At 38.6% G+C, this 144,179-nt stretch overlaps 3 protein-coding genes across 45 annotated transcripts in view; 1 reads left to right on the plus strand and 2 right to left on the minus strand.

Annotated features, from left to right (window-relative positions):
* Positions 1 to 6,896: 6,896 nt before the first annotated feature.
* On the minus strand, positions 6,897 to 71,265 carry Ppip5k2 (diphosphoinositol pentakisphosphate kinase 2). Of its 20 annotated transcripts, none has more exons than XM_006529489.2 (31): positions 70,709 to 70,967; positions 62,279 to 62,675; positions 60,023 to 60,218; positions 57,698 to 57,788; positions 56,740 to 56,825; positions 55,909 to 56,063; positions 53,558 to 53,659; positions 51,421 to 51,582; positions 50,396 to 50,517; positions 48,401 to 48,502; positions 47,272 to 47,358; positions 46,249 to 46,324; positions 46,017 to 46,126; positions 44,911 to 44,996; positions 41,924 to 42,049; positions 41,678 to 41,799; positions 41,316 to 41,498; positions 35,821 to 35,962; positions 34,740 to 34,963; positions 30,765 to 30,892; positions 29,772 to 29,886; positions 28,249 to 28,356; positions 28,043 to 28,159; positions 24,524 to 24,688; positions 21,960 to 22,133; positions 20,688 to 20,760; positions 18,296 to 18,415; positions 17,396 to 17,458; positions 13,858 to 13,998; positions 12,577 to 12,702; positions 7,009 to 8,684 (listed from the first exon to the last, which is right to left on the minus strand). In XM_006529489.2, the coding sequence occupies exons 2-31, from the start codon at positions 62,408 to 62,410 to the stop codon at positions 8,572 to 8,574; spliced, it is 3,747 nt and encodes a 1,248-aa protein (XP_006529552.1). In that variant the 5' UTR covers positions 62,411 to 62,675; positions 70,709 to 70,967; the 3' UTR covers positions 7,009 to 8,571. The 20 variants fall into 20 exon arrangements, with proteins under 20 accessions (NP_776121.4, XP_030109645.1, XP_006529562.1 ...); XM_030253807.1 differs by having other exon boundaries at positions 56,778 to 56,825; positions 70,709 to 70,797; XM_006529491.2 differs by having other exon boundaries at positions 41,678 to 41,796; positions 70,709 to 70,797.
* On the plus strand, positions 71,026 to 94,564 carry Gin1 (gypsy retrotransposon integrase 1). Of its 5 annotated transcripts, none has more exons than NM_026250.3 (8): positions 71,026 to 71,109; positions 76,301 to 76,446; positions 78,180 to 78,373; positions 83,781 to 84,086; positions 85,607 to 85,798; positions 85,909 to 86,076; positions 86,830 to 87,112; positions 93,151 to 94,562. In NM_026250.3, the coding sequence occupies exons 2-8, from the start codon at positions 76,308 to 76,310 to the stop codon at positions 93,423 to 93,425; spliced, it is 1,557 nt and encodes a 518-aa protein (NP_080526.2). In that variant the 5' UTR covers positions 71,026 to 71,109; positions 76,301 to 76,307; the 3' UTR covers positions 93,426 to 94,562. The 5 variants fall into 5 exon arrangements, with proteins under 5 accessions (NP_080526.2, NP_001297702.1, XP_006529677.1 ...); NM_001310773.1 differs by having other exon boundaries at positions 84,048 to 84,086; XM_006529614.4 differs by having other exon boundaries at positions 71,030 to 71,109; positions 78,180 to 78,471; positions 93,151 to 94,564.
* Positions 94,565 to 121,944: 27,380 nt separating this feature from the next.
* The window catches only part of Pam (peptidylglycine alpha-amidating monooxygenase), a 274,763-nt gene continuing 252,528 nt past the window's right edge, over positions 121,945 to 144,179 (minus strand). For 7 of the 20 annotated variants that reach the window (XM_011247939.3, XM_006529243.4, XM_030252162.1 and 4 more), the window contains 9 exons: positions 143,086 to 143,158; positions 141,553 to 141,763; positions 141,134 to 141,334; positions 138,817 to 138,932; positions 135,262 to 135,370; positions 132,309 to 132,362; positions 126,691 to 126,894; positions 123,790 to 123,846; positions 121,945 to 122,842 (listed from right to left, as the gene is read on the minus strand). In XM_011247939.3, the coding sequence (XP_011246241.1) occupies positions 122,664 to 122,842; positions 123,790 to 123,846; positions 126,691 to 126,894; positions 132,309 to 132,362; positions 135,262 to 135,370; positions 138,817 to 138,932; positions 141,134 to 141,334; positions 141,553 to 141,763; positions 143,086 to 143,158 (1,204 nt within the window). In that variant the 3' untranslated portion in view covers positions 121,945 to 122,663. The remainder of the gene's footprint in view (positions 122,843 to 123,789; positions 123,847 to 126,690; positions 126,895 to 132,308; positions 132,363 to 135,261; positions 135,371 to 138,816; positions 138,933 to 141,133; positions 141,335 to 141,552; positions 141,764 to 143,085; positions 143,159 to 144,179) is intronic. The other 13 variants (XM_030252185.1, XM_011247937.3, XM_030252190.1 and 10 more) reach the window with 10 other exon arrangements.

The raw sequence follows: 144,179 nt of genomic DNA on the forward strand, positions 1-144,179 counted from the left end.
CCACGGACCAGACAAAGGACTCTCACCTGTGTGGGAACCTCTCTCCCTCTGCCCTCTTCTTGTATCTCTGGGGCTGAGTATCATCCCAGAGCCCCTGGTAACGGGGGCTGCCCCTTGTCCACCCCCCTGCCGTGTGGGTTCAGTGGCTTCACTCAGCCAGATGCCCACCTGGGGCCGTGTGGAAAGCGTCTGGCAGTCCTCCCGGGTCTGTCTGCCCAGAGCACAGGAACTCTAGCCAGACCCGGGCTCTCTCCCTCCCTCCTCTTCCCCTACACCTGACAGCCCCACATCCATCAACACCTCCACTCAGGATAACACACTGGGTACAGTACGAAGTTCATGCATGGTGGCCTCACTTTGTTAAACAGTAAACATGGAGATTTGTGAGGATTGTTCTTCTTTCCTTCAATACCGCTCTGAGATGCTCTGTTTCATTTTAAAGATTTTTTTAAAAATAACCTTGATCTTTTTTGGGGGGTAGGGTATCTATTAGATTGTTACTACACAGGCTGTTCCCTTGGCAACACATACATTCCTAATAAGAGTTTCAGAAGTGAGCAGAGCATCCTTGGCTCTAAGAAATGTTGAAATGCAATCAAAACCAGAGGCCTGGCTGACATTTGTACAAGATATAAAACCCCAATAGAGCAGAAGACTCAGTGTCTCAGATCTTCTAGTGTACTAAAGGCCATTTTGTTTGATTCTGCCAGTAGACTACTCTAGGTGGGACGCTATCATTCATCAAAATTTGTTATGGGGGAGGGGGGGGAAAGGATGCCTAGTTGAAAAATGGACAAAAAAAAATCAGCTTTCAACAATAAACAAACATCAGATACAAAAACAGAAACAAAAACTATCCTCAAAAACAATTAAAAGGAGTTTTAGCCTCAGTCCTGAGGAGCCGGGGTTGCTAAGTGAAGTTCAAATAGGAAGGTGCATGGAAATGATGCTGAGCCCTTGATCCAGCAAGGGATAAGTTTCCAATGCTGATGGCTAACATGAGGGGGGAAGACCAGCTCCTTGTCTAAATAACATAGGCGGGATAAGTGTGTGCACAGAGCATTTCCATTCACCATGCGGTACCAGAAGCAAGCCTGCGGAGGAAACACCAGGAGCCACTCAAACGCAGGGACACAACTGAGAAACACATCCTTGGGAAGACTTATCACTGTGTGGATATTATAGAAGAGACTTCCATTAATCCGAATGTGGAGACTGTTAGAAGAATGTGCAAAATACCATAGTTTTGAAAACTCACAGAATAACTGGGCATGATGAATTTCAGAGAGTAACCTTCCAGGAATTTGAAGACACCGAGAAATTTTGTATAAGTTTGTTTTTGTTTTCTTCCTTGCTGTATATTGTAATTCTAAAAATTACAGGAACATATTTTTATTTATTTATTTATTTGTTTGTTTGTTTGTTTATTTATTTATTGGTTTTTTGGTGCAGTGATGCACCCCTTTAGCCCTGGCATTCAGAGGTTGAAATGGGAGGGTCATGAGTTCCAACGCCACACTGGTCTACACAGCGACACCCTGTGTATAAAGAAATGAACAACAAACATCTCGAGAAGAAATAAATCTGAGAAACATGGGATCGCCACCTGAGTAACACAGCCTGTTTAGTGTTAAGGACTGATAATAAGTAGCTCTTCTGTAAAATAGCAAAAACATACATTAATAAGAGCTGTATCACTATTATCATGTATTATCTCTATTAAGTCATATGTGCTATTTACAGTTGTGTGTGCAGTGTTTTTATACAACTGGCACCTCAGTAGGTTTGTTTACATCAGCATCACAAAAAAAAAAATGTGTGTACTGGATCACAAAGTGTACGGATGTTTCAGGTCCTTTACAGTTTTATGGCTCTACCATCATACATGTGTCAGGTTGCAGAGCAAAACACTATTATGTGGTAGATGCCTTACAGCCATGCCAAATAGGAGGCAGCGGCCTGCATGTAGCTGAGGGAGAGAGGAGGGAAGGGGCTCTAAAGCTGAATATTCCTGCAGCTCTGATTCCTTGCTGCCTGAAAGAAAATAAAAGCTGTCAGATCCTTCAGGCTCACAATCCTTTTGTAAGGAGAGGATTGTGTTAGCTCCAAGTGGTACCCCACAAACTGTACAGAATAGATGAAAACACACTTACTACCTAAGGATAAGTAGTAATTAAGAATGAAGATGCAGTACTTATGCAAAATCATCCAAGAAAAGGGGGAGACAAACAGAAGAAACGGTAGCATTTATTCTGTAGGGGAAAGCCAACTCGGCAGAGAAAACTGATCCACTGAAGGCATGGAAACTGTGACCACATATGCAATCATCCGCCACAGTATGTATGAAAATGAAGGGCACACGCAGGCCGAGGTAAGCAGGAACACCGTGGCGAAGCCACAAAAAGAACTGCAGCATCAGCCGAGTTCCTAAAAGAAATGGAGAGAAGAAAATAAAGCCAGGCTGACTACCCGTCTGGGAAAGAAACAGAGTGGGTGAAGGAAAGGGGCGCAGGGCGCCCAGGTAGAATCATTTCATCAGTTTGTTTATCCAGGAGCTCTGGTGTAACACGTCAAATGATAAACTTATGTGTGGGCACAGAGGTCAGTAACGGAAGCTGCGAGTGAAGAAGACAACATAACTAACACAGCGGTTGAATAGAAGCGCAGGCATTCCAGTTGGATGCCAGTTACAGCAGTGAGCCCACAGACAGTGCACGGATGAAATGTGTAGCTTTGTTTGTAGTTAAGGTGACAGCCATCACTGGGATAAGCCAACAGCAGCAAACACAGTGCATACAGACATGGCTGGCATTCACCCATTACCTGTCCCCTTCCCATTTCTATCAGAATAGTATTCGGGTTATGTTCTTCTCTCTCCCAAGTAGGGTTGTATGGATAACAGCAGTTGTTTCTAACTAGGGTGTATTTGATAACATGGATAGGCTTTTGACTGACATTCTTGGTGGGTGGGAGGGGTTACTGGCATGTAGGGTACAGAGCAGGGCGAGTCAGCTCCAGCTCCAAGTCCTATGTGATCTTACAGGCTTACTCGCTGGAAATTAGTCCTGGTATAGTACACTTCAAGAGGGAACACTTAAGATCAGAGCACAAATCTCTGCAGAGAACTATAGTCGGCCGGGACCCTCTGAGATGGGCCCACACCCAGCTTTATCCCAGGCAGGCACTCATTTATTTCAAGGCCTTGACTGGGGTTTTCTCCACACAAGTTGTTTTCTCCTACTTCAGGGCACAACGTGGTAAGGCATTGTTCATTGCACGTCAGTGAATTTCTCCTGCCTGGATAGCAACAGATCACCACCCCTCATCCCTGTCCACTGGAGGGAGATGGGACAGGAGCCTAGGGTACTCTGTTTTGTAACCCCATCTTGGGTCCTTATCTTAAATGACTACTGTGGCACCTCAGTTTCTCACAGACGTTGCTCAGTATCTTTAAACACAGATCAATTATCTGGTTCAAAGTGTCAACGCTGAGTGGTCATCAGCTCCAGTTCATGGAATTTTCCATGAATGCTATTAACATGGGAGTGGACAGAGAGGTGGTCAACCAAGTTGTTCTGACTATACTAAATGAACAGCTATTTCATCACTGTGGTAGAATTGCCATGAATTTTTGCTAGGCTAGCTATGAATAAGGAAGGATGTAGCCCTAATTGCCATTGAAAGCCATCTGATGAGCATGAGGTGAAACACTGTTGAGATAAAGTTTGCGTTATGTCAATGGAGAGAGCAAGACAAATGAGGTCACTGATGACATAATTGCAGATAGCAAGATGGCTGGGGCCAACTCTGCTTTTAGACCTTAAGAAATATATAATGACTGTCATAGCAGTTTAAGCCAGTTTTAATTGGTATTTTCTTCTCCACAATGAAAAGTATGGTTACAGAAAGATGAAAAGTGTAAAGACAACAGTAGCAGAAAGTATTGCCTCCAAAGGTACATTACAGATCAATGAACTATACAAACCTTTTGCAAGAGATCTTGATATTAGTTTTAAAGCAAAGCCCATTGTAAATAATATGCCAACTCCTACAAAAGATTCCAACTAATAGAACATATGAATACAAAGTAATAGGCCATAAACTCAACTACATAACTACTTAGTGTCCAAAACATGCAATAGGGTAAAGTGATATTTTAGGATAAAAGTCAAATGTAAAGTGGCCATAAATAATTTATATGTGCTAGGAAACAGCCACAAAGAAAGAGTAAGGAAAAACCAGAGATTAAAACGATGGAGAGAAATTCCTAAGTGGAGATTTTAATTTTGCTATTTCTATCTGTAACATAGTGCAAAGGTCAAAGGGGAAGTAACTAGTGCATCTCACTGATATATATACGAACAGTGATTCATTAAAAATATATAGCATACATTAAGGAATGTATTTTATAATCTTATATTCTAAAGAGAGAAATTGGATCTTCCATAAACATGAATAGAAATATGATGGAGCTTTGAGTGATAACATTTTGGTACCCAGCTTTCTAGAAAAAGGGAAACCAGAGGCATACATTTCAGTAGGTATGGCAGCATGAGAGAGGGGCTAGAGCTGGGGCTACTGCAGTGGGGGTCCCACCACCCGTACAATAACAGGGTACTCCATGCTGTTCAAACAATGAAAGGAGAATGGTGTTAATAAAGCAGCTTGACCAGTTCCCCGGAGAGACAGAGAGCCTTCTAGGGAAGCTTGAACAGCAAACAAGTGAAATCTTGGCTCTACTCTAGCATGAAACTACATTAACAGTAGGCAGTAAAAACTATAGAGAAACCTGGAGAGTCCTGGTCAAAACACTTTCTCATTAGCTAATGAGGTTGGTTTTTTAAATTAAAAAGGTGAGAATTTCATAGCTGATTATTGTATTTACATTTCTTCCACTCTCAATTCCCCCCACGTCCTTAAAATCCCCATTCCCTCAAATCCATGACCTCTCATGATTGTCCCATGCTTCTGTCCATCTATCCATCGATTGAACTTGCTAAGTCCAGTTAGTATCGCTTGCGTATACATGTGTTTTGGGCCTGGATCAGGAGGCTCATCCATTTATTCTGGAGAACATGTATTCTCTATGTACCCAATGATTGCCTGTAGCCCTTCGAGAGGTGAGGCCTTGTGAAACTTTCCCCACGCATGTCACCATGTCAACGGATGTAGTCATTATTCAAGTCTTGTTTAGGCCACAGTATTGCTGAATCTTCATGTTCCCTGGTCAGGCTTCCTGCTCTTCCAGTCTTTCTGCCCTCTCTTCTGCAATGTCCCCTCAACCTCAGGCGTGTAGGGGGTTGCATTGTTAACTTAATGCTTATTAATTGGCATCTGGCACTCCACAGTCAGTTGTTCTCTGCATTAGGACCCGATGTAGATTTCCGTAACAATCTCCATATACTACAATAAGAATCTGCTGATGAGGTAAGAGAGCTGTACTTATCTGTTGGGAAAATGATAAATATTTAGACTGTATTTATAAAGGGGCCCATGACATCTGCAGTCACAGGTAGGTAACTTGGTTCCTAGTACTAGGCAGGACTTCCCTTCAGTGAGTGGAGCCTCAAGTCCAACTACACAGCTATTGGTTTCTCCCAAGATAGAAGTACTACTGTTGTACTTGCTGGGGTAGTCACTGTTGTGATTCATGAGTTTATAGCTGGTGAGGACTAACATCTTACCTACCTTGGCAGCTTTTGTAGAACCTTTGGATACTGTTATCTCTAGTCCCCAGGGTGATTCCCTCAAGTCCTATGTCCAACATGTGTGCTATCTTCAGCAATAGATCCTTCAGGTTCTGGGAGGCAACCTAGGGCAATAGTAATGCTTTGGCAATCTCTTGGTCTACTCGGACCAACAACTTGAGAATAAGCTTTCCATTCCTGGAACTGTTTGTTTGTTTGTTTGTTTTGTTGTTGTTGTAGTTAGACAGGCTATGGCTTTTGGAGGAAGTATTATTACCCCAGGTGGCATAAGGCATAATTCAATTTAAGTTTTTTATACATATTTATACTTAAACAGAAAATAATGGCTTCCTATGGCCTTTTCAAACATCCTTACTGCTATTTACGCTCCCCTCTCCTTCTCCCTCTGTACAAGTCCGGCCTCCAGTTAAGGGCTCCCAACAGTCCTGAGTTTTACATCAGATTCCTCTTGAAACTTTAAACTTTCTTCATTGCTGTCACCTATCGTGTTTTTTGAGCTGTACAAATATCGAGCACAGGGCCACGTGCTCTGCCACATCACAGTTTCCTTTCTGTCTCAATTTTCTGTTTGTCTTAAAATGTCCAGTATACTTCTTTTTAATACATGATAGCTGTGTATTAACAAATTCCCTCTTGAGTTTATTAGTCATACAGAATGGACTATGTACCTCATTAAAAGCAGGCCAGCAGGGCCTGCCAACAGGCTATTAGGCCTGAGATATAGGATTCCTGAGGGTTAAGGAATGAATGATAAATTATCAAGACTAACAAACAGCTCAGGGTGACTTGACAATTCCTCAAGCTTGACTTCCTCATTTCTTTGCTGGCTGGAAAAGTGGGCAGCAAAAAATAAAACCAAACAAACCCAACCCCAAAATAAATAAACAAATAAAAAATAAACATGTTTTAGCACTTAAAAAACTCTCAAACCCCACATCTCCTGAGTACTGGTAGAAACAGCTATTTCAGACAAACTTCCATAAATGGTGGTGATGTTATTTTGCTGTTATGAAATTGACTCTCTGATAGTGTGTTTTAAAAAACAATTCTATGATTCTTGCAAAGAGATGAGCATACAAAGCAACAGTATTGATTGGGGTGAATAAGGTAAAGCCGAAATTACTGATTAATACTGAGGAAAGCGAGTGCTAACATACTTCATAAGGCAGAGGACAATACACTGCTATGTGTATGCTCACTCATGAGTTTTATTGAATAGTACTTAATGTAAAATGCTGCTGGGGATTTTCTATTTCAAAACATAAAAGAAAGAACACAAATAAAATGCTTTAAATTCAAGTCACTCTTATTCTAAAAAGAATTTTAATTCATTCCACTTAAAAAATAAAAGTAGTCTCCTCACCCCCCATGAGTACATTAATCACATATTCACACACAGAGAACATACATACATTCGATTGTTTACAAGATTTACCACCATATAATCCATTTACATTCAAGTGAAGTATATATGTACTTATTTATTTGTATATATTTGGAGCTTCTGTATCTCATCCCTTTTTAAACAACCAAGATAATATAATACGCCTATTCTCTAGAAGTCAGTTCATGTAAGATTATTTAAGGTTAGAAGTCTCTTTTGAAGAATTACACTAACTATACAATAAGGGTCCAGTACTTCTAAACATAAGCTTGAAGCTACAGCTTACTACCTTAAGTTGCATTATAGCCAATGTTTGAGATTTTTATTTAGCAGGTTGTTTAGTTTGTGAGTAATTTAAAATATTTCAAACAATTACTTGTGCATCAGGGAGAAAGAGCACCAAGGAGAATGATGTCCTTTTATTTAAATATTAGACGAAATTACAATAGTCATCTCCATCTTTCTTCCAAATCTCATCATTTGTAAACACCATTTACTTACTACAAATGTTCAATCTTTTGAGTTTTCTTGGTGAAATCATCAAATACACTGGACATAAGAATGGAAACACAAGAACTATACCCTGGATGACACTTATGAACAGCAGAACTCGCATCATAGACCTGAGTCCATAGGTCTCAAGAAAAACTCAGAAAATCACGTGTAAGATTTACAAATTTAGCAGTTACAGTTCATAAAAAGAAACTCTAAAAAATTGCCTCTCTTGCTAATACAAAAAAAAAAAAAAACCTTTTCTTGGTGAACCAAGAAATTTTTCTTGATGGTAAAGATATGTATAAAGAAAATATTTTCTACAGATTAACTTGTAAATTTATGTGTATAAAGGTATAGTTCTCCCACCTGCATTTGTAATATTTTAAATAATTCACAATAAAAAATTCAAAGCACAAATTGAAAAAATAATTCATGGTCTATATAATCCAGTCAATAAATATTGCAGCATATGTTACTGTAGCAATGACAAAAACATTGTAATGTAAATGGTCAACGAGATCTCTTTGGAAATGTACTTTTTAAAAAAAGTCATCAACACATGATCTTTGCCTGTCCAATCCCACTCGCTAAGTGTAATTCTGTAGAAATGCATGTGTGTAGAGGCACCTGAAGAGAGTGCACTTTGGTACCAGTCAGCCGGGTTCCTGTGTCCTTTGTCTCTGCCACAGGCACATGGGAATCATCACAGTGACAGCAATAGCAGTTGTCATGAATTTCCTTACACAAAGCGGACAGACATTCTTTTGAACATTTCTAGATCCTGCCAGAGCTCCTTGTTTGAATAAAAACAGGAGGTCCTCTAGCTTTCGAGGTGTTTAAAGAAATACACAGATGTATAAAGTAAAGCATGATAACACATGAATCACTGGCTCTGACCAGCTTCAGTCAAGGTTTCTTAGACATTCTTTTTGCTAAGCAACAAGTCCCTTTATAAGCATGGAAACTTTCGGTTCTGGTGTGTGCTCATCTTTTCTTCCCAGTGCTTTTCTTGGGTTCATGCCCCTCGGTTTTGCTATTTATGCTCTTCTTCCGAGATGAGGTATGGGGAGCCATTGCCTGAGATGGTCCGCCGGCTGCTATACAAACAGAAGAAAGAACCAGTGCCGTTGGGATTTGCACCAATCAACAGGGTTAAGAGAACGCTGGTGGGCGATGTGGCTGTATGCGCTACAGTTATGATAAAACATTGCAGGCTTTCAATATGACACTAATGTTTTACAAGTCAACACAAATACAGAAAAGTAACGACAAACAGGCTGTGTTCCTAAAACCAGCTTTTTATAGTTCACTCTATATTCTTCATAGCAAATATTCATTTCCATCATAAGTACAATCCATTCTATTAATCTCATTCATCCTTGTTGCCAGGTCTTTCCCCTTAGCTCCAGATATAGAAATACAACTGCCAATTAGAACTGTCTCTGCTTATATTTGAAAGGAAATTTAAATGAAACTTGCTTAAAACTGGATGTAATTCCCTCTCTAGGAACCATATCCTCTTATGCCTTCCATCTCATTCCTATGCCAAGATGGAAGGCTGGAAGGCCAGAAGCCCTCCCTCTCAACTCAGAACCAACATCAGAGTCAGGCCTAGTCAGAGAGCTAATCTCAGTGTAGTTACAGCTCTACTTTACTGTACAGGCACATGTCTGTCAGGCTGACATTTCTTCATATGACCCACAATTGCTTGGCCACAGACAGAAAGAACAACCTTAACGATGGTGTTATCAGGATAGCAGAAAGTGACAGAATCGGACAGTTACTGGAGCAGAATCAACTTGTGTGAGGAGAAAGCAGCACAGCGTGGTCCTCCATCACTCCTTCCTAACACCTTTTATCTGAGAATCGTTCTCAAGGTCCATCACAGAACTTGGCTAAATCTCCAGCATAACAGTGAGTCTTACTAGTATAAAGAAACAGATGACAACTACATCTGACAGGAAGGGTGAGACTAACTCACCCTTGAACTGTGATTAATCTATTGCATGCACAGAAAGCCTCAGGTAGCACAGACAACAAGAAAAGAATTTAATACATGAGCTGTCAGCCACTTCAGGGACATCATCTTAAAATCTGAGTTTGGCAAATTTACCTCTTTACTTTTAAAATAAAACAATATGCTTTGGAGACATATTATTGAAATAGCAGAGTCCAAAGCTTCTATAACATAACATTTATAATGTCTAGGATTTAAAAGTTACTTAACACACAAGATTAATGTACAGTATTATAAATATTTAATGTAGAAAGGAATAGAAAAACATCTTTCTTGTAAAGGATAAAACTGACAGACTATCAGAAAATGAATAATTTAAAAACAATTTTTAAAGCAGTAATTTCATGATCTATGTTGAAATAAATCATTATGTTTAATAAATAAAAACTGAGAAAGAAAAATTAAGAAGAATCAAATAGAATGCTTTAAATTTAAGAGTAAAAAAGAAAATAACCGAAATAAAAGCTGGTTGGATTTAAAAGCAACTTGAGGGCATCAGAAGAATAAAGAGCAGTGAGAATCACCACGCAAACACAATGGAGAAGGAAAGCGGGCAGAGGAAGAGGCAGCCACAGTCACTGCTGAAAGTCAGTCACAGGCACAGACGGGCATGGCACAGGCAGAGCAGGCTGAATGTGTGCTGTGCGCAGGGCACACTTCAAATTAGCCAGAGCTCACAGAAACAGTGGGAACCAAAGAGACGGAGCCATCGGTATGACTGCCAAATGCTTCCTCCTATGCACTGTTTTGGATGATATACAGTTAGACCATGAAATGCTAAGAACATGTATTTAAAGAAATCAATAAAATCCTGAGGAAAAAAATCAAAAAGGCAACACACATATCTAAGTGAAATTCTGTAGATTATTGAATTAGTTCAAAATAAAGCATAAAAGAATAAGCATGAGATAGAATGAAAAAACAAAACCAAAAAACCAACAACAAATAAGGAAAGTTTGTGAATAATTACACTGAGGGTCAATGGAAACCAAGAGAAGAAAGCATTCAATAAAGCAAGCAGAGTAACAAGTGGAAGAAAGTCTTTTATAAAGTCCAAAAACTGGAAACAAAAAGGCAGAAGACAACTGCTAGTACCTGAGCTACTAAGACAGTTATGAAGAACGAGCAAAGCAGACATCTTAAGACAAAGGGAATAATTTCCTGACAAATGCGAGGTATCAAATCTGCCATAAAAATAAAACATAAAATTCATTCTACCAAGGATATCAGGTAGAAATTAAAATCTTTTAGAACATATTTAGACACAAAAGGAGAAACATTTTTCAGGTGCTCATGAAAAAGGACACCCTAACCAAACTCCAGAGTAAAGCCTCCTTCCTGTACGTAACACAGACACGCACACACTTGGGTGCTGCCCACTGTGTTCCTGTGGCTGTGTGTATCACACATCATGAACAAGTAGCATTCGCCTGGAATGCAAGAGGGCCACAAAACATGTTCAACTCCATTTTAAGTTTGTTACTTAAAAATGTTCACACCCTGCATTTATGGGACAATTAACTCGGAAAGATCAGCCACAGGTCCTGCAATCCCGAGAGCATCCAAACCTCTGGTCACCTGATTCATTCGTGGCTATGCTGACTGAAACAAGCTACACCCCTTCTGCTGTTTTCTTTATTGCCATGGACATAAACAGTATTAATATCGTAGGAAAAGGAACTGTACAAATGTCAGTTTTGTATTGTATAAAAGACTGCATCAAAACTTTATTTAAGAAAACTGCAGTTTTGAACCCTGTATCTTTATAGCCTTATTGGACTGTACAACGTTCAAATCTACTTAAAATACTGACTGATTCATAAGGTAAGAACTCCAGGAGGATTTATCTGGCAGAAATGGAGGTTATTTAGCTATGGCAAAAGAGCAGCAAAGGAAGCTACCGCCCACCGAATGTTTACAATGTAGCCAAGTACTTTACACAGCCAGCTTTGCCTCTGCCAACTCTGTAGGAGAATCATTACCCAGATTGATTTTCCTGGAGACTGAGGATTTGTGTGAGGCAGGTCACATGATTAACAAGTAGCAGAGCTGAGATCTTAATAAGTATGTCCTTCTGATGTCCAACTTTAAATTCATAATAAAAAGAATATCTAAAAACATTAAAACCTTGAAAAAAACCAAGACCCCTCTACCATGAGTTTTTATAGTGAAAGCCTGGAGCACTGAGGTAAGCTCCGAGGCGTCTAGGAGCAATAGGGAACAGGCAGAAACTGCATCAGAGCCGGGCATGGTGGCGCACGCCTTTAATCCCAGCACTTGGAAGGCAGAGGCAGGCGGATTTCTGAGTTCGAGGCCAGCCTGGTCTGCAGAGTGAGTTCCATGACAGCCAGGGCTATACAGAGAAACCCTGTCTCAAAAATAAAAAAAAAAGAAAAAAGAAAAGAAAAGAAGAGAAGAGAAGAGAAGAGAAGAGAAGAGAAGAGAAGAGAAGAGAAGAGAAGAGAAGAGAAGAGAAAAGAAAAGAAACCACATCAGACCAGACAGCAGAGGTAGACAACAGGGAAACCACAGACATAAAGTAACCCGTCAGCAGCCAGGGATGGAGTATCGATACACAATCACCCTGGCTAGAAGAACAAAGATGCTGGCAAAAGAGATGAATTTGGCAGTCACATCGCCAGACTACAAATGGAAGATAAAAAAAACTCTGGGCAACAGAATTGTTTTATTTAAATATGAAATGATTCCTTAGGCCCAACAGAGCAAAACAGAGGAGTTCAGAAAAAAAGAATTGGAAACCTATCTTATTAAGAGATTTAGGAGAGACCATGAAGGCAAGAGAGGCAAGCAAGAGGACATAGATAAAGATGTGTATAAGTGAGTCAGGACAATAGATTTTGAATTCAGCAACACTACGGGAAAGCAGGGTTACGACTTTACATCACTGGACAAGCGGCTGCCCCTGCTATCATTGTTGTATGGCATTCACAAACTCAGACAACATCTCTAACCTGCTTTGCTGCTTGCTTTGCTGCTCTTTAAAGCAGCAGGTGGTGTTGGGAGGATCTTTGTAGGTGTATACGTATTTAAGGAAATTTTTCTTCTCATTCCTGGACTGGAACGTGTGGCCATAGAGGCTGAAAAGAAATAAATAAAATTGAATAACTTCGTACCAAGTCTCTTCTCTTAGTAGGACAAAACCTTGTTTTTACTATCATTTTACAATACTGGAAGTTGAACCTATAACTCTAAGCCATATCCCTTGTCCTCTTTCTACTTTGTATTTGAAGACAATCCTAAGATGTTCAGGCTGGCCCTACATTAACTCTGTTGCCCAGGCTAGCCTTGAACTTGTAATTCTTCAGCTTCAGTCTCCTTAGAGAATAAAATCTAAAATGATCACCTACTTCCCAAGGGATCTCCAGAGGGAAATAGTTTAGAGGCATCCTCATTACCAAACACTATTGGCTGACAGCTGCCTCTGGTACCAGAAGCAGAAGAAATGGCAAAGGGTAGCTAGTATAGCTACTGTGTCCAACCTGGAAACTCCAATATGCTGAGGGATACCAGGGAGCTAAAAACAAGCGCTACAAAAAGAAAAATCTTTTTTTTTTTTAACCCTAACAACAAAAAATATTGCAGAAAATCTGGATTATTTATAGAGCTTTCCGCTTTTACACACTAATGTAACTCTTACTTATCCATGGACTCTCTTCTTAACACACATGGATAGCTTCAGAATGGTTTTTCTAGGAAATATAGTTTCAAAGCCTGTGGTTCTAATTTGGTATCTTTTAGAAAAGATCTTTCTAAAGCTAGATGTGGTGGCAGATAGTTGTAATCTCAGCTCCTGGGGAGTCAAGAAAGGAGGATTACTGTGAGTTTCAGGAGAGCTGGGGTTACACAGAAAAGCCCCATGCCAATAAACGAAACAAAACAACAGTGACAACCAAGTATCTCTAATCTGTTAGCAAAAATGTGTTAAGTCCATGTGAACCATTCTGTAATTATAAAAGATGAATGTGAGCTTTCAGACGAGTATAGCTTTTAAAGAAAGTGATACTAACTCTACATAATACTGTTTACTTTTACTGTTAGAAAAACAATGTTTAGATAAAATGAAGAAAAATGGTATATCACACAAAGGAGTTACTAATATTATTCCCTTACATCTGACTCTCTTAAAAATTCTATTCACAAATATCACTGCGTTTACATCTTTAAAATTGAGGTTATAATTGAAAAGAATTTATTGTCCAATAATTAAGTAACAATGAAGGTGAATTCCATACACATTTCGGGGACCTTGCGCAGAACCTCCGTTGATGGAGAAGCAATGGAAGCCAGAAAGTCATCCACTTGCTTTAAAAACAGGGCATTGTGAAGTGTTTCTAGAGGACAGATGGATGGTACCATGGAATACAGCTCGAAGCCTACAAGAGAAGAAATAAAGGACAGAGAGTAAGATTGGCTGTTTCGCAACTCAGTCATTACAAAGGGAGGCGACTTACTTAGGGCTGGAACGTTCAGGTTTTACATGCATTCACACATCTTTCAAGTCATGACACCAGATGCTATGCGACATGGAACCAAAACAAGGTATGACCCATGATCACGTTAAATGTAATCAGACAGCACAGCATGCACACAGTCCTTCAAGGCTGCTAAAGCCTAAGAATAACAAAGAAGAAAACCTGGGGAAGGGAGAGATACACTTTCAGATTTAAATCTTTTAATGTTAGAGTTATTTAACAGATGAACAAGCTGATGCCATATTTTCCTGATACCAGAATCTTACAGTATCAAGATAATATCAACTTCAACAATTAAATAATAATGAAGATAAATGCTGACACAAACTTCTTCAGGAGTTAATTACATAGTTAATTGTGGAGCACAGATTGCTATTTTTCTCTAAGGCCCAGAACACCCTACCATGGTCCTTGAGCAACACTTCCTCAATCAGGCAGAATTGAACCTTCTGAAACATTACTTTCCTGAACACCAGTGAGTCCTTGCTTGGCAATCCCTGGCTGAGCAGTTAGATGGAACATTCAGCATTATGAAGGGCAAGGAGCTCCATGTTTAACAACTGCACAGGCACACAAAACTTCATGGTGAGTCATGCAGCAATGTGCTAACAGAATCAGTGACACAAAAGCACATATACATACAAATTATGTTTCTAAGACAAAAATATTAGTTTTTCATTTATTAAGAATAAAATGACCCATTCATTTAAGCTTTATTTAACTGAATGGCTTTAAAAATTGTTTTCATTTCTTTTAAAATCACAAAGTTTCCCAGAATTCAAACTAAGTCTTCTGTGGAAAATACCTCCAACACTCAAATTCAGGTAGAAACAGAGTATTACAGGTAAAAAAGAAAAATTATCTAAACTCAGACTGCAAAACAGACACTTTTCAACATACATATGCTCATTATGAGATTACACGCTGTCAGATTTATTCAAAATTTGGGAGGAACTCTAGAATTGCTGGAATTCTCAGTTGGAACAGGGGAACTTTTAAAAAGGGAACTGAATGTTGTTATGAAAATAATTAAGGATTAATAAAATTAATGCTGGATTTCCAGGTGCAAACCAAAGCATGACAGACCGTTTGTTTCATGTAATGTAAAACAAAACCAAACAGAAGGAACAATCCAATATCCCAGCAGCAGTTAAAGCCACCTCACTCGGTTCACACTGAGGAACAAAACTTTGCAATTCCCTCTCTTCTTAAACACAAGCGGCTCGTGCACATAAGCACACTCTGCACAATATGCCTCTCTCCTTTCTCGGGGTGCTCACCCTCATTTGTGACGGCTCCTTTCATTTGCCTGCTGGATTTCAAAGCAGCAAATGAGGTCTGATGGAACTGTTCCAGAATCTACAGACCCTTGCCATTTATCTCATCAGCTCACAGCGGACAATGAAGGGTTAGTGCGGCCATCTCACAAGCCACCCTGCCAGCACGTTGGAAGCCATGAAAACATACCACTGGAGCCTAGAAACTCCCAGAGGACACGGACCAGCACCTAGAGGGGACAGGTGTTCTGCACAGAGGCCCAGAGAATAAGGGAAGGTGCTGTCAGAAGACATTTTTCACCACGATCCTCCCAACTAAAGACGAAGGGAGGGAAGTCCATGACACCATGGGTTAAGGTGGAAACAACATGGGAAGTCATTGGAAATAGAAAGTGAAAGGGTCACATGACAGTTCACAGGACAGATTAGAAAGAACAGCAGTAAAGAAAAGGAAGTATGGAATCCCTCCAAAAAAATGTTCCTAGAATTGAAGGAAACATGCTTCAATGTATCAGGCTGTTTAGTGTAGAAAAGCCTCATGTAAAAGAAAAAGCCTAAACCAAAGGAATATAAAATTACTCTTAGTTTCTATTAAATTGAAGTACCTACTACTACTACTACTACTACCACCACCACCACCACCACCACCACCACCACCACCACCACCACCACCACCACAACTAATCCTAACACCTCAGTTAAACATAGAACTTTTCAGTAAACCCACAGTGCTCCTGAGAAAGCATTACACAAAGGTGACCCCTCCTTCCTTATGGGTTTCTGTGAGCCTGGCGTCCTGAGGACTCCTGGTTGTCTTCTAGGAGGTTACTAAGCATGTGTTACCTTTAGAAGTTGCAGCTGAATCAAATCAGAATGAGCTTTTTCCAAAAAAGTAACATTTAAACAGCCCTGGGGTGGGGAGGGAATGTAGGTTGAATTCTTAAGCTTCATAAAAGTGAGTTTTTGAAAGACCTATTTGCCGTTAAAAATTTAAAAATTAAAAACAAACCACTCTTTCTAGGAATAAAAGTATGTTCATTATAAGTGAAAGCAAAAGCCTATGTGGGATTTGAAAATGGTTAGTAAGCCAAGCACGGTGGCTTACGTCTACTGCAAGCAGTGGGGAAGTCTAAAGCTGGATGACTCCAAGTCTGAAGGCAACCTGCTCTGCACAGGAAGCTAAGCTAGCCGCACTACAATATCACACCCTATCTCAAGCAAAACAAAAGCATCCCTAACACATACACAAAAACCAGTAAATACTCCCAAAACGCTCTAATACTGCCACGACTTCATCTGTAACAAACACTCCTATCCAGCCTCACTCTGACGGAACCTGGGTATAAACAAATCGAGTCTCTGCACCTTAACTTCAGTTTTCTTTCTATCAGAATTCTCCGATTTTTAAGGAAAAACAAAGGCAACAGAAGGAAATGACTGCTGGGCCAGCAGTAAACCAGCCAGCCCCCGAGGAGGAGCTGATCCTGGAAGTCTCTTAAGCCGTCCACGCCACATCCAGTTGTGTTTCAGCCAGAGGGCCAGACTGCTGCTGTACAGTGTGACCCTGGCTCCCAAGACCTTTAAAAGTCTCAGTGGGGTCTTTGTTGTGGATTGCTTTGTATTGTCATCGACTATCTCAATAAAATAATGTGGTCAGAAAAATTAGAAAAAAATTGTTAAGAATTAAGAACCAATTAAGAAACTAATTGTATTTTTAAAAAAAATAATTGTATAAACTGATCACTTAAGGAATCAGAATTTTCAGCTGTTAATTTAGAATTAAACTAATCATTACTGTGGTCATTAGACGATCTGACAAGTAATGTTCAATTATTGTGGAAATTACGGCAGAAAAGGGATCAAGACAGTATCAGTGGTTTGGTACATTAGTTGGAATTGTATGCCAACTAAAATTAAAGATTGGTAAGTTAGGTGATACTGTGTACCCCACATTTTGAAATAAAAAAAAATTAAAAAGGGATGAAGCAGGGAGTATCTTTTAAAATAAAAAGCAAACGTACCATTGGTTGGGTGTCGAGCAAATGAGATAGAAAACCTTTTAACAGCAGACCCGCGTGTGGCGTCTGAGAAAGAGAAAAACAGGTTCCTGAAGTTCACAGCTGCCAAAAGAGGAACACTTAAAACAGAGTGGGAACCAAATACGTGAGGACGGCAGGACTAGGTGACATGCAGAGGGGACAATGGAAGGAAGCCAAGGACTGGTTAAAAGCAGTAAACTGGCTTGATGGTACAGGCAAAACGTTTAATGAAATACACAACAGAAAGGAAAGCAAGATGGCCTGGCAATTCCAGTAAATCTGTGTTTTCCTGCCTACGGTCAATTTGTCCACCTAAGAGCAAACAGTGCTGACTGTGAAAGGGCTGAAAGCGCCCTCTGTCACGAGGGGCACATTTTCAGGACTCTCAAGCATTCTCAGCACCAGAATATTAACCCTGACGTCAGTCACATCAAGAGGAATCTTAAGAATGGTCACATTGCACTCTACGTTTATAAAATGTCTACCGATATATTTTCTCTTACTAGCAAACCTTCCACTCATTTCTATGCTAAATAGTTTTTCAATATTAATAAATAAAATAAGTGTTAACTGTGGACAAGAGTTTAAAAGAAATTTATTCTTCATAATCTAGAGTCTCCATCAGCTGAAATAATAATGAAGTTTTACATTCTCTTTTTTGACAAGCCACTTACTGTACATGTACTCTCTAGTTAACTGCTCTGGACTGACAGAACCTGAACCTGAATCCCAGGACGCACTGACAGGCGTCTGGGAAGGCGATAGGACTCCACGATGGGACTCCACGGCAGTCTGTGGCCTTAGACTTGCTTTTGAGAAACACCACTCGTGAGCATATGCATGTGTGCAGGTATGAATCTGTGTGTGCGTGTGAGCACATACCATCTATGCAGCCAGAAGAAGTCAGCTTTTTACGATGAGTACGGGCATAATCCTGTAGGTTAGGTGCACTTGAAGAACCCCCGAGCACTGAGGTGCTAAACAGGCCCGCACAGTGAGACCCTGATGGGAGTTAGAGAAGACACATACAGCAGGTGTTCTTCCATTCACATTGGGAATGCATGCAGCATGCAATCGACTTGGCTCTTACCAATGCACAGGCAACCTTGGCAGTGCCTTGGAGAGAGTCACAATAGGCTTGTAACAGTCTAGTGACACCTATTTGAGTACAGAGCTTCTAATAGCCAGCACTATTCACCACAGGTACAAATGGAATAATTCAGTACTGAAGAAAATGCCTTCTATGAAAAATAATATGCCAATATACTAATCATCAACATGTACATGCTAAAATTATTGAAAATATCACCATAAAAGTTAATTAGGAACAGAATAGAGTCATAGCAAATCATAATGAGTTTATATGTATATTTATCATATGTATTTTATCACATACATATGATCATATGTTGTATTATATATCATGTACATATGATTATATGTATGATATATATACCTTTTAGCAAAAATTAAGTCATATTAGACATTTTTAATATACACTTAAGAAATGAATGGTTTTTCCTGATGCCCCTGAACTAAGAGTTGTACTCTAATGAAAAAAGCATTTTTATTAATGAAAATAGACAAAAATCATTCCTTTTCAGTCACTTAACAAGGGACTTAAAACAGGAAACTTTTAATGTAGGCCTCCAAGGAAATACATCATTGACACATAAAACACAGCCAGTATACATCAATGTCTTATTTGTAGTAAAAGTTCAGACTTAAAAATGTTCACCAAAGAGGAAAGTATAAATAATTCCTGTCAAATAAATATATAATTGTGATCATTCAGTGAAAAGGAGTCATGTATGTTCACATAAAGATATCATAGGACGATCAAAAGCTCTCAAGACAAAGCGGGAAGTTAACTACAGAGAGTCATTTACCCAGACAGGTACCAACACAGTTAGGACACTGCAGACCGTAGCACACAGTGACACCGAATCATCCTTTGTGTCAAGCCCACTTAGATAACCAATTAGAGGAAAGACTATGCCACTGAGCCGCAGCTTAGCATCAAGGAGCGTAAGGTCAGCGGGTGGAGAGGGGGACCCATCTGACAACGCTGTTCTCAATGTGCCCAAGGCGTATTGAGCAAGACTGCACTGACTTCACTTTCATTTCCCAAAGAGCTGCTCCTTGGGAAATCTAGCTCACCCCAAGAGGGCCCTCAAACGCTTCACTTTATTTCCTCATTTGTCTTCTCATTTTCTTTTTTATCTGCATTTGAAGGTATCACCTTTTGCTAAATTCGTTGGTCATCATCAGCTGATATTTTTGCACTTTCTGTGGAATGTGTGATCAATTCATTTTAAGTGGATATTATTACTTGTCCTAAGTAAGGAGTTTCATGTCAGCACTCCACATACAGAACTGGATCCTGTGACAGCGCTCTGGGTGAAGCCTCACTAGAAAGTCAGACTGCTAAGCAGTGTCGCCTCCCAATGTTTCTTTTGCCACTACTTAAAACTGCTAAATTAGCTTTGACCTTTCTGGCTGAGCATGGTGGTATCTTTAATACCAGCTCCAGAGGCAGGTAGATTTCTTTAAGTTTGAGGCAAGGCCTGAACTACATAGCAAGTCCCAGGACAGCCAGGAATGTATCAAGAGACTGACCTCAACAACAACAACAACAACAACAAGGATTAAAATTTTTAAAAATAAAATGGCATATTTTTATCCTTACCCGACTAACAGATTTACAGTGTCAAATATGGGACAAGGAAATACACACATACATGGTAGACAAGTGCTCTGCTACTGACCGTAAGCCCAGCCCTCTTATGACTACTAATCTCTAAAGTAAAGTTTTAAAAAATACATTTAGAGTAGCATTGGAAAGTCTTGTGTCTGTAACCCCAACACTAGAGAAGCTGAAATGAAGGGTTTCCATAAATTCAAGGACAAGCGAGACTATAGAATTCACACTACAACAGGACCCCTCCCTCAGAAGAAAGGATGGAAGAAGCAAACGAGCAAACAAACAAAAGCCAACACTGGCAGTTAGTCACCACAGAGTAGTCATTCAAATGATTAAACAAAAATACTAAACACCACTTGTTTTGAAAATTATAGTATGAAATTTATATCTTGTAGTATGAAAATTATATCTTATATTTTGAATTTATGGTTCAACAATTCTGAACTAATGCACACTAAATACAAAGTAAAGCATAGCATTTGGTCATGATTTCACCACTGTAGAGTTTTACCTGTGCCTAACAGGGAGTTTCTGGAGGGTATAAAATACAATTTCCTTTACATCACATACCTACTGTAGGGTTCTGCTTCTGTTCCACAAGATTTCTTGGTGTTCGGAGATAGTTGGCATTCTCAGACACAACCTGCATAGAGAAAGTGGAGACTGAAATATACTAACAAAATGAATTCAAAAATGCATATTTCATATGCACCCTGTTCCAGACAGACAAAGGTTAATAAGCTGTATGATAAATATTAGTAGAAATACTTAAAACATGAAAGTTCATGCAAGATCCCCTCTGAAGGGAGTCCATTTCATATGAGGTCCTCGCAATGAAGGGGTGCAAAGCAGGCATTCATGATGAAACATGGCAGATGAGAAGAAACAATTCACAGATTGATGTAATTTCACTTTCTCTTAAAGGAAGCCCATTGCCCACTGTTAAACAGCGCCTGTATTTAGAGGAAAAACAACCACAAACAAAAGAAATGACTGACAGACAGACAGTGTTGAAGTCACCATACAGTTTCTGATCCATGCATGGGCTTTATCAGAGTAACCTTTAAGTATTCAGCCTTAGTGGATACCATAATCCCTTTTCCTACAATCAAATGCATTAAATTTCCAAGAGGAAATAGCTGAAGTTATCAGAGAAGTCATGTGGTGGTAGGCCTTCCATTAGACAACCAGAGAGTTTTAGTTTCGAATGTCATCAAAGAAAGTCCTTCTGAAGTTACTTTAGTGAAAAACATTTTACAACTTTGCACATGCCTATTGTTGTGTTTGGAGAACAAGTTGCATATTTCCCTTATGGTAATATTTCCAAATAAAGGGATCACAGAGAGACCAATCAATGTTTAGATATCTGTCACTAATTAAGACCAGGCCACATTAATTTTTGGTATTTTCAAAAATTTCATATTCACAGCAAATTCTAAATAGAATGAAGCTTTTCAAATAATGAGGGGATAGCAAATATTCTTAACCATCAAAGTGTGTTAAGTATGTTTCTTGAAGTTTATAGGACAACTAAGGTCTAAGAAAGATTTTTTTCCTTTCTAATTTATTTTTGTTAGCATGGCTACAAACCCAGGAGAGTTAGGATTTTTAAAATCTCCTGTATATTTAAAAGCTCCCCAGTGAAAAATCGAAATGCATGCCACATAGATGGTTTCTTTCCATGAAATATTGAACAATATCAGAAGTATCTTGAGGTACTAAATTTAAGACAGAAGGATTTCCTCTGATGTAAACGACAAGGGATTAGATGTCCTCAAAAATAGCTGTTTGTTGCTCTGAATGCAAGAATGGAAAATATTTAATGAAATAAAGTTTAAAAACCTGTTGCCATGAGCCAAAAATACTGGATGTGAAAGCCAATGATTTGGGGGAGACAGGGGAAGAGGTGATTTGTTCCCCTGATCTGCGTCTTCGACGCCCAGTACCCACACCACTGGTATAATGCAGCCAGGTGCCAGTGCCCTCTGGGCTAGACACACTCAGGGGGGTCTCTTCCTGGAAGTAAAAAAAAAAAAAAAAAGGCAAAAAAAAAAAAAAAGCAGAGCATGCAAAGTTAGATACATTAGAGCCAAATGATCAGGAAGAAAAAAAAATACAGTTTATTTGCATTTGCTTATCCCTCAAAGGCAAATTATTAGATATTCATTTGTGAGCCAAATAGGTAAATCCCTAAGAAATTAAATAATTGGCATATAGCATTAACAATCATAGAAAGACCTTATTATCTTTAAAGACATAAGCTATATTTTCTACTAGTTGTCCCATCTTCCTTAAAATTAGAAAATTATAGTCTTTCTCTTAAATGAAAATATTTAAGAATAAAAGGAATTTGAGTTTATTTTATATTAGATATTAAAAAGATTTTGTGCAAATTTTTGGTTGGAAATTTTAGTCTAAAGCATAAGCAGGTAAAACAAATTCAGTGTGTAACCTAGAAAGGGAACTGGGTTGACCACAGCTGCAAAATTCAGAGGCAATCAAATGGACAGATTTGCTCTAAGTGTTTGTGCTTGCCCTGCATGAGAGAGCCAATAGGTGCAGGAGACCAAGCCTGCAGCAAACATTCTCATTGTGCACACTGTGCAGGTTCAGACAGTGAGTTCAGACTGAGATCTCCTTGTAGATAATGAAGGGAATGCCTTTCTCTGTGTGTCTCTTCAAAGTATAAACTGACACCTATGGATTTGGAGGATGCTGGAAAAAGTCTTCAACTTTTACTTGAATAATTTATCTTACAAAGTAAAAGCTTGGCACATCACAATGGAATAATCTCTTGGAAGCAACTACTTAAACATCCACAAGAAAAAGATTTGAAAATGTGTACTCTGTTTTAGTAGTTACCCACGGCAGTGGTTCTATTTGCCATGCTAGCAACACACACACACACACACACGCACACGCACACGCACACGCACACGCACACGCACACACACACACACACACACACACACACACACACAGACAGATCCTGTAGAGGGCACAGGAAAGGGTTTAACTGAGAAATTCTGAAAAACTTAATAGAAAATTATTTGTTTCTCACTATATCAAAAACACTGCTTTCACACAAATGGCGGATTAGACTATATTAGTTTAAATAATTTCTGTCTTGTTTGTTTGTTTTCCTGAAGTTAGGATATCTGGACAAAGTTTCAGATTTCTCAATTTCTGTTTACGTTTTAATAGAACAAATGATCACAAGTAGCTAGAGTCTCTCTTCTTTTTAAATTAACCTTCTATAACTAAGTAGAAATAGCATATGAGAGGAACATTAACATATAATTTCTTTTATAAAGTTATGGTGATCTACTTTATGATTAGTTTTCCCCCAATATGTAATTCAGAACTTGTATTATTGTTATAAGTGGGGTAGTGGTAATTCTTTTTGTTTTTTACGTTATTATCAAATAATGTTAAACATAATTCTATATACTTTTTATATTTAAACATCAATTAAAAGTAGACGATCTAAGAGTTTTCTCTTGGGAGCTTAACTTCTTACTTCATATGAAATATTTAGAAAAGACTTAGAAGCACTGGTCTCAAGCAATGCAAGGAACAGAAAGAAGGTAACTCCAAGTATTAAAAATACTTAGACACTAAAAACAATTCTAAGCTACCTTCTAAACAGTCGACTTGTATATTATTTAAATCTTATTCCTTAACTGAGAATAACTGGTTTAACTTAATTATAGATCTTAATATGCCATTATAAATTTCAATTATATCATCAAGCTTTCAAATTCCTATGTAGGTTTCTGCAATCTGGCTAAGAAAACCTGCAGTGTTACTAGTATCAGGCATCATTTAAGTATCTCAGGCAATTTTTATCTACTTTTATACAAAAATAATTGCTGATATATTAGGCTTTTAATTGAGGTACTTACTGAAGAATAGTTAAAGTGAGAAGACAAAAGAAAAGTGGGTAAGTTCAGCAAGTTCTTAGACAAGCCTCTCTCTCTTCCCGAGCCACCACAGCCCATGCCAGGCTGAGAGCTGCACACAGAGCTCTGGTCTCAACACTCATCGCTGTATCTCTGGGCATGCTGTTTGTTCCTTTGTTCTGCAGTCTCATGTAATCCAAGCTGGCCTCATATTCCCTAAGTAGCCAAGGGTGACACTGGATGTCTGAATCCCTATGCTTCCTGTCTACTTCCAAAGTGCTGGGCTTACAGGTAGATGATGCTAGGCCTGGTTTATCTGCTGTGTTGATTTTAACAGCATCTATGTTTTGTTTTTGTTTTTAAATATTTGTTTGAAAAATAAAAAGTGTTGATAACTAAAACTGTTCCTATTCCTAGCCGTACAATTTAAGCTGTATTTTCTTTTCCTTTGAATGACTATGGTTAGCTTGCCCTGTACAGGACACACTCTCCATAGATACTCACCTCATTTGCAGTAATCTTCCTGGACCTCGGAAGCGGTGATTTCCTGTGTATATGAATTGGCTCAGACACCAATGGTTTAAACAACATCACGGCCCGGTCAACTTCATCTCGTTTAGAAGTGTGAGGCTCATCATCGTCAGTTTTAAGAGACCTTCTGCCTTCATTCTGTGAGGAAAGAATATGATGCACTTAAAACTAAGATTAAAACGCCTCTCCTGAGCTGGGTGACAGGACATGCCAGGATTCCCAGCAGCGCCCCAAAATCAAGTTTGTAAAGCCACAGAGAAAGAACTTGTCAACTCTCACAAGCAAACAAACTCTAAACGTCAATAAAATGCTTCTGATAACTAACAGCCAGCTGCTATAGCTATTATATAAAAGTTTTTCCTCAAGTGAATTAATATTAATTTAATTCCTTATTAATCTTATACCTTCTTAGTATACCAGGTATTGTGAGAGACAAACTGCTTCAAGAAATATACATATTCTGGGGAAAAGTTAGGGCTAAAATGGCAATTATAATCATATAAAGCAAGTCTTTAGCCAAAGTTCATCAAACAGATGAACAATTCTAACAAATAACTGTTGAATTAAAAATCTTTAGAATAGTTAAACGCTACAGTAAATATTTCCAATAAGTATGAGAATATATGAAAAATAATCACTTTATGACCCCTTTGATATTTTACTGTGTGACATATGCCAAGAACTTAGATGAACTGAATATAGCCAGGTTATAGACAAGCTACAATACATTATACCAACATTACATCATTATATATTAGAATATAAAATTATTAAACAAACTTAAAACCAAATGAGCCATTGTCGAGTTGACAATAATGTTATTAGTTACAAACAATAATAAAGGTTATTAAAACTGAGGCTCAGCTGAGAATTAGAACTTATAAAAAGAAACAAAGGAAAAGGGTTGTGTTGAAAACAACTAAAGCCTATTGTCAATTTGTAATAATACTACTAAGTAGAGTTCAACAGAAAATTGAAAAATACTACTGATCAAATTAGTGAGCTGGAAGAGAAGGGCAGAGAAATGTTGCATCTTAAATTGAGAGAAAAGTAATTAAAATATACAGAAGAGTATTATTCAAAATGCTATTCTAAATATTTATTTATTCTAGTTATCATTTAATTAATTTGTTGATTTTTAACTAATTAAAAATTATTTAAAATTTATTTTGACATTTATTAAGTGCCTCAAGCAAGTGTTAAAAAGCAAACAAACAAACAAACTAAACCACAGTGTCAGTCATAAACAACACATAAAAATCAATTAACTGCTTACAAAGATAATGTAAGAATCCTGTCAACATGGTGAAAGAATTAAAAGGCAGGAAGAGAAGGCAGTAAAGAGATAAAAGGCTACAAATACCATTTAAGAATATTTATCCTAAATATGTCAATAATCACAGTAATTGTTCATGACAAATCAAAGAATAAGATTAACCATACAGATCTCTCTCTCTCTCACACACACACACAAAACATTAAACAGACTCTAAGTTTTATTTATATATTTATGTATTCATACATGTTTGTAACAATAAAAAAGGACAGAATTTGAGAGAAGGTGGGGAACATGGGAGGGGCTGGGGAGATGGGAGGGGCTGGAGAGATGGGACATGAGAGGGGTTAAAGTAGAGAAAGGGAGGTGGAAATGATGCAACTATATTTTTAATTAAAAACAAACAAAAAACAAACCAGAAAATGGATACAGTGTAGTGGCACAGGCTTTTAATCCTAGCACTGGGAAGCAAAAGCAGAGACAGGCAGATTTCTGTGAGCTTGAGACTAGCTTGATCTACATGGGGAAGTTCAGGCCAGGTAGGGCAACATAATGAAGACTCTGTCTCAAACTGTTTAAAAGATATATACACTAAAAACAACAATAACAACAACAAAAAATCAAAATCCTTACTGCTTAGAAGTCTGACAGAACTAATGAAAACTGTCAGAATACTTCATAATCTTGGTGAGATACTTTTGCACATTAAGTAGCAGAAAAAACAATCAGACCAAAAAGACTCTTTGAGGGATATAAACCATCCAAGCAACACTGCTAATAAGTTTTACCTGACTTATACTTAAGACTTGTATTGAACAGAGACCAAGAGAATGAATGAAACACACGCACACATGCGCGCGCACACACACACACACACACACACACACACACACACACACAGGACAATAAGGCAGATCCTTATACACTGAAGATAAAGCACACTCAATACATTCTCTGACAATGCCATTAAGGCAGTGGCTACTAGGAAAAGCCCAGTGTATTTTCTGTGAGGTTGGAATTAGACCATATGCCTCAAATATAGAAACCAAAGAAAAAAAGTGAACCGACTAATAAAATATTTCCACGTAATGCAGCTCCATGTGCAAACACCAGCAAAGGCAAACTTCAAAACAGATGGTCTAGGAGTGGATTGGACAGAAACGGAGCACGAGAGCAGGTTGAATAAAAACATGTATACAGACGAAGCCAAAGGAGAACCTGCTGCTTCCTGAAAACAGGAGGATGCCAAAACTTCCTTCTAGGGCTCATTAAATAGCAAATACAGATAAGAAAAGGTACTGGTAAAATCCATAAAAGCAGCACCACTCACTTTATAAAAAATAAAAAGATAATCCAAGAATATTGACAACTATAGATCCTCAATTTTAAAATTTAAATAAAGCCAAAATACAAATTACCTAAAAAAATATAAAAGACATGTAAACACGAAATTATATACTCAATAAGTTGATCATATGATTAGAATATTACTAAATAAGTTTTAAAAATTATACATGCAGCTTCCCAAACAACAAAATTTAATAATAGAAAAATCAGAAATGAATAATGCTAGTTTTCTAAAACATGTTCCAGAAAGCACTTAGTCCTAAATACAGTACCGGTGAGAACTGAAGAAGCCATGCTGGGCACAATGCTCAGTATAAAGTAAGTACTCAACAGACAAAAGAACCGAAAACTACAACTATACTTACATGTTCTAAACACAGCTTAGAACCCAAACTATCTAAAGAGATCAAACTCTCAATGGTGTAATAGACATCAACTTGTTATTTGCTCTGGTATAATATATATTTAAAATTTTAATATATATTGAAAATAAGATTCATTTATTCTTATTTAATGTGTAATTTGTTATGTGTTTTGCCTGCATGCATGTCTGGGTACCATGTTATGTGCCAGGTGCTCACGGTGGCCAGCAGAGGGCCTGAAACGAGCTCTAGACTGTTGTGAGCATCAGGGCACTGGGAGTTGTACCTGCATTCTCAACAGGTCACTTGTAACACTGGGGCTGCCTGACAGAACAGTCAATGCTTGAGTGCTGAGCCAGCCCCAGGTCCATCAGATTATACTGTTAAATGGTAAAGCCTTTTTTCCTACTAGCTGCCATGGAAATGATTTATAGAGTAATGGAAAAGCTTGTGGATACATCATGAAAATCTGAAGCGGAGTAGCTATGCACTGAACGTCTGCATTACCTCCCTGGATGCTGGCCTATACCCATAGCCAGATGGCAAATTCTTATCTTCTTCACAGCCTTTGGCTCCAGGACTAAAATGTAACTCAACATGAAAGCGTTCCTCTGAGGAAAGGTCCTGAAATACACAAAAGAACACGTCTCCAGTGAGGAATTTCAAGTATTTGCTTACCTCCGGTCACATGTGCAAAGCAAGAGCTCCGTTACCTTGTTGGGATCCTCATAGAGCATGATAACAATCTGCGTCATGTAGTTGAGCTCATTGACGACGTTTAGATAATCCATAGCTCGTTTCCACTGCTCATCCTTTGAGTCCTGAACAAAGGGTCTCTGGTAAGTATTCTTCATACCATTGCACATGGAAGTCACTTTCTTACCATCATGACAGCTTACTTAATGTGTTATCACATACATCCGGTGAATAGAAAAAATATTTGCAATGTTTACCACATATGACAATACTTCTAAGTTTTGTCAAGACAATTTACAAGATGTAGAAAAAAAATCTCTTGAAATATAACACATGCTATTGAATTCTAAGGGTAAGAATAGCTTTTGAATCTTATAAATCTGAAAGTGCCTAGCAGAGTCCTATGCCTCATGGCACAGAACGTTATCTTCAAAGATGACTGCTTCTCTCTGTAGCATAAGTCTATCAAAAATGCCACTACTTAACACTACAGTGACTGTAAAATAATCAGTATAACGAGACATACAAAAATCCAACTGATCTTATCATATCCCTCATCATTAGATATGACTTTAGAAAAAGTCAGTCATCTTCACATGTGTAATCAGTGCACCAGAGATGAAAGGAATTATAAGAGAATGAGGACATCTAAGACAGAAAGCTCTACTTGTAAAAACAAAAACAAAAACAAAAACAAAAACAAAAAAGAACCCAGAAACTACTGTAAGCACGAGGTAAAGTCAGCAAGGTCTATAGTAACTGGAACATCACAGGAACGGTTTCTTCATTGTCCATGTATAACAAAGCATTACAAATATGTAAAAATCCACCAGTGTTACAGTATATAATGAGGGTAAATAATAGAATGAACTTTAGCTTAGCATGACTCCTATTCTACAAGAACACAATTATGAAACTACATGCTGACTGGTCTATTTTAAAATTCAGTATATATTTCCTTTTTACTTCAGAAAAGATTTATCTCAAACTTAAGGCGATGGAAGTTGCAGAGTAAGAAAGCACATTTACATGTGTGCACACTGAGGAAGTAAGATTGGCAAAGGTCGCCAGGCGTGGTGGCGCACACCTTTAATCCCAGCACTTGGGAGGCAGGTGAATTTCTGAGTTCGAGGCCAGCCTGGTCTACAGAGTGAGTTCCAGGACAGCCAGGGCTACACAGAGAAACCCTGTCTCAAAAAACTAAAACCAAAACAAAACAAAACAATTAGAAATCTTTCCAAGTCTGCTCCCACGAACACATAAAATAAAAAAATACCTAGAATATCTTCTGAAACATAATTTAGTGTTGTTAAGGCCCCGAGATGATTATAATAATTTTATTTCCATAACAAATCTTTTTAAATGTCCATGTTGGCCTTAGTCACCCGTAGCCACCCCGTCGTCCCTCTGAGCTTGGGACAGAGTTCAGGTGCATTGCTTCCCAACGTTGCCTGACAGTCAGGCCTAAGGTTTGGATGGTGAATTACCCAACAAGCCCCATGCCCACTGCTGTCAGTTACATGGAGTAACCCGAACTTACATCGCATAAGGCGCCATACCGAAGAATGGATAGTAAAGAATGCACATGACTCTCACTGGTAAAATATAATCTGGTGCGGACGTGCCGCTCAGGAGACAGAACACCTCTAGAATACCTGAAGTTAGAAGCAGAGGGTGTGAAAATATAACCACATAATCAAAAGCATATCAAACATGGAAACAATTTTATAAAATGGAATTCAATCTTATTAGAAGAAAAGCCCCATAAATCAATCTATCATTCTGCAACTGAGAGTCTCTGATAGATACTCTTCTAACTAAAACAAACTAAGCCCTCTGAGAATAGTAAAAACAAAACAAAACGAAACAAAACAAAACAACAACAACAAAAAAAAAAACCCAGCAAAAACCCAAACCAAACCAAACAAACAAAAAACCCAGAAATAAAAAACCAAACATACAAATAAACAAAATGCACACAAAACCCTCCCCAAAACACAAAGAAAACATAAAACAGCATTACTTAACTTCACTGGAAAAAGATGAACTTAGTTCCTCTAGTAGCAATAACAGAGGAACTCAGAGGAAATAATGCTGCCCAATGGGGTTCACAGTGGTTAGGACAGATAACTGATAAAAAATATCTTCCTACCCCTTTCTCATACAGGCACCAAACAAAACCTTGCTTGAGCCTGGCACAGGGAATGTGACATAAAGCCAAAACGTGGGTAAAGGCTAGATTGTGATATGACATCAGCCAGCACAACAGACAGAAAGAAGCACTGTCTCTCTCAGGGATGTATGTCATCTCAGGGATGTAGGTCCTGACAGGGTGTGCCTATGGCATGCTTAAGTCTCAACCTCCCTCGAACCCCCGCCACACCCTAAGAGGACAAGTTAATAGGAATATCTAGATTACATAATTTATCAAGTGACACACTCTTGATTTCTACATAAAACCAGGAAGTTCTTTAGATGTGAAATGCACAAAACTAGGTGCATATAAATGTGAACAGCTGCGACAGTCTCTTACACAGGATGGAGTTTATTGACAGTATCATCATCTTGTGTCCTCTGAAGATCTGATCGGATTTTTCTAACTAGTGGAGTACAGTAGCCTTTGGCAATCTCCAGTTTTTCAGCTTTAGTTATACCATATTCCTGAGCAGAAAAAAAGTTAAGTTAGGAAACAAAGCTATAATAAGTAGTGTTAGCAAATGCACTCCTGAAGTGAAGAACTATTGTGAGGCGCAAATATTACATAAAGGCTTTTAAAGCAGGCAACTTTTAGTTTTCATTTTTGGCAACTCCAAGTATATTTCTTTTCAAGCCTGTGTGTGTGATTGGAAGAATGGAAGGGAGGGACTGAAAGTCTGCTGACTACTGAAAGGGGTATGTTGAATGTATTAACGCACGTTCTATGACCAGTCCTCCTTTTTATCAAAAGAATTAAAATATGAAAGACACAAACCTGAGCTCTGAAACTTTTAAACCAAGCACACAGGTAATTACCATTAAAAGAAGTACAACCAAAATCATTCTAACATCAATGTTCAAAAAGCCTAACAGATTTTTCGAAAAGGCTTTTGTCTAGTTAGTTGTAGTAGTGAATTGTTTATAATCCCAGCACTTGGGAGGCAGAGGCAGGTGGCAGATCTCTGTTGAATATGAGGCTAGGCTGGACCAACTAAGATCACAACGCAATGAGACCCAGTCTCAGAAAAGAAAGAAAGAAAGAAAGGAGAGAGGGAGGGAGGGAGGGAGGGAGGGAGGGAGGGAGGGAGGGAGGGAAAGGAAGAAAGCCTTTGTCTAACATTCTTAAAGTTTTTAACTAGCTATAAGCATAATAATAATAAAAAATTGACAACTATAATAACTGTGAGTTAATTAGATTTATAAAGAATTAGAACAATGTAAAATGTAAGAAAACAAGGTCATTGCAATATGGCTCCCTTCAATGGACCAGACAAATCCTTTCCTCCCCAAGTTGTTTTTAGTCAGGGTTTCATGCTATCATATCTGCACACTAAGACAAGACTTAAAGTTTCCTAAATTCAGTCACTAAATCTTGTTAATCTAGATTAAGTGTAAACTAGTTACAGAAAGGTATGTATACAAAAATGAATAAGCAAATAAAAGAAAAATGTTGAAATAAAAAATAATAAGAGAAAGTTGTTCTGAAATTTGATTTAGCAAGTAATAAGTAAATAGAAAATTTCATACAATGTTAAACACGTAAAAAGATAGTAAAAGAAATAAAAAGAAATTAGTTTTTCTTCTTTTTTCTTTTTTTGTTTTGTTTTGAAGACAGGGTTTCTCTGTAGCCCTGGCTGTCCTGGAACTCACTCTGTAGACCAAGCTGGCCTTGAACTCAGAAATCCGCCTCCCTCTGCCTCCCACGTGCTGGGATTAAAGGCGTGCGCGACCACTGCCCAGCTAGAAATTAGTTTTTCAAATAAATTACCAATAATCTAATCAGAATAACTAATAATGTCAATGGTGATTATTGATAGTTAGACAGCTTCATTGATGTGGAAAGAAGTTCCTGATGCTAAATAAAAAAGAAAAACAGTATGCTTTTCTTGACTCCATATTTGTAATGAAATTATAAATAAATGCAAATATACATGTGTAAATATACATATGTACATGCACTTGTCAGAAAAATACATGCATGTGAATTTAAGGAAAGAAGACTGAAAATTCCAAACACTAACATTCTTTTCTATTAGTTGCAAAGTTAGAGCAACTATTCTGTCTCTATGTTTTCTAGATTTACAACTATGATATAGATGTCTACCTCTCTACGTGCATGCTATTTATTATTATACATTCTTTTTCAAGACAGCTAAATTTCTGTTCAGTTGCCATCCTTTTGTTGAAATTAAGTAAAATAATCATTAGCTTTCTGCTACAAAGAGAGCCAATTAAGACACCACATGAGCCTACTTAAAGCTGTCCTGTGGCAATCTCCACAAGATTGCCACTAGAATCTCAATGGCAAGATCTTAGGAACCCCATTCATAATCCATAGTTAACAACACCAACACCAGAACTTACTATAATTTAAACTACTAGACTCTGATGAGAAGTTTCTTCAGCTGCATATGGAAGATACTGAAGTATATACACAGTGCAGGATCACACCATTGAGCATGAAGAGCTGGCTTAGTGGTGAAGCACTACTGCCTGTTCTTCCAGAGGACCTGCATTCAATTCCCAGCACCCACACAGTAGATAACAACTGTATGAAACTCTAGTTCCAAAGAATCTGATGCCCTCTTCTGGGACAGTGCATGCACAGATATACACAGAGGCAAGACACTATACAAGTGAAATAAGAAACAACTAAATACATTTCAGATTATCTTTAGATTCCATTAACACATGAGCATTCTTTTTTGGTCCAAACTCTTAGAAAATAACTGTAATCCTCAACCTTAAAATATATTGTATATGTAACAGAAAGAGGTAAAATTTAAGTTAAACAATGATGCAGACTGTACTTCCATATAAAGCATTTACATGTACATGAGACCATTAAGTGATACATGTATATGAATTGCAAGCCTATTCTAAAAAATGCACATAAGCCACTATCTAGAATAGAGTGTTCTATCTTACATTTATAAGGTTCAAAAACTTTAAATAATCTTCATCTTTAGCATATATTTCTGATCAAACAAGCACACAGCTATTCCTCTGTGATGAAGAGCACCGTCAAATGTGCACAGCATCTACAGAGGGTGTACCTGGCTGAGGTTCACTTTACAAAGTCTCAGTCATTTAGACTTTGACTATCAGGAAAGAAATACTGGTATTCTTTGAATAATTCTTTATACGTGCATTTACAAACAAGGCAAACTAAATTATTCCTCATAACCTTTATCCTATTCACGTATTTCAAGGCAACTGGAATCTCATATCCACTCTAGCTTCTACTTCAAACAGCCAAGTCATTTAAAAGTAGCTACATTAGAGAAAAAGATCCTAAAATGGCAACTGGAACTTAATTCTTCTATCATAGTCATAACTTCTGCATCAATGGGGTTCATCCTTTAATCCTTCATTAATTTAGTCTCTATAAAATTACATTCAGTTATGCAAAATCTGGTTATAACTTTACTCTTATTCTCCTATAATAAGAAAATCAATATCTCTTGAAAGAATTACTTATCCTGATCTCTAAGTACTTTCAAAATATTTATACATAAAGTAAAAAGACTATTTGGTTTGTCTGCTTTTTTGCTGAATGAGACTTTCAGAGATGGACCCAAAAGTCTATGTAACTTAGGGAAGCTGTTACCCCTGAGCCCTATGCCAGCCTGTGAAAATACTTACATAGGGCCACAATTAATGTTTTCTTTCCCTTCCCACACACTACCCCAGCACAGTGTGGCAGGTACACAAGTTGTGTGCAACAAAAAGTTGCTAATTCATTTATTCCACACTGCTTTGCTTTGTTTGTCAGAGTATTATTATTCAACTAAAAAAAATCACATCCTTATGTCACCAAAACTAGTCTGTAACACACATATTATAATAAACTTGGCTTAAAAAAAAAAAAAGAAAATCACAGAATATACGGCACTAGCATAAATCCTAACATACACTGTGAACTCTGGGTGACCATGATATGTCAGCATGGCTTTAGTAAATATGCTACTTCAGTGGGTAACTTCATGGAGGAAGAAGAAAGCAAGCTCCATTTGTGAACGGACAGATGTCAACGGGAACTCTTTAGATCTGCTACTTAATTTTCCAGTAAAACTAAAAATGCTTTAGTAAGTAAAGCCTACTTTTAAAAAGTCAATATCATCAGATGGCTAGCTAATCAGACAATGAGACTAATATTACCAATAATACGCTTATAATACCTCAAATTTACCTAATATAAAAGTTAAGGGGTATTTCTAGGATCTTGCAAACTATCTTTATCCAACAGTGAGTACATGAAAGTGCTTTTTACATAATAGTATAAGGAAATTAACTCCCAAGGGTAACTTACCTGAGGGATAACAATATCTGCTAATGCCTTTGAAAGCCTATATAGTTCCATTGTGTTTTCTAACTTCAAGGAACCGTTATGCTGAACGTCATATTTGATGCAGTCATATATGTCAGGGATCTTGCTAATATCATATCTTCCATTCTTTGTTTTAAAATCCTTCTCCAACTTGGACCATCTACGCAGCATAAGTTCCAGGGTCTCACTGTGGTAAAGCTGAATATCTAAAACAATAGACACTTGTTAGTATATACAGCTTAAAAATCTGAATAGGAATAGATCTGAAATTTACTTGTATTCTATTGTAGCTCTCCCTGGCCTGGAAATCCCTATTTTTCTGGCTCACCCTCTGTTGCTGTCATTACAGCCACGTGATTCCATAACTGGCTTCCTATGAGTAAAAAACTTTAAAGAGAAAAAAGTAAAGCCCTAAGAAGCTAGGAAGTACTACTATCTACATGAATCATTAGTAATTAGATGGCTTTAGGCTTGGATAAGTACTTAGCACAAGTACTTGGATTAGAAGTCTGATATTTATGAGACCTTTTCCATATATTGCAGATTTTGATAACAATTATTTTGATAACAATATATTACAGATTTTGATAACAATGAAAACACCAAGAAATACGGCAAAACTCTCAATTAAAATGCTTTCTATGCAAAAATTTAAATACTTTACTTTCCTAAATTCCTGTAACCAAACAGAAGAAGCAGACTATATTTTGCAGAAAGTAACTCTTAATATTAAAGAGTTCAAATGACTCATTTTTATCACAAAGAAATCTAAGATGTCAACCATCGATTTCAAACTAAACTTGGAACCAGCGCTTTCTGCTTCTTTGTACGATGCCTATCTCCTGCTTATCTATTTGGAAATGCTACATACTCAATGATGAAGTAAGATGCTGCTGTCTTTTTCTTACAGTCATAGATAAATGGCTATAACCTAGCTCATACTATTTATACTCATATTTCAAAGCAAGGCTTGATATCATAAGATTCATATACTTTATTTAACATGTTTAACAAAAAGGACAGAAACTTCTATTCTAAATTCTAAAAAAATATATATATTTACCAGCTGATTTGGGATCTTCCATCCGATATCTAATTTGGGAAGTCAAACTTTGAATCAAGGAATACACTTTGTCACAGGTTTTCACTGGATTTTTAATCAAATGCATTGATTTGATAACAGAAATGCTTCCAGATGGAGTAAGCTACAAATGAACAGGATAAGTGTTTTATTTTGGGTTATGTCCCATTATCCAAGAGGAAAAACACAAAATTTTCCATAGCAGGGAAAATAATTATATTCTATGTATTAAGATATTTAACATACATAATACCATCAACAGGGATGTGAAAGTCTCCGGCGTTCATTCTAAAACAACATTAAACTTTAACTACAATTAGATTACCTAAAGAAGGTGAAGAACCAAGCCTTTGAAGGAAGAGGACTCAATCACAGGAACGATGGTTGCAGAACTCAAACTGTCAACCACTATCTATTATACTTTGTTAATGAGTTTTTTCCTATTTAACAAGAGCTATTAACGTTTCAGATTATACACTGAACTTTTAAAACTTACATTGGCAAGATATGTAGCAAGATGAAATAGGTTTCTACAAATACAACAAAATGCAAAGAGGAATTGTACTTCCAGTTATAGTGAACTTGGTATTTTGGACCAATGTTACTGCTGGAGGTAGTGGAACTTCAGGGAGAATAGCATTTTATTCTTTAAAGCATCTAAGAGACATCAAGGTCACAAAGAATTATAAAAGAAAAACAAAATGGTCAGGGATCAAGAACATGAACCTGATGTTAAAAGACAGCTTTGTTTGTTTTAGAGAAGTTTGTTGATTCTACAGAAATGTTGGGAAGAAATCTAATATTGTTGAACTAAGAGCACCAAGTTCAAAATGAAATCTGGGATTCACCAAGGTAAAAAATGGTAAATAGCTTGTATATAGGATTCAAACAGAAAGGGTGCATCAAAAGGAACCAAGCCAAGCAACAAACTACCGACCATCAATTAATCAGCTTGTTGGCCAAGAAAGATGTATTGGTGAAGCTGATCTAAGACAATACCAGAATGACCTGCCCACAGGTATGGTAGACACAATTAAAAATCTGAGCTAACAGTAATGTGTATGGCCATCACACAGAGAAGGACTGTGCACGATACCTCTGCAACAGTCATGCAGGTATGCAGAACACATGCTGGGCTAGTGGGACTCACTGTATGTGCCATTCCATAAGCGAGAAAGAGAACATTGTACTAGAGATTCCTGATGCTTGATCACATCATTAAAATGTTTCATAGAAAATATAGGACAGACCTCAAATGAGTAGCTCGTATGGTTAATGCAGACCAGATGTGAAAACCTTACCAAATCTATTAATTTTTGGTTGTAAAAAAAGAAAAAAAAAAGATTCATATAGAAACAAGTCTCCCAACTACACAATCATCATTAGAAAGTGTCACTGCTCAATTCTATCTAAACTTAAAAACTAACGCCAATTTATCTCCAACTATCCCGCAAAAAATGAAAAGGAAGGAAACACTGCAAATTCATCCCACAAGATCAGCATTTACCTGGGATGAAGAGCAGACACAGAAGGAAAGGCCCGAGGAAAGGAAGGCAGCGCAGGAAGAGGGAGATTATAGATCTGTGCTGCCATAAATAAATGTAAAATACTGGCAAGCCAAGCACAACAGAACATCAAAAAATGATATACCATTAGTACCTTCTCAGGTTTACGATGGGTCACTATATGTAAAAAGTAAACAGCAGAGTGCACTAGCCTCAGGAGCTCACTCCTGTAGAGGAAGAAAAAGCATCCAAGCAAGGAGGAGGGTTTGGGGAGAAGAGAGAGGAAAATGATATAATTATAAGATAATCTCAAAAAAGAAAAAAGGGAAACAATACAAACTATATAGCCCTTAACAGTAAAATCTCCCTGACTTTGGTACTGGAGGCACTTATTTTAATATACCAAAGGCTGTGCAGAGTAACTCAGCCAGCACCACACTGGCCAGGGGAAGCTCAGTTTTTTCTGAGACCAGAAGAGGGAAATAACTACCATTTTTACCACGGTCAGCACAGTTCTACTAGACTTACTTAGCCAGAACAATCAGGTAAGAGAAAAAAACAAAGCATGAGCTCCAAATAGGTAAGGGAAGAGGGAACGTTATCCTTCTTGTGGACTGCATAATTCTAGAAGCAGAAAAGCCCAAGACACCATCCACTAAGCCAGCTAATGACTTATGACAGCAAGCGCAGCTACTCTTCCAGCTGGAGGAGGAGATTCCCAAGTGAAAGGAGAGCTGGAGCGATGAAGTAAATCCTCCTCTTAAAAACAGAAAGGAGGGAGGCCACCACGCCACAGAGACTGAAAAGAACGCTGGACCTGATAAACCCAGCAAAGCGCAGGACAAGCTCACAGTACACTTGTCACTAGTGTTGTGTGCTATAATTAATGATGTGGCTAAGACTCAAACTAAGAAGGCAATCACATTCAGAGAAACAGACATGTAAATAATAACTCAGAGGGCTGATGATGTACAACAGTGACAACTCCACAGAATCCACATACAGCACAAAAAACTCAGATGGAGTCAGAAAACCTCCTGTAAGTACAGAACAATAGAGACGCAGACCTAACAGACACGTGCTGAACCATTCTTAGTTTTGCTAATTACACAGGGCCCCCAATGGAGGAACTAGAGAAAGCACCCAAGGAACTAAAGGGAGCTGCAACCCTATAGGTGGAACAACAATATGAACTAAGCAGTACCCTGGAGCTCTTGTCTCTAGCTGCATATGTATCAAAAGATGGCCTAGTCGGCCATCACTGGAAAGAGAGGTCCATTGGACTTGCAAACTTTATATGCCCCAGTACAGGGGAACGCCAGGGCCAAAAAGGAGGAGTGGGTGGGTAGGGGAGTGGGGGTGGGGTGGGTATGGGGGACTTTTGGTATAGCATTGGGAATGTAAATGAGCTAAATACCTAATAAAAAATGGAAAAAAAAAAAAAAAACAAAGTTCACACAAGAAGTTTCCACGGGGCTTAGTAGTACTCATTATTTAATAGTATTTCTTATTTAGTAGTAACTCCACAGTGTTTAGAGCAGAAATGAAGTAGCTGTTTATGAATCCTTCTCCCCAAGTAGGGAAGGATTTCCTTGCTATTTTTTTCCTTCAGCATATTACTGACAAGGAAATGAAGACAGAAAGGCTGGCGAATCCATGACTATAGATGCCAAACTCCAAACCATATCATTTGTAAGCTCAAATTAATACCGTATAAAAAAAGTTGACGTTATTCTAGGAGCAAAGCATTTTCATGACATTAACTTAGTAAAAAAATTTTTAAAAGACCATATATAATTGCATAGTTTGTTAAAAGGTGATTTCAAAAATAGAACAACAACAAAAACAGAGAAAAAGTCAAGTCTAACAGACAAGTATTAAATCTTCCTCTGGGAAAATGTGACCAGAAAAACAAGTGCTATTTTAAGGAAGGGGTGGTGCTGTAACCCTCCAGTCCCAGAATCAGGGGGCTCAGGCAGGAAGACTGCATGCTCTTTAAGACCACCAATAACAAACTATAAAGACTGGAAAATAGCTCAGATTAACTTTACATTAATATTAAAGACTATACTTCTACATCAAAACAATCAAAGAACAGCAAACATTTTCAAGGAGTGCCAAAACCAACTGCATTAAAAATACCATTTACTTCACCTCAAGTCTAACAGGAATAGGATATACTGACTATCACTGAAAATGTTATTCAAAATTTTAAGGAATCTAAATAAATGTGCTATCAAATTTTTACATGTTGAAAGGCTGAATGTAAACTGGTACAAGACATGGAAACAGGATTTCATGCAAGCTTAATAAAAATCCCAATAATATTTTTAATAAGCTTATTGTAAAGCTTACATGGCAATTTGAGACATGCCAAAAAACGAAGAGAAAGAGTTTGTGTAGAAAGCATAAGATTTTATTCATTATTACTACACAATGATCAGCAAACAGTGCAGAGGAAGAAACATAAACAATGTTCCAGGAGAGTGGAAGAGACGCTTCAGCTAGTGCTAAATGTACATAGAGTTAAAGATAAAAACTGATTTTCACATATTAATCTCATAACCTACAGAAAAAAATCAACTTTTGTATCAAGATTGATAAAATTTTATCTGTAACAGAGCATAAATAACACAGAGAGTAAGAAAAAAAGCAGGCACCAAGCAGAAAAAAAAGGATAAGATATTTAAAAACTCATGACAAAGGACATCTGAGCAGTAAACTGGAAAGAAATGAAAAGGTATATCATAGGCTTATGTTCCAAAATGAGCATCAGAGATAACCTGAGAAATGCCCAAGTGAAGAATGTACGGAGCAATGGCAGCTTTCAGACTTTGAGTCTTAACTGGCCCACACTTTGAAAAACAGTCAGACTTTACCCAGTAACACTAAATATAAGCATACCCAATTTACATCTTCACTCTTAGAATACATTGAAGAGAAACAGGGTCTCCTAGGAACCAAGAGATATGCAAGGATGTTCATGTCAGCAATAATCTTTTTTTTTAATTAGATATTTTCTTCATTTACATTTCCAATGCTATCCCAAAAGTTCCCTATCCCCCCCTCCACACACACACACACACACCCACCCACTCCCACTCCTTGGCCCTGGCATTACCCTGTACTGAGGCATATAAAGTTTGCAAGACCAAGGGGCCTCTTGTCCCAATGATGGCTGACTAGGCCATCTTCTGCTACATATGCAGCTAGAGACACGAGCTCTAATCTTAACAGCCTTATACTGCAACCAGTTGATCACATCATAAACAACAGAATCTTCATAAAATAAAATAAGGTACAGCAAAGTAAGTTCTGCAGGCCAAGCAGGGTTGGTAACATAAGCCTGTAAGGTATGTGTGGTTTTAACATTTTTCAAAGGGCACCAAACCAACCAACCAACCAACCAAAGGAAAAAGAACCCCAAACACCACCACCAAAAGCACATGCACACACACAGACACACATACATACACATGAGAGAGAAGAGAGAGAGAGAGAGAGAGAGAGAGAGAGAACAGGGCTACAGAGGCTACAGAGACCATAGTTCCTGTCAACTTGATGAGACCAATATCCCTTGTGTTCATGTGTTTCCGAGCAGGTCTGTAGGCAATTATCTTAGTTGAGTTACCTGAGGTAAGACAACCATTATAGAAGTGGGCTTTACCATTCCTGGCCTATATAAAAAGGAAAGAAGTTGCGGACTGTGCCCAGCTACCTCAAACTCGGCTACGGTGTCATCTTTGAGACAAGGGGCTGGAACCAAGTCAAACCTTTCCTTCCTTATTTTTGTTGTATTTGATCACAGCAACAGGAAAAGTAACCTCAACAGGCCCACAAAACACAATATTTATTACGTGATTCTTTTAACAACATAGCAAAGATTATTAATGACCTGGGTGAAAATGGAAATACCAAGAGTCCAGCTGACCTTGGCAGGCACAAGCTGAGGGAAGAAGTGCTCAGGCCTACCTTCTCGTAGTCCTCAGCTGTGAAATCCCTGTCTTTCTGAAGTATTTCATGAAGCCTCGCTTTCACACGCTGCTGACAGCTACTCAAAGAGTCACTATCACTATCCAAAAGGCCGTTCATGTTTGCACTTTTCACCATCTGAACAAGAATGGGGGTAAGCTCTCCTTCTAGAGCCAAGAGACCCTAAGTACAAAGATAAGCGTCAGTGTTTTACACATATGCAAAATCACAGGCCATTTTACAAGATGCTAAACGTTACAATGCATAAGCTACTCATCATAGATCCACTTTACTACTACTATGACATCTTTGTCAGCAATGGCTTGATTTGGGATTCATAGCAATTATAAAGCTGCACGTACCTTTGCGAAAGCAGCCGCCGTCATCTGGACCCGCCCTTCATCAGAGGCATATATTTTGAGGTCATGCCTGTAGGTGCTATGTAGTCGGAGTAAACCACAACCAGGAAATCCTGCATAATCTCCTGAAAACAAATGCTCACATCACTTAAGCTATATTTCTGCTTTGTGGTGCCTCTACAAATGCTTAAGAATATCACAAGGTAAAGTAAAGTGTACAGATACGGTCAAGTGATACATAGCACTTACCTTGACCTCCAGGGTACATACACCGAAAAGCTCTTCCCAGCTCTTCAGCCTGAACCCTGCCCGCAGGGGTCAGTTCTCCTCCCCATTTTAGAACCAAAAGTAAGGACGGCTCCTCTCTTCGGTTATCTAAGACAGATGTGAGTGATAAAACAAATGTTATATCATGCATAATAACATTTAAACTAGTGTCTAAACACATCTCAGTATTAATCTTTAACCTAAAGATTGGCTTGTTAGCCTAAATCCTGATTTTTATTATTACATCTCTCACAGATCATTTTTGATCATAAGCACCAATAGATATAAGAAATAAACCCCTATTGTTCTTCATCACGGAGCGATGACTGGAAATGTTAAACACGTAAAGTGAAACATTCAAACTTGTATTTCTATTTAAGATGGGCAGAGCTTCAACACAGGCTGGTATAATGAAGTACCATGATAGCTCAGTCTTGCTTACCTGAGGGGAAAGACTCTTGAACTCAGAACTAAGGTCAGAGCACAAGGCAGGCACTGAAGTTTTCAATATGCATTGTGAACTACTCTTAACAGGTGTGTCTATTTACAACTTCCAGCAGACCAAGAAGCTAACACTGTATGTGCTCACTCTTGATTACCAGTTTAAAAAGGCAACTCCGAAGAAAGCATTGTGCCAGTATGATGGCAAGAGAAACCAGAACATACCTGATCCAAACACAAGGCTCTAGCGAGTTTGAAAAACTAACATGATGCAGCAAGTTCAAATTCCTCACAAGGAAACTTTTCCCATGTACATGTATGTACAGTCACATGTAAGGTACATATGAGCCCTACCTAACACACACACATGCACACATGCAGGCACAAACACAAAAGTTCTATACTAAAAATACAAAGTTGTACCAATGAGTCTAGAGCTTTAAGATACTCAGCATGTATTATTAATATCATGCATGAAAGAGCTGCTCTAAAACCTGCCTGGTTTTCTTTCAGGACTTTATGCTATTAGGAGACCAACCTTATTTAGGTAAATACTGGACTTAAATTTAAATTTTAGAAAAATAATATCAAGATATTTCAGAAATGCATTGGCTATGTGTACTTTCAAAGGTTTTTTTTTTTCATACGTTTCGAGTTTTTCCCTGTCTGTGCTGTCATCTCCTACCTAAAATGGACAAAATGGGATCTACTAGGTTATCAGTAAAAGGCTTTCTGAAATAACTCTGGAGAAAAAAGAAGTCCTGCTGAGTTTAAAAAAATAACAAAATTCATTTTTTACTTAAAATTGAAAAAAAAAAAAACCTATTTTTCTCAGATTACTTGTAGGGAAATGTGAGATGGTGGGTCTCATAGGGAGGGAAGGAAGGTAGATACAGAATGAGGTTGGAGGACAGTGAGGGAACAGCAGGGTACAAGAGACCTGATGGGAAATGGGGCTCCTTAATGAGGGAGGTGGGCAAAATAACACAGGGTATCTGAAAATGCCACTCATTCCATTAACTATTTATACATACTGCTCCTCCTCAAAAACCTATCATGCATGTAACTCCATGTAAATTCCATGTAAACAAACATATATATCTTTATGGAAATTTTCTCATCTGGGCTGATGGTGCTCCCTCCAAGCGCCAAAGACCACCTAACGAAAGTCTCTATTAGACATGAGAAGCCCTCTTTTGATCAGTTGGCCAAGGCTGTCTGACAGATTCCCAAAACACAGTCTATTGTTGTTGCCTGTGGTTACCGCCCCCCCCCTCAGGGGGGTTGCGGGGGGGGGGGGGGGGGTACTGTTGAAAACAGCAAGACACAGGGCCTAGAGACTACTAGGCTGGAACCAACCTGAAAGATCCATCCTTAGGAACTAGCTTTCATAATATAAGAAGGTCATGAAAGCTTCCAAAGGAGTGAGGCAACCAACAGTCCAACCAGGCATGACACCTATGAACCACACTGGTAAGTGGCAATAGCCCTATGGGTACAGTAACGGTCGCAATAACCCTATGGATGCAGGGTGCAGTAGTGGCATGCTACCCTGGCAGGAACCAACAGCTCTCTAACTGTACCTAAGGCTTCCTCAACTTGAGGGATAACAAGCCTACTACTAGAAATAAGCTAACTATTCTGTGCTAGTGAAGTCCGGGCTATTAAAGGAGAATCTACAACCACTAATCTATTAACCAGCATAAACCCCAACAACAATCTATAAACATCTGTCCTTCTATCCACAGATAAGTGGAGTCCTCACCCCCAATCAAGTAATCTCTTCTTTGCAGAAGATGGTGACCACTACAGAAAACCACAACCAATCAAAATGCAGTTATGGAGCCCAGTCTTCAAAATAAGTTCTCAAAACACTCCCACATCTAAGAGAACACTGTAGAAGAAGAAGCAAACAGATTGTAAGAGCTAGAGGCTCCAGGAGTCTGCTGTGAAATTGTGTCTCCTAGTAACTGCAGAAACTAACCTTCAAAGTCTCACTAACATGATTGTCCACATCTAAGCTGAACATATATGTGCTATGACACACACACAGCAAGCTGGACATGAAAAAGCCGAGGAGGCTTCAACCCTACACAAAGCACTCCAGGCAACTGAGCGGACCTGGGAGTGGAGAGGGGGTCCTCTCCAGGGAAGAACACACCAATTGGCTGTCCAGCGCCAAATGGTCAGCCCTGAAAACATACACGTAACATTATATGGGCCGAATAGTTTATATTTAGTGAAAAAAAAAGAGGCCATGAATTTGAAGGAGAGTGGGGAGAGGTATTTTGGAAGATTTGGAGGGAGGGAAGGGAGAAATGTAACTAAATCATAATCTCAAAAGTAAACAAAACAAAGAGTCTCTTTATTAAAAGGATAGAAGCATAGTTAACAAAATACTGATTTTAGTTGTTTTGTTTTGTTTTGTTTTTAAGCAGCACACCAATCCCAAAACCTACTGAACAGGAAATGATAAAGTTACTACTATAGTATACACATAATTGCAATAGGAATTAAAAATGATATACCTTCCTCCTCACTGGATGTTTTCGGACAGCCATGAGGAAGATAGGTTAATTGGACCTTACGGTTTATTCCTGAAAAATGACCATACCTGAAAAATAAAATGCCAATTAGATCGTAAAATATGAATGAAGTATAGACTGAATTCCTAGAGAAAAACTAAGCTATATGGATAAAAACCAGTTCTCTTCTACTGCCTTGGTGGGTTCTTCAAAAGTAACCTAGCAAAACCAAATCAGTACTAATAGGCGATCATTTGTGAACTGTTTGATAAAAGTTAGACAAGTCTGAAAACACTGTACAGATAGGCACAGACACACATGCGAGCTGGGGTATGGGAAGGAGTTCCGGGAGAAGTTGTCATTTGAGCAGAGCTTGGTGACTGCATTCATGAACTCACAAAAGCCATGGCTGCTGGCACAAGATGAAGCCAGAGAAAATTCTGGTCTGTGTGTGTGTGTGTGTGTGTGTGTGTGTGTATGGGGTTGGGGGTTGGGGGGTACTCTGCAGGACCCACCATTACTGAGGCTATTGGTAGATGAGAGCTTCTGGGGACAATCACTCTTTCTGCAGAATACAACCATGGATAGGTCTCCCAATCGCCTGTGGATGCCCCATACCCACACATGATAATCAGTACGAGTTGGCTTTCACGAAGAATCCCAGTTAGGAAGAAGATGTGTTGGGGGAGGAGGAGGAAGTTAGAGGGGGATGAGAAGCAGCTATGATAACACTTATTGTATGCATATAGGAAATCCTTAAAAATGAAAGAAAAATGTTTTAAAACAAAGAACAATTTAAGTATTGTTACAAGATATAAGAACAGAAGTGGTAATCCATGTAAACCTCACAACAGAAATACTAACAGGTATTAATTTTTGAATGGACACTTCAAAATTGTTTAGCTAAGCAGGGCTGAATGTCAGATTCAGTTAGCTATGTGATCTTCATCCTAAGTATTCAAGAAGGTCCAAGTGAAAGGCTGCTTTCTTTCTCCTCATTGAAATTAATAGTGGAAACTAAAGCAGTAATTCAGTATAATAGTATATTTTGTCATATAAACCAAACAGAAGAATTGTATTGTAAGGAAGAGGTCCAAAGAGGTACTCACATCTCTAACACAGTCTTAAGTTGTTCAAGTTTTGACTTGTTTTCTTCAATTTCAGAGTCATTATTTTGCCCCAGCTCCATAAGAAGCTGCCTTGCAATATCCAGGACTTCCTATGCAAGTTAATATAAAAAGAGTTTAAATTTTTATATAGTTTCACCATTAAAAATTAAGCTCAGCATTCATTTAAAAAATATCACTAAACAAACAACGACAAAAACCCCAACAAACTTGCCTGTAATTGTTTTGGCTTCTTGAGCTTTAACTTCCCTGATTTATATCCATCACACTTTTCAAAAAGGTCAAAAAACCTTATAAAAGGATAGAAGACAGTTAGTCATTTGCAATCACTAGTGTTACAACTATGAAGCTGGGCATGCTGTGCACACTGATAATCATAGCGTTCAGAAAGCTGAACCAGGAGCACCATGAGTTCAAGGTCAGCCCGGGCAACATAGTAAGATTTTACTAAAGAACAAAAACAGCAAACAAAGCCCTCACCAAATAGTCAACCAAATAAAATAAGAGGTATGGGAATAAAATCTATGAACACAAATGTGTTTCTTCATTTAATTCAACTTTGCGTTTCCTCCACCTTGTCTCCCTGGCAAAGAATCTTGTTACATATTTCCCAGTTGGTATCTTATCTCCTTGGCTCAAGTGATCCTCCTGCTTCCACTTCTGAGACTCGAGTGCATGTGCTTTGTGGTACCCACTGCACTTAGCATCTGCTCCTCTTTTCCTGATATCACTCAACGTAGGTCTAAAGCACAGCAAACCAATACCTACTATAGTACTTTCAAAATGTGTGCACAACGCAAGCAGCATCCCATTAAGAAAAAAATAGTTTCTGTTGTCAATGCATCAGATGTCAATACATATTTAATGGCTCAGGTTTCCATATCAAACATATCAAACACTGAACAGAAATAATGAGACCTTTCTACAGATTTACTTCTGGAATGCTGAGATGTTGTTTCTTATAGTACAATGTAAAAAAACAATAAACTAAGAATAAGTAGAATATATTTATGATGATGAATGAAGGGCAAATAGACTGACAGTTACAGATAAACCCACAATAAAATTTAGATGCTTACACACCTTTAATGAGTTTGTACACATTCAGTGGATTAAATATTTTCATGATCAAAAAAATAGTTAAGTAAGTAAAACTACTGTGATCTATCACTCAGAAGAGCTAAGGCTAGCAGATGTCTCAAACCCCACACAAACAGAGCGTTCGCCTCAGACTCACTTCTGATGCCTCACTTCCATTTTCATTTTCTGTTTCGGTGTTCGATCCCCATGTCGTATCACAGCGATGACACATCGAAGTTCCATCCTGAAGTGACAAAAAAACAGAAAAACCAAAAAACCCCTCTGGTCTCAATTCCCTAACATCAAAGGTTTCTTTTGACCTAATTTTAGAAGACCAAATCCTAGAGCAGGTTAAGAAGCCAGAGAAGAGTGGTGGTCATTTTTACACAGTAGTCCTTCTTCTTCAGGTGATGACCATAACCTGGGAGAAAGTACATGGACTCCTAACCTGAGCTTTATTGTTCACTAAACATCCGCCCTGAAGAATTATCAGGAGAGACGCCATTAAATCAAAGCAAAAATGAACTGTTCTATGATGGCTGTGGTATCTGTATGATTATATCTTGCTTTCTAAGAAAAGCATTATTATAATTCAACTTAAAAACTTGTTTAGCAGCATGCTAGAGTTAAAAGGTAATATTTCAATTTTCAAAGTACAAACCATTGAACACATGCCTGAAAGACATTAACAGTCCAAAATAGTCTATGTTGAATTAATTTGAAAATGCTGCCTCAAAAATATACTTAAGTACTTTCCATCTATCTATCTATCTATCTATCTATCTATCTATCTATCCATCCATCCATCTATCTCATACACTTTCCTCCCAAATAGGACTTTTCAAAATACTGAAACATGGTAATATATATCTGTAAACTTGTGACTATGAAGTATTCAGTCACATCGTCTGACATTAAAGTGAGTGACTTTCCCTAGCAGAATGCTATCAAACCCTATGGCAGTCTTGTTCTAATTTACTTACCTAAGATATACCTAGACAGAGACAAAGCTGACTGATGCTACAACCTACGTAATGCTCCCAGGGCATCACCATGGTCAGAGGTTTCATTACATGGTTCTATACTTGTGCAAGATCATAATGTAATAGTCTAAGCTTTAGCATACCCTTGTAAAAACATATCCCTTCCCCCAACTTCAAACTGAATCATATGAAAATATATATAGTAACTAAGTCATTCAGAAATAAATTTTTACCAATAAGAAGACAGACTAATGTGGAAAGCCTAAGGAATTTCTGAATGAAAACTGAATAATTGAAACTTACATAGTTCCAGAGGTAGTTGGTACAATTGGAATATCTTCAGCTTCTAATGGTATTGACCACGGGATATGAAACTGTGGTGCAAGCTCCCGCATTACGATATTGCTTTAAGACAAAAAAGAATTATTAAAAGTTAATCCAAAGATAGATGTGGTTATTTAATTATGCCATGATAAAGAAACATAAGGGGGCTGGTGAGATGGCTCAGTGGGTAAGAGCACCCGACTGTTCTTCCGAAGGTCCAGAGTTCAAATCCCAGCAACCACATGGTGGCTCACAGCCATCTGTAACAAGATCTGACTCCCTCTTCTGGAGTGTCTGAAGACAGCTACAGTGTACTTACATATAATAAATAAATAATAAAAAAAAAAAAGAAAGAAACATAAGAATTTAAGTCGAACTATCAAATGGTAATATTACCCTGATTATGTATATTATGATTATGTTATGATCAAGTACTGATCATGAAAACTTAGATACGTCTAAATTGAACACATTAACAAAATGACATATTTGCGATTAATTTATATAGTTTGAAAATAAAACATGTTGCTCTAACTACATTTCCAGTTAGATGTTTTTTGAATCATTCATTAATTGTCTGTTAAACACCTATTATGCTATTTGTCTGTGTGAGGTACTGTTCATAGTAACCAGAGCCGTGTGCACAGAGCACTCCTTCACTGACTTCGATCTCTGACAAACTTAATCTAAATATGATAATTTCTAACAAGCCATTACTATATTTTACTAATAGGAGAAACAGTGAAAGATGCTTAAATAACTGATTTGAGGGCTGAGAGATTTCTTAGTTGGTAAAGTGCTTACCTTGCAAATATGAGAACCTGAGTTTGAACCAAACAATGCTCAGTTTAAAAGATAAGCCATGTGTGGGGAATCCCAGTGTTGGGAAGGCAGAGAGTTCCAGGCCAGAGAGAGGGCAAGAGACCCTATCTCAAGAACAAGTGGATTGTAGCTGAGAATGACACGTCAGGATGGGCTTCCATCACCACAAGCTCCTGCACACACACGAATACCTCGTAGATACATCCACCTCTGCATAGTGCACACAAACCCACTCTCTCTTTTCCTTCCTTCCCTCCTCTCCTCGTATTTCTCTTCTCTTTCCTCTTCTCATTCTCTCTCATTCATACATACATACATACATACTATTTTTTTATACCTTAGTATATATTTATGCTAAAATAAGACACCCATGCCTTCAATTTCCTCTCTCTCTCTCTCTCTCTCTCTCTCTCTCTCTCTCTCTCTGGTTTTTGAGACAGGGTTTCTTTGTGTAGCCCTGGCTGTCCTGGAACTCACTCTGTAGACACCCAGGCTGGCCTCGATCTCAGAAATCTGCCTGCCTCTGCCTCCCAAGTGCTGGGATTAAAGGCGTGCAACACCACTGCCCGGCTCAATTTCTCTTTATTAAAAAGCTTGTGCCTTTGAAGTGCAGTACAAAAGCTGACTCTAATGACTTTACGCATTTTTGTCATAGCTGCTTAGAAAGATACACTTCTTGCTTTATTAATCTTCTAAATCAAATGATATATAAAAAATGGTATTTCTACACATACTTTCTTTTCTACTCGTTTGATTATCTTATTAGAACAGCAGATAATGAACATTCAGAAAGACGTAAAGGAAAACAACCCTACACTTCAAAGTCTTCTCTGTGGCTCAAGTATCTTATCTTATGAATGCTTATTTATCTCATTAAGTAGGTTAACAAAACACTTCAAATATAACTACATAGGAAAAATGAAGGAATGGTGCATCTAATAATCCAATGTTACAGCATAATCCCTGATGTGAAATTGTTAGGAATATGTTATTAATTAAGCTGTCCCCATAAACTAAAGCACAGCTCAGAATCTGGCATAGTTTAGAGGTATCTTATCAACATGGAACATTACCCTCAAGTGATCAAAAAGTTCCCATGGCTAACACATGCTCAAAGGCACACAGGAGGAAGGTTCAGTAGTAAATGCTTACCCAAGAATTTTTGCACAGTCATCATAGTACTTCATGGAATTTTTCACAAAACTGAAGCCATTGACATCGCATACATAGGATTGTCCATTGGCACGTAACAAATCAAAGCCACAAACCGTTTGCTATTTAAAACAAGGTAGAAATTTTAGGGTATCATTGGAACTACTATGAATCCATATTCTAATTTATTAATTATATGTAAGTGTTTGTAACATTTTAAAAAATGAAGGTTATAAATAACCATAACCTTGAGTACTCTGAACACACATTATGTATTCCATGTGATTATTCCCTTAACATGAATAATATTAGTCTTTGGAAACCAAGTACAATAAAACAGTTTATAAGAATGCATTACAACTTATTCACAGGTTATTATTCTTCACACAAAATTACTGTATAGAAGTAGTTCTTTTATTAATAACCAGTAATATAATTAGCTTATGTTATGAACCTAGAATAGGCCTTCTCTAAAAAGATAAGATGCATCCTTCATTAAATGCAGGTTGCATTACTTCCATTTGATTATTTACTATATACTATTAATTGGATAAATTAGTAGCATAAGAAAGGTTAGTCAAACACAAGAAACAAAGGTTTCTTTAAAACATGTATATTGTTTACAGGAACAAATTTTACTATATATTAAGCCAAAGAATAAAACAATGAGGATCATTTTTATTCAAATAGTATTTTTAATCTATTTTATGAGAGTAAAAAGTACTTATAACCAATTAAAAAAAAGAATGTTAGGCACTATCACTTAGTATACTAGTTAGTGGTATTATTCTGTAACTTTAATTTTTGAATAAATAAGGTTTATTACTTCTCTATAATACAGAAAGAATATGCTGAAAATGAGGAAAGTGATGCTAGCCCCATAAGAACACCTACATACATACATATGAGCTCACACATACTAACTACCGCCTCAGCTTTCTTCTCTAATTTACGTCCAATAACGTCTAGCACCCAAAAGGAAAGCTTAGAGTACGTGGGCTTGCATGACTTGCATGGCATCTTACCTTAAAAGCAAGGCAGACTTTCCACGCAATCAGCTTCTCCCGTGCATTGAGGATGACGGGGTATCTTACTTCCTTCCCTTCGCTGTCTCGCTCTACCTTGCCATCGAGAGCTGGAGATTTTCGAGCTTCAGCATGTGCATAGTCTGGACCCACGGTATAAACCTTTCATAAAATTTATATATATATATATATATATATATACACACACACATATATATATATATACACATATATATAGTATATATGCCAGAAAACAATAAAGTCAAAAAAATTTCTATTTAAAACAGTTCAAATGCCAGACTATTAATAAACATTTCTTTCTATTTTACATGCCTGCATTTTCAATATACCAGAAAAGGTTATACATAATTACTTATACAGGAAAATAAAAGTCTCTGCACAAAAGTATAAAACTGAGCATTATGCACTAAAACTGTAAAGATATAATTCTTAGACATAGAAAAAATGTCTATATGATTTTTCAAAGGGTGGGGAATTCATCGTTTGGGAGAACAAGGAAAGGCATTTTTACTGAGGTGATAAATAGAAAGGACAGAGCAAAGAAGCAACACAAGGCATTCTGGGACAGGAAAGGAATCCAACACTACAGGATGTACTGCATGGAATGGCTTGTATTGGAAGAAATAGCTTGTATGGCAGTCTTACGAAAGTGGATGTCATCCTGTGGCCAATGAGAATCTACCAACAAGTTTTAAAGGGTAAGTTCAAGATGAGATTTGTAAGTTTAGAAAGAGCAGCCTCATCAAGAAAGGCTGGCTGGGAGAAGGTAAGCTTTGTTGGTTACCAAGCGCAATGGTATTTTTATATCATATTACCATTAGCAGAGCCTCATATCACTGACATTAATCACTGTCTGCAAACTGGTAGCTACTAGAATGCTCAATCTGATACTGTACTACTCATTAGCATTTAAATAAATAGCCTATGTTTTTAAAACTTGACCTAAACATTTTTACAACATTCACTAAAATCTGTCATCTTTGTAATACTGGGTATTCTACTTTTAAGCATTTAAGAATACTGGGCTTGCCAGGCAGTGGTGGCGCACACCTTTAATCTCAGCACTTAGGAGGCAGAGGCAAGTGGATTTCTGAGTTTGAGGCCAAACAGGTCTACAGAGTGAGTTCCAGGATAGCCAGGGCTACACAGAGAAACCCTGTCTAGAAAAAAACAAAAAACAAACAAACAAAAGGAATAGTGTTCAGTGATGTCTACCATACAAAAGAAGTCTGGACTAGGGGCTGGAGAGATGGCTCAGTGGTTAAGAACACTGACTGCTCTTCATAGAAGTCCTGAGTTTAATTCCCAGCAACCATATGGTGACTCACAACCATCTGCAATGGGATCTGATGCCCTCTTCTGGTGTGTCTGAAGAGAGTGACAGTGTACTCATGTCCATAAAATAAATAAATAAATCTTTAAAAAAATTAAAAAAAAGAAGTCTGGACTAATGAGAACTTAGTGTTAGAATGCTTGCCTACCTCACATAAGGGCCTACGTTCTATCCCTAGTACCAATAATAACAGCACTGAGAAAGGCAGAAGCTAAATAGTTACCTTTCTCTAAAATAAAGGGTAACCTCAAAATATCAATTAAAACTATGTGGTCTCTATGACTGATATGGCCTTATGACAGTTAAACGTTTGAGTTTGCAATCTGCAGATGATACCTCAATGGTTTACTTCCAGTTAAAATTATCCTTTCTTTCTTCTTCTTTCTGCTTCTTCTGGTTCAGTGAAAATACAGTATCATCTTCTCTCATGAGCTGGACAGCAGCAGTGAGATGTAGCTTTTGCCAGTTGGGTAATTACAAGTGAGAGGTAACCATGTTCTGCATGTAGTGCACCATGCATCTAAGTTATGACGGTCATGAGGTTACATTTATTCAGTGTATTCTTAACCTAGAGTAAGCTTTTCCTTCCTTCCTTCCTGAAACTGGATATGTAGCAAAGGCTTGCCTCAAACTCAAGATCCTCCTGCCTCACACCTGAGTGCTGAGATTGTAGGATACACTACTGTACCGAGCTAGCACGACATTTATCAGGACATGACTCAGTATTGGTCAAGGAGCATCTGTACTTTATCCCACCATGCCATAACCCTAAATACACCCTACCTTAACATCAGTACCATCTGTAGGCATAAACTCTTCATATATATATGACCCCGTTTTTCGAACGTTGCTCTCTGGGGAATACACACTACTTCTACTGCCAATCTAGAGAAGAAAAGATATATCCATTAACATAAGATCAGGGTGGTGCCCTCATTTTTATAATACATCTGAAATGTAACCTTTATTTACTATCTACTGTAGACATTCTTAACTATTAAATAACTAATTCATGAATAATTAACAGTACTTAAATTTGGCAGTATATAGTCTCTGCTGTAGTTATTTAAACATAACATAAAAACCATAAAATATAATGAAAAAAAAATCATGTTTCTAAGAGACTGAAGAGAATTTTCAGTGCTTAAGAGCACTGGCTGTTTTTCCAGATAATACAAGCTTCCAGCACCCATATCAGGCAACTAGCAATTACCTATAACAATTACTTCAGTTCCAGGGGACCTCCCTCAAATATATATAACACACGCACACACATACACCCATCCCCACACGCATAGACACACACACACAAATAAAAACAGTTGAGTCTGTTTATTTCTGCTACAGAGCTTCCACTATATAAACAACATTTCACTTTATAGTTATATGTCTAAGTTGTTTGCCAAGTTTCTTGCATAATGCAATGCTACTGTTTTAAACATTCTTAAGATGGAAACAGGCCACATTTATAGTTATGTTTCTAAGAAAGTTCTAGGAAGCTCATGGTTATATCTGTACTTAGACAGATACTGCCAAATCTTCTAGAAACTATGTTATCTGAGTCTCACAAAAAATATATATAAGAGACTTCTAGATGGCTTAAATTTCCTAGTCTTATCTATACTTGATATTTTTATTTTCTAATATTTGCCACTATAATGAGTATTTAAAGGGCATCTTTATTCTGTTTTAAGCTATACTTCCATTTTAAATGTATTAGTGTTTTGCCTGCATGTATGTAAATGCACGACATGTATACAGTGCCTGTGGATGCCAGACGGCACCAAACCCCACAGACTGAAGTCACAGATGCTCGTGGGCTCCCTTATGAGTATCATACTCTTTTATGCTGCTGGACAGCAGCAGTTACATGTAGGGTTTTGTTTGTTTTTTTTTTTAACCAATCAAGTAACTATAGGTGAAAATAAACATATTCTGCTTATCATACAACTAAGCTATGATGTTCATGATAAAATGTATTCAACTTTTTCTTCCTTTTTTTCCTTTTGAGATAAAACCTACTGGGGTCCTTTGAAAGAGCAAATGCTTTTAACTACTGAGCCATTTTTCTAGCTCTTTGCTTATCATTGACATACAAAACCATGACTATTTATGAGTGCATCTCTGTCTTGATATATTACTAAGAGACGACATTGCTACTAACACATTTTGGATTAGGCTTATTTTCCAACTACCCAATTTAATAGAAAATCCTTTTTATTCCAAAAAGGAATATAATATCATTATATTTCAGATCTGATTTATACTAATTTCATTATGGGAACAATTAAGTATGTACTTACATGTGTAAAAATTACCAATATTACTTTTGTGTGAACTGGCACTTTCTCCATTTAATTTCTACAAAAAGGAGCTTATCTTTAAGTCCATTTCTAGTCTGAGAGAAACACAAGTGAAAGACTGAAGACACATCCTGCACCTTTCTTTACATTCTGAAGGCAGGAATTTTATGTAACTACACTTTCGGTGGTGGTAGGGTGGGAAACGTCCCTCAGGACTCAGGTATTGAACACTTGCTGCCCACTGGTGTCGCTGCTTTGTAATGTAAGTGGTTCAGGCAGGCAGGTGGACATGGTTCCCTGGGGTGGGCTCTGAGAGGATAAAGCCTCCCTCTGGCAGGCCATTCCCGTCAGACTTGTGGTTAAAAGATAAGAGCTCTCAGCTGTTTCTGTCCCCTCAGCCATGCCCTCAGCTTGGCTTCTCCTACCACAATGGACTGTTACTGCTCTGGAACCCTGAGTTTGCTTGAACCATAGTTCAAAGAAAGCCTGCCTGCCTGCCTGCCTGCCTGCCTGCCTGCCTGCCTTCCTTCCTTCCTTCCTTCCTTCCTTCCTTCCTTCCTTCTTCCCTTCCTCCCTCCCTCCCTCCCTCCCTCCCTCCCTCCCTCCCCCATCCCTTCTTCTTTCTAGTAGTAGCTCTTGCCATGGTGTTTTATCACAGTAAAAGAAAAGTATACTTTTTAATGGAATTACCACAGTTTCATCTTCCTCTAGATGATGAGAGTTCAGTATCTCACCTTAGTTTATTAAGAGCCTGATAACCTTTAACACACTTTAATAAAATGTATAGAAGAATGAAGACTACTCACAGGAAGATTTCAAAGGCTTCCTTACCTTCCGGAAAAGTCTCTGACTCCCACCTCCGGCGGATGTTGGATAATAAATGTAAACATTGTGGTCCTCTGCACTGACCGGCTTCTCCACAAAGGGCTTTTGGAAAACTTCCCCATTCACTTCTACATGATCTTCTCCTTCAATCAGGTTGCATTCTAAACACAAAGCATAATCGCCAGAAAAGTCATATCACCCACATAATAGCATTACAAGAGCAAAAATAAAATTTACTTTTCAAGTTTCTAGTAAAACTATGCCTCAGCAGACTACATTAATCAGAGCTGAGGCAGCACAGCAGCAGAGTAATACCCTGAAAAGTATGTGCAAGACCCTGAGTTCAGTCCTCAGTACCTCAAGGGAAAAAAGCTTGGCCCGAGGGAGGCCACTGATGACGGCAGAGAGAGTAAGAATTAGCCTTCTCCAGGAATGAGCTTCCTAAGTGACTATCTAGTACCAAATGGCCAGCCCTCAGATCATACATATTCAATTATACATACAAAATACAGGAAGATAGCTCCTGGAATACTACTTAGCCAGTTAGCTCACAGTGTTTTGTTTTGCTTTGTTTTCTGAGATGGGGGTCTCACAGTATGAAGCCCAGCCTGGCCCAGAACTAAATACATACTGACTTTGACGTTGAATTCCCTATCATTCTGCCTCAGCCTTCTGAGTACTGGCATCACAGGCATGCACCACCACAACTGTTTAATTCATTAAGAAAAACTATTAAGTAGACTCTCAGGAATTCTTAAAAGTTTTCCTACTTATTGTAGGGATGTCACAGAGTACGTCAAGAACCAAAAGGAAGGCTGCAGAGCTGAGTTCTCTGACCTTTCGGGTTATTTGGATCACGGTTCAGGATTGCATACCGAGGAAGTAGGATGCCTTCAGCTTGAAGAATGCTATACACGTCTCTTCTAAAGAAACAGAGAAACATCCTTAGTGCTTGGCTTTCTATTTCTCAATATATTATATCCCCACACAAGTAATTATCACTCTTAACTACCCTTTTTGTTTTTCTAAATATTTCAAATATCAAACTGCTCCTATCAAAATATTCACCAAAATGCATATAAAATATCTTTGGTAGCAGATTGAAAGACTACACTTTAAAACATGAATGTACATGCATGAAGAAAAATAGTCAAGTAAGACGAATATCAAAGACAAAATATAGCCTAACTACTAAAACCCTTACCACAAAATAATATTTAATGTCATAGAAAAACACTCATAATCCTATGAAAAATGATTTTACCTTCATGCAAAATTAGTATATATGTATTTCCATGTAAGTAATATAAGTAATGTCATGTTATAACACAAAAGTAGAATGCTCATGGAAAATAGAACTGCATGTAGCTACCAAAACCAAATACCAATTAAATAAACAGACACACACACACCCTTTTATAACTTCATTTAGAACATATGCTCCATGAACATTAAGATGTATAGTAACAAACTGCTGTAATGGTACACTTCACCATAAATATCATCGGTTACAATGAATGAATTCTATGGAATCATCAGCCATATGACAAGAAACTGCAAGTTTGATGGGTTTAGAAGGCTTTGGAAGTTAAGCGACCGCCGTCCAAGTCCTTGTTCCTGTGACTAAGTGAATGATTCCTCAGGTCTCAAGGTCCTTCACTGGCAGAGCTTCCTAATAAACGTATTCTAAGGGATGCAATGACCGTAGTGAGAACACCTGATGCTTCATCAGCATACACTGATTAGTAAGGAAGCCTTGATTTCTTTTTCCCTTAGGTCAGCCAACTTCACTCACCTATCTTGTATGAGATACTGCATATTCAAGTCATTGATTACAAATGGATTCCTGAGTTTTGCATAGGCAACTGCTTTGTCCAGTGGAAATCCTAAGAACACATATTATTATCATATTCTGTACAGTCTCAAGCTGGCATTTTAAATTTATTAATGTCATCAATTTGAATTATGCCACCTCCCCTAAAAAAATTTCAGTATGTACATAACCACCTTCTATAAAAGATATGAAATAATAAGTATGTACATTTTTATTTAACTTATACTATTAAAATAACTTTTCTTGGTTATTATCATTGATATGGCATAACAAGTCACTGGCTGTTTCATGTTAGCCTGTATCTGACTATTTAAAGGTACCTGATAGAAAGGTAAGATATTTTCATATATAAAGAGAAATCTACAAATAAATAATGTTTCATATCATTTGATTTTAAAAAATCTTCTCAATACACAAGTCTCTTTTATTTGATATTTTCATGTCTAAAATGAACTAGCTGACAGTACCTTTAAAAATAGAAACAAAAACAAAAATGTATTTATAAACAATAAAATGTACAAAAGATAAAGATATGAATAGAAGCATGCTCCTGCTGGGCCACCTTAGGATATAAAAACTAACCTACTAAAATTTCTAGACTACTGAAATGATTAATAATAATGAAAATGAGTCAAATGTATATGTGATTACAATAGATTTGAAAAAAACTATAAAAATTTCAGAGATTATATTTTACTCTCTGTATTACCACTAAAATTCTCCAATGTACCATAGCAGACAAAAGAAAAAGAAAAAAAATGCTTAAATCCTGCCTCTGTTTAGCCAACTTACCTATCTCTAAAGCCAAGCTCAGCTGTCAATGAGCATGACGCCCTCTAACCAATAGGATTCTGGCAGATTAAGAGCTTTTCAGTGTGAATAAGATACTTAGAAAACTTGGCATTATCTTCCAAAAAGAATACTACTTTTTATTGTCCTTAAGTGACAATTCTCTCATCAATATCTTCTCTATGGAAGATAAAAATCAATCAGCAGGACAGTGCATGATTTAACTATGGACATTAATCGCTTACGAGGACATTACATTTCCGCATCACTACAAGAAATTTTAGAAATGTTAAGTATTAAAATTTTAATCAAACAGCTATGTTTGGCTAAAATGTACTTGTAAATTTCTCTTAGTTTTTTTTAATAATGCATGGAGCAGCAGCTGAACTCTATAACGTATTCGGCAGCAGTAAAGGTTTCAATGTCATGACTCGAAGCTTCCCACCAGGACTGAGCAATGGAAAGCACCTGCTGCCAATCAGTCCCTGCTTTCAATTTAGTTACAGAGAAAAGAGTCTCTTACCAAAAGACAACATATAGGGTATGTCCTAAGACAGCAGGGAGCTTTTAGGAGCAACAGCTTTCACAGAAAGAACATGTAACAGTAAGAAAGAACACTTTCACGTGCAGAGAATATAAAATTTCTCAAGAAAAAAGTCTCAGGCAACCAAGATCAGACTAGGTTTGCTGAAAAATGAAAATCAATCTTCATTACCAGTATACAGAAAAAAACTTAGCACAGTTCAGAACTACTGGGGGATAGGAGTAAAAGGTAATGATTAGTACAAAAACAAACTCTAAAAAATTACAAACTTATTCATGGGAAAACAAGTAATTTACAAAATTAAAAAGATTTTCAGAAATAGACAGCAATAATTCTTTTTGTTTGTTTTTTTGGGGAGGGCTTTGAGCAATAATTTGCACTATTGCATTTACTATAACATTAGTACTTAAACTTAACTGCTATTGCCATTCAATTTAAAATAGCAAAGAAGCCCTAAATTTTTAATTGAAAGTTCTTAACAAATTAAGTATGTGCACTTATATAAAGAATACCAGGTCACTTTCTAAGTGGTAGAAATATAAGACTTAAAATATCTAATAATTAAGGCATCTATCTGCAGATATGTGCAAACAAAGGTATATATTAAAAGTTAATCATAACTTTACTTTAACAGTGAAGACTAGGAATTATCCAAATGTTTGGTTATTAGTTCACTAAGTTATACATTTATATAATACACATCATGAAAAATATGGTGTGGAAATTTTTGATAAAATCTAAGAAAAGCTAAATATAAAGTTACATGTAAACTATGACACTAAACTTTTAAAAAAACACATTGAGAAGAAAGAGATTAGAAAGAAATATATCAAAATGTTAACATCCCTTATCTGTGAGTTAGCTTCATTTCTCATTTATCCAATATTCTATAAGAAGTATGTATTATTTCTACAATGAGATAGGATAAAACACCCCTGTCCACCTTCTGATACCTTTAGAATGGAAAGAAATAAGACAATCACATAAAGGCCAGTTTTCCACGGGTTCATTCAAAATAATTTCCTCTTCAAAAACCACTACTGTGATGTACTTAAACAAGGAGATCCGTTCCAGAATTTCCTTCATGGGTTTGGATTTGGATTTCTTTGCCATGGAACATATTCCAACCACAATCTGCCTTTCTGGTGGCTAAAACAGAAAGAACACAGGATGACATGTTGTCTTAATAGGTGTTCTAAAATATCACTGTCATCATTTCCTTTCAGCAGTAGACGAGGGACAGGAATCAGTAAAACTGACATAATTCACTATTGAAGTCAGCCAAAGTCTATCACTTAAACTACTTAACAATTAAAATTGCTGGGCAATGGTGGCATACGCTTTAATCCCAGCACTTGGGAGGCAGAGGCAGGCGGATTTCTGAGTTCAAGGCCAGCCTGGTCAAAAGAGAGTTCCAGGACAGCCAGGGCTACACAGAGAAACCCTGTCTCGAAAAAAACAAAATAAATAAATAGATAGATAGATCTAATAAAAAGCCCACCTTCAGCATATTGCTACTATTTTCAATTAATTTTAAAGTACATATAAACATTCCTTCTTCACCTGCTTCTAGCATTTACTTAACTATCTTCAGGCAGAAAAATACAAACAAGAACAAAACTCCATCTATTCCAACTAAAAAGTCCAGTAAGAGTCAGATAAAGAATTGTGATGTCTAAAATCCAATGCATTTCTAAGTGCAAAGCTGCACAGTGTTAAGTCTCCTTGTAGACTGAGCTGGGACATTAGCTGGTCACAGAGAGCTTTTTGAACTTAGAGAAAGGCTCACTGATAGAAAATGCCAATGAACTTTGACACTCCCTGCAACATTCATACTTGACATTCCTACTTAATGATCTCATTAATCTTGTACTTGTAACCAAATCAACCATCAAACTTGAATACACACAGCACATAAACAGTAACATACTGAGGACATCATGCTCACAAATTTGTTATATTCATTCTTAATTCTTTGCACTTCATCTTGGCCTTTTCATTCCTGAGCTTCAGAGTTCTATCAACCACATAAGGCTGCATCTAATTCTTTTCTCTTCCATGACTTTATGTATTTCATATAACACTATATAAAGCTGTTCAAAGTGGTTCATAAAACTTCCCCATAAATGTAGCAATAAAAATTTGGGGATGAAATCGTTCTTTTCTTTTTACATTTAGAAAAATAATTCTACATTGCCTCCTCTAACATGAAAACTGGAGTTCAAATGAGTATTGGACTAAATTATAAATCAAACAATATAAACAGCAACCATATTGGGGTCTCTATCTCTACTCCCCTCCCCACCCCCCATCATTCATCTTAAGGCCTCTGTTGTTCCTCATCAAGAATGTTGAAAGGGCTCACTATCAGCTTCCTAGGTGACAGTGATAGGTCCTAGGTGATAGGTCACCTTCACAGGTCAACTCTTCGGGCTATTTCTCACAGCCCTAACAAAGCATATCACAAGAATATCAGTGGAGGGCTTATTTCCTCAGGGATGGTCAAGGGTCGCCCACAGCTGCTTAATTAGAATATCACTGCTACCGAAATGTCTCCCGATGGGAGGGGGAAGAGTGTGACTCCACCTAGCCTTCAAAGGCGCACGCCCAGTGACTTCTCTGTGAACAGCGCTGCTCTCCTCTCAGACATAAATAACTATTGGCTACTGCAGTCCCAGCTTACCACTCTTACCAACTGTGACAGATTTTTCTTTTAAAATGAGATTCTATTTTTAATTAGAAATTTAAGAAAGAAAAAAAAAAATCAACACATAGTTTATGTCTGTATTTCAAATCGGTTCCCAAAACAAAATAGTCTCTGCCTGAGGGCAAGGAGAATGAAGACTAAGACAGACACACAGTGAGCAGCAGAACAAGGAATTGGATGTAACAGTTGTGGTCTGTTTCTAAGACCTAACACTCACAGACACACACACATGCAGCCTTTGAGATAGTCTTGTGGAACTTGATAAATTTAGTTAAGTAGTTCCTTAGTATCTTACAGCAACTCTAAACTGTCCTTTAAGTAAGGATCTTATTGCTAGCTACCTTTAATATCCTGTCTATTCAATATTACTTATATTTTTCAATTTTTTAAACAAATTTGCACATTACAAAGTAGTCTTATTTAAAATCAGAGAATTCATTTGTATTAGGGTACTCAAGGAGCATTCTGCACTGCACCGGCTCATCAGGAAAGACAGACTTACAGACTCATCCTCCTCCTCCTCCTCCTCTTCAGCATGGTGGAAGAAGCGACGATAGTTTCCAGGATTGATTTCCGCATCTTCGGGCCCAACAAAGAATCTGGGGGGTTCACTCATTTTTCTTGAATTTGACATACATAAAGTTTAAATAGTCTATACTAAAGCTGCTTCAGATAAATGGTGTCAGAAGAGCACATTCTCAGGCTGCCAGCTGACACCCAGGTCTGCTGCAGTGTTTTCACCCAATCGCATGAAATGTGCTGACATTTAGTTGGCCAGTGTTCCTTTGTTCTCAGATATCATTGCTTCATTGTTGAACTCCCAATTGCTGTTGTAGTTTAAAACGCAAGGACAATGAGGCTGCTGCTTGCCCGGGTTGGAACAGATATCCTCCTTTTACCTAAAACGCAGTGCAAGCAATTAATTTCAACAGCATTCTTCAAAAATACTCACAAAAAACAATTTTGAATGACATTAGACAATCAGGTCCAATAACCTATCAAAGGCCACCAAAATGATAATATATTTTCCTCCATAAAATCAAATAATGAAGATTATATTCCAGAAGAATATATCAGAGCAAGTGGATAAGATGACATAACATAACAAAAAGACCACACTCAATTCAAATCCATAAGGTACCTGATAATAAGAAAATGATGGAAATTATTAAAAAAACAAACAAACAAAAAACCTTTTGTTAAAAATTCAAACCTTCAGTCCAGAAGTATCTGAAAAAAGTAGACAAAGACAGACAAAACACAGCTCTTCTGAAAGAATTAGTAGACTGAAAACAAGATTTCATTCAACTCTTCTCAGACTGAGAGCTTAAAACTATTTAGCAAAGCCAGAACAATTGCTACAGCAAGCCTAGAAAAATTACTACAGCCTCCTAATATGCTCGTCAAGAAACTGTAAGTGATTCAGTGACATGCCCTCATAAAAATCCAACATGGAAACCCACTAGTTAACTATCATATGCTAATGACATAATCTCAAAGTATTCTTTACAAAGTTGTTTACATGTATTTAAACACCGGTGATATTAAAGTTAGTTATCTACCAAGATGAAATTGTGCAAATACTTCATTTGATGACTGGTGATATTTAAAAAAAAATTGAACAATATGCTAGATAGACAAAGCACAATCCAAAATTTTTAGTTCTAGAAGTCTGATTAAAGTTTAACTGGTGGCTTTCAATCAAATATAAAATTACTCAGTAAGCTTTGGCTTTAGCAAATTCTTATGAAAGCTGAAATCATTTGGCATTAAACCTGAAAGAAGAAATTATCTATTAAAAATGCTTTTTGTTTCTACTACACTGTTTAATATTAAGACGTGTTTCTTACTAAGAAAGAAATCACAACCTTCTGCAACTTCACAACACATGAGTTCAGCTCTGCTTTGCTGTTACTAAGTGGACTACTAAACACATCCTTGGGGCCTGTGTGCTTCTGTTCTTCCCATTAAATATATCCAAATATTTTAGAGGTAGAAAGACCCATCACCGGGCCCCCAATGGAGGAGCTAGAGAAAGTACTCAAGGAGCTAAAGAGATCTGCAACCCTATAGGTGGAACAACATTATGAACTAACCAGTTCCCCAGAGCTCTTGACTCTAGCTGCACATGTATCAAAAGATGGCCTAGTCGGCCATCACTGGAAAGAGAGGCCCATTGGACATGCAAACTTTATATGCCCCAGTACAGGGGAATGCCAGGGCCAAAAAGTGGGAGTGGGTGGGTAGGGGAGTTGGGGGGAGGGTATGGGGGACTTTTGGGATAGCATTGGAAATGTAAATGAGGACAATACCTAATTTAAAAAAAAGTAGTAGAAAGACCCTTAGCTTGAAGTCAATATATTAATCTGTTACTAACAACTAACAACTTATGCTAGCATTTCTGAATCCATCCACCCCCTTCCCTGTGTGTGAGTGAATGAGACTATACCAACAGTCTGGTACTGTGAAGACTGAAGTAGTGTAGTGCTTTGCACAGAAATACTTAATGAATCTATATTTCTATCTGAAGTGCTATAAATTAACCTTTCTACTAACATAACATGAAAATCTAAAAGAATACTGATAGATATTTACTGAAATAAACGTATTTATTCAATAAATACTATTTACTTCATACAGAATCACTTCATTAAGGATAAACAACTACATCCCTAGTTTAAGTATTCTAACAAAAATGACTTATATAACAACCTCATTTTAGAGGCAGTACTGTAGGGTCATTTTTTTTGTTGTTGTTACTGTTGGTTTCTAGCTTTTTTTTTTCCCATTTAAATATTCTCTGTGAAATGCCTAGAATATATAAATGTAAAATTTTGAAAAACTCAAGTCAAGAATCCAATGATCAGAGGCAGAAATAGGATTGTTATTGCTATTTGCAAAATACTGGTTTGAAGGGCTGGAGAGAAGGCTTCGTAATAGCACTGGGTGGTCCTGAGTCCAATTCCCAGCACCTACAGGGCAGATCACAACTGTAGTCCCATGGGATCTGATGCCTCTTCTGGTGTGTAGACATGCATACAGACAACACCCGTCTACATTAAACACATAATAAATCTTAAAAGAAAAACAAGCAAACAACTTACTGGTTTGTATTTCATACTATTCTTTTCAATGAACAGTGGACATTGGGAGCAGAAATCGTGGAGGATAATAGGGGGTGAAGGCATGTACATCACCTTGGTTTTAGTAACTGATCTGCTGCCTCACCTCCAAGGCACATATCACTTATGAAGTTCGGCTGAGTCTTTATTAAATGCTGCCCAGAGGACGAGAGTACACGTCCTCCACACAACTGTAAGCTTATACCCTAGAAGCCGGCCTTCTATAATCACTGAAGAAAGACAGGAGTAGATGAGCCAATGAAGGAGTACACGTTAGAAGTCTTCTCTAATCACATGACACTGTATCAAAGCCAGAGGGTGATTCGTTGAGATCATTCGGGGAAGGAACATGAAATACTGAAGTACAAGTATACTTAGTGTATTTATTTCCTGTGTTCAAAGGAGATGGAGTAGGACAGGCAAGCAATGGAAAAGTGGAGAAAATGATGTTAGAGATGTAACAACAGTGCATTCAGAGGACTGACGGTAAAATCATTTTCAGAATTGCACCTGAGAAAGCAGGCTAGACAGTGAAGAATTTTGTTTGAATGATAGGCAGAACAATTATCCCTCAACAGAACAGAAGGCTGGATGGGACTTGCATTTATTTTTCTGTAATTCTATTTTAATATATGAGAGATGAAAAAGAAAGAGATTTAAAAGCTGAACCAATTGCTTAGAAATATGAACTCAGGAGTTAAAATATCAATGTTAGATTCTCATCCTTTAAAATTGTATTTGAAGTCTTGAGCCCTCAATTTCTATGTAAACTGTACCTGTCATATCCTGTGTAAGGGCTAAATATACATTCATATGTTAAAGGTACCTGTACTTTAAATTCTGGACATACCCCATATCAATTACTGTTTGAGTAGGACTCGGGCATTTAAGGTTTCTCAGGCAGTTCCAACAAGCAGCCATGAAAGAGAAAAGAAAACTGAAGGAGAGGGAAGAAAAACACTAGAAGCAGCAGGAGGCAAAACACATATTCACCATTTTCATGACTGTGGACTTTTAATAGTATAGAAAATCAGACTATCTCCTTGTCTTAGTTGGGGTTTTACTGCAGTGAAAAGATGCCATGATCAAGGCAACTTTTATAAGGACACATTTAATAGGGGCTAGTTTACAGGTTCAAAGGTTCAGTCCATTATCATCAAGGCAGGAGCATGGCAGCATCCAGGCAGGCATGGTGCAGGGAGTTGAGAATTCTACATTTTCATCTGAAGGCTGCTAGCAGAATACTGACTTCCAAGCAGCTAGGATGAGGGTCTTAAAGCCCACACCCACAGTGACACACCAACAAAGCTACACCTTCTAATAGTGCCACTCCCTGGGCCGAGCATATACAAACCACCACATTCTACTCCCTGGTCCCCAGAGGCTTGTCCAAACATATGAGTCTATGGGGGCCATATGTAAACATAGCATAATAAAAAATACATTTAGTCCAACTTCTGAAGTCCCCATAGTCTACAGCAGTCTCAATAATGGTAAAAGTCAAAAGTTCAAAGTCTCTTCTGAGATTCATCCAATCACTTAATTGCAATCCTTAAGAGGCCATGGAGGGGTGGCCTCTTACTGGCTTGCTCAGCTTGCTTGCATGCTTTCTTTCTTTCTTTCTTTCTTTCTTACTTAATTTTTTTGGTTTTTTGAGACAGGGTTTCTCTGTGTAGCCCTGGCTGTCCTGGAACTCACTCTGTAGATCAGGCTGGCCTCAAACTCAGAAATCCCCCTGCCTCTGCCTCTCAAGTGCCAAGTGCTGGGATTAAAGGCCTTCACCACCATCGCTCGGCTCAGCTTGCTTTCTTATAGAACCCAAGTCTATCGCCCAGGGATGACACCACCCACAATGGGCTGGGCCCTCCCATCCTTGATCACTACTTGAGAAAATGCCTTACAGCTGGATCTCATGGAGGGAGTTCCTCAAGGGAGGCTCCTTTCTCTGTGATAACTCCAGCTGTGTCAAGTTGACACACAAACCCAGCCAGTACACTCCTATAATGAAGAAGGATAAAAGCTGAAGAAGCAGAATCTCCATCCTACCGATGCTTGGCTTATGTCAAATAATAACTACTCCTCCACAATATTTACCAGCTTCCAAGATTTCTTCATTCATTTGACCTTGGTCATCTACCGTCCTCTTATTATAGAACAGCATGGATTTTATATAACTCTCCAAACCATAAAGCTTAAGAGAAGTTATGTTTTTATATGTTAAATACTTAGTTTTTACATGCAGGGCTTCCTAACATGTCGCTCAACAATGAATGCAGTTTAGGCACACAAACAAATTGTCTGAGCCATTCAGATAGCTTTAACGTCCTACTCAGATAATGAGCAACACTATCTTTAGTTTTCCCTTTGATACATTTTCGATAGATGTCTTAATGTAAAAACAAAAAAACAAAAAGGAAGCAATAACTACTTTGCAAATGAATGGTCTCTCAACCATCTTTGGATTATTTATAAATACTTGAAGTACATAGATAAATGCCTATCATTTCAATAGTACTGAACAGGTGAGGTTCAAGTCTTCCAATAATCTAAACTATGTTAATCAATCAGTTATCAAATAGTTAATAAAAAAAACGTGCAAAGCCAGGTCTGTTTAAATCTAAGGTCACAAATACAAGGAACAACAATGACAACACAAACATAAAAACAACCACCACCAGTAAAACAGAACTTCATTGTTCTTTATCACAGTGTAAATGTTCAATAAATTCTAAGAAAATATGGAGTATATTTTCCCTCTCATGTGGTATATGGTTTCTCACAAAATGAAATTTAAGGTGAATCTGAGGAGATCTAGAACATTCTCAATGATTATTTCACTTGAAATCCTACAACTTCCACTGCCTATAGCCATAGCATCACACAATACTCAACAATTTGATCAATGTTCAGTCACGAGCTCCAAAGTGATATTAAATGCCTAGTCTGAAGTATTCATGGATTATTCAAATATCAGAATTGAACCTTTCTTTAGTTTTAAGATTGCTTTTGTAGCAATGGTCCTCAAATAAACTGGTTGCATCATAATAATAAACATATTACTGGCCTATCACAAAAAGCTTTGATCAGAAATTCTTAAGTAGAGAATTTATATTTTAATGAACTGACAGGCAGCTAGGTTTGAGACTTAACACTAGTTAAAAATCGAAATGTGTTTTAGTTTACTAGTTTCCTCACATGGCAAACAGCAACTAGGAAACCTTAACATCTCTCAGAACCACTTGGTGGACTGGAGCTATTAAACTGTAAGGTCTAGGGTTGAGTGCAATATTTTGCCTTCCTAAAATTCCAAGGTGATGCTGACATTGCTTGGAATCTCACCGTAAGAACTGCTCCACTCTTGAAAATTTAACTTTAACTCTTGCTCCCCACCCCAAAATTCCTTAGCAGCTCTAGGCAGCAGACAGAATGAGGTTATACATCACATACAGTTTTGAAGATTAAATGAGAACGCAGGCGGCCAGAACAGCTAGCATGCAGTAAGGACTCTGTAAACATTAGCTGTTTCTATAACTGGTTAACTATGGTTATAAATAAGATTTTTCTGACTTTAACTGGCAAAAAACAAACATAAGCAACTCAGTTTAGAATGAACCTTCTAGCGAAGGCTGCCTGTGCAGATCCTCTTCTGATGGTCTTTGTGGAGACCTTTTTCAAGGCTCCAGTTTTACTTGGCTGCTCCACACCGGACGACCTACTGCCCTGGACAAACAGTCCTCTCTCTCATATGTTTACTCATTCTGGCTTGAGCTGCCTCTTCCTTAAATTAACACCCCGAATAAGCCATCAGTCCTGTATAGTATCTAGAGTTCCCTTACAAAAGTCCCCCAAGCTATCTTTCCATAGGTTCCACTAAAGTCCAGAAGTCCAGCCCCGGAATTAGTAAATTTCCACTAAAAATAAAAAAATTAAAAAGGAAACTGGAGCTCCATCAACTGCTGTTCAACCGGAATACAAACACATAACTGGTTTTCCTGAGATCCCAAAGCATTTTCTAGTGGAAACTTTATTATAAATGATAGCTAAATTCCAAGGCACTAGGAAGAAGTTACATAAAAAGTGTTAAATATTGGTTTCTTCCTGCTAGGAAAGGCAAGCTAGAATAGGTTTTTCGATTATATAAACCAAGACAGTTCCAAGTTCCATACAACTTTGGCAAATGACTGATTCCTCTCCCTCTTCAAAAGGTATACCTCTTTCTGCTGAGTCAGCATTTCTGCCTGGAATTTACCTTTCTGCTGAGTTAGCTTTTTGGTTTGGATTTTATTGCCATTTTAGAGGTAGTTCCTATTCCTGAAATAAACTGGAAGACTTCAAAGAATGCTTCCCAGACTCTTCTCATGCATCTACCAAACCCCAAACACATTTCTTAACCTTTTTGTCTCCTTGTGCTCCATACGTACCTTTCCCAATGATCTGTTTCACACCTGACAATGATGTGAGTGCTCAGGGTTTTGTTTCTAATTATCAAACATTTCAAATTATCAGAAAAACTAAATGAACTACTCTTATGCCTAGTATTAGATTCAATAGTCTATCAATTGTTAAATTTAATACCTTTATAATTACCTAAAAACTGAGATAGCAAGCATTGTACAATTATGAGCCTTCTAGTCATCAGTTTTTCCACTTGCCTTTTCAAAAAATAGCCTATGCTGCAGAAAATACATTCGACAGTCTGAAATATGTAATTCTACAGCACATACAGAATTTGCAGAAAGATCACGACTGTCATTTGTCACACACATATACACAAGCACACTATGGATGCATAACCTCTGATAGTTAGTGAAGAAACTGGAATAACAAGAGCAATGGCAGGACAATAGAATACAGATGCTGGATTCAGATCTAGTTTCTAGTAAACACTCAAAGGTTTTCCTGTGGCAAAATGTAACCAGGGTAAGTTCCACTACCTCACTAACTTTCCATTTTCCGGCTTAAAAATATAATAACCTAACAACCTTCACGAGCCTCTTGAAAGGATGAATGACAATATATGTGCAAACCATGTGGTACTGTTACACACTAATATCAGCTATCGTTATATTATTGCTCAAAAACCACGGGTTTCAGTTAGAAAAAAAAAACTGTAATAGTGAAACAAAATCCTGCCCCGGTATAGGCTAATGCTTAAGTCAGCCATGCTTCCTACTTCTGTGTCTTCCAGGACGCAAAAAGCAAAACGACCATTACCACAAACCTCAAGAATGGTAACTCTCAGGAAGTTGTCCAGAACCTCCAGGATGAGATCCAAAGGTCACTATCTACATGGGAGGACGCAACGCTGTGTAATCGATAAGGCGCGGGTGCGGCATTGACCTGCAACCTCGTCTCTTACCTTGCAACGCCGCTGTGCACACACACACAGTGCTTTTGTTCTTTGGAAGTGGGTGTGGAAAGCAAAGACAAGCAGAGCAAAGGATAGGGAATGAAACAGACACCTCTCCCCACAGAAGAAGCCAAACAACGGCGCACCCCTCGGTGAACGGAGATCCAAATACAAGTCGAACGTGGGTAGCTCCCTAACTAGCGGGACTGCAATTTCGGGCTTTTCAAACTCTAGAAATGAAAAGAGGAAGCGACTCGGGAAGCGGAGGAGAAATCAAGCCTGAAAGGGACCCTGGGGATGTTCTGTCACTCGTCCACAAGCACGCTGCCCTCCGCGACTGTCCGTGGCTCTTGCAAGACCACGTGTCCCGCATCCGCACCGTGGAGCAGAGACAAAGCAAACACCTGGAGGCGGCGGCGAGCCTCGGGCTGCCGGAGATGTCGCCTCTCCCGGTCCTCACCTGCCGTGGCTGCGGGCAGCAAGCGATCTGCGGGAGATGCTTGAGCCCATCCAGGTTTCGGTTCCTCCCCCTTTAATTGCGGGGGCGAGGGAAGGACGCTTGTGCCGAGGCGGCTCTCGGAGGCGTGGACCTGAAGCTTCCCTCGCCGGCCACCGCGGAACCGCTGGCACTGGCACACCTCAGGAGCCTCCGACACGCCTCTTCCCTGCCCGCCCTCCACAGGGCTCCCACGGAAACTGCACCGGCCGGAACAGTTTCCGGCGGACCAACGACCCGCCTGAGCCTTCCTGTTCCACAAGCGCCACCAGAACTCCGACCCCCGGCAGTTCCGCTTCCGGTAGCACCAGATAAATCGCGAGAGGAGAGTTAAAAACCTGCCGTTTGCACTTAGGACCACTTCGGTGAGTGGTCGTTCTAGTGTGTTCTGTCATACCTATTTTTCTTTATTTTTTTCTTCATTTTTTTTAAAAACGGAGACGTAGCCTTCCAGTAACTTTAAAACGGTCCCCTTCGACTGCTCTAAGGACGGGTTTGACTAGCGGAGGTTTCGCGCAGGCGCCGTTTGGGGCGGGAGGGCCTTGAACTTGCACAGCGCCGCGGATGGTGGCTGCAAAGAGGCGAGGACTGTTGGGCTCAGGGAGGTGGCGACTCGGTATAATTGAGCTGTCAACGGTCCTTTTCCTGCTTAGGCAAGGATTAGCGGGACCTAGCCCTCAGGGGTCCGTTAACGAGGTGTCAAAAAGCTTGCGGAGCTCTCCCTTGCCGGCGGCGGCGAATGCTGGACTGCCTTCAAAACTCGAGTGCAGCGGCGCTTGTCCGAAGCTGGAGGAGTTTCGTCCTGCATAGTAGTCACCATTCAGTGTGAAAACGTACACCTGTGTAAAGGAACGAGCTCAAGGGGGGTGGGGTGGGGACCTTAAAGCTCTAAAGGGAAAATACACTTTTTAAAAAAATCTCAATTTTCAAAATGGACCTGAATTTGTCCTGTGCGGCTTTATCTGTATGCATATGGAAATAAAGGGAAAAGAGGCAGGGTATGGTCTGAAGTATTGCCGCCTCAGGCTTATCCCTGCCTCCTCCCAGTTAATATATAATTGTACGGGTTCAGTTTTCAGAGATTAAAGCAGAATAATTCAAAAGTCGGAACCCTAATCCCACAATCCTGTGTTTATTAAAACATTACAACTTTTGTGTTTTGAAGTTAGAATACAAACTTACTGTGTAACCTTTCATTGGCTTTAATAGTAGCTTCATGCTAAAAATAAAAAGAATAGTTAATTGTTTTCATTGGTTACGCAAGACAAAATTATAGATGTTAAGCAATAAGTATTGGTAAAAATATTTGTTGTTCTTAACGTTGTACGAGGAACATGCTGTAAAGACCTAATCAAATATCCTGATGAAATTGCAACACTTTGGTGCTCAGCTTTTAACGGAATGCATATGCCCAGCTGCCTCACCCGAGCTGACCGGCCTCCCTATCATGGGACACAGGGCTGTCCAACTGTGACTCAGAATAAACCATTCTCCTTGGTGCCTTTCCTGCTCATTTTATAGTAACAGTGACACGGTAGCTAATGTGGGCAGCTCTCACAATTGAGAGGCTTCTGTACAGCAAAGGAAACATTTGAGTGAAAAGATACCCTGCATAGTAGGGAAAAACCATTCCCACTAGTAGAAGACTGCTGCCTGGAATGTGCAGAGAAATCAAAATACTAAGGAAAAAATACAGAATCCAGTTTTATAAGTGGGTAAAGGACTGAGTGAAAAATTCTCAAAAGAGAAATACATGTCATCGAAACTATGTTTTAAAACTGTTAAACATCTTTATCCACTAGGTAAATGCAGATTAAGACAAATTTGAAATTTCATCTTAGGCCATTAAGGTCACCATCCTTAAGAGGTCAAATAACAAAATGACAAAAGCATGCAGAGGTGGGAGGAAGGGAGCTCTTATTCAGTTCTGGTGGGGTATGAACGGGTGCGGCACTACATGGGAGTAAGCTCGGGGCCTCTCACAAACTAAAACTAGAACTTCCACGTGACCCAACTCTCCGGCTTCTGGGCATATCCCAGGGTATGTGAATATTTTCACAGAGACATTTACATACCTTTGCTTACTGCTCTTGTATTCACATTAGCAAGGAAATGAGATCACTCCAGATGTCCATCACAGAATGTCTGTAGAATACATGTGCTATGGACTGGTACTCAGCCTTAGAGGGAAATGACATTAATAAACATTTCAAAAGCAAACCAAAAGGAATGACACTGGAAAATACTGTCCTAAGTAAGTTAGCTCAGGCTGAAAAAGATACCTATGTTCTCCCGTGTTCTGACGTATTCTTCTTAGATCTAATCTTAAGACATAAATGTGTTAATTTAGGGGTGGTTATGTGTAGGGGCCAGGAATGGAGAAGAGAGTCCATGATGGGGCGGGGGGACCAGTTCTGAGGGAGGTAACGGAGACCAATTGAACACATATGATATGAACATGCAATAGAGAATACAGAGAGGGCGAAAATGTGAAAGGAAAAGGGAGAGAGGAGTGAGTGAACGGTGGGGCCAACAGGAAATAAGTATGAATTCCATACAGAATCCTACTGCTTTTTACGCTATTGTAATATCATAATAACATAATAACGATATAATATTTTAGATTGTAATAAAGAACTTATCCAATAGGGAGTTCTTCAGTGACAGGGTCTTAAGTGGGACGACCAGAGGATGAGAAGACAAAGAAGAAAGTAAAACCAGGATCAGGGATCTTGCCAAAGCTGATGGCTTATGTCAAGCAAGTTTATTAAGAAGTACAGCATTGTAAAAAGAAGTTTGAGGGAGAAGTGGGACCATGTCAGTGGAAGGCACTGTCACATAGTGAGACAAAGACAGCAGAAATGTTGCTAATCAAGTCATGGTGTGCAAAGGGAACACTGAGTATCTCTAGAGCACCAGGACTGAGTGTGCAGTGACCTTGGCACTCCTATCTATAGCAACATTCAGTGGCAAAGGTTAGGTTCTCCAGACCTAAAGCTACAGCTACCCCCAAGGCCCTGGTCCCAAGCAGACTCCAGGTTTTAGAGAAGGGACTGTTCCTTGCCACAGGGCCTCAGGGAAAAGCTCCCAAGTCATGTCCCTAGGCTATTACTGGCTCTGCCAGGCAACACTAGATGGTAATTTATCTAACCCAGATACACTCGGTTCCTAGAAACCACCATTCTATTTTCTGTTGATATGAATTTGACAACTTTTGCCTTTTAAAGAAATTACTTAGCATAATATCCTCAAGTTATATCCATGTTCTTTTTTTTTTTTTTTTTTGGTTTTTCGAGACAGGGTTTCTCTGTATAGCTCTGGCTGTCCTGGAACTCACTTTGTAGACCAGGCTGGCCTCGAACTAAGAAATCCGACTGCCTCTGCCTCCCAAGTGCTGGGATTAAAGGTGTGCACCACCACGCCCAGCTTATATCCATGTTATTACATGTGTTAGAATTAGCTCTTTTTAAAAGGCCGAATAATATTTCATTATGTATATAAGCCATATTTTTTATATTTATTTGTCATTAGGCACTTGGGTCCCATCCTGTTTTTAACTACTATGAGTGAAGCAGCTTGAGCTAACCTTTCAAAATAGCCTCTAACCCCACTATAAAGTAAACTTCACGAGGGTCAGGAGGATATGCGTTTTGTTGGTTATCATTGTATCTCCCCCCTTTTTTTTTTTTTTTTTTTTTTTGGTTTTTCGAGGCAGGGTTTCTCTGTGTAGCCCTGGCTGTCCTGGAACTCACTCTGTAGACCAGGCTGGCCTTGAACTCAGAATCCGCCTGCCTCTGGTATCTCCAATTTTGTTTCTGGCATGTGCCAGATAATCGTGTATGTGTGTGTTGGGGGTAGTCTCTCTGTCTTTCTGTCTGTGTATAGGTATACTATGCATGTGTGCAGTTGGGATTTAAAGCCAGGGCTTTATACATCCTAGTCAAGTACTGACTGACCCCCTAGGCTACATGCCTTGTCATGGTTCATCCTTTTAGAGATGCTTGAGAAACCATGATAGCTACATTTGTCATTTGCTTGAGGTATAGCCATCTACTATAAATGGCTGATAGCTCCATTTGAAACTAGAGCATTCAAAGTATGGTAGTGCGTGCCTCTATTTCTAGGACTTAGGGCTAAGGAAGAAGATTGACAAGTCTCAGGGCAAGCCTGAGCTTCATCAAAACCCTGTAAACTAAAACTCATTGTTTAATGATGATACCTTATAGCTAAATTGACCTGTGTAGGTTCTGATAGGACTATCTTAGCATTACAGAGGCTTATGTGGTGGTGTCTTATTTGATGGAGACAGTTGCACAGTTGAGGCTTCCTCTTCCCTGGTGCGTCAAGTTGACAGCCTAGATTAGTCATCACAATCCTTAGGTATTTTAATGAGCAGTAAAGACCCACATTGTTTTTAGAATTTTGAAATTGGTATGAGGGTTCCAGCAGGAAGCAGGGACTACTTTCTTGGATTGAGCAGTGATGCTCCTATTTTCACCTGGCATGGAGTGAGAAAGAGCACGTGAGCATGTGAGCCAGGAGTTAGCACAGAGGAAAATACTCTGACCTGTTCTGCATTCCGATTCTCCTTGCCATTGCCTGATGCTACAAATATGGCTTGGCAGCATCAGTCTCCTAGAGCAGCCAGCCAGCAAAGAAGGACCAGAAATCAGTGTGGATGGTTAAGTTGATAATATACAAAATTGATAGTGTACAAAGGATAAACAGGCTGAGAAAGAAATTAGGGGAACAACACCCTTTACAATAGTCACAAATAATATAAAATACCTTGGTGTGACTCTAAGGAAGTGAAAGATCTGTATGATAAGAACTTCAGGTCTCTGAAGAAAGAAATCGAAGAATATCTCAGAAGATGGAAAGATCTCCCATGCTCATGGATTGGCAGGATTAATATAGTAAAAACTGGCTATCTTGCCAAAAGCAATCTACAAATTCAATGCAATCCCCATCGAAATTCCAACTCAATTCTTCACTGAGTTAGAAAGGGCAATTTGCAAATTCATCTGGAATAACAAAAACCTAGGATAGCAAAAACTATTCTCAACAATAAAAGAACCTCTGGTGGAATCACCATCCATGACCTCAAGCTGTACTACAGAGCAATTGTGATAAAAACTGCATGGTACTGGTACAGTGACAGACAGGTAGATCAGTGGAATAGAATTGACCCAGAAATGACATTTCTTTTGATGCCAAGAGATTCCAAGCTAACTTTTGAAGTATACTCACTCACTTCCTTCCCTTTCCTAGTTTTACAGGGTTGTTTTCTGTTTGTTAGTTTGTTTTAGCGTTTCTTATATCACATGAAGGAGACAAGATCATTTGTCGTGCTAGATCTTAAAAGTAGCGTTCAGATGCTTTAGTTTGTAGACATCACTCTTGTCCCTGTTCTGCTCCGCAGTTATCTCCCTCACAGATGATATTCTGGGAATGCTCAATCCATGCATAAGCAGAAATGTGACAGAGGCCTGAACGGAAATAGCAACACAATTAGCTTGTCATTTAAGAGTAACATCTTTAAATAATCTTCCCTAGGTTCGTGATGGTCCGTAGTGGGAAAAATGGTGACCTTCATCTTAAACAGATTGCATACTATAAGCGCACAGGGGAATATCACCCCACTACACTGCCGAGTGAGAGAAGCGGCATAAGACGAGCAGCTAAGAAATTTGTCTTCAAAGGTGAGACCAGTGTCTGAGTCTCAACTTATAGTTCTTCTCCATGTGTTGTAGAACCCTTGCAAATTCTCTAGTAACTTGGTTTTTGCTAAGTGGTTGTCAGTTAAATGAGAGATTATCTCAGAAGTAAAGTAAAACATGAAAGCTAACTGAAGGCTGGTAAGCATGAAGAAGACATAGTAAGGGGCTGGAGAGATGGCTCAGCAGCTATGAGCATGTACTGATCAAGTCCAGTTTCCAGTGCCCTGGGTGGGCAGCTCACAGCCACCTCTAACTCCAGTGTCTAGTCTCAGTGTGTATCAGCACTCAACTGCACATACATTTACAACTGCGCGCGCTCGCGCGCACACACACACACACACACACTCTCTCTCTCTCTCTCTCTCTCTCTCTCTCTCTCTCTCGCACGCGCGCGCACGCGCGTGCAGGCGTGCATGCTCTCTCTCAATTTAAAATAAAAAATAAATCAAAAAAGAAAAGAAAATGACCTGTTTAATAGATCAAAAGGAATAGCCATGAAACAGATTACATAAATTAATTTATCTTGCTTTTGCCACCTAACCTTCAGACACTAATGCCACCATGCTGAGAAAATTATTGTATGCTTAGTAAGGCAACATGAACAGAGCTAACTAGTTTACTTACTCCCCTCCCCTCACACTGTACCTTAAATTATTCTCAGGATTGCATTTGTTTTCTTGCCTTGATGCTTCATCAGTACATTGAATATTTGACAGGCAGTAGGGCAATTTTGAAAGCCTTAACAGCTTTGCCTCCTTTCTAGCTGCCTCCATGGGGAAAGTTCCCTGAGCGTGAGATATGCAAAAGGTACAGTCAACAAACACCAAATGAGTGTTAGTGCTATTAGTGGCTGTTAAAGCATTAGGCTTTCTCCAAATCAGGGCAGAATCTAAGGATGTAAATTCTAAGGTCATAAGTAAACTCCTGCTCATATATCCCTATACAGATTCCTGCCAGGAACTCCTATTAACAATAGGTAGACCTCTTACACTAAAGTGGACGTGCATGCATTCATGTCAAAAATGCTTATTGAATTTCTGTGCTGTGCCAATCATATCATAGGCCCTGGAGATGTATTGAGTAAGATAGTGTTTCTGTTTAGTAATTGCCTTAGTATCTTGATGTGTTCTGAAGTCTGCATAGCACCCCACATGAACTGGAGACATAATGGTTCTCCCTGTCCCCTGCTTGCTCCTCCAGTTAGGTATCTTCACAGGACAAGAGAGCTGAGAATTGTGTCCCTCCCACTGTGCCATCCTACCTTTATTCAGATCAGAACAAGGAGAGGAAGGCTGTTGCTTATAAAAACAAAACAACAATAACAACAACAACAACAAACCCAGCTATTAATACTTTTACAGAAAAGTTGGTACCCAGAAGCATCTCATCAATACAGAACTCATTTTATAACCTACGCCATTTTTAGCTTCCACGAGTATTTCCCTAATTTGAGTACTTCCATAGAAAGGTTGTGTCATATTCCCATAGTTGGCACATGATTTGGTGAGCAAGCTCACTCCATTTCTGTTGATACCGACAGGATTATAGCAGATAGTGGTCCTTCCGGATCTTCAGAATGCATGGAAGTATTATTGAAAGGAAATAATTCTTTTTTAAAGAAAGATTTTTATGAGAATAAAATTAAAAATCTTCATAGCTTTAAGTTAAGGCTATAGAGCTTTGAAATTTATATTTTTTTATGTCATTTGTTTCAGAAAAAAAGCTGTTTTATGTTGGAAAAGACAGAAAACAAAATCGTTTGGTAGTTGTTTCGGAAGAGGAGAAGAAGAAAGTACTGAGAGAGTGCCATGAGAATGGCCCTGGTGTCCATCACGGCATTTCCAGAACCCTCACTCTAGTGGAGTCTGGCTACTACTGGACGTCCGTGACCAATGACGTCAAGCAGTGGGTATGGCTTCCACGCAGGGCTTAGGAGTGTCTTACTGTCTTTCTGATAAATACAGAGCTCAGTGTTGCTTAAGAGGTACTGGCCATCTCACCTGTGGAGTAAGTACGTTATAGGTTATTTCTGAAATAAGAAAATATTTCAATTAAAGGTAACTTTACTTCCCTTTATAATTACCTTACATCAGTAGAGTATAAATTAAACTAAGAAAATACAATATTTTGACAAGTTTATTGAGAATTACAGCTCCATTTTGCAGAATTCAGTTGAAGTTGAAATTCTTTTGCTATTATATCCTTAGCACCAACGTGAATGATTTTTTTATATGATGAAAATACATCTCTTTATAATAAATCTGTTCCAGTGTGAACTCTCAGCTTTTGTCCCTATTCTGTCTTAAGATAGAAAACTGTCAAATCAGCCAGGCTGTGGTGGTGCACATCTTTAATCCCATTGCTTGGAAGGCAGAGGCAGGTGGATCTCTGAGTTTTAGGCCAGCATGGTCTCCAGAACAAGTTCCTGCCGGGGCAGCCAGGACCACACAGAGAAGCCCTGTCTTGAAAAAACACAACAAGCAAACAAACAAAAACCAAACAAAAAGAGAAAGAGAGAGAGAGAGAGAGAGAGAGAAAGGAAGGAAAGAGGGAGGGAGGGAGGGAGGGAGGGAGGGAGGGAGGGAGGGAGGGAGGGAGGGAGGGAGGGAGGAAAGAAGGAAGGGAGGGAGGAAGGAAAGAAAGGAAAGAGCTGAGCAGGGGTGGCACACACCTTTAATCCCAGCACTCGGGAGGCAGAGGGAGGCAGATTTCTGAGTTCGAGGCCAGCCTGGTCTACAGAGTGAGTTCCAGGACAGCCAGGGCTATACAATGAAACCCTGTCTTGAAAAACCAAAAACAAACAAACAAAAAAAGGAGGAAAAGAAGAAAGGAAGGTGTCAAATCTAAATAGCAGGAACTTAAACCCAAACTGTAAGCATTCTAAATGTTCCTGTACAGCATTCAGTCAAACAGCCATCAAGTGGTTACAATTTGAGAAAAGATGTCCTTTTAAAAATCATGCTGTTTATAGCTGGGGTGTGGGGAGCAGGTGTGGCGGCAGTCCCAAAAGTGCCAGGCACTGCAGCTAAGTCTTATGACTTGCACCTGACTTCCTCATATAAGCCACAAACATCTTGAGAGCTGCACAGGTGTACCAGGATACTGGTGAATCCATTTTGATGGAGATATGCCCCTGCTGCCCTGATTAGCTGAAGCTGTGTGCCTGGTGAGGTGGCGTGGCCTGCTGTGCGTGGATGGGAACTGAGAGTATATAAGAGTGAGAGGCCCGGGTTAGAGGGAGGATTATTATTCGAGAGAGGATTACTATTAGTGGGGAGATATATAAACAGGGGAGATATAAAAACAAGGGAGATATAAACAAGGGAGATATAAACAAGGGGAGATATAAAAACAGGGGAGATATAAACAGGGGAGATATGAACAAGGGAGATATAGAGAAAGAAGAAACAGGACTGAATAAACGTGTGCAGAAGGATCCTGTAGCAGCGTCGTTCTTCCTGGCCTGTTGAGCGCGCGCAACAGTTGGTGCTGAAACCCGGGAAGAAAAACTCGGGACGGGACGAGAAGACCTGGGACGAGAAACCCAGGAAAAGAAACATCTTCAGGCAAGAGCGAAGACCCCCTGCTACAGGGAGGATTCAGAACTGCATCACGGGGAAGGAGTGGTTAATAAAAGTTCCCGTAAAACAGACTGTTGAGAAGGATCCGGCGTGGATTCAGAACTCTTCAGCTGGGGAACGGTACTGATGAAGAGAAAGAAGAAAGATGAGGACTGAATAAACTGCTGTTAGAAGGACTGGTGGTCGTGTCGTTCTTGCTGGTCGAGAGTGGACGCGACAATTGGTGGCCCGTACGGGGAACCGACTCCCCCACCGAGTTCAGAACTTTCAGCAGTCAGTGGTTGCAGGCAGGGTAAGTTCACGGTGAGTGAAACTTGCGACCCCAGGAGTTTGGGAAGGACCTCGGATAAAATAGAGGTGAGCATAAAGTTGCCAGGAAGTAGGCACAAAGTAACCCAGGAGTTTGGGAAGGACCTCGGATAAAATAGAGGGGAATATAAAGTTGCCAGGAAGCAGGCACAAGGTAACGAAAGGTTCCCGGCTTTGGGACAAGTTAAGGTTCCCGGCTTTGGGACAAGTTAAGGTTCCCTGTTTGGGGACAAGTTAAGGAACTATGATAACCTCAGTGTAGTGATCAATAGATCCTCGCTGTGTAGTTATGCTTTTTTCTCCCATTGACCCTTTGTGGGTAGGTCTGATAGTTTTGGTCTTGTTTGTTCTGATATATGGACTCTGTTACTGTTTGAATCAAGAGGCAGTCAAGACAGGTCAGAAAATCCTTACAGAGCAACAAGAAAGTATGTCGGAAAAGGAGAAGGGCTTAAAAAGAAAAAGGAAAAAGAAAGACAGTGTTATCAGGTGGACAGAAAGGACAAAATAAAAGAGCCGAGGTGGAGGAGGAAGGCGAATTAGCTTTTGTGCCGCCTCCCTATGCCTCCTCAGCAGCCACCTGTAGGTGGACCTTCTGTCCAGAGATTTGGCTATTGACTCCCCAGATGGACACACAGGTGATTGAGGTTATGGTCTCATTACCACGAGGTATTGTGTCCATCTCCCCTGGGATCGAGTAGATCAGGTGTTGACGTGGGCGAGAGGGTCTGTTTGTGTGTTTCCACAGGACCAGACTGAACCTCTTTGGGTGGTGGAGAGATTGGTGAGACGCTACAAGAATGAGGCTCCTGATCCAGTTGCCCCGTGGATGTGGTGGATGATCCCACAAGCACAAACGATGGAGCCGAGATGGGAGATCCTTTCGGTATTCCAGAAGCCGATACCAGCTCGACATGACATTCAAATTTTTCCACGCTTTTTGATCCCTGAATTCCCCCTAAAGAGATAGCCCCGCTGGCCATCTATCCCTTGCTTCAGGGAAGATGAGCGGGGATGAGAGCCCTGGGATGTATGCTTGTTATAGTGTGTGTGTGTTTTGTGTTTGGCACATGTGTTAGGTGCAGAGTGTGCGACCCGCACTTTCGCCATGGTAGCGTAGGCTTTTGCTGCAGTGGAGGCGGGACAATCTCCTCAGATTCGGTTTGCCGCTCTAAAAGAAATTATGCTGCGTTATGCCGTGGGGTGCGAGGCTAAGCACTGCACAGAGGATAGCTTGCTGTTGGCATCCTGTGGAAGGTATGTCTGATTGCATGAAGGTTCAGTGTCCTAGTTCCCTTCCCTCAGGAAAAACGACACGGGAGCTGGCCAAGACCTCTCTGGGTGATGAGCCTAAGGGATGGTTTTGTGTAGGGCCCCTATGCTTGCACACTGGGGATCAGACCTCTACCTTCACCCATGAGGCTTGCTTGCAGCAATTAAGATCTGGCCATAGGTTAATTAATATCCTGGCCTTTTGATGCACCTGCCGCAAGCAAAACACAATCTCCCCAGGAGTGGCTTGGCATGATAGAGAGGTAATCAGTGATAAGACTCCCTGGGCATGTCACCAACCTAAGACAGGGATCAAACCAATGCTGTTTGTCACCCAAGGACGGGTAAGGGGCATGGCTGCTGGGGGCTATCTACAGACATTCTCTCTGCCAAAAAAGAAAAAAGGGGGAATTGTGGGGAGCAGGTGTGGCGGCAGTCCCAAAAGTGCCAGGCACTGCAGCTAAGTCTTATGACTTGCACCTGACTTCCTCATATAAGCCACAAACATCTTGAGAGCTGCACAGGTGTACCAGGATACTGGTGAATCCATTTTGATGGAGATATGCCCCTGCTGCCCTGATTAGCTGAAGCTGTGTGCCTGGTGAGGTGGCGTGGCCTGCTGTGCGTGGATGGGAACTGAGAGTATATAAGAGTGAGAGGCCCGGGTTAGAGGGAGGATTATTATTCGAGAGAGGATTACTATTAGTGGGGAGATATATAAACAGGGGAGATATAAAAACAAGGGAGATATAAACAAGGGAGATATAAACAAGGGGAGATATAAAAACAGGGGAGATATAAACAGGGGAGATATGAACAAGGGAGATATAGAGAAAGAAGAAACAGGACTGAATAAACGTGTGCAGAAGGATCCTGTAGCAGCGTCGTTCTTCCTGGCCTGTTGAGCGCGCGCAACACTGGGGAATGCATTTAAGCTGAGAAGTGAGATGATCAGGCATCAGATGAGGAGGACTGTCCAGACCGGTCCACTCCCATTTCTTGTCCATGCTTCTGTGCCTTCACACCATCTGCCCTCCTACCTATCGCCGTTAAACAAAAGACTCTTACCATAATGAGGAAGTATTGTGGTTTTGTTCTACATTTTTTTTCTTAGAAGTTGGTTGAAAATACTTTCCTAACTGAGATTCTGGAAATGTTTTAAAAATAATACCTTCTATAAATTAGTCAGCAGTGGTTCTCAACCTTCCTGATGCTGTGACGCTTATAGTTTCTCATGTTGTGGTGACCTCAACCATAAAATTATTTTATTACTTCATAGCTGTCATTTTGCTACTGTTATAAATCGTACTATAGCTCTTTGATATGCAGGTTATATGATATGCAACCCCCAAGGGGTCTCAGGCCACAGGTTGAGAAACACGGACATTGCATGAAGGTTCATGGTACCTAGGCTTTCCCTAGGTAGTGGGAAGGTTTCTGCCATCCTTATTTTTTTTATTAAAATTGCAGTTTAGCAAATATTAGTGAAATAGACGAATGAATAAACTGTAGAATAAAAATTGTAGGAAGAAATATCATTTGTATGTATACTTTATTACATAGTTCCATGGTGGCTTAAAATTATGGAAAAGGAGAATATTGCATGATAGTTCATTTGAGGTTAGTTTTTCCTTTTTGTATTCTTCCTTTTTTTTTAAAGATAAGCTCTTATTATATAACCCAACTTGAATTTATTTATTTATTTATTTATTTATTTATTTTGGGGCCATTGTTGTGCTGATTCTGTGACTATGGCAGCTCTGCAGCGTCTAAACTAGCCACCACAGCTAGTTGTAGAAATTTTTTGTCAGCTAAAGATAAAATAATAGAAAACTTACTTGAGATCTTGATTCAGTATATATTTGCATATGAACCAGAATTCCATTTCATTTGCGTAAGAGCCTACTGAGACCGTCGTTTAGTCCAAGTAGCAGGGAAGAGCCCCTGTGCTGCGGCTCTTTGGACTTACTAGCTGCACAGCTGCTGCCACTGGTAATTGCCTGGTGTTCCAAATAAAAGGTATCATTTAAAGGAATTTCTAAGACACACAGTACCTGTTGACCATGTTAAGATTCTGCTTTATAAAACTGATTTATGTTATAGTGAATATTTTAACATTTATATGTATTTTCCTTATTGTGTGCCTCTCTGTAGGTATATGCTTGTCAGCATTGCCAAGTAGCAAAAAATACAGTTATCGTAGCACCTCAGCAGCACCTTCCCATGGTGGGAAACCCGTGGAGTGTAGTTACTGTTGATCTGATGGGACCTTTCCATACAAGCAACAGAAGTCATGTGTATGCTATAATCATGACAGATTTGTTCACAAAATGGGTTATGATTTTGCCTTTATGTGATGTTTCAGCATCAGAAATTTCTAAAGCTATTATCAATATATTTTTTCTATATGGACCTCCTCAGAAAATAATAATGGACCAAAGAGATGAATTCATTGAACAGGTAGGAAAAGTACTCACATTCGGGAGCATGTATCACTCTTTCAGTGTCTGGCACACCGTGCTTTGTGTTTTAGAGGGTGTTTAATACACTGAAATAAATTTCTGTAAATATGGAGGTAGATAATGTATACTACTAGATTTTGTTGTAAACCTATCTTTTGATCTCTTTAAACTAAAATGAGATGATTGGATCAAATAATACTTTTTTACTTGAAGCTTAAGAACAACTAAAAATAAAAATATAATAAAATGATGTTAACGAGTGCTATAATTGAACATATTTATATCATGTTAAAATATTAAGAATAATTTTATATGTGCATATTATATATTTACATAGGTAGCTGTGATAATATGTATACTAACTAAATATGTATATGTATATATACATACTAATATGTAGACAAACGAAAAGTCTTCACTAATGTTGCACATTAACATAGCACACTAAGTCATTCATTAGGCACATATGGTATGTGAAGCACAGTAGGGGAAAAGTGGAAAACAGCTAGTAGAAGTAGATTCCTCAGTCCTTCTTTCATTTCAACCATTAAGTGAATTTATGAATACAAAATCTAAATTTCACCAAGCTACCCATAGTGGTCACGTAACTCAAGAGTCTTACAGCCTCCCACCTAAGAGTTGGTGAGGAGTCATACTCAGGTGCAAGCAATAAAGAATTCCTCTTCCTTTCCCAAGATCACAATTGAAATAGAAGTTTTGTACTCACATAAAAGAGAAGGTTAGCGTGAAAGTTGAGCATCAGTGGGACCCAGGCTCCACACTACTCTTCTATCTTTGGAGTGGAATTGTCAGTCTTGTGCTAACAGTAGAGCCACCAGAGCCCAGGTCATAATATTTATATTACAGTTAACAAGAGAGGACAGGGAACAAAAAAGCTAGTGCTTGCCGAGTTTGTACAGCAATTTTAATTTAAATTTTTTTCTACTATAGCTTTCATGTGACCATGTCTACCCTCTGAGGGTCTTGGGGAAAGTGTGTTTGGTTGGAGAGATAGATAGATAGATAGATAGATAGATAGATATACATATACATACATACACATACATACATATACAGAGAAACTTATCAGTGGAAGGTTAGCTAAATTAAACTAAATAATAACACAGCAACAACAACTGGGATCATCAAGGCAGAAAAATAGTTGTTTTACATTACTTACTTACAGTGTCTGAATTAAAAAGTGACATGATCACAGAGTTAGTTTTGAATTCTGTTTTTCCTTAAGGTGCTTAGACTACCAAAGCTTAATTAATAAGCTTCTGTCTTTAAAATGAAGTTAGTAATACATCATAAAATTGTCTTAGCATGTTATGACAAAAATGTAAGACAAAACTAATATGTGGATCAGACTCAGTCTGTAGGACTTTACCCAAATGCATGTGTTTTATCTAAATGCCTGTGGCCAATGGAAGACAAAATCTGGGTTTCTTGAAATTTTTTTAAGCCAGAGGGAAAGTGTGAACTTTAAGCAGTCTGTTTTCTTTTCATATTTTTTAGATCAATGTAGAACTATATAGATTATTTGGTGCAAAAGAGATTGTAATTTCTCGTGCTTCTGGAAGTGTTAATCCAGCTGAAAACACACCTAGCACCATCAAAACATTCCTCTCCAAACACTGTGCCGACCACCCCAACAGCTGGGATGAGCATCTGCCAGCCCTTTCCTTTGCCTTCAATGTCACTCACTTGGTAGGTGCCTTTTTTATTATTCATTGCTCATTCTAAATTCCAGGGATATGAAAGGGTTTGGGGAGGGTTGTTTTATTTAATTACAAATGTCCTGGTTTTCTTTAAAATAGGAGCCTAATAAAAACACACCGTATTTCCAAATGTTCAATCGGAATCCTTGCGTGTTGGAGTGTCCTCCTGAAGAGGGCAGTGAAGGTACAAGTGTGTTTGCCAGAATCGTAGCTGCGATTAGAGAGGCTGATGGCGTGGTGGAGAACAAGACACCAGCATCGAGCCAGGTGATTCTATCTACTAGGAAAGTTCCCTTTGTGGACCCCTACCAAAGAGGAATTGTGTTTAAAATCTCAGCATGTGGACATGTTCACATATGTGGCCATGAAAAAAAGCAAGAAAAGGGGGAGGCGTTTTTTATGCATGTCCTCATGTGTAAGCAAGTGTGTGGAGACTAGTAATGGACACGTAATATCTTCCTTATATTTTGAGCCAAGGTTGCTCACTGAAACCAGAGCTCACCGACACAGCTGGACCAGCTGACCAGAGAGCCCCTGGATGCTTCAGTCCCAGTCCTTTCCACCTCCTTTCCCCCCAGTTGCAGGGGTTACTGCCATGTGCTGCCATGTGCAAGGCATGCCGGGAATCTAACCCAGGTCCTCATGAGTGTTTCAGGCATTTCCCACTGAACATGTTCTCCAAACCCTAAACAGTGTGCTCATAGGCTATGAAATTCTGAGAGGCTTACAGGAAAGTCATGAACTGGGGAGACTGGGTAGACCTGGTTTCTAACCTGTGAGAATTCCTGTTAGCAGTTGGAGAATTCTGTACTCAGTCCATGTGAATCCAAGTATTCCAAGTCACTTGGCCTGCTTTCTGCCCTCTGTGTACAGAGTGCCGATACTGACTTTAAAGTGTGCTTAGAACACATGAGGAGTCCATGCTTCAGCTCAGGAGCAGTTCAATAATAGCATTGCCATAATCTAATCAGCGTGTGCCGTTATATTCAAGGCCTGTCATGATTATTCTTTGCATTATAGATGGAGAACAACAATTCGGATGAACTGAGTAAAAGCAAAGTTGTTAAAAAGAAAGCAAAGCAGTTAAATCCCTTTCATTTGAAAGTGGGTCATGAGGTTTTACGACAGAGGAAGAACTGGTGGAAGGATGGCCGCTTCCAGTCTGAGTGGGTCGGGCCTTGTGTCATCGACTACATTACAGAAAGTGGATGTGCTGTCCTCAGAGATAACACGGGAACCAGACTCAAACGACCTATCAAAATGTCCCACCTTAGGCCCTATGTGAGAGAGTCCAGTGAGCAGGGTAAGTATCTGCTACCTCTCTAGGGTGTTAGTTTCCACAAGAAAGATTAGACTTTCAACCTACCTTCCTTCCTTCCTTCCTTCCTTCCTTCCTTCGGTTAAAATCCTCTCCATCTAAGTTTTATAAAACTTGATGGTCTTACTTCTCTCCAGGAGTCTGATTAGAATGTACTTTCATAAACTCATTTTTCTTTTTAGTTTTTTGTTGAAAATAGATTTTTATACAATATATTCTGATTATCTTTTTTTCATCCAATATATTCTGATTACCTTTTTCCCTTCTCTAACTACCTCAGATCCTCCCCACCCCCCCCCCCACCCTCATCCACTCTTTTTCTTTCTCTTTCATTAGGAAACAAGCATGTAAGATTGATTAATGAGTGATTGATTGATTGATGTTGTTATATAATATAAAGCAAACAATGCAGGATTTTTGTCTTGAATTCTACTGTGCTTTTCATAACTGCTATGAAAAATGCTGAACCTGTTTCACATAAGGAACGATTCCATCTTGAGTTTTGCATACTATCCTCTTACCTGCTGCCTCATTTTTATGTGAAAAAGTAGCAGCTCAGATCATTATCGCCAAAGAGAAGCATGTTGTCCAGAATCTAGCTGTGAAATAACTAAGGGAACTTTGAAACTGTGTTTCCTTTTAATGTTGCTTCATAAAGTCATAAATTAAGGTGGAGGATGGAGAATACTCAGAAAGCTATAGAATTATACCATTGCATTCCATTTATAGTCCCCCAAGCTATGCCAAAGAGCACCCTGGCTATGCCAGAGAGCACCCTGACTATGCCAGAGAGCACCCTGACTATGCCAGAGAGCACCTTGACTATGCCAGAGAGCACCCTATGCCAGAGAGCACCCTGACTATGCCAGAGAGCACCCTGACTATGCCAGAGAGCACCTTGACTATGCCAGAGAGCACCCTGACTAAGCCAGAGAGCACCCTGACTATGCCAGAGAGCACCCTGACTATGCCAGAGAGCACCCTGACTATACCAGAGAGCACCCTGACTATGCCAGAGAGCATCCTGATCTTCAGCTTTCTCCCTTGTAGGACTTAAATGACATTTTGTCCTGGTTTTCTCATTAGGCCCTCTACTTCAGCAAGATTATTTTATTTTATCCTAATGTATTTGCTCCTTGGAGCTTCTCGGGGTTAGACAAATGAGAGGAATTATTTGATACCTTTTATAATTATGCTTTTTCTATAAGATAATTTGTGTCATTTTCATGCATGCATATCATATACTTTGCTAATTTTGTACAAGGAATATATGCTAGACAGTAATATCTGTACAAATGTTCGAATGAAAGCTAAATGTAATGGTGATGCAATATATTTGTAAATATCATTAACAAGTTACTTAATAGACATAATAACAAGCAATAAGGAATGACCTCTGCTTAACCCTAGTCCTGTGTTGAGTATGAAGCCCTTCTCGGGCTCTTCAGTATATGAGTTCTTCTGAGTTCTTATCTACTCTGGTCTGTACCTCGGCACTTCTGTTACAAGCTCTTGGTACTTTCATTTCTTGTGATGGAACCAGTTGCTCTAGTTACAGACTTATCTTAGACTGTTCTAACTCTGAACATGTGGATAATTTCAATCTCCTGGTTAGGACAGTACATTCATTTCTTTGTGTCGTCCCACTTCAGAGCTATTTATAGACCCTCCCTTCTACAAGCTAAGTAGGGGAAAAGGGATTCTATGAGTTCTTTAATTTCATGAAGACTTCATTCTCAGGCCTTCATCTTCAGAACTCATTTCCTTCTAATGTGTTAAGCTACAGTTATATAAGATTTGCCTATAAAACATTACGGTGCCAGGGCCTTGTACAACAGTCTTCTGTTTTTCTCTTATCAAAGACATTTAGAAAGGAAATCAAATTATTTTCTTTTTTGGTGTTTCAGAAACAAGTTGAGAACACAAGCTTAAATCTTCTGGAAATGTTTCTTGTAGTAATACAAGACAATTGGAGTGTTACTATTAGTGTTACTATTAGTAGTGTGAACATAGGCATTTGAAGGTGATAGGTGGATTTATTTTAAAATTTCATATCAACCATACTACAAATTAGTTCTTCAGTCATACTTAATCCTTGTGTGTGTGTGTGTGTGTGTGTGTGTGTGTGTGTGTGTTGGTTGGCAGATATACAAATTAAATAAAAATGGCCTTTTCCATCTTTTTCCGTGGCATCATGCATTTTCCTAAAAGCCTTTATTACTTCAGCAGCTGACTTTGAAGAATTCACAAAGTGAATTTAATCAAAACAATATCTTTAACCATCAGACACTTTTTACTTGACATGAGAAATATCCAAAAGGAGCTCAGGTATCTGTTGACATCTGTCATATCTGTCTTTACTACTGTTAATTTCTTGGCTGTATCTAAAACCGATGGACTGACGTTGCCAAGTTCCTGTCATCTGTTTCTGGAACATAATACTGTGCTAACACATTCAGTAGTACTAGGTTAACAGTATTTGTCAATGCTATTTTAAGCAGACCTGTTTGCTGTTTTGTCTAATTTGATGTTGAGCACTCTAAGCTACTTATTTTGATAAGAATTTCAAAAATAACTAGTGTGCCTTTGTAATCATAACCTATTGTAAAAGGGTAAGTGTGTTGTTGTCCCGTCCGACACATTCTGCCTTTAAATGTGTTTGCTTTGTTGGTGGTAGATGCGGGTCGACCTTATCCAGAAGTCTCATTCTCTCCTTCATGATTAAAAACCCATTTGTGAAATAATTTTTATTATGCTAGTTTTATATTACTGCCATAACAATATACAACAAATTTAGTGCTTTAAGCAGCACTCATTTATTACCATAAATTTAGGTACTTTAGAATTTCTACATGAGTATTATCAGGCTAAAATTAAGTCATTCACAGACTCATGTTTCTAGACCATCCAGAAGACAAGAGAATGGATTTCCTTGCCCTTTCTAGCTTCTAGATACTTCCTTTACTTCTTGATGTATTCCTTGTCTTCTGTTCTCAAAGCCAGCAATGCCTCAAATGTCTCCCTCATCTGCATTTGAGGACATTTGCTTTTAGATCCACCCAAATATTTTAAGATGATCTCCCTTATCATTGATTGGCAGCTTTAATTTTATGACTACCCACATTCCTTTGTCGTGTAAAGCAACATATTCACAGGTTGGTGAGGTTAATGGGTGGGCACTTTGGGAGACTATTATTATGATATAATAGTTAATGGTTTCACTAATAAAACAAGCATTAGAACATGAAATTACACAAGCTACACATTATTAGTAATACAATGTATGCAGAGAAATTGTTCCTTTTTCCATGTTTCTATATACTCTCCAGACCCAGATTCCATCCAGTTCATTAATAGGATACTATTAATATTATAACAGTATTAATATAGTATCAAATTATAGTTGTTTTATCATGGAAAGGATATACCACAAGAGGAATATAATGTAAAAGCTTGAAAATAATCACATTTTTTTTTTGATGCCTCACACATCTGGTTTCCAACTAGGGTGCTGGGAATAGATGTAGTTTATAAGCTGGTAATGTTTTGGTATCTGTAGGGCCAGGCCTTGCCTGAATTCCCCAGACTTTTATATTCCTTTATCTCCAAGATCTTGAACATTGCCTCTCACTCAATAAAGAAGCCATCCTTGGGCTGGAGAGATGGCTCAGTGGTTAAGAGCACTCACTGCTCTTCCAATGATCCTGAGTTCAATTCCCAGCAACCATATGGTGACTCACAACCATTGTAATGGGATCTGATACCCTCTTCTGGTGTGTCTGAAGACAGTGATAGTGTACTCACATATATACATTTTATATATATATATATATATATAATGTATATATATATATATACATATATACATTTTAGGTTTATTATATATATATATAATAAACCTAAAAATAAATCTTGAAAGAAAGGAAAGGAAAGGAAAGGAAAGGAAAGGAAAGGAAAGGAAAGGAAAGGAAAGAAAAAAGAGGTCCTTATGAGAGACATCACTTGTACTTTACGAGAGTCTAGGTAACTTCTGTTATTTTAGTGCCGGGCCAATCCTGACTCCAACAGGCTATTATATATCTAGCTACCTTAGTAATTCTCCCTAAACTCTTTTTTTTTTTTTTTTTTTTTTTTTTTTTGGTTTTTTGAGACAGGGTTTCTCTGTGCAGCCCTGGCTGTCCTGGAACTCACTCTGTAGACCAGGCTGGCCTCGAACTCAGAAATCCGCCTCCCTCTGCTTCCCGAGTGCTGGGATTAAAGGCGTGAGCCACCACGCCCGGCTCCTCCCTAAACTCTTATCTTAAGAGTTGTTTTGGAGTCAACAGTACTCATCTTTATGGAATAAAGGAAAGGCCATATGTACTTTGTAAAGAGTTTCAATATAAATGTGTTTTGGGTTTTGTTGTATGCATGGGATTGAGTTAATTATCACCAAGAAACTTTTTTCCCAAAATTGTGCTGTGCTTAAATATGGCTAAAATAAATTGCCTTGTTTAAGACTCCAGACATTTGAACCATTCTGGCTAAGTCATGTTGAAGCAGATTTCCTTCCTGCCTCTTGCAGAGTGTTTCTCTGTTGGCCTTCATGTTTACAGACACTCCTACACATGCCCACTCATGCTGCCTGCTTATAGTGTGGATTTCCAAGAGCCACTAATGTTCATAAAATTTAAGTTTTTAAGCGTATGAGCTTCTGAAGAGGAAATACTTTTCTCAAACATGCTACTAAAGCTGATACGATTTCCACTGTTCTCTGATCTAAATGGGCGATTGGTCTTCTGTGTTTAGACTTAGATTGGAGAGTTCTATAAGCTATTAAAATCTGCAAGAGAATCTGTTAGTGTTTGGAAGGTCCAGAAAGAGAATGCAGGGATGATTCATCAATTATAGTAGATGAGTTCCTTTTTGTAATGAATTAGGTATCAGACCTGATAGAAATGGTTTCTATTGTAGTCTTTAGATTGAAGGGCAGTGTTACTTTCCTGTGAGTTTAACAACTTATTTTAAAGCTGTTTTCCTGAGGGTTAATGATGACATTGCTAAAGTATAACAAAATACCTAGAAGGAAAGTTTCCCCATTAGTGTAGATTAGGTAGACCTTGAACATTCCTAAGGTTTTTTGCTCTCAGATACAACTTAAATAAAAGTTTAGCTACTTCACTGCAGCTTGCCTTCTTGATATTCCTGTCACTTGAGTCAGATTTTTGCTACTTTATCTTCATCTAGTTTATGGCTTTATATTATAACTGATAATGATATAATAATGATATAATAGTACTACTATGAATTCTTTACAAGTTGGATGACATCTGAAATTAGAAATATATAGTGTAGCAATTCAGTTGGCTAAAAAGAGCTATATTAATTCACAAAAAATGCACTGTAGAAGCGTATTAAGCATATCATCGGAATCCAAAATTATAGTTGTGTAATTTTGTTTTAACCTGTCCTGCTGCTGCTCCTTGTCCCACTTAGATAATGTACACCACTGAGCAAGAAATGGGAAGCTTTATTTCAATATATTTGGTGTTCCTACAGTCTTCAAGTGTGAACTATTGGGGGGCGTATGTGTACACAATTTTGTTCACTTTTTGTGTTTGGTTATGTTTACTGGATAAGAGGTTGGGTTTTGGGGGGCGGGCAGGGTGGGAGTTCTGTTTGACTCTACCTCCCAAGTGGTAGGATTAAAGATGTGTGGTACAGTGCTCACTTTGATAAGAGAGCTTTTCAAGTTAATAGTGATAACTTATTTTTATTGCTTTAACTTTTGTTCCTCACTTAATGTCTAGCTATAAAAATTGGTTTCCCGAGCCAGGCTTGGTGGCGCACGCCTTTAATCCCAGCACTTGGGAGGCAGAGGCAGGCGGATTTCTGAGTTCGAGGCCAGCCTGGTCTACAAAGTGAGTTCCAGGACAGCCAGAGCTACACAGAGAAACCCTGTCTCAAAAAAACCAAAAAAAAAAAAAAAAAAAAAATTGGTTTCCCTTCAATTCTAAAATGAAATGTTGATCTCTTTCTTTCAGACAGTCTTTATCTCTTGCAAGGTTCGATAGTGGCAGATCACGACTACATTGGATTACCTGAGATCCCAGTTGGAACATACCAGGCAAATATTCTGGTAGAAGATGCAACTATTGGGATAGCTGATAATGAACTATTGATATCAAGCAAGGATCATGAACTCTTAGAATATAGAAATTCCAAAATCTCTGCATTGGTAGAAGACCACAGTTCTCTTGAGAAACAGACTTTTAGCCTACTGGATTCTTCAAATCAAGTTCTCGAGTACTTAAGTTAGTAAATACCAAAATTAATGTAAAATGCTTGCACAGAATGTATATATTTCTAGTTTGTAAGTATTTTATCTATTAAAATAGGTTGTATAGAAGAGAGATCTTGGTACTATGTTAATAACTAAATTCTGAAAGCTTATTTTAAACCTTCCTAAAGTTGTTACATGTTTGAATACAAATAAATATATGTAACAGAAGTATACCATGCGTAGAATTCAGAAATTTCTCAGAAAACAGACAAAATACGTTGTTAGAAAATAAATTCTCGTGGAGAAGTCTCACCTTTTTCTATATGGGTACTACATTTTCTCTTTTAACTTTTCAGCAATACATACCCCTTTTAAATAAATTTAAACTAATTATAGCTTAGTTAATAAATGTTGAGTGAACAATAACATAAATGAAACGAAACTTTATCTGTGACATTGGAACTTTTTAAATTTGTATTTGTGTGTGTCTGTGTGTGTCTGTGTGTGCGCGCGCGCATGTGCATGTATACGTGTGTTTCTGAGTGAGGCTTTATGTATGTGAGTACAGTGCCCTAGTGTAAAGGCTAGGCAAGGGTATTGGATATGCTGAAGCTGAAGTTACAGGTGATTGGGCACCAACCAGGTTGAGTACTGGGAACCACACTAGGATCCACTGCACCAGCAGAGCACACTCCAGCTGAAGGACAAGTGACTGTCAGGGAAAGAATGAAGTCTCTGACCTTGTACACAAACCAAAGACATTGCAGATAGAATTCTAGAAAGAAACTAAAACAGAGTGGTGCTAGTAGGCTTTGCCTACTCTCCTCTACAGAGCAGAGTTCAGGAAGGGAGCCTACTGCAGTGCCTACATGGTCGATAAAGTGATTGTCTCTTTGTCACCTCAATGAAGTCACTTTCTTCTAAGATTCTTTTCGAGATCATCTGACTTGAATTTGTCCTATTTTACTTGTTCTATTTAAGGAGGCCAATTAGCTTTCAGATTGATTTCTCGGTGGAAGATTCTAAATAGCTAAAAATAATGTTTTCCCTTCCTAAGTAATTTCCCATCAGATTTTTGCTTTGTGTGTATGTGAGTCATATCAGGCTACATTATTCTTCTTGCAAATCATCCCCAGATCTTAGTAGCTTAAAACAATAAAGCTTTATTTCTTGACCACCTGCATGTCCTTCTTGATCATCAGTGACTGACTGCAGTTTCATCTCAAATGTTGAGTGATGGAGCTTAATTCCTGAAATGGCAAAGGGACAATAACATTGAACTGAGGCACTGGATCAAAGGGACTCACCAAGACATTGTGCAAATCACTACAACGTTTTAATGTCATGTTTTGCTTATGGGTATAGAATTTCATCTTGTTTTGTAATTAATGGTGATAATTTGTACTGTGAATATTTCAAACTCCACTGAAGTTTACCATCTCCAGGGGTGTTTCAGGCTTCTCCTTACTACCTGTACCCACTGGTCCTTCCCTCCCTCCCACCCCCGGTTGATAATGATGACCCCTTGAAACTGATCCCCTGTGAACAACCATGTAAGGTAATTATCAGATAAACCACCCACAGACTCTGCTCAGACTAGTAAAGAGCTTTCCCTTCTGAATTACTGAAATAAGAGCATTTAAGTGAGGTGTTGTCTAGATTAACTTAATCTATGGACATGTCTGTGAAAGACTGTCTTGAGTCTGTGGCTGAGGTGGGAATATGCGCTCACTGTGTGGTGCTATCCCCTAGTGGCTGGGAAGCCGATCTGTTTAAGAGTGACCTTCATTGGAATGGATGGAGGTGTACCTTTAGGGCAAATCCCCACCCAGTCAAACTTCCAACTTGTGGAAACAAAAGGCCTAAGGAACTTTCTGCTCCAAAGAAGCCACAACAAGGGAGTACCCATTGCACTCTCCTTGCTGAAGATTTTTACATTTACTATAATCGGAGCTCTTGCATCTGGATATTGATTTTTCTTCTCCAGAAAGGTGAGGAAGTGTTTGAGAAATTAATGTTGGAAACGTAACCGTATCAAGAATGGAAAACCAGTATCTAGATTTATGGTGCTCATGAATATTAAATGTAAAACTACCTTTACCTGACATAATGAGATTCTCAGGAACCAAAGAGTTTTTTAATCAGCAAGAAAAGAGCAACCTATCAGCTGAGAAATGCCCCCACCAGACAGAATTGTGGGCAAAGCCATGGTGAATATGCCCCTCCCCAGTGAGCCAATGAATTTTTATTGGGGTTACTTTCAGGAACAGAAGACTCAAGCACAGCCCAACATGGGTGACAGATGATAAATACAAAATCCCCAGAACTGTAGCAGCCAGACAGGTTGGGGAATCTCCTTTTGGCATCCTTGCTAATTAATCTCCCAGTCGCTGTTTACCATTCCTATATCCTTGGGAGGGGTCCAAAAGAATTCTCCAAGTTTTATCCTTTTTACCCTTGTGACCTTTGTTCAGTTCACACGTGTCTTGAGCCTCCCACTCTTTCCTCGTGGGCATGTTTCACTGTGAAACAATCCACTCTGGACAATTACCAGCATTCATACCACTTAAGCCAATTTGGAGTATTAAGAGCCCTTTAATAATGGTCAGGCCAAGTATAGGGTAATACTTCTAGTCACTGGTGGTGCCAAAGCTCAGGAACGATGTTTTTAAAGACAAAAGTGACAATTACATTAGCGTTGGGGGTGGGGTCGCATCAGTGAGGAGCTAGAGTAGAGGACTTGTTTCACCCATCTTTTGGCAGTCCTACTATAGCAGTATTTTCCAGACATTTGGTGAATTTTCTTGATTGAAGTGGCAGTGTGGGTGGTGCCATCTCAGGCTAGTGGTCTTGGGTGCTATAAGAAAGCAGGCCAGTAAGCAACAATCCTGACCTCAGCATCAGTTTCTACCTTTAGGTTCCTACCCAGTTTGAGTTTATGTCCTGATTTCCTTTGATGGTGAAATATGATGTACAAATGTAGGCCAAGTGAAAGCCAGGCCCCAAGTTGCTTTTACTCATGGTGTTTCATCAGAGCAAAAGACACCCTAAGACAAATATCTACATGGTTATAGTTAAGTTTTAGAGTTTTCACTGTGTTTATTCATTAGTTGGAGTGGAAAGAGAAAGGTGGGGATGAAAGAAAATGAGAATTTGTAACTTGTGATTCATGTAAAAGAGTTGTCTATGAGCCCCTGGCCTGTGGCCGAGAACAAAGCAGGACAAACAGGGCTATCTTGTCTGGGTCAACACCACCTGGCCAGAACCTCCCCTCTGTCTACTGCCCCTTGATGCCGGGTAAAGGCATACATCAACTGGTTGCTATGTGAACAAGATAAGCCCCCAGCCCACAGGAACAAAGTCCTGATGCCCTTTTGCTAACATGTAATCTTTCTGTTAATGTTTAAATAAGCCAATAGTGTGTCACTATGCTGAATTCCACACCCCTAAGCCCCTTATCCTATAAAAACCCCTAGCTTTCGAGCCTCGTGGCCAACATCTGTTATCTCCTGTGTGGAATGCATGTCGGTCAGGAGCTCCGTCATTAAACGTCCTCATGTAATTACATCAAGAGATGGTCCTTCGTGATCTTTTTGGGTGCATGCCAAATCGGGAATTGGGTGGGGGTTTCCCCACCAGGTCTAACAGGGACAGAATGTGTGAGAATATAACTTTGTGGAACTGTTTCTGTCTATCCACCTTTCTATGAGTTCTGCATACTGAGCTGGTCATCAGGCTCACATAGCAAATACTTCACCCACCGAGCCATCTCGCCTTTCCAGTTAAGTGACTACCAATACTTTTCAGGGATACAGAATGCTGAAAGTAGTCTTCAGTAAACTATCTACATTTAATACTACTATATAATACAAAAATTAAAGTCAGAGTAGATTAAACACTTAAATGTAACAGCTAAAGTTTCTAGAAGAAATCTAGGAAACCCTGCTTGCTGATAATGATCTGCACAATGATTTTTGTATTTTGCCTCAAAAACACAATCAACTAAAGTAAAAAAGGCATGAAGGATTGCATTAAACTAAAATGCTTCTACACAGCCAAACCAAATTAGGTAAAGTGGAGGGATAACCTATGGGAGAAAATATACAGATAAGATGTCAATTTCTTATCTGTAAAAGTGGGTGTGGAACTCAATAGTTGAACTACATTACTTAAAAATTGGTTGAAAAAATGGGCAAAAATTTAATACACATTTCTTTTAAAAAGACACACTGACAGCAAATATATGGAGAAAAAAAAATCTTATCAATCACCAGCGAGTAAACATCAAGAAACTTTGGTTATTCTTTTAAAAGGTGGTTGTCAACTTGACTACATCTGGAATTAACCAGAACCCCAAAAATGGAGGACATACTTGTGAGAGATTTTTGCTTAATTTTAATTGGGAAGATCAACTTCAAATCTAAATCTGTGAGGTAGGAAGACACATTTTTAATTTAGATCTTTTGAGCTGGAAAATCCTACCTCTAATCCGATCCACATTTTCTGCCAAAAGCCTATATAAGGACATGGAAGAAGGAAGCTTGCTTTTTGCCTACTTTCTCTAGCTTGCTAGCAAGTTCTTTTTTTTTTTTTTTAAATCTTTTTGTTTTGTTTTGCTTGTTGTTTTTGTTTTTCTTTTTTTTAATTAATTAATTTATTTATATATGTGTGTATGCTGTAGCTATCTTCAGACACTCCAGAAGAGGGCAACAGATTTTTGTTACAGATGGTTGTGAGCCACCATGTGTTTGCTGGGATTTGAACTCAGGACCTTTGGAAGAGCAGTCGGTGCTCTTAACCGCTGAGCCATCTCACCAGCCCCACAAGTTCATTTCTTTAATGGCATTAGTGTTTACTACTTTGGGATTCCAGTATATACTGAAGATGAGCTGAGACATTTAGTTTGGTGGACTGTGCAACTATTGGATTATTGGACTTTTCGATTCAAAGCAAGCTATTGTTGGATTAGATTGACCACGGCCTGTAAGTCACACACACACATAAACACACACACACACACACACATTGAATTTATTATATGTATGGATAAATATATATTATGGGTAGGATATATATGTGTGTGCGTATGTGTATATATATATATGGGTAGAAACAACAATTCCACATATGTAAGCCATATATATGTATGTATGTATATATATATATATATATATATATACATACATACATATATATGAGAGAGATTCAGTATATAAGTTCTATTACTCTAAGACTAATATGATAATTGCTTGCTATATATCTACAGGAACTTTTCTAGATGAAAAAATATTTGCACTTACATGTGTTTAACGACACTATAATACTAACAATGAAGGAATAGTTAAGATCATGTCACACGTATACTAAAAGGAATAACTTTCAAAGGAAGGAAATTCTATCATCTTCCAAGCATAAACATGCATAGTTTTACTAGGTGAATCAAGCAAAGCACATAGTATTTATGATATGACCTACATATGGAATCTCAAATTGTTCAAAACCAGAGGAGCAGTTAGAATAGGGGTTGCAGAAGTCAGAATTTGGCTAAAAAAGGTGGAGGGTGTTGGGGATGACAATTGTCAATGGGTAGAAAGTTTCAATTTTCCATAAATATTATATTCTGAATATCTAATGTCTATCATGTAGAATTTGTCAATAATTCTATATTGTTGAAATCTTAAGCAAAAAATGTTAACTGTCACTGTTAGTCATTCATTGCAAGAAAACATGAGAAATAGATCAACTTAACAGGGAATAGATTTATTTTAGATTCTGGTTTAAAACTTCTTAAAAATAGTTATTTATTTATTTATTTACTTAATGTATGCGAGGACACTGTTGCTGTCTTCAAACAGCACACCAGAAGGGTGAATCAGATCCCATTACAGATGGTTGTGAGCCACCATGTGGTTGCTGGGAATTGAACTCAGGACCTCTGGAAGAGCAGTCAGTGCTCTTAACCACTGAGCCATCTCTCCAGCCCTGGCTTAAAAATTTTAAGTCCATAGTTGCTTGGTGCCAACAATTGGCCTGTGGCAAGCAAATATCATGCAAGGTCCACATGTTTCTTATATCACCAGACATCATAGAAAAGGCAGGAAGGGGGCTTGAGAGATGGCTCAGCAAGTTAAGAGCACTGACTGCTCTTCCAAAGGTCCTGAGTTCAATTCCCAGCAACCACATGGTGGCTCACAACTATCTGTAATGGGATTCGATGCCTTCTCCTGGTGTGTTTGAAGATAGCTACAGTGTACTTATATACATTAAATAAATAAATAAATAAATAAATAAATAAATAAATAAATCAAGAAAAAGAGAGAGAGAGAGAGAGAGAAAGAGAAAGAAAGAAGAAGAAAGAGATAGTAAAAAAGGAGAGGCAAAAGAGAAAAGGGGGGCTATGTAGAAACTGTAGAAACTGTAGCCACCAAGGGCACATCCCCAGTGGCCCAATGCCTTCCACTAAGTTACATCTCTCACTTTAAGTTCCCTCTAAATGTCCATCCCATTATGAACCCATAAATCAGCATGTTGATGAGACCAAGTCCTCCAGAGCCAACTGTTTACTTAGAAGTCTCATTTCTGGACATTGCTTTACTGGAGCTAACACATGAGCATTTCCAAATTAAAAGCATTATATTCATCCACTACTATTCAAGGTTCATGCCCACAGTGACTCCAAAAACACTGAGCCCATCTCTAAGTCTTACTAGTCCCAACAGTCCTCAAAAGTCTAAACTCAGCCAGGCGGTGGTGGCTCACACCTTTAATCCCAGCACTTGGGAGGCAGAGGCAGGCAGATTTCTGAATCGAGGCCAGCCTGGTCTATAAGATGAGTTCCAGGACAGCCAGGGCTATACAGAGAAACCCTGTCTCGAAAAACCAAAATGAAAAAAAAAGTCTAAACTCTGCTAAAAAAAAAAAAAAAGTATAAACTCTTATATTTAGGGCACCTCTTAGCTGAGAGGTCTTGTAAAGCTTAAAAGACAAGTTATGCACTTCCAACAATCAGTGATGGAACAGGCAGAGTAAAGATCCCTATTCTACAAAGAGAGACTAATCAAAACGAGGCTGGAATGTAGCAGGGACAATAGTAAAGTCTGTAAAACAGTTTGGGCTGCCTGCCCCTATGCCTGGGTGGTTGCAGCTCACATGCTCACTCTATTTGCTCCTTTTGTCTTTTCTCAGCAAACGGTCCATGTTCCTAACACCTATTTCTTAAGTTCTCTCTTGTACCTTTGGCTTCATTCTTGCAGCTTTGTACATACTCTTTTCAGAGGCTGCTTTCAAAAGTCTCAAACTCTACTACAGATTTTCTGACCAACCATGTTTTATGTGAACCCTCAATGGAACTGTCTATGATCTTGTAACTTCTGCATTCTGCATGCCTGAAAGAAACATCAAATGATGAAACTTACTTGTTTGACCAGGTTGCAAAGTAGCCATGCATAGAGGAATTTTAATCCAGCAACAGGACTCCTGTGATTATATCTAAAGACCTAGGTCTGTGTGATCCAGCTGGAATGCAGACACACCCTTAGCACACACCTTTAGTCCCTCTGGCTGGAATGCTTTAGTACACACCTTTAATCCCAAACAAGGACATCTAATTGAGCCAAACAAGAACATCTAATTGAGGGGCAGGTAGAGTGATGGATCAGAGACAGATTGGACAGAATGAGTTAGAGATAGAATACACCCAACTCTCAGGAGAAAAGCGATTTAAGAGCAGCTCAGAGAGAGAAAGTCAGTTGTGTTTTGTCAATTGGGTTCAGTTTGCCCAAGGGTTGGGAGTTGATTTGCTTGGGAATGAATACAGCGCAATGAGTGTTGAGTTCCTTCATGAGCTCGCGCAGCTCAGTGCGGCTCAGCAGAGGCAGTTGAATCAGAGAATAAGAAGGAGCCAGAAGATTAGAGCAAGTTGCCAGAGTTAGTTTGAGACCAAGCATAGAAATTCAGCAGGAAGCTGAGAGAAGCCAGATTGAATCAGTCAGCTTGGAGATGAGTTGAGCCAGAATCACTGAGTTGAACCAGCCAGCCAGAGTTCAGAAAGAACCAGAAAGAATGAGCTTATTCAGCAGTAAGCCTCCAAGATGACAATGACATCAGGTGAATCAAATCCCAGGCTTGCTTGGACTACAGATGCAGCAGTCCTGAGTGCCTGGATGAGCACTGAGAAACAATTTTGTGTACACATGGAGGGACCCATGGCTCCAGCCCCATATGTAGCAGAGGATGGCCTTATTGGGCATCAATGGGAGGAGAGGCCCTTAGTCCTGTGAAGAATCAATGCCCCAGTATAGGAGGATGCCAGGGAAGGGAGGCGGGAGTAGGTGGGTGGGTAGGTGGTGGAACACCCTCATAGAAGCAGGTAGAGAGGGGGTTGTGGAGGGGAAACTGGGAAAGGGGGATAATATTTGAAATGTAAATAAAGAAACTATCCCATAAAAATTTAAAAATGAATTAATTAAAAAAAAAACAGAAACAATTTTGAAGGCTGAACTTATAAGCTGATAGTCTCTTCTCAAAGCCGTGTCTTTCAAGTGTTTTTACGAGTTTCACCCTCAGTCTACGATGAATAAAGTCTGCCTGATCCCTGAATTTCTACAACAGAATCTAGGAAAATAATAAACAAGCTTAAAGATGGGATTAAAATTTCATAGTCAGAGGAGCCTTTCTAATGGTGCTAATTTCCTTAGCAACCCATTCTTCTGTGCTTATGTATCTTTAAACTGTATCACATTGTATGAGTTGATGTTCATTAGTGCTACTATAATTGTATCATAATGCATATGTATATGAAAACATTACATTGTATATGATGATGTTCATAATTTTTGGCAATCATAAATGAATTTTGGTGAACAAATAGAGAAGTAAAAATAATTCAATAATTCTAGCAGTTCTTATCAGGAAACAAAGCAGCTATAGAAACAACTTCAAAGGTGTCTCAACTACTCTTTATTCTAGCAAATCCTGGATGAAATTTATTCACAGGGCTTCCGAATAGATTACTATTTTACAACTCAATAGAACTGTTGTTATCTTTAGCACAAGCCAGGCCTGTTAATTCTAGGTACTAAGAAGTCTGAGGCCCTGGAATCATACATCCATGGCAAGCCCAATATAGTGAGACCTAGCATAAAAAAACAAAAACAAAAAACAAACAAACAAACAAAAACAGAAGCAAAAAGAAAACAAACAAAAGCTAAAACTTAAATGTTACTCAGTGTAGAATGCTTGCTTAGCAGAAACAAGGCCCTACTTTGATTACCCAGTATTGTGACAATAAGAACGAAATCTAAACCACGGATGTAAAAGAACCAAAGCAGCCACATAGCCACAACTTAATAATAATGAACAGATGACTCCTATCACATACTGAGAATGAGACAAACTAGAACATTAGTGGGTAACAATAATAGTAGCCACATGGGTCTTTGTTAAAGATCTTTACTAATAAGTTAAAAAAAAGAAAAACTAAATGAAATAAAAGATAAAGATCCCATTTCCTAATAAACTAATAGCTAGTACAAACCTTCTTAATAAATTACTGAATTTACGAAACTTCAGAATTACAATGTAGATATTATAAAAGTATATTTTAAGTAAGCAAATATTTATAGAGAATATTCTGATATATACCCACAGTCTTATCTTCAATATATGCTTGGTGTTAAGAATGAAAATAGAAGCCTACAAGCCACATACCTAAACATTTGAAAGCTGCAATTTAAGCTGATAAACTAACACACTTTTTTAAAGTTCTTAGGAGAGCCTCCATATATCTCACACCTGAAAGTGACAACTTAGGGAGAAGGCAGTCACACAGGGTACCCATTCCATCATCTTTGTTCTTTTTCAAGGACAACTGACCCCCCCAACTCCCCAACTCCTGTAGAAGCACCCCAGCCCAACCCTTAGGGTTATTTACCTAGTAAGGACAAATGAGGGAAACCCGAAAAGATGCTCCTTTGCTAAACAAACAAAAAACAAATAAACAAAATTAAAATAAAACAAGATTTCCTGTGGTCCTTAGCTCTTACTTACTCTGCAGTGGGTGGTGTAAGTTAGAGCTGGACACAGCTTACTGTTCAAGTAATAGGCTAGTCTTGATAATATTCGGGCTAATCCAATTCACTTACAAAATGAAACGAGGAATAAAGGGTTGAGCAAAGGGATTCAAACCTTGGAAGCTTTGTATGCCCTCTTGTGGTGATTTCATGAATATGCAAAGACACAATATTGAAGGAAGTAGAAAATCTATTTTGCATGAGAATAATTTGTTCATTTGAAAAGTTCTTTTAAGAGTAATTAACGTTTCAAGTATGATTTTGTTATAATATCATGTATAGTAGTAAGTTCCTGAGATTTATGATATAACTGAATGCCCCTTTAGCTATGAAATTCATCTATGCATTCCAGAATGAACATATGAAATGTGTGCATTGTTCCAGGTATTCTTTTGGCCCTGAAGTTATCCGAAGGATAGAAATCTCTGCCTTCTGGAGCTTCTATTTCAGGATAGTGAAAGAGTGGCCAGTAGTTCTTGTTTTTACATTTCTTCACTTGATCCAATTAAAAAGCCCCACTTATTGCCTTTTGCATACACATCTTCGCTGAAATTTTGAAAAACACAATTCTATTATGCTTACTTTTGTCACCTCTCAGAAAACTGTAGAAGAATAATTTGTTTTAATGTCTCAAGATGATCGGGCCACTTCTACTTTTGGAGTTTCTGTATACTGTGATTAATAAGTAAAAACCAAGATGAGTTTTTTTTTCTTAAAAAAAATCCACTTTCAAGTTTTTGTTTTCTACAAACATATTTATTACATTTTAAATTTATTTATTTATTTATTTATTTATTTATTTATTTATTTATTTATATGAGTACACTGTAGCTATCTTCAGACACACACCAGAAGGGTGCATGGGATCCCATTACAGATGGTTGTGAGCCACCATGTGGTTACTGGGATTTGAACTCAGGACCTCTGGAAGAGCAGTCCGTGCTCTTAACCACCGACCCATCTTGCCAGCCCCATATTTATTACTTAGGGAGAACTGAAGTTTTGTGCAAGCTTGTGATTGACAAAGACTAAGGAAATGTCATCAGACATTTTTTTGGTTAGCACTTGACCTTTTTCAGTCTGTTTCTCATTGGTATGGAGGAAACCTACTGATTGTTGTGTGTTAATTTTGCATTCTTCCATTGCTGAATTTGTTTATCAATTCAAAGATTTTTTTTATGGTCTTCGGGGTCCCAAAGTACAGAATTGTGCAATGTGCAGGAGATAGCTTTATTCTTTTCACATTTGCATCCCTTTAATTCTTCTTTTATATATCATGGACTTAAATAACTTTATTGTTTAGTAGTGGAGAAAATGGACATTCTTGTCTTCTTCCTGAATTTAATGAGCATACTTTGACATTTTCTTCATTTATCATGGTCTTGACTTTAGGCTTGCTGTGTATAACCTGTAATATATTAAGGTGAGCTCCCACATTTCTATCATTTCCATGACGTTAGCTTTAAGAGACTCGGGATTCAGTGGGGCTCCTTTTCCCTATTGACAAGATCACGTGGTTTATGCATTTTAGTTAGTTTACATAAGGAAACACCCAGTGGTTTACATATGTTGAGCCTTCCCTGTATTTCTGGAATAAAGTTATCTTGGTGAACTTTTTTGTGTGTACTTCATTGTTATCTGTTGTAATATCTCCTTTTTCATCTGTAACTTTATTTGTGTCTTCTCTGCTTTTGGTTAATTTGGCTAAGGTTTTGTAATTTTTTTAGTTCATCTTTAAAAAAAAAAAGTCTTTTCATTTTATTGATTCTTTTCAGTGATTAAAATTTCTACTTAATTAATCTCTGACTTGATTTAATCTATTTCCTCCCTGTCTACTGTTGTGAAAGTTGATTCATTCTTGTTTTCTCAAGGCCAAACGGTATATCATAATCAATTTATTTGAGATCATTCAAAAAGTTTTATGTAGGGACTTAGAGATTAAAACTTGTATTATGTTCCACAGATTTTGATATGTTGTATTTTCATTTTCATTCAACTCTCTGAATTTTATGTTCTTCAGGATTTCTCTAGTGACACATCATTTCCTGATGTGCTGATTCCTTTCCATGACTTTGTGCTTTTCTGTGCTTCTGTGGTCACTTTTGTTGGTGGCTTTATCCCCATGTGGTCAGATAAGAGGGGAGATGCAGTATCAATGCTTCTGTGTGTTTTCAAACTTGCTTTACATATGAATATCTGATCAATTTTGGAGAAAGTTCCAAGGACTGCTGAGAAGCATGCATATTGAATATTCAGGTTGAGTGCTCTGTAGATGTTGCTTGGGTCTCTTTGATTTACAATTTCATTTAACCCAATCATTTCTTTGTTGCGCTTTTGTCCCAATGACCAGTCTATTGGTAAGTATATGGTACTGAAGTCACCCACCATCAGTGTGTTGTGTTGATTCTGTGACCTCACGTCTGGTAGTGTTAGTTTTATGAAATTGGAGGTTTGTGTGTGTTGTGTGTATGTTTAGAATTGTAATGTCTTTTTATTGAACTCTTTCACTGGTGAACTTGAACTGACCTTATTTTCTTTGTAAATTTGGTTTGAAGTCCAATTTGTAGATAGGAGATAAGCTATGCCTACTTGTTTCTTAGTTTTGCTAGGAATATCATTTTCTATCTTTTTATCTCAAGCAATGAATATCTTTTATGACAATGTTTGCTTCTTCGAGCCAACAATAAGATGGAGTTTGTTTTCTAATCAAATCTGCTAGTCTCTTTTTATGAGCAAGTTAAAACTGTTATTGTTCAGAATATTCCCGCCCCCCTCAGAATATTTTTCTTTCCTTTTATTAAATTAGGTATTTTCTTCATTTACATTTCAAATGCTATCCTAAAAGTCCCCCATACCCTCCCCCCCACCCACTCCCACTTCTTGACCCTGGTGTTCCCCTGTACTGAGGCATATAAAGTTTGCAAGACCAAGGGTCCTCTCTTCCCAATGATAGCCAACTAGGCCATCTTCTGCTACATATGCAGCTAGAGACACAAGCTCTGGGGGTACTGGTTAGTTCATATTGTTGTTCCACCTATAGGATTGCAGACCCCTTTAGCTCCTTGGGTACTTTCTCTAGCTCCTCCATTGGGGGCCCTGTGTTCCATCCAATAGCTGACTGTGAGCATCCACTTCTGTGTTTGCCAGGCACTGGCATAGCCTCACAAGAGACAGCTATATCTGGGTCCTTTCAGCAAAATCTTGCTGGTGTATGCAATGGTGTCAGCGTTTGGAGGCTGATTATGGGATGGATCCCCGGGTGTGGCAGTCTCTAGATGGTCCATCCTTTAGTCTCAACTCCAAACTTTGTCTCTGTAACTTCTTCCATGGGTGTTTTGTTCCCAATTCTAAGAAGGGGCAAAGTGCCCACACTTTGGTCTTCGTTATTCTTGAATTTCATGTGTTTTGCAAATTGTATCTTATATCTTGGGTTTTCTAAGTTTCTGGGCTAATATCCACTTATCAGTGAGTACATATCATGTGAATTCTTTTTTTTTTTTTTTTTGGTTTTTCGAGACAGGGTTTCTCTTTATAGCTCTGGCTGTCCTGGAGCTCACTTTGTAGACCAGACTGGCCTCGAACTCAGAAATCCGCCTGCCTCTGCCTCCCAAGTGCTGGGATTAAAGGCATGCGCCACCACGCCCGGCTTCATGTGAATTCTTTTGTGATTGGGTTACCTCACTCATTATGATACCCTCCAGGTCCATCCATTTGCCTAGAAATTTCATAAATTCATTCTTTTTAATAGCTGAGTAGTACTCCATTGTGTAAATGTACCACATTTTTTGTATCTATTCCTCTGTTCAGGGACATCTGGGTTCTTTCCAGCTTCTGGCTATTATAAATAAGGCTACTATGAACATAGTGGAGCATGTGTCCTTCTTACCAGTTGGAACATCTTCTGGATATATGCCCAGGAGAGGTATTGTGGGATCCTCCGGTAGTACTATGCCCAATTTTCTGAGGAACCGCCAGACCAGAATATTTTTAAAAGATGTATATTAATGCCTATTATTTTGTTATGTTTGTGAGTTTGTGGTGCTTTTTAAAAGTCTCTTTTGATTAATTTTCCTGGTATAATTTACTTATACTGTGTGGCATCTTCAGTCTAGAATATTCTCTTTAGACAGAATATTACTTCCTGTGTTCTCTTTCAGAGCTTGTTAAGTAGTCATAAATTCTTTTAGGTTATTTTTTTTATCACGTTTTTATTTAATTATTTATTTATTCACATTACATCCTAGTATCAGTCCCCCTCTCCTCCCAGTACCCCCTTATACAGATCTTCCCCCCATTTCCTCCTCACCTTCTCCCCTGAGATGGGGAATCTCCCTCTTCCCCTGGGTATCACCTCTCCCTGGCACATCAAGTCAACTAGGTGTATCCAGTAAGGCCATAGGCAGTTCAGCTAGGGAAACACTATACGCAGGCAGGGCACAGATTCAAGCATACCTCCTGCTCCAGATATTGAGTGAATCCCATGAAAACCAGGCTGCACTTCTGATACATATGTGTGGGGTGACCTAGATCCAGCCTATGCTTGATCTTTAGTTGGTGGTTGCTTCAGTCTCTAGGACCCTCCAAGAGTCCAGGTTAGTTGATTCTGTTGATCATCCTGTGGAGTTCCTGTCCTCTTTGGGTCCCTCAATCCTTCTCCCAACTCTTCCACAAGACTCACTGAGCTCCATCTAATGTTTGGTTGTAGGTCTCTACATCTGTTTTCATTGGCTGTTTGATGAGGTCTATCAGAAGTCAGTAATGTTAGGCTCCTGTCTGCAAGCATAGCAGAATATCATCAATAGACCCAGGGATTAGTTCTTGCCCATGGAATGGATCTCCATTTGGGCCAGTCATTGGCTGGCCATTTTATCATGGGGAGTTTTTCTTCCTTCTTCAATTTTAGTGGGTAGTTTTCTGATGTTGATAGTATGTATTGGCATTTGTGGTCCTTCATAGATTAGGAAACATCTTTTCAAGACTCTTTTTGCTTTAAATGTTTTTACTTAATTATCTGGTGTTATTTTATTGGCCAACCTTCATAAAGGGCTTGACTCGGTCTCTTAGCCATCAATACCTTTCCTATAGTCTGAGACTTTAATGTTAATATGTCATGGGGAATACCTTGTGTACTCACTGGTATTCTGTAGGCTTTTTGTACCCAAATGTGTATCTCTTTTTCTAAGTATTTGGGAAATTTCTTTTATGATTTTATTGAAAATATTTTATACACATTTGATGTGGTATTATTCTTCCTCTATGGCCATAATTTAAAGATTTGGCCTTCTTATAGTCCTCTACATTGTCTTTCTGTCTTGATGCTCTGTTTTCCACATGATCCATTCTGCTGAGTTTTAATATGGCTTATTGAGATTTCTTTTTTCATGAGAATTTCAGTTTGGTTTTTCCTTAGCACATCTTTTTTTAAAAATAATATTTTAAAAGATTTATTTATTTTACGTATGTGAGTACACTGTAGCTGTCTTGAGACACCCCAGAAGAGGGCATTGGAGCCCATTACAGATGGTTGTGAGCCACCATGTGGTTGCTGGGAATTGAACTCAGGACCTCTGGAAGGGCAGTCAGTGCTCTTAACCGGTGAGCCATCTCTCTAACCCTACGCACATATCTCTTCATTGAATTGTTTTTTATATCTTGGACTGACTTCCCTACTTCATTCAGCTCTTTGTATTTGTTTAGTCCATCTCCTTTATCAGATTTTGGTGTTGTTATCTGTTGGGAAAAGTTAAGATCTTTATTTCTTATTGAATAAATTGAAAACAATGCTTTACAAATTCTATACTGTTCTGAGCCAGCAGTGGTCCACATCTCCAAAGTACTGTACTATTTCTATCAGTGCACTGTTCCATGAGTGCGTTCAACTCCCTCACTCCTGACTCATCACCTGATGTTTATGCCTTATCTCTTTCCGGCCGGTCCTTTTTCAGACTTGCTCACCTTTGGAAGTTCATTTCAAGTCTTACCTACTTCATACCTGGCTACAGCACAACTTTCCTTTACCCTCCAGCTATATGAATAATGACAGTCTTTTTTAATATTTTAAAGCTTAGACATTAGCTTGGCTAATTTTGGCCTACGTCCTGCCACGTGGTCAGTTCTACCTCTTTGCTCTGCTCTGTTCAAGTCCTAGCCCATGGTGACTCTACCACTTCTCAATTCTTCTCCCAGAGTCCCTATCTCTGGCCGGAAGTCCTGCCTTCCACTTCCGGCTCAGCTATTGTCCATCAGATCTTTATTTCATCCAATAGGCAAGTTAGGAAGGATAAATGTTTACAAAATATGAGGCCATGGGTAGGTAGTAGAAATAACAATACCAATATCCAGCTAGTGCTTAACTCTCTGCCAGCCAGTACTGAATTAACAATTGAATATAGAGAGACACGCCTTCACATAGTGTATCTTAACACCTGGAAGTTCTAGTATTCACAACTCCACTGTCTGAGGAAGGTATTATAACACATATACTGTTGTTATATAAATATGCTTATATACTGTCTAATATAGCTTTTGATTTCTTAACTTGTTAATCATTTCTTTTCAATAAAGCTGTATTTTTTAAGGTTATGGGCCATGCTATGATTATAAATTTGTATAGTATATTACATAGTATTAGGTAGGCAGACTGAGTTATTTTGGCTAGTTGCATAAAAAGCAATCCAACAAAGGTCAAAATAAATTTTTCTAGAAATCTAACTAGCCTGTAAATGGTGGAATAAAAGCATCATCAATTAGCATCATTGACACCTGTGAGTCTTTAAAAATAGTCCTCCTGTTTCAATCTCCAAGTCTAGCATGCTTTAGTCCTTTACAGTGTACTGTATACAGTCTGTGAAGAGAACATGTGCACTTTCAATTCCTATGTAACATTTCATTTTACTGATACTGACAAATACCCAGAGGTTTGGTGTGACTCATATAAAAACCAAACAGGTAAATTATATATTATTACATCTGGACAACTAAATTGAAGTGATTCTTCGTAAAGACAAACCCATAATTTATTTAATAGACTCTGTTTTGTGATGAATGTACAAATCCACACAAGAATTTTTCTCAAGTTTTACCACTAGATGTCAGCCCCTCACTATGGTGGTAATAATTTCTTTGAAGAACTCTATGAAGAATCTATATTTGTCAACGTCTGATGTCTGTCTTCTCTTTCTCTTGAAATCTTTCCTTCTTTGACCATCAGTCTACAAGGGACAGATCAATCACTTAATAAAAAACCAAATATCCACTGTAATCTATATAAAATTGACAAGGCTATTTAGATGATTTGAAGAAAAAGGCACATTATAACATTTAAGTATTCATATATATATATACAAATGTGAAAATAACACAAAAAACATTTATATACTTAGGGTGGAATTGGGATATTCAACCCTAATAATTTTGAGACCAATGAAATATTTTAAGTCTTGGTTTTAAAAGAGTTTTAAAGCATTTTTGTTTACTTTGGAATTATATGTTTATAGCAACACCCACTTTCATTTGTTGTTTTTTTTTTGTTTTGTTTTGTTTTGTTTTTTCTATGCACTGCCCATGGCATATTAACACACTTCTATGGACTCTGTCACTCACTAACTTCCATGAGGTGAGGTGAGGTGTCTGGATCTCCTTCCATTACTGAGACAAGTATAACGAATTTGTACTTTATGTTTCTTCTAGATGGTGGGCCATCTTAGGTCAACACATTTCTCAGGGCTCGTAGTGAAGGGATTTTCCTATCTCAGCATGTCCTGTAGCCAGGCTAGCGTGTGGTTTTGTTACCTACTCAGCAGGCACTTTTGTCCTTCCTATCTAGACCTTCTTTAGCACCTCTATGGGGGCAGAGGCTGGACGGGATGCTTATTTCCAAAGCTTCATAAATCAGCTTGAACATCCTAAAAACAATTCCATTCTTTTAACCATGAGCTTGTCTAGATGTTGATTCACTACGTGTGGGGAAGGTTTCATGGAGCCTTCAAGGTTAAGTTTTACTTGTGAAAGAATGAGCTATAAAGACTGATGAATAAACCTCTGCAAGCCCATGAGGATTACATACTATAATCTCACACACACACACACACACACACACACACACACACAAGTGTTATTGTATTTCTGAATTCTTCTGGTGATAGAGATGTGTGTGAAACATTGTAGGAAGACACAGAGCAACGAGGAGTAACTGTCTTTAAATTTTCCCAGGTTTATGACAGATATATTTTAAACCAAAATAGGAAGCATCTTCTAGAGAATGAAACCAACTTGAAGAAAAGTAGAGCTTTGAAAAAAAATCATAGCATTCCTGAATCACACAGTGTACTCTCTTGGCCTTGAATTTTTGAATCAATATCTACATACTTTTTTCTCTTCCTTGAAAAATAAGTTATAACCAGTGAGATAAGATCTTTAACAGGGGCATGTGAAGAACACTGCTAGCTAGCCTTTTTCTTTTTTGTTTGTTTTGGTTTGGTTTGGTTTTTTTGAGACAGGGTTTCTCTGTGTAGCCCTGGCTATCCTGGAACTCACTTTGTAGACCAGGCTGGCCTCGAATTCAGAAATCCTCCTGCCTCTGCCTCCCAAGTGCTGGGATTAAAGGTGTGGGCCAGATGCCCCTCAACAGAAGAATGGATACAGAAAATGTGGTACATTTACACAATGGAGTACTACTCAGCTATTAAAAAGAATGAATTTATGAAATTCCTAGGCAAATGGATGGACCTGGAGGGCATCATCATGAGTGAGGTAACCCAATCACAAAGGAACTCACACAATATGTACTCACTGATAAGTGGATATTAGCCCAGAAACTTAGAATACCCAAGATATAAAATACAATTTGCTAAACGCATGAAACTCAAGAAGAACGAAGACCAAAGTGTGGGCACTTTGCCCCTTCTTAGAATTGGGAACAAAACACCCATGAAAGGAGTTACATAGACAAAATCTGGAGCTGAGACGAAAGAATGAACCATATAGAGACTGCCATATCTGGTGATCCATCCCATAATCAGCTTCTAAACGCTGACCCCATTGCATACACTAGCAAGATTTTGCTGAAAGGACCCAGATATAGCTGTCTCTTGTGAGACTATGTCGGGGCCTAGCAAACACAGAAGTGGATGCTCACAGTCAGCTATTGGATGGAACACAGGGCCCCCAATGGAGGAGCTAGAGAAAGTACCCAAGGAGCTAAAGGGATCTGCAATCCTATAGGTGGAACAACAATATGAACTAACCAGTACCCCCCCCCCCCCCCGACCCCCGGAGCTTGTGTCTTCAGCTGCATATGAATCAGTCTTACTCGCGTTCGCAACCGGCCAGGAAAGACGCAACAAACCGGAATCTTCTGTGGCAAAAGCTTTATTGCTTACATCTTCAGGAGCAAGAGAGAGAAATGGCGAAACCCCGTCCCTTTTAAGGAGAATTATCCTCCGCCTAGGACGTGTCGCTCCCTGATTGGCTGCAGCCCATTGGCTGAGTTGTCGTCACAGGGAAGGCAGAGCACATGGAGTGGAGAACTACCCTTGGCACATGCGCAGATTATTTGTTTACCACTTAGAACACAGGATGTCAGCGCCATCTTGTAACGGTGAATGTGAGGGTGGCTCCCCACAAATCAGAAGATGGCCTAGTCGGCCATCAGTGGAAAGAGAGGCCCATTGGTCTTGCAAACTTTATATGCTCCAGTACAGGGGAAAGACAGGGCCAAGAAGTGGGAGTGGGTGGGTGGGGGAGTGGGTGGGGGAGTGGGTGGGGGATGTGTGGGGTCTTTTGGGATAGCATTGGAAATGTAAATGAAATAAATACCCAATAAAAAATTAAAAAAAAAAGATCTTTAACAGAAAGTAAAGAACACTTTTGGGTGTGGCCAGGATATGAACTCACATAAGAAGCGTGATCACTCTTGCCTGCCTTCTTTTATCCCTCAGTAGCAAGTGCATCTACTAAGGTGCTGTTGTGGCTGATGTTGCCATCTTTCAGGACATCATGATTCAGTTTCTTTTCATCATTCATGTGTGCTAATTTTTTATCCTGCTACTTTGGTGAAAGTGTTCAATAGCTGTGTGAATTTCCTGGTGGAATTTTTTTCTACCAAACATGTATACTCTCATATTATCTCCAAATGACTTTTTTCTTAGTTACCCTTGATCTCCTTCAGTTGTCTTACTGCTGTAGCTAAGACTGCAAGTATTATATTGAATATGCATGGGGAAAGTTGACAACCTTCACCTGTTCCTAATTTTTGTGGGATTGCATGGCGTTTGTTTCCATTTAAGTTGGTGTTGGCTGTAAACTTGGCATAAATAATCTCTATATTGTATCCCTTACTTCTCTAGGATGATCACGAAGGGTGTTGACTGTCAAAGGTCTTTTCTGCATGTAATGAGATGATAACATGGTTTTGTCGAATATGGCAGGTTACATTTACCTATTTATGTATATTGTACCATCTCTGTATCTCTGGAATGAATCTTACTTGGTCATGTTGAATGATCTTTTTCTGTGTTCTTAGATTTGGTTTGCAAATATTTTACTGATAAATTTTCCATCTGTGTTCATAGAGAAATTCCTTCCTTCCTTCCTTCCTTCCTTCCTTCCTTCCTTCCTTCCTTCCTTCCGTATCCTTCTGGCCCTAAGTCTTTTATTTTATTTTATTTTATTTTATTTATGTATTTATTTATGTATGCATTTATTTATTTTTGGTTGGTAAACTTATACTTAGTCTATATCACTAGAGGTTATAGGTTTGTTTACATTGCTTATCTGATCTTGATTTAGCTTTGGTAGGTAGTATATCAAGAAAACCCCTTCCTTCCTTCCTTCCTTCCTTCCTTTCTTTCTTTCTTTCTTTCTTTCTTTCTTTAATTTATCTGAGTACAGATTTGTTGGAATAAATATGTCCTTTATAATTCTCTGGATTTCCTCAGTGCCTGTTGCTATATCCCCATTTTTTTTTGTCTCAAATTTTGCTGACTTGCATCTTCTCTCCCTACCTGTTAGTTTGGCTAAGGATTTGTCAATCATACTGATTTTTTTTCTCAAAGAATTGATTACTTGTTTAATTGATTCTTATATTCATTTTCTTGTTTGTTTCTATTATATTAATTCAGTCCTGAGTTTGATTTATTTTTTGCTGTTTACTCCTTTTAGATGTTATTTTTTCTTGCCTCAGAGATCTCAGACATTCTATTGAGTTATATACTGATAGGAGATAGCTCATTTTATAAAGGTAGGTACTCAGTGTTATAAACTTGCCTCTTAGAATTGCTTTCATTGTTTCCCATAAATTTAAGTGTGTTATGTTTTCATTTTCATTCCATTTTTAAAAATTTAATGTCTGCTCTTATTTCTTTCTTGACTCATTTTTCGGTTGTGAGTGATTCAGTTTTCATGAGTTCATGAGCCCTCTGTTGTTTCTGTTGCTGATATCAAGCTTTAAATCCATGGTGGTCTGATAGGAAGCTATTTCAAGTTTATCTGTTGACACTTGATTGATGTCTGTGTATGTGGTCAGTTTTGGGTAAAGTTCCCAGAGATGCTGAGAAGGTTTGTTCTTTTGTGTTTGGGTGAAATGTTCTGAAATGTCTCCTAGGTCCATTCATCCATCTGATTCCTGATGTCATTCATCTGCAATTCTCTGTTTAGGTCCCTCCCCACCCACCCAATGACCTATCTTTTGCCGATAGTTGAGTATTGAAGTTATTCACTCCCAGTTTGAGAGTCAATATGTGATTTCAGCTATAATAGTGTTTCTTATATGAAATCAAACCTTGTGATTGGTGCATAAACACTTAGAATTGCAATGTCCTCCTGGTGGATTTTTCTTTTGTTGAGTATGTAGGGTTTCCCTCAATTTCTGTTCCATCTTTAAAACTACACCTTTAATAGGTGCAAAAAATTGTGGCTCAAAGTTTTTGTGTCTGGATTGGTGTCCCAATTCCTCTGTTTTGATAGTCTTTTCTGGTTACTAGAGATGACTCTTTCAGGTTTCATATTCAACATTGCTAGGAGTCTTGGCTAGGGTTAGCCTCATAGATTCCTGGTAGTTTCCATCATCCCAGATTTTTAGCTCATGACAGAGATGAGCTCCCTGACCCACTGATTCTAGTTTTCTCTCCCAGTACTTTCTCCCTCCATCCTCCCCAACTAAATTGCTTGTGCTCCCCTACCTCCTCCAGTTCCCTCCCTCCTAGGTCCTGGTTTTGAATCTGTTTTGTTAGTTTTTTTTTTTTTTTTGTCATTATTGGGAAATTGAGACCATTGATGTTGAGAGTAATCAAAAATATTTGTTTCGATGTTGGTTAGTTTTTTAATCCTTTCTTTTTATTGGATGGCCTGATATTATTTATTCCTTGTTTTTGTTTTAGGTGGTTAACTCCTTCAACTTGAAGTTTTCCTTTTAGCACCTTCTGTAAAGCTGAATTTATAGATAGATACTGCTTAGATTAGGTTTCATTATGGAATGTCTATTGTGATTTAAAGTTTTGTTCCATGTAGCAGTCTGGGTTGGGTTGACAGTTGTCATTTCTTAGAGGTTGAAGAACATCTGATAAGATCTTTCTGGCTTTTAGAGTCTCCACTGAGAAGTCAGATGTTATTCTAATTGGTCTGAACATATACTTCACTTGGCCTTTTCCTCTTCCAGATTTTAATATTCTTCTTTGTCCTGTACATTTAGTGTTTTGAATATTATGGGCTGTGGTGAGTTTCATCTCTGGGCCAGTCTATTTGGTGCTCTATATACTTCTCGCACTTTAATAGGCATCTTCTTTGGGATAGGAACTTTTTCTTCCAAGATTTAGTTGAAAATATTTTCTGTGTATTTGACCTTGGTTTCTTCCTTCTTTCCTATTATTCATAGATTTTTGTCTTTTTGTAATGTCCATATTTTTTGGATTATTTTTGGCCTGTTGTTTTTAGGTTTAACATTTTCTTTGGTGGAGTTATCTATTTCTTCTATCTTGTCTTCAATGCCTAAGAGTCTCTCTTCTACCTCTTGCATTCAGTGAGTGAGGCTTACTCTGAGGTTTCTGTTTCATCTCCTAAGTTTTTCATTTCCATTGTTATTTCAGGTTGAATTAAAAAAAGATTTATTTATTTTATGTATGTGAGTACACTGTCACTCTCTTCAGAAGAGGGCCTCAGATCCCATTACAGATCACTGTGAGCCACCTTGTGGTTGCTGGGATTTGAACTCAGGACCTCCTGAAGAGCAGTCAGTGCTGATCCATCTCTCCAGCCCCAGGTTGGATTTTTCTTTAGTGGTTTAATTTCTACTTTCTGTTTTCATCACTTCCTTCCACTGTATATTCCTACTTCATTAAGGGGTTCTACACATCCTCATTAATGTCCTATAACATATTCATAATAGCTGTTTTAAATTCCTTATCTTGTGCTCCAGCTGCATCACATGTCTCAGGGACTACTGTAGTAAGGTTGCTGGGTTCTGGTGGAGACATTACCTTGGGTGTTAATGATTTTGTTTTTGTGCTGGTGTCTAGGCATCTGTGTTTAGGATGACTGTGATTCTCGGTGTTGGTATCTAGTTTTGTCTGTATTGAGTGGGTGTTCCATCTCTTGGTTTCTGTTGCCATCTCTGGATGTTAGGGATGTGTGATGGTGTGGGTTGCTTGGTAGGGAGTGCTTCTGAGTCCCTGTTGATTGTGGTCACTGGGGGGTCCTAGATAGATCATGTTTCTAAGTATTGGGGGATGACAGGATTATGTGGAAATGGGATAGAAGCAGGGACTGAGAGGATCCTCAGGAAGAAGAAAATCTGGGTCCACTGAAAGGTTTGGCAGAGAGAGTCCCACAGGAAATGGAGGCTTGGAGTGGTAAGAAAAGTCTTGGCAAGTAGTCTGCCACAGGGCTGCAGTTGATACTAGGGAATTTGCAATAGAAGAGAGGATGGAGCATAAAGACCACCTACCAGACTCAGCCTGGTGTGGCCAGTGGGTTCCCAGGTAGAGAGTGTGTCCAAGTATTGGTGGCTGACAAAGGAATGGGAATGGACTAGAAAGTGGGATGAGAGGATCTCCAGGAAGGAGGAAAGCTGGATGTGTTGAGAGGTTGGGTGAGTTGCCAGGGAATGGAGGCAGAGAGGGATGACAGTCTTCTGCTACTGAGCTGGGAAGGAGACTGGAGAATTTGCAAGTCCCGGATTCCCAGGCCATCCTGGTCATTTGCTTCATTTGTTTCTAACTAAGGCAAAAATCTATGTTATTGACCAGAAGCTACCCATTTTGTATCAACATTGTTTAGGTAGAGACCTTAGTGTAAAGATGACAGTGTTTAGAACTCAAAGCTCTGCCTCTGGACCTTTGTATAGTTCTTGCCCTTGTTATGATAATGAGGCAAATGAAAAGGAAATTTAATATGTCACTTTTATTGAGTATTTGTTATAAGTATTTGAGGCTACACACACATCAGCGTTGACAATCCTTCAGTGTCCCTTCTTCACTTTTTAAATGTATTATACGTTAAAATCTGTGTACACGACTACTCCATGTACATCATTTCTACTCTACCTTCTCTCTCCTCCAACCTTTTTCACTCTCTTTAAAATTCATGATCTCTTAGTAATAATTATTACACTAACATATGTGTATATATAAACACACCCCCATTAGTCAATTTAGGAGCATGTGTGTATGTGTGTATGTGTGTGTGTGTGTGTGTGTGTGTGTGTGTGTGTGTGTGTGTGTCTGTGTTTGGAGATGACCACTTAGGATTGGATAACCATATTAGAATTTTGTTCCTGAAGAAGACCAATTCTCCCTCTCATAGCAGCCATTGCCTATAGCTCATTCAGTGGTGGGGCCTTATGAGATTTTCTCTCAGTTAGGGAATAGTTCTCAGAGCATTGGCAGATGCCTGAGCAAAGGCCATACCTATCTCTGATGTCCCCCGTGCATCTTCATAGTCTCTGATCCCTTCTCTCATGGAGAGGCACTGTTCTAATAAGAGACAATCTGCTTCTGTTGAGGTTGGTATCCTGTCCCCTCACCCCAGTTTTTCATGTCACCTCCATCAATCCCAATATAACATTATATTCCATTTTGGAGTTCCATTTTGGAGTAGTTCTTACCCCAACCCCCAAAAAAGTTGGGTGCTCCGATAACACTCATACCACTATTGCACCAGTATAGGAGGGCTGTTGTGTAGTGCACAATGTGCATACTGTGTGGATGTAATGATTATTTCTCTCTCCAGTGGTGCACAGCACCATCCAGCAGTATGCATGTTAGGTGGTATGGATGATGCTTTCAAGTTGAGCATCAGTTAGATTTTCTTTTTTTCTTTCTTTCTTTCTTTTTTTTTTTTTTTAATGTTCTGACTCAAGTATGTGTTGTTTTCAGCAATCAGGTCTTAACATCACATTCTGGAGGATAAGCAATAGCACTGACAATAGCCTAGCTTTGGTGCAGTGGCCTCTATGGGACTCCATTGGCAAAAAAGGAATCATTCATTCTTAGTATTTGGAGGGGGGTATTTGATAATGTATGAGGTCTACTTGGGATGTTGTTCTCAATTATAGGATAACTCTGTTTAAACTCCTTTTGTATGTACAGATTTTTGAAGGCTTCTATGGTGGTAATTTCCATAGGTTTTTTTTTCCTCCCTTATCTACCCTGTAAATCCATCACCCACCCCACTTAATCTTTTATATTCTATGTTTCCCATTACCATTTATAACTCTATATTCTATTCCCACTTACTTGTTAGGTAATCTTTTAAAAGGAAAATCTGAAGGGAGCGCTGGTGCTACTGAGTGCATCAAAGTTATTTTCCCTAGTGGAATACTAAGTGATGAAGGCTGAGTAGACGCTACTCCAAAGTTTCAGAGTTAAAGGAAAAGCCTGCATATGAGATCTTTGTGACTTGAGTGGGAGGTGCTGGACTGGGTGGCTTCTGAGTAGAAGTATCCCTTTATTGGAACGACAGATTTAGAAATAGGACTTGGTCTGATAACATGTTAAGCTCAGCTACTCTCTGGGTATGCCCTTCTTAGGGATGGTTGATGGAGCAAATGAATCCAAATGAGCATAGGCGTTTCTTAATGATGCAACTTCCTGGATCACAATGCGAGGAGCAAATCAAAAACTGTGGGACTAGGTCCAGGACTAGTATTTTGAAATAAGTATTCCTGGTCTCAGCAAGCCTGATGTTTAAATATTGCTATAGGACACAGCAGCATTGATTTGCAGTTTAGAGGACTGTCAAGTAAACACTAATGCAAAGTCTGTGACATTCATTGTCATCATCTTAAATGTTTCATTTATCACATTTGGGTTAAAGTGTAGGGATGCATGGGAAAATTGGAAAGAATATGCTGATTTAATAAAGAAAGGAAGGGAGCTAAGAACAAAAGACTTTTATGCATAGAGTAATTTGGTCCCAACTCAGTGAATGAGAAAGCCATTAATTTAACCTCTTCAAATAATATTCTCTGACCAACCTAATTATAATAAAAACAAAAGCACAGCTGTTTACCTATGCTTCTTAATTAGTCAATCATACAATTTTAATATGCAGTATTACACATGGAATAAATTAAGGCACCCAGAGCTGTGGCCAGAATTATATATATGTATGAATATATATTATATACATGTATGAAGTTTTCAAAGAATAAATTTTAAAAGATTATTTCAGGATCTCTTTTGTTTCAAATCATCTATAAACTATAATTGAGGGAAAACATACCAATCTTTATTGTAACTGGTGGATAGAAATGGTCATTCTTAATAGCAGTGAGTTTAAACTCTTGCTTTACATTAGACTCATCTACAGAAATTTAAGAACACCCCCAGCTGTAGTCCATTAAAGGGCAACTATGGTAAATAAGGATGTCTGAGAGAGTAATAGAGCTCTTAAATTCCATGTCAGCTGAGGGCTGGGATCTGCTCCCCCCGTGTCTCAGGCAGAGCGATCTTTAATTGACTCAGTAAGTAAAGTTCAGCTAAGAACAATCCCAGTGGAAAGACTTGCTGGAGTCAATGCAGGCCATTTGTTTCTAGTCTACCTTTATGTAACCCACAGAGGCAGACTTCTTGTAGTGAAGTAGTGCAGTGTTATAATGTCTGAGAAAAATTTTGTTTTCTGGGATTTCCTTCTTCTAATGCCATGTGTCTCTGTTGAGAGACACATACAGTAACAGATCTGCAAAATGTACTTATCAACTCTACGTCTTTGACTTAAGAATTCAAATTACAGTACATGGCATTAACCTTCTGAAGACACTTGGGGACCAATTGTCCTCACCTTAATATTAAGAGAACTAAATGTTTGATGGAAGGAATCAAGTATTGTTTAATGAGCTACTAGAAGATCTGGAGTCAAATTCGTCCTCCACGAGCAGGTGTCACACAGGCTTGTAAGGATTATTCTATTTTGATGAGTCTACTTTCTTTTTCGTGTTCCCTTGTATTTTAGCACTTTGATCTCTTTGTTTCAATTAATTCATCATAAAACCGCTCAGACAGGATCAGATGGACATATTTTAAAAGCATAGCAATTGGAGCTGATGGTCAGATCATGGGCTGCATAAGACATCGTAGGTATAAGTCTGACTAACTTGTGTCTGCAAGCTTGGACTGCATCCCAGCCAGCCCATATCACACGCAGTCCAAGTATGGAACTAATTCAGCTGTTGAAATAACAAGTGTTATTGATGGAGTTGAACGTGCTCACAACCAACCAAACACTGTTCTTGTATTTACTACCAATTTGGTGGAAAGAAAAAGGAATGGTCAGAGTTGGACCTTTTCTTTTGCAGGGGAAACACAGGAATGGGAAAAGTGAAGCTGTAACTTCATGGTGAGCTCCTTGTTGGAGTGGACAAACACTCCCCGTCAGATCCCCGGTTGTGAAGGAGTAAGACTTGAAACAATAACATTTTCTTTTAGCAAGTCTCTTTCCTTAATATTTTAATTATTAGATGTCTGAAATACAAGTAGGCATTTTGATGAAAATGTTCTAGAGTCAAAACCTTTAAAAATGGAAGTTATCAGGTTCTCACTAAGTTACATTGATGTATCATTTTAAAAACTCTCAAAAAGTAATCTGTAGTCAGTGTGAGAACTTCTCTATACGGTAAGGACCCTTGACCCTGGGTCAAGCAATTCTTTAAGGGAAAACAGCCAGTAAGTAGTAAGTTCTGCTGATGGGCCCATTTGCTCTTGACATCTGGGATATAGGCCCCTACTCTATTAACTAATTCTACTACTTATTGTGCTATATGTCAAACATTTTATGAGGTTTCTAAGAGAATCTGGTTTTATTCAGGTAAGAATATTCTTACCATCGTTCTCGATCTATCTTGGTCCCATAAAATTGTCTTCTAAATTTTACTCACAACATTTCTCTTGGTTGAAAAGAATGAACTAGCTCTACTCACTGATAATTGTGTAATTATTAAAAGATGTGTATAAAATGTTGTAAGTGTGCAAAAAATCACAAAAATACACTCTGACTGCTAATGCTCTGAAAACACTTTATTACACAAATTACATTCAGATTCTGAAAAATAGTGTTCTAACAGTGTAACCATCTAAAAATAAGACATCCCGGAAACACACCAACTGAAGAGAAATTTAAAAAAAGAATTTAAATAGAGACTTTTTAAAATTTCTCTCATTGCAATATAATGTTAGTGATTTTAAAAAAATAGAGGGAGATTTAGCAGCTTTTTGTTGTGTAGCAAAGTTTCTCTTTACTGCCACAGGCTGAGAATGCTGAACAGGAAAGGCACCAAAGAAAGACACTGGCAATGGGTGTGGACTGGGAGAATACTGTGTTCAAGCAGAGAATAGGGCTATTTACATCCACAAAAAAAAAAAAAAAAAAAAAAAAAAAAAAACCAAACCAAAACCAAAACCAAAAAACCAAAAGGGTCTCCAAATGTAAATGAGCTAAACTTCCATTAGGGCTTTGAGCGCTACCATGGAAGAGGAGGGCAGCTTCTCTACACTACGTTCATATAAAGACAATGGCACTGGAGTGAACTGGTAGGAAACTCCTCACCTAGAAACACAAGCCAACGGAGCCAAATGAAGTAACTAAGGTGTGTACAGTTCCACACGGACGAGTACAGTTTACAATCAAATGCACAGAACTTTACACGCGTTAAAGGGAAAGGAATCTGGGCACCTCCGTAAACCTCACTCGAGCTCCACGGAAGGAAGGCTGGAGTTCAGGAGGAAGGTGCAGGAGTGGGCAGCGGAGCCGAGTACTCCTCTTCAGACTCACTTCCATCATCTTCGTCCTTCTCTTGGTCACTCCCCTCTGTGCTCACTCGGTCGAACCCTTTTCTGCTGTAGCCTTTCCGGCTTGCAAAGAAATTTCCTAGATTTAAGCCGCTGCTTCCCTTTCCTGAAAAAAAAAAAAGATCGAATGCCACAGTAGAGTTAAAAATTGCACAAAAAAGTCTTTTTCCTTGTAAAATTTCAACATTAAACAGAGACAGAAATTGGGTATGGAAGAGGGTAGAGTGTTTTTTGTTTTGTTTTGTTTTGTTGTTTTTAGACTGATATTCAAAGAGATTTCCCTTACAGAACCAGATGAATACTACTCAACAGACTTTATCAGAGTAAATGATAAAATCCTAAGCTCCCCAGGAATATGTTTCTGCGGAAATACTTCAGATCCATTTTCACAGTCTGGCTCTCTACAGCGCTCCTGAATCGCAACCCCTGAGCTGCTTTTTTTCATTTCAATGACTCTATGAAAAGGTCATAGACAAGCACTGACCACACTATCAGCCACAGGAAGTTTACCAAAGACAAAGCAAACAGATGGAAAGCTAGGGGTGGGGGCTGGGGATGGAGTGCACTAGATGATACAGAGTGGCAAATGGAAAACACAAACAGGGCTGAGCATGTGCAGCGAGGCCCTCACTTCAGGGTCTTCCCTCTGCATTTCTGCTAGGATGCTAAGTGCAAAATACGAAGAAAATAGGAAACAGTGCCTGATTCTTTCTTTCTTTCTTTCTTTTTTAAAAAATTTTTTATTACGTATTTTCCTCATTTACATTTCCAATGCTATCCCAAAAGTCCCCCATACCCACGCCCCCCCCCCACTCCCCTACCCACCCACTCCCCCTTTTTGGCCCTGGCGTTCCCCTGTACTGGGGCATATAAAGTTTGCGTGTCCAATGGACCTCTCTTTCCAGTGATGGCCGACTAGGCCATCTTTTGATACATATGCAGCTAGAGACAAGAGCTCCGGGGTACTGGTTAGTTCACATTGTTCTTCTTTACAAGACACGCGCTCGCGGACTTTGAGCCAGACATGGAGATTCTGAAAGGACACAGGCATACCTCGGAGTCTTCCCAGTACTCTTCCAGAACTCGACTCGAGCTTTCGGTCATGATCTGCTTTAAACGAAACAAAAAAGACAAAAAAAAAAAAAAAAAAAAAAAAAAAAAAAAAAAAAAAAGAAAGAAAGAAAGAAAGAAAGAAAAAAGAAGACGACCCATTTTTAAATGTGTCTCTCACCTCTCACCCTTCTCTATCCAAGGGCTCAACATTTAACATAAGATCGGGAACTTACAAGTGACTACAAATTTTTATTAAAGGGCTATATGCTACTGAGAAGCATAAAGATGGCTGAAAATTGTGGAACTTGAGAAGTATAGAAGGGTAAACTCTTGTCTGTGTCTCTTATAGACTGTAATTTTGATATTATCATTCCTTGAGCCTCAGTTTTCTTTTCTCCAAGAAATGAGAGATCATATCCATCTCTCCATATCTGTGACACATAAAGGGGTATATTATATGAAATGGTAAAACTGTGCTAACATCAACAATTTTTATTGGGATAGAATTAAGTTAGCAAAATAATATATACCAAAATTGGAAGCTTTTATTACAACCATTTAGGGATATCTGCGTTAAGCCTTACTCCTGTTAACAGCAGTGGGCAGGCTTATTTTGGATTTGGATGTGCTGTTCCTCATCTCAAGCCTAAATGAATGGGAATGACAGGAAACCCTGAACAATATCCATGACCTCTAGGTGAGCTCAGTCCTTCCTTCCCCTGGGGCGCCCATCTCCAAGATAAATCTTTTTTTTTTCTTTTTATGGGGGATGCAGAGCTCCCAAAGGACTCCCGCTGTCCCCTTGGGATGTCTCTTCCAACATGGCTTGCCTTGGCCTCCTGGTTTGCTCAGAGAAGCATTAGGGTGCAGGGCAGCTTCATGAAGAGAGCTAAAAGGCAGGTGGCAGCAGACAGGTAGAAAACAAGGCAGGGAAAGGAGGAGAGCTGTCAGAAAGCCAAAAATCAGACTCAGTTCCACAAAGACATAGTGCATTCCTTGGCCAATCGTGGGTGCCCTGTGCCCGCTTTGGTGCCTGGGTGGAACAGCAGTGGAATACATAACCAGGGTGTGTGGGATCAAGGAAAATCCTTCAGGAGGGTTTCTGAATAAAAACCTTAGATAAAATCCATTGGGAACAAAACAAAACAAAATAAAACAAAAAATCTTAGAAATAGTGACAGGCTAATGTACCATTCGGTGGAATGGAACAGAACTGCATAGAATTACAATGTCCCTAAAGAAAACATGGAGGGACAATGGCACTTTCCTATGGCTTGACCTAGGTTGCTACCTTCCCACATAGCTTTATGCTACAGTTCCATGTCTCTGAGAGCAAACAGGCAAACACGTCTTCCCGACTCTCTAAGCCACTTCCTCTCCTTTTTTGAGTTTCCTATCCCAGAGCCCCGCCATGTGCACAAGGCTCTATGCCCTCCTAACATCTGTTACAGTTTTCACTACAGTACATGGGCACCATCCCCTCTTATGGCTTTATAGATCACCTTGTCTGCCTCACCTACATTCTGAGTTTCATCTACTCATCTCTTTCTGTTTGTTTTTCAACAGTTATTGTATTGAACTGCTAGTGTGAAGAACTGCTATTTTTGAACTGCTATTTGTCCTAAGCACATCCATTAAATACCACATCTAACACGATTGTTCTCTTAAAGCTTATGCCTAATTAACTTCCTGGCTGTTTTCTGTTTTTCTTTAGACTTATGATAGTTTCAGATAGTCTTTTTTTGGGGGGCGGGGAGTTAACTATATTGTTTTCAAAGATTTATTTGAAGTAAATAAAAAAGTTAAGGAAAATCTAAGAATCATTACTTTCATAACTTATCAAGTGGAGCTTTCAACTGTTTATGTTTCAGTGTCTTTCTGTGTGTCGAGGCTTTCCCCATGGGTACCCCAATCCCTGCCCTGGCTATCTGGACCTCCATCAAGACCAGATTTTATTTCCTGATTGAAGTTAGCTCCCACACTGCCCCGCAGATTCCTTCCCAGATATAGTTATAGACATTTGCCTTAAGACTTGGAGGTTGCTACTTAAAGGTACAATATAAAGATGGCACCAATTAATTACTTGAATAGCCTGAATAGGTCTCATACTATGAAGGTTATTTTTAAAACTATTGACTTTGGTACTGGACCCTGCCTTGCTCAGTTAGGAAAGGCTAATGTTCAAACTTATGACTATTCAAAAAACAAGTGGTTTGTTAGGTCATGGGGATTCTGGATAAAGCAGAGTCTTGAGAATGGTCCTCTCTTTTTATTTCTCTATCGCCAAGATTACTGTTTATACTCGCTAATGGTATTCGGTACATAGTAGGTCCTAGAAACCTGGTAAATGTTTAATGACCATTACTACGTTACTTCATTTTTACACAACCTCATCTTTTACTCTCATTTTGTCCATGAAGAAACTGGTTTAGAGAGATGAAGTAACTTGCCCAACGTCATGCAGCTAGAAGCTAGAGTCAATCTGATGGGGAAAGAACACAGCCTCAAGATTCCCAACCCAAGTATTGTGAGTGCCGGCTCATTCCTAATAGCAGGGTATGTTCTTCTCTGTGATCTGCAAGATAATTTATAGTGGACCTACAACCTCACAGCTTTTTTATGGTGATATTATTTGGGCTTAAGCCACTGCTAAATGGCAATGGAAGAAGGTATAATATAATCAAACTACAAAAATTTCAGAGGCTCCAGATATACATTATATTCAATAGTAATTATAATTACCTTTTGAGACACAGACAATAATATCATAAAAAGGCAGAGCACATGTAAACCAATCTAAGTCAAACCAAACAGATAAATCACAACGAGGTTCCTAGTGATAATTAGGCCAGACATGCTTTCAAAGGCAGGTTCCAAATTTAAGGGGCTCATTTTACTTGCCTCCAAAGGCCCTTGATTTTTTCCATCGAATAAACATGGCAATGGCCAGCAGGACAACCACAGGGATAACCAGAAGGGTTGTAATGAGAACCACAGGCACTCCCGAGCCTGGATCTTTGATCAGTTTCTTTTTCTCCTGCATCTTCTGCAATTCTGAGGAGGTGGGTTTGTTCTTCACTTTGGGTTCAACAACTGCCTCGGCTTCTTCAGGGAAAGAAGAGTTCACAGTATGCAATTGATTGAAATATTTCAAACCCTCTCACCCATCCCTGCCCAGTCAAATCAACAATGGTTCTCCAAGAACTTGTTGAGACCACTGGATGTGGGGTCGTGTTGTTGTCTATGACGTCAAGAGCAGTTATGGTGACTACTATATAGTTTTCACCTTCCCAGTGGTAATCTTTGATACACCTCTACTTCCCTCTTCAGTCTATAAAATAGATATCATTTTGCATTTTTTCAAGTTTAAGATACATTTACAAGGTTAAGATCACACACTTCATTGTGTAGAGAAAGGAGCTGGTGAGCATTCTGGAGTCAATCATGGTTGAACTCAGGTGTACTAGCAGAATAACTTTGGGCAAGTTAGTTATCTTGGTATTACAAAATCTCATTTGGAAAGCTGTGGTCTAATCTGCTTCATAATATTGTTAGATTTAAACGTGGGTCACAAAGAAGGTGTTTAATAAGTATTTGGTTCATTATATCTTTTAGTTTCTGAATCACTTTTATGTATTGTGAAGTTTTAGTACTCTATGTAGTGTTAGACATTAATTCTAGACTGACAAAGACAAAAATCAACAGTCCCTTTGTGTTCTTTTATATGGATCTCAGCAAGGTATAAGTGCAATATATATCATTTTATTGGTAATGAATATAAGAGGAGCTGGATAGATATCAGGCCTAATACACCATTGAGAAAGAGATCCGATGAAGCTATAGAAGCTACTGCAGGGGCTGCAATAATCATTGACTTCAAATGAGTCTGGGCTTTGAGCCATTCCCAAGAAGCATGTAGGTATCTGGGTATAGCAAACTGTAATGTGCAACAGTTAAGAGTTTAGCCAGAAGTTACAGTCCTGTTTGCTAAAAGGCTTTCCAAGGCTTCCAGAATCTGAATTCCTCACTTTATGATTCTCTGTTTCAATACAAAATACACTGCATGCTGCAGAGAACGCCAGCCCTCAACAAACTGGCAGGAATAGATTGTTTAACACAATTGGGAAAATTGGTTCCTGTTCTGTATATGTAGATGGTTTAACCGCTTGCTGGATACATGTTTCTGACATCCCCCAGGACACTTCACATCGAGTTTATGATATAAACACGCGGAGGATGGACACTTACTGCTTCAGTGTTCTGAGCTGTCTTCTTTTCCACTGTCAGCTACAGTCACTGAGCACTTGCACTGTACTGGGCCTTGCTCTCCTTTAATCCACACACAAAGCTCGTGAGCAGGCGCTACTGTTACCATTTTGCTGACCGCCTTAAAGTCTCCACTTTGTTCCCTCTACTTCACAAAAACAGAGACTACACCGTCACATGTTCACTTGCTTGGCTCTCAAAATTTAAGGAGGATGGAAGAGAAAGGATTGGTTCACGGACCTGACCACTGTTCTGCCATCTCCTTTGTTACCACAGAAAATATATACACAATTATTTTATATCTAAACTTGTTCCATATTTAAACAGGAAAAAAGTTGCAAAAATGGAATCATGGGGTTAAATATCATGAGACATATTTGTATCCTGGTATTCAAGAATGTGTGTATTGCCTTTACAAGAAAGGCCTGCTTCTATTTGAAAGCTGTATACACTAGCAGGATTATTTGCCAGTCTTTTCTATTGGTTACTTCCTGCTTTTGCTACGATGTTTATGCCAATCTGCACCGTGTACCATGGATGAGGCAGAGCCAAGGCTGAGCTATATTAAACAGATGATGTTTGTTACAGACTGAATCAGCCTAGCATTCAATGAGAGCAGATGAGACACAGCAATTGAACTTGCTAAGTTACACCCCACTTGAGACATTCTTGGCTTCCACAGTTCTGGTATTTTGGATATAATCTACTAAAAATTCTTGATCATCCTAACATTTGGAATAAACTGAAATATTTTTAAGTCCTAAAAAGGTTCTATTTTTTCTGAAGAGGTTTGTTTTAAAATGTCTCAGAGTCTTAGGAAGAAAAGCAATATTGCTGTTCCGAGGGGACTGTGTAGGTAAAATGAAAAATCCAACACAACACCACAGAAGAGCCTGGGAATCCCATTCAAATAATGCGCAATCCACATTATATCACTTTACTCTTTATCTGAAATTTCTTTATTACATGTTTCCATATTTTGGAGCATCCCTGGTGAACAGGTGTGAAGAAGTATAAAGACTCTAAAATTAGCCTGTGCCTGAGTTTCTGGAGATACAGGGGAACAGAACACGATGCTCTCTTAGCGCTTAAGATGCCACATGCAGCCTCCCTAGAATATCAGTGCCTCAGAGTCTTATAAAATCAGCAGCTCTCATAACATCTCTTGCTGTACAGAAATAAACATGGTATTATAAGCCGAACGGTAAGTATTTTTTTCTTCTTCTCCAAAGCAATGCTTCTTAAAGGGGGAGTTATCTGTACTCCTTTGTGGGGGGCAATCACATAGTATTTGTATATCTCTATTATTTTATTTCTCTATTTATTTTGCCTTTGCAAAACAAAATTTTAAAAGTACCTTTAAAAAAACCTTTTAAATCTTAAACACATTTTGGTTTATTCCAAATGTTAGAATAATCATATATTTTCAGTAGATAACATCCAAAATACCAGAACCGTGGAAGCCAAAAATGTCTAAGGTGGCATGTAACTTAGCAAGTTCATTGCTGTGTCATCTACTTTCTATGAATATCAAACTGACTCTTTCAGTTCTATAACTAATGTCATACATGTAGCTGTGTGTATGCATGTTTGCATGTGTGTTAATGCGTGTGTGTGTGTGTGTGTGTGTGTGTGTGTGTGTGTGTGTATGTGTGTGTGTGTAGACCTAAAGTCACAGTGTGTGTTTAGAGACATGAAATCTTCCCCACACCCTGGCACCCACATTGCAGACTTTCTTCTTTAATAAAAGCAGTTGGAATAATGAACAGGAAGAGAGGTACATTCTTAATGGAGTAATACAACAACTGTTACCTAGCTCATAACAGATACGACTGAAGGATGAAGATTTTAGAAAATGCATTAGCATGTAACTTCAGAAAACAAGAGAGCTATATCCAGCATGCGGGAGCTTCATTCTCGTGCACAGTCCACTTTCGCCCTCTCAGCTCCTTCCAAAGGCTTCCCTCAATAAGGCCCAAGAGGCTCGGAGCACTTGACAGCTTTCTTTGTTTTTCTTTCTCTCTACTTGGAGACTGATCATGATTGTCACCTTCACCTGGTGCAGGGACAGTGAGCTATGCATTTTATTCCTAGTGACTCTATTTGAAATTTAAAACCCTTCCCAGTTCACTTATTTCTGAAACTTCTTTGAAATGTTGGTTCTGCAACCTTGTGATAATTGGTCAATTATATGAACACTCATGGTGAGAAGTATCATCAAAAGTAGCTCATTTTTAGAGTTATAAAATTAATAAACACCCATGCTGCCAACTATGAATCTGCTTTGGCCTTTGTTATAAAGGTTAGCATCATGATTTTGATAAGCAATAGTCTCTAGAGATCCAGCATGATCTATATTCCTTTTATAATACACATATAATCTTATAAAAGGATGAGAATTATTTGGGTGTTGGGAACAGAGTATGTCCATTTGAGTTGGGATATTCCTGACTAGGAAAGCTGGACTTTCAAGGCAGACGTTTTAGTAAAATTTATTATTTCAACTTCTGGGTTCTGCCATACGACAGGGATGCTTTCCATCTAAATGGATTAATTGTTTTCTTTTCATCCAGCAGCCAAGGTGAGGTCAGAGGTCAGGATAATCGGGCACGTTCTCAACATGATAACTAGTATATTACCATCAAGATTGTTCTGGTAGAACATATTATAACAGAAACAGATGAAAATAGAAAATTCTAGAGATTTCAACATACACTGCAGATCATTCCTAACTTGTAAATTCTTGGATTGATGCACTGATCAAGAGCACAGGATTTGATATCAAACAAACTTGCCTTTAAAACTTGACTTAAACATGTATTGTCTCCTTAGTAATATCTATCCTTGTTTCCTCAGATATAAGATGTATATCACATTGCTAATATAATGATTTCATTTGATAATTTTTGTATTGTCCATGTAGAGTGATCCAATAATAGCTGTTATTAGCAGCAATATCTCTTATAAATTATCTCTTTATTTGAGGATTAAACCTAACATCAATAATACTATGTAAATCGCAATGATTTTTTTTTTCTTTTTTCTTTTTTGGAGACAGGGTTTCTCTGTATAGCACTGGCTGTCCTGGAACTCACTCTGTAGACCAGGGTGGCCTTGAACTCAGAAATCCACCTGCCTCTGCCTCCCAAGTGCTGAAATTAAAGGCATGTGCCACCACTGCCAGGCGAATCGCATTGATGATTTAAGACTTGTGTCTGTATTTGAGTAACAGGAATACCACTCAGTATTTGTCCCTTAGGTAGAATCTCTACAAATGCCAAACAGTGCCATTTATTTTTGCTACAATGTTAGCTCTCACAATGCTGAGCTGAGCCTGCTGCTAACTTTCCTTTCTGCCTATGTCAACTTCCTTTTGCTTGTGGCTTCTTCACACATCTTTACAAACTACTTTCTTGAGCAAGAAAACAAGTGAGTAAGAAAACAAAGATGCTTGGACTTCGGTCTGAACCTCTTCACCTGGGGGTTCAATCTGAAGAATGGAATTGATTTGTGACTTAAAGCATGGCGTGTCCAACAACAAACACCAGTCAAAAGCCTACATTGTCGAAAAAGTACAAACTCAAAGTGGCTCTTGGGAAAAGTGACTAGTCAGAGATTCTGAATGGGAATAGGAGCCACTCACCGGGAGCTAAACTCATTTCAGATACTGTGTGTCAATATGGATGGGGCCATGGAGATGTGTGCAGTGATTTCCCTGAGGTCAGGTGTCTTGTCATTTCTCTCAGGTTTACTACATTGCTGTTTACAAAGGCCCCAGTCAATCTTGTTGGCTCTGAGGTACTACGTCACGAGTTGGTGGGCATGCTAATGTTTCCTATCAAATAGAAGTTACCCACTAAGGTTTTTCACTTGTGTACATGAGAGTTCACGCCGGCTTTTCTAGCATACCAAAAATCCTTTTTTTTCTTTCTACCTTACAAAAAGTCAAAAATACTTCCCAATACAACTAGCTGAATCTTTTCCTTTCTGCATATCTCTCTTGCTCATTATAGATTTCTTAAGTCCTCCTCCATAAGTGAGAATCAGCAATGATCAGAGGCCCTTAGAACTATTTCCTTCAACATACAAAGAAGTGGCGGCGTGCAGGCTTAAGAGCTCTGCAAAAAGCAGGGAGCAACGACTTACCACATTATATATTTTTAGCTTGATAATTTTTAACCTGCAATCAAGAGCCCAAAATAATCCAACTAGATAGCTTTTGGTTTCACAGTTGAGAGAGGACTCTGACCAACCTTTGATTTCCGGGACCTCAATGCCAGCCTTTTTAACTGATCGATGCTCCACTTCTGTAACAGCACAATAAGAAGAGAGAAGAATCAGAATCCTCTAAAAGAACATTAAAAACTTAACCTTGATACCAGTTTTAGTCAGTTACATAAATTTCCGAAGTCTAACTAGAGGTCAAGTCCATGAATCCTCTATAAAACCTTCTTAGTGTAGTTGAGGTAATATTTTTAATAACTTATTCAGAATAGGGTTTTTTGGGGGGGATTCATAATATTACATTGTTTCTGAAATATCAGGTAGCTCTGTTTATTAGGTCCAAATGGCAGAGCTGGTGACAAAATTCTGTTTGCAAGGCCCCCACTCTCCCATTCCCTCTCACCCCTCCCAGATGGCAGTGCTGGTGACAATGTCCTAAATAGAGGGCTCAGACCTGGTAAACAGGATTGTTACTGGGTAAACAGACACTTAATTCAGCATTCCACAGGCAGTCTGTTCTCAAAGGTCAATTATTTAGGACAAAAGCATCCAATTCCCACTTAATCTAAACAGCCGGTGCCAGTCAGAGGCCCTCTGCTGACTCTCAGATACAATCCACTTGCTTTTCCACCATTTTGCTTCTCTCAGAGCTCCCTCCCTGAGAGATAGCCTTGGCAGTTTGATCCCCACAGACCTTTCTACCTAAGGAATGGAATGATTCAGTTCAGTGGTTTTACCACTCCCTTGCTAACGTTGTTTGCACCTGGACAACATCTTAGAGTGAAGGTTGTTTCTTTATTTTTCTGGAAAGGTGAATAACTTCTGGGGTAGCATAGGCTGCAGGTCCCTCACAGTCCTCACTGGATTAAGAAGTCCCTCCAGGAGCTGTAAAGCAGGACTGAGAGTGTGTGTGTGGATACTTCCTGAGGGCCTGAGATCGGGAGACTTTGACTTAATCCTGTGTTATTTCCAGTGTGGAACTGATACACTAGCTCTATTGGAGTGTGAGAAATAGGTGGCAGGGCCTTGGAAGACACAGGGCTGTGCTTTCATGTGGCCCATGTCCTTCTATCCCCCTTTTCTGCTTCTTGGTCATAAGCTCCCTTGTACCACATGACACTGCTGCTGTGACTTTCTTTGTAAACAATCAAGGATTGAACCCTCTGAAATCGTGAGCAGAATATGGTTTTTCCTGATGAACAGTTTTGTCACATCTGCCAAGACACCAAATGGTTGAATCTATGTGCACTATGCTAATTGGGTTCTTATCTCAGAATACTAAAAGTCACTCAAAGATTAATTAATTCAAAGCTCAAAAGTTACTGAATACAGCATTGGCCAAATTGAGACGTAAAATGTACATTATATTTGATTGAAGTTCATAGTCTTAATTTTACTTTTCTTCTAACAATTTGTTTCCTTTTCTTGTTAGGACGTGAATTTATGCTGTTATTGACATAATTTATTAATCAAGTTTTCATGTCCTTATTAACTCTTTACCTAATAAAACTATTTGCTGCAGCTTTAGATACCACAAATCTATCATCCCCAAATCCTTTACTAATTACAACTATCTCCTGTTGCTTAGACTCCAAAATACTTAAAAAGCATTTCTGGATATTGGATATTTTTGGCCAAGTAAACGTTCACTGAACTTCAGATAAAGAATGTTTTGATTTATAGCTTGAAACCAGGGACTATGCTAGCATAGTTTTAATGATGTGCACATTGAAATGAAAGAATTCGAACATTCTTGCAAAAATACAGCGCCAGCATCCAGCTCAGGCCACAATATCTGCAGCAATTTCCTCTGCCAGATACTATCGGGTACCCTGCTGAGACACAATGATCCCCTGGCTATCAGACATCCTGGGGCCCTTTCTCATTTGTGAAGTAAGTTAACATTAAAATGGATCTTGGCCATCTAACTTGCTCCCAACCCTTTTCTCTATCTCTTGCCTGGGATTCAGAGAGCGCGGCTGAGGGACTTCTGTTGTGAAACCTCACCCTTCTCTAGGGAGCCATAAGAACAGATCCCACTTCTGCCTCAAGAGCTCTGCTTCTTCTTCTGAGACCACACCATTCTGTCTATCTCTGGTGCTTCATCCTGAACTCTCATAGCATCTCTGTCACACAATTCCTCTCCTCTGTCTATCTGTGACGTTAATAACTTTTCTAACAGATGCCTTACTTCTCAATAATCCAGCTCAATGTCCCCTTGAAACAGCTCTATAGACCTAACAGGAAGTAAGCTATTCCAGTGTTCCCTTGACTCTCCTTCCCCACCCCCAACTCTAAAACCTAACAATTTTACACTAACTGGCTAGGTTCTGATGGAGCAAATGTGTTCTTTATGTTCTGAGTTAAATAAAAATACAGCAACTCAGTATCTGGAGGAAAGCTGAGCCCTAAGTGTCAGGGAAGGATGCTGTTGTCCCTTGAAGCTCAGTGCTACAGAGAGCCACATGGGGTGATAGCTCGTGGCAACAAGCCAACCTCTGCTTTGTCAAAGCTGTCTCTTCCTTCTGTAACCAAGCTGGAATTAACACTGGCTTTTAATGTAACAGACATTACTTCACACATCAAAAATTTCCTGTGGAGTGTCTCTGGAAACAAGGCAATGACTGCCAGGAAAATGAAAAAAGAAAAAACCAAACCAAAACAAAAAAAAAAAAAACAAACCAAAAAACAAAACCCCTCTCTCTCCACATTTCAAACCTTATTGAATCCCTGAATTGGATACCAAATAAGGACCCCATCCCTTCCTCCTCCTCCTCCTCTCATCGCTCTTCATTTCTCGTCCTTTGTAGTACAAGGAATAGAAAGCTGAAGATGCCAGACACGTGCTGAACCCCAAACCCAAACCCCTTATATCCCTGTTTCCTATTCAAAAGCAAATGTTTTTGTTTCCCATTTTAAACAATAAAACAGATGGAAATTACAGTCAGAAGTACTATAAAAATGAACAAATGAAAAACAAACCCAGCCTGCTTTCAGTGAGGGTGAACTTCCACACGGTGTTTGTGTGTGCGTCGCCAATGTACACAGTCCCATCTTCAGAAGCCACAATATCATGAGGCATGTCAAAGTGCTGCCAAATGCAAAGGCATTTGTTATTGGGATGAGGCTGTACTTACATCTATTACAGAATGACAGAAAAATTAGACATAGCATGTGACTCAAACGAAAGTGACCTTAATTCCCACCAAAGCAACTCCAGCCAACGGCAGCTGTTCATTGCATCCTGACTCTGTGGGGCACAGTTCTAGACACTGAGCAAAGCAATGGGGACCTATAACCACTGACTTGAGATTCTTTTAAAAACTGGAAATTCATAAGTTGTTTTTTTTTTCAGGGCAGTTGGATTTGGTACTTTGTGACTTATTTGTGTTTACTTTTTCTTTCATATTTCTCCTGTTTTAAAAAACTGACTATTGAATGTCTCCTCAGACATATTCATACAGGGATCCTACACATTCAGGCTCCTCTTGCCCCAAAGCTCTGCTCATGTTCCTCCCACCCCCTTTAACCCTCTCTCCTACCCTAAAGTCCCCTTTCCATATTTACCATATTTATCTGCTTTAGTTTTGAGACCCAATCAGTTTACCCAGGGCTACCCATGTAGAGTTTGAACTCTCCACTGGAGCGTGGCTGACTCACGAGTGCTTATGTAATTGACAGTAGTAATGCCTGGTTTCCCACAATTCATCAGTAGCCACTAGGTCAGCAGTTAGGAACCAACAGTGGAGATGAAGGAGATGAAGCTTCTCCATCTATGGTTAGCTGTAAACAGGTCCATTCTGCTCTGCTTTTTTTTTCTTCCCCAAGACAGGGTTTTTCTGTGTAGTCCTGGCTGTCCTGGAACTCACTCTGTAGACCAGGCTGGCCTCGAACTCGGAAACCCGCCTGTCTCTGCCTCCCAAGTGCTGGGATTAAAGGCATGTGCCACCACTGCCTGGCTCTATTCTGCTTTTTAAGAGTAAGTTTTTATTATATTAGAATTGCTGTTATATGTCTATGTCTGGGTGTAGGTATATGCATGTGAGCACAGTGTCCAAGGAGGCCAAGAAAGGGCACTGTGTCCTTGGAGGGGGGGGTTACAGTGGTTGTGAGCCATCAATGTGGATGCTGAGAAATGAACATAGGACCTCTGCAGAAGCAGACACTGCTCTTAAGTACTGAGGTCGGGCTGGTTCTCCAGTAGCGTCTATGTAGACAAGTACAGTTGCATTGGGCTCATGACTGGAATAGCCATTTCATGCCCAGCAGATGCATTCCCTAGCCCTTCTCCCTATCCTCTAGCTCTTTCTACTTCCTCTTCAGCAGTATTCCCTAAGCCTTATAGGTGGGGCCATAAATATTATTGCTGATCATCTAACCCTCATTTTTCTGGGCACCTTGAGCAGTCCCATGCCTCTTCCTTCAGTACTGTTCACTGAAAAGAAAGACTATAGAACGGAAGACCCAGACTTAAGTTTACACCATCACTGCCACCTCATTTTTTAAACAAAGATGCCCAAAATACACACATGAGAAAAGAGTATTTTCAGCAAGTGGTGTTGTTACCTGTGTGTTCACATAGAAGAACGAAACCATCTTTATCAGTCTTATTGCCTTAGTACCCTTATGCTAACATTAAGTGGGAACAAGCATTCAGATGTAAACATTTCTAAAGACTGCTGTAGTAGAAAAGAAAGAGTCACATGATGTGAGGGAAGAAGCAACAGAATATGACCACAGAAAAGGCAGTGTAAAACTTTACCTTTGACCTTCGACTTGAATCATAACAACATCATTTCTTTTACCCAGATTTTGAATCTTTATAATGAGGAACTTAGTAAGTAGAAATTCTGAGAGATCTATAAGCCTGTTTCATTTTACAGAATCAATCTAGAATACATCTCCTGTGTTTGTGGGGTGATATTATAAATTGTTTTCTGAAAGTAAGAACAAATTTTTGCCTCAGCATGGACTTTCTTCAGGTTCCATGTCCTGACGCGCACACTGTGCCTTACTCCTCATGAATATGGTGACTGTTGATGTTTGGGAACAACGCGCTGTGAAATTCTAATTCAGACCTACTCATATTACGAGTGGAAGTCTTTCGCTTATTGCTCAGTTTTGATGTGTAGATATACAATTCAATTAAAAGTTAATAACATACTTGATACAGTACACTATCACTAAAAGAATAAGAGAGCCAAGCATAAGACAAACTGTAAACCGGAAAGAACAGTAGTAGTTTTTTTTTTTTTTTTTCTTAATCAATAAGTATGAGGAAGTTAGCTCACAGAAGAATAGCTCTAAAGATGGGATAATCAATGAGAATTCAAAACACTGCAGGTAAAATATGTACCCTTAATGTAATGACTTCCTTCTAAAAGATGCAATAATTTCAATGTGTTGCACATTGCTTTTCAGATAAAATATCTTCTGAAAAACTCATGCTTGCAATCTATAAACAGAGACCCACAAGAAGAGAACCCGAGATGAAATCTTTAGTTCATGTTACCTCACTTTGTTTCAGATTCCGTAACCTTTTCTAACAAAGGTGGACTAAGGAGGAGACTGTGTCCTATCTTGTGCATAATTTTATCCTTAAGGTCTAGTATAAAACCGACAGTTAACTTTGATAGAATCCAAACTGTCCATCTTCTTACAGACAGATTTCTAAATTCTGTGACATTTTATAGTTCTTTTTTTCTCATCTTGTTATCCTAACAGGCAACTTAAGAATTATGATAACAAGACATTCTTTGTTCAATGACTTGTGATAGTTACATTTTGACCTAAGTAAACCCAATAAACCCTTCTATATTTGGAGAAACAGCCCTTGCCTAAGCATTTTAACAGGCTGCGTTTTCTACAGATGACGGACCCCTGGCACTGCCTGCAGTGTTTGTGAGTATTGCGATCACCCTGACAATTATTCCGCATATACAATACAGTGGGAAGACAAATGCCCATGGAATGCTTAGCTGTGGTCACTGCGTGTGTAAAAAGTACTGTTACAATATACAGTGGCAAATTACTGTGGAGCCTTTAACCACTCACCTAGCCAAGGCTTTAGAATCTGAACAGATTCTACAAAGCACTGTGCTCCATTCTTGGTATTTAAAAAAAAAAATTGTACTACCAATAACAAAAAACAAGCTTCCTACTTGTGCTAAAGAGAACTACAATACATTTATAATGTGATTTCTTCACTACTTGAATAAAACTAGGAAAAATATCTGTCTGTCCATCTATCATCTGCCAATCAGCATATCTATATTGACTTGCTATGTACAGTCAGTTTAAGCTTGCCATCATATACCAAATATACTACAAAATTAGAACTGTACAGGCTAGTGTTCATCTGGAAATACGGACATTTAGGGAAAGACAAGGACATTTATTTTAAGTAAACATATTAACAAGATATGACTGTCCACTCAGCTAAGAAAGTTGTCCATCTTCTATGTTTAAAAAATTAAATATTGATATTCTTATTTTAAATGTCTTATAAAAACTCAGGTAGGCAGTGCATATAAATACCTTGCGAACTGGTTTGAAAACATCTATAATTTCCCCACTGGAAAAGTTCATCACAAATCCTTGCACGGGTTCTTGGTCTCCAAAGTAAGGCTTCCCATTTACTGCAAAGAGGAAACCTGTGGGAAAAAAGGCATAGTCTTTCTTTAAACTATGGATTAATATTGGTGTTGAAATAGAAGCACATCATATACTTAAGCAATATAGTTAGGGTCAAACCTGGTCCCTATATTTGCCAACAATGAAAAATTCTTAGTAGTGAGTTATCAGATCTGGGCCAAACAGATTAGATTATCAACCTCTGTATATAAGAAAATAAGAAGCTGGAGTGCCTGCTCCAGGTAGGAAGCCATAAGACATCAGGACACACAGTTACTGATGTACATGTATACTGGCATTTAGGCTTAGATATAACAGGGATCCTCAGTAGGAATGGGGAAAATTTAAGTTATCAAAGCCAATGAGTTCAGAGCATCTGATCATGTTTTGAAAACCATGTAATGTCTATCTGGCTAAAGCAAGAGTAGGAGGAGAATACAAAGAAGTTAAGGGAATTGCAGTACAGAAAAAATAATCTGATTTTAGACAACTCTTGTAACATGAGATATAAATTTCAGAAAGCTAAAGACAAACTGTTACAGCAAAAATCTAAGCCCCTTCTCATGAACACACTTTGCAGTAAAACTACATTTCTTTGTATATAGTGAAATAACAGAAATGGTGATGTCTTAAATAATTCAGAGGTCTGCATACTGAATTTTCAAAGAACACATTAAAGAATAGAAGAGGCTGAGAGTATAGTTCAATGGTAGAGTGTTTGCCTGGCATGCACAGGTTCTATGTTTGGGCCTAAGCATTGCAAAGCCTAAAAAGTACATGTAGTGCTAAACCTATGGTCAACATATTTTCATCTCTTTAAAAAGGATTGTAGAGATTCTTAAAATATTTCCCATAATACAATCCATTCTGAGCATAAACCATTGCTACAGGATATTGTGAAGTCATTGGCTCTCACTTACATTCTCTTTCTAACTTGAGTTCTTTTTCCAGATTTTAAAAATATATCTATTTAATTACCTTCTTTACTAACTGAAATTTCTTGACAAATTAATTCTTTGAATGTGAAGTAAAGCTAACTTGAATGTCTCTCTTTTTGACATTAATGAGGGTCTTTATGTATTTATTTTTGCATATTCCTCAGGGAACACAAACTTGTTCCTTACCCAGTCACCCGGCTCTTTGATTTCATGCCCTAGTTGAATAAGAGGTGTATCTATTAAAGGGGGGGACTAAAGTTAATGTTTGATAACACAAAACTAGTTATTTCAAGATATGTATAAACTCTTACTTAAAATATTAATTGCCTTAATACATATTCAAAGAAAAATTATGGTAATTTATTTTGTCATGTGAATTGTGCACTTTTTATTTTATGAGTGGAATTTTTTTTCAAATTTCATTTGAAAACTTTTACAACCTTTACAGTTTATATGAAAATGTTAAATCAAGATTTTATTGGTTGTTTCTCCTGGCATTTAGATACAAGCTCTGTTATTTTACATTTTTCTCTGTTTTAAATCAGTTGGCCAGTGTGGTGGTGAATGAAATGACTGCCATAGGCTCATAGGGTGTGGCATTATTAGGAGGTGTAGACTTGTTGGAGGAATTGTGTCACTGGGGTGGGCTTTGAGGTTTTAAATGCTCAAGCCAGGCCCAGTGTCACTTTGTTCTTCTTGATGCCTGTGGATCCAGATATAGAACGCTCAGCGACCTCTCCAGCACCATGTCTGCCCGCATACTGCCATGCTTCCCACCAGGAAAATAATAGAATAAACCTCTAAAGTGTAAGTTAGCCCCAGTGAAATGTTTTCCTTTTTAAGAGTTGCCATGGTCAGTCATAATGTCTCTTCACAGCAACACAATCCTATGACAGTCAGGACTTTTTCAAGAAATATGAGACAGAAGTAATTTGAATGGGATTCTATTAGATATATAACATCTTTTGATAGTGTGAAGACACTATTAATCATTTAATAACTAGATCAGATGATTATAGTACAGACGAATCAGTGCTTGGGAATATTTAAAACCCAATACAAACAGCTGGTAACTTCTTTGGGAGTCCATTATTTCTGCAAAAGGAATAGTGCATTTAAGTTCAAGTGATTTACAATGCAGTAATAGTTTTAAGATATTTCAGGTCTGATATATAAAGCATCTTGTGCTGACTAATAAAAAAGTTATTTAAGAAGTACATTGAATAAAATAATTGCTAAGGGCAGAATAGGATATAACAAAGCTCACAATAACAATGAAATACCTGGTATATATGAGATTGCAAAGACATTCCTTCCAAATGACGCATGCTTAATCTCTCTCACAAATTCTTTGGTGTCAGTCTTGAAACACTGGATCCGGCCATTTTCCCTATCGGCCACACACAACTGGTTCAGGTGAGGCACAAGGGCCAAACTGTGAGGAACACTGAACTGCCCTGGCTTAGGACTGCTCCCAGAAGACTCTACAGGACAAAGAAAAGCCACAGTTGCACCATTCATAAGGTCTTTCATAGTCTGATGCAACAGCTTTATACATTTCCAAATTCATGAAAATACACCATTTACATCCATGACGTACAGAAACATTACAGATTTTAAATGACGACAACCAAACCCATGTCTGTTTTTTGGTCCTACTGACACAGAATTCCGGTTGGAGAGCATGAGCAGTGATGGGTACCTTCTCCCCACTGAGTGATGAACTTCCCGCTTGGTGAGAACTGCACGATCCGACTGTTGCAGTAACCATCTGACACGAAGACAGCTCCAGTACTGGGCTCCACCGCCACATCAGTGGGCTGGCAGAAATGATTTTGGTCGCTGCCAGGTTGCATGCTCCTTCCCAGAACTAAGAGAGGGCCTTCTTTGCTACGTGGTTCCAATTTGAACACCTTAAAAAAAAAAGCCCAACAACAAAAGCTTTACCTACTGTCATAATTATCTTTCACACCCCCCCCCCCCACACACACACGAGAAAGAAGATTTGAACAAGCAGTGAGAGTATGGGAAGACATATTCTTCTTATTCAAAGGAAGATGCTTTTAAAATTAGACAGTACTCCCAAGATGATCCAGTCTAATTCTCGTTTCACAGTTAGACATATGGAAATTAAGTTATTTTCCCAAAGCCATCTAGTTAATAAATAGCGAATAGGAAACTATTTATCTCTACCTCCATTTTGTCTTCTTCAGCCAACCTGACACTGATCACAACAGCATACGAGGCATCGGTGTTCACAGAATGTGTTTGAAGTTGCTCTAGAGAACATGTTAATGACTCACGTCTAAGTCTTTGGAGCTCCGGCTTTTTCATTCCTATTTCTATTAGCTCCACATCATCATTATAACATTTAACAAGCTTATCTTACGTGGGTGTGAAGCCATTACACAGTTCTGTGATTGAAATACAGTATCTTTTGGAAAGGACAAATGTTTGATTTTTCTTAAATACTTAATACAGACTTTCCTTTAATTTATAGAAAATTCAGGAGGTTCAGGAAAGAAATCATCAACCATAAGCAAGAATAAAAAAAGAAAGGAAGGAAAAAATAAATAAGATCTAATGACAAAGGAAATAATGGGCCACATGGAAAGGGAAGAGGAAGTGGGAAGGGCTCTACAGATATTACAGGGAAGATACACACGGGGCTGTTAGCATCCTGTGAGCCCAAGGGAGAAGAGAGACTTAATACCATGTTACACATGCACAGCTCAAAAAAACCAAAATGCTCAAGTGAAGATTGATTTAGGCTGAACATGAATGCCTCCTAAATTCTTCTATCAGAATCCTAATTCCTCTCATGGTGGGAGCTGAAAGGAATGAGGCCATCATGGTGAAACCTCATGAGAGAGGTTGCTATTTGTGCAAGAGGAGACAGGAGTTTGTCCTCTTTGTCTTCCCGGTGAAAGGACACATTGAAAAGAGGCCTGTCTGAAACCCAGGGAGGGACCTGCAGCAGAATCCTGTCTTGTGAGTACCCTCATCTCAGAGGCCCAGAATTTAGATCTGTGAGAAATGAATTTTTTGGTTGCTTACAAGCCACGGAGTCTGTGTTGCTCCATAATAGCACACAGAACTTACTAAGACATTACTGTCCCACTTTTTGGTTACTAATTTTTTTTTGCCATAGAAAAAGTTTTAATGAAATTCAGAACATTTTGAAAATTAAAATGTCTTAGCTTTCTAAGTGAATACTGCCAAGCAAGAACCTCACCTGATGGAGAGCCACATCCGTGACCCAATAATTTCCATCTGTATCTATGCTCAAACCATGCGGTAAATAAAACCTGCAAAACAGACAGACAAACAAACACTGTCACAGTTATAGTTATCCAGGCACAGATGCGAAGGATTTAGTTCCTCTTAAACCATAGAGCACTACACGTTTATAAAATAGGAACAGCATATATGCATCAATATAGAAAAGATCCAAATGAACTGTGAAGCGAATTGTTAGAATAGGCAGAGACCTCCTGTGACAAAGCCTAGGCAGAAGTTAGTCAATCCTATTAAGACTGACAAATAAAGCTGACATAAAATTATTAATATTTATTTTAAAGTATGCCATATGAAGCAGCACAGATAACATCAAGTTCGGAGCAAGATTTCACATAATAAATACTAATGTTTCATAATATGCACAATCCAAAGTGCCTTGAGAAATAACAGTGTAGTTTGAATACTTAAAACATATTACATCAAAAATAGTGTTATGGGTTTTTTGTTTGTTTGTGATGTGCACACACGTGTGTGTAGTCAGAGGGTGATATCAGGTATCTATCTTGATCCGTTTCCACTTTATTTTTTAAGATAGGTCCTCTCATTAGATGTGGAGTTTGCCAATTGGCAAAATTGGCTGTTCAGAAATTCCCAGGGGTCCTCCTGACTCAGTTTCCCTGCCCCAGCTTGGCCCTCGTACTGGGGTTACCAATGTCCACCATGTCCTCCTTTTATGTGGATTCTAGGGATCCAAACTCTGGTTGTTATGGCGAAGACTTTACTTCCTGACCTCTCTCTCCAGCCCGATAACATCACGTCCACATCAAATCTCATGAATGTGACTTAAAAGCTTTAAGACTGGCTATGGAAGATAATGAACAAGAAACATAATAATGTTCAGAAGGGGTGTGACCCTCCAGACACAGCAAATAGGTGAGCTGGTCAATTATTAGAAAGGTCAATCTATTTAGCATATCTAACTGATGCAGACAGACCCATGGGATTAAAAAACAGTTAGTTAACACATGGGAAATACACTCAGGTGATCCTGTTCAAACACCATCTGAGAACCCAAGCTTCCTCTGTCTG

Source organism: Mus musculus, chromosome 1, assembly GCF_000001635.26.
Source record: "Mus musculus strain C57BL/6J chromosome 1, GRCm38.p6 C57BL/6J".
In the NCBI taxonomy this organism is placed as follows: Eukaryota; Metazoa; Chordata; class Mammalia; order Rodentia; family Muridae; genus Mus; species Mus musculus.

Bases quoted from the DNA above. Each gene is read 5' to 3' on its own strand.
- Gin1 (NM_026250.3), top strand. From the start codon at position 76,308: ATGGTCCGTAGTGGGAAAAATGGTGACCTTCATCTTAAACAGATTGCA. The intron at 78,374-83,780 runs GTATGGCTTCCA...GCCTCTCTGTAG, and splicing joins CCAATGACGTCAAGCAGTGG to GTATATGCTTGTCAGCATTG. The intron at 84,087-85,606 runs GTAGGAAAAGTA...CATATTTTTTAG, and splicing joins GAGATGAATTCATTGAACAG to ATCAATGTAGAACTATATAG.
- Ppip5k2 (XM_006529489.2), bottom strand. From the start codon at position 62,410: ATGTCAAATTCAAGAAAAATGAGTGAACCCCCCAGATTCTTTGTTGGG. The intron at 56,064-56,739 runs GTCAGAGAACTC...CTTTGTGTTTAG, and splicing joins TGATCCAAATAACCCGAAAG to AATGCAACCTGATTGAAGGA. The intron at 53,660-55,908 runs GTAAGGAAGCCT...TTTCTTCTCTAG, and splicing joins GTCAGAGACTTTTCCGGAAG to ATTGGCAGTAGAAGTAGTGT.